Here is a 121,896-nt window from a genome sequence, read left to right on the forward strand (position 1 = left end):
GAAGGAATTCTTGTCTCTTTTCCATCCTTTCTACAGACAATGAAACTTCTTAAGGCATTTCATTCCATACTGAAAGGTGATATTAATTATAAACTACCAACAGGACCGTTGCAGCCACAGTTTGAACCAGCATGATAGTGCTGAGTCAAGATGAAGAAGGGCAGGTTTGGGGGATGTGGTCTGAGCCTCAACGTACCTGTCAAGAACATCCCACAGTGGTCAGGTTTTATGGTCAAGCTTAGCAAGGGTAATATAGCTTAGTGGGAGAGCACTTGACCAGCATATACAAGGCCACTTTCCTACCACAAAAAAAGTCAGGAGAAAGTGTTTCATGCTAGGTGCAGTGGTACATGCCTGTAATCTTAACACTGGAGTACCTGAGGCAGGAGAATTGCAGAGTCTTCAAGGTCAGCTTGGGTGACATAGTCCATTTGAAAGGGCCTTGGTAATGCCAAGAACTGATGATGGACAAGTGAGAACCTTCACTGCACTGAGCAACTCTCCATCTCCCTCAACACTCTAGCCTAGCTATTCTACAATGCTGGCAGATCTTCCTATGACCATCCTTTTTGGCTCCATCTTGGGAGTGGCTTTCAGTCAGTCCTTGCTTCCATGCTGCCCTGGCAAAGATAAACAAACAACATCCCCAGGAAGTCATACCACCACCCCCAGCCCCATTATCCAAAGATTCCTGGCCATTCCAACACACACAGAAAGTAAATGGGACACACAAAGCAGAAACTGTTAGAACAGTGAGTACTCCAGCATGCTGCTGCCCCACAACTCATGCATGGCTCTGTCCTCCTCCAGCTCTCCTCTCCACACAGCTAAGACTGCAGCTCTCTAGGACAGTCAGTCACAGCTTGGGTCTTGCGTGCGTTGTGGACTTCTCCATCTGCGTCTTCATTCCCCCTCTGACACTGTGACCTTGACAAGTGACCTACCAACTCAGCTGCTTTCTTTTGGGAATAGCACACATATCATCATTCATCTGGAAAATGTGAAATTAAGGGATCTATTTAAGGAACGTGGAACAGGGCTGGCAAGCTTAACAGCCTTAAGTCCTCAGCACTGAAAAAGGGAAAGAAGGTTTTTGGTAGTGTCGAGAACTTCACAAGCGTACAAAATATCTTTTTTTGCTTTGTTGGGTTTTTTTTGTTTTTTGTTTTTTGTTTTGTTTTGTTGTCTTTTTGTTTTGTTTTGTTTTTCTGTGTAGATCCAGCTGTCCTGTAACTTGCTCTCTAGACCAAGTTGGCCTCGAACTCAGAGCTGCAAAATATCGTTGTAATGGGGCTGTAGAGATGACCAGAGGATCCAGGTTTGAACCCCAGCACCTACATGATAGCTCACAATCACTGTAATTCTAGTCCCAGAGAATCTGATGCTTTCTTTTGGACACCATGGGCCCCAGGCACACATACATTCATACATACAAGCAAAACACCCAAGTACATAACATTACAAAAAAACCCACAGTAATTAAGTGAACTGATCCATATTCCTCACCCTGCCCCCAATTTTGATCAGTTTCATATCTTACCATCCCTTCGTCCACCAAAGCTGTAGACAGACTCCCTGCACCAACTCAGGAATGGTTTTGCAGTTTGGAAATGTATCATCTGTTTGGTTTTTGTTTGTTGTTTCTTGTTTTCTTTTGCTGATCCTCAGGGTAGACTGCTACACACATGCAACTTCAGATTCTCACCCAACAAGCAAAGAGCCAAGAGGTAAAGGGCTCTTATTCTCCCAGCCAGCCGATGCCATCTGCGGCCAGTTGTGTTTTCTCATGACGGTTCCCCCAAGCAGATCTATCTTTATTGGAGGATGGGTAGATCTTAGAAGAATGATTTTTAGAACATGTATGTTGTTGGTTATTCATAATTATTGGGCCTTTTTAAAAAATCAGTCATGTCTGATAACTCACATCTGTTATCAAGGGGAGGAGGTTGGAGGATTACCACAAGCTCTTGGCTAGCCTGGCCTACAGAGTGAGCACCTATTTTTTTTAAAAAAAAAAAAGCCAAAAATAAAAATTAAAAAAAAAGGAAGAAGGAAGAAAAAGTGACAGGAGAAAGAGAAAAGACAAACTATTAGAAGGGAGGAATGGGGTAGCCAGTTCCTGTTATCATAACCAAGTACCTGAGATGATCACTTTAAAAGACAGATGGCTTATTTTGACTCACAAATTTGGAGGTTTTGATCCCTAGTCAATTGGCCCTGTTGCCCTGGGCTTGTGGTGAGACAGCACACTACAATGGTAACACACTGTAAAACCTCGTGGCCACGGTACAGAAGAGCGCGAAGATGGAGCCTCAACGGTCCGTCAAGGACTTATTTCTCCACCTCCTCCACCTGTCGCCTGAAACCTTCTAGAACATCTAACAATGCCACAGGCTGAGGACCAACCCTGAAACAGACAGGCATTTGGAAGACATTTAAAAATCATAGTGAAGGTGATGTGTAGCTTGCTACGAATGAAACTACCTCACTGGGAGGCTGTGTGTGGGCTACAAGAAAAGCGAGGAGAGCGAAGTCACACCTCTACACGGCTGCCAGCAGATCATAGTTGCACAGCCTGTTCTGTGGGTTCCATGAAATGTCAGCTTTCTGTTCTTTCAGAACTTTGAGTGAAAAGTTTTGCCTGATGCAGTGTCGGGTACTTCAATATCCAGAGCATCAAGACGGGGCAGACCTTGTTAGGACCTAGTAAGAGGCCTCCTGGCAGCCCAGGGACCTCTGCCACCAGGCCACGTATTTAAGGGCTATCGTACTCACAGATCACCCAGTCTGAAACTAATCTACACAGCTAATTAATTTCCCACCCCTGTATCCCAGTGCTGGTCATAAAACTCATTGTTTTGCACTGAGCTAACTGGAAAGTTTAGAGTTTTTCAGGAAAATGGGCTTCTGGTTGCTTTTTCTTTTATAACTTAGCATATATTAATTGTACAAAGTAAGGAGCTTTCTTAAGACTTGTCCACAGGTTCGCATATCCTCGGAGCAGACTTGCTCTTTTACCCTTTATTATCTCCCTTCACCTTTTCCTCCCTCTCTGCTCTGTCCTAAATGCTCTGACTGGATGAATCCCCATTGTGTATAGCACAAGTTCTGGCATTATGCTGGTTTGTAATAGAAAGCCACTGACAACAGGCCATGCTAACAGACAGACACAAACCCACAGAGGAGCAGATGAGGGTGGGTGGGGGGCAGCGCAGAGGCTCCAGACCTGTACCTTTTAACTGACTCTACTTTAGCTAAATGCTTTTCCTGAAGGTGACAGATCTGCCCAAGGCCTGTGTGGAGCATAACCTCCCAGGAGACACACTTCCTCCCAGAGCAGTGAGAGGCACAGGGTGACTCCCTGGACTCATCATCCGTATCACGGAGAATTCAGAGCCACCAGGTGGTTGGTTTGGTGTCCTCATTGGGTCCTTTCCAAAGCTGATTCATGACTGCTGAACAAGGTCCAGTAGCTTCTTGTGAGGTGGGTGTGGTCAAGAAGAGAGCCCTTAGGAGCAAAGACAAGACACTGCAGCTGAGACGCTCTGCTCCCAGACTCGTCCCTTCAGTGAGTGAGGCCATTTATCTGTCTTCTACCAACTGCAGACCGAGATCACACAGGCAAACCCAGCAGATACCAGTTCAACCAGTCAAGAGCAGAACTAACAACTCAGCTGACCCCAAGCTAAGTCAACTGGCTGTTGGTTTGAGTTGTTATGGTTTGCTCTGGCTTCTTACACATGCAAAGCTGACAGATCCAAGCAGCTCTCACATCTCGGTGCATGGTGGTGGATATTAAAATACCATGAAAGCTCGTGCTGAACTGTGAATACTGCAGCCTTCGGAGGAACCATTGCATTGTACTCACACCTATAAGAACTTGTAAGTGGAGCAGAACAAACTCACAGAGATGTGAAACTAGTGAGAGCCCATTTTTGTTCAATGTCAGAGTCCCACGCACATGTGTTTGTACAGGTAGCTGAACCAGAAGCTCGTGAAAGGGTACTCACCAGTGAATGGTGGGAAGTGGTGGAGATAAAAATTGGGGTGTGGGAGCATGGGAATGGAGAGACAGAAAGAAAGGATACAGTTTCAAACCCCCCAAATCTGCACAATCCTGCTTATGCAAAGGTGTATACATGTATTTATGCCTAAATCTTTCCTGGGATGTGTTTGTGTATCTCCAGCATACAGCACCAACTCCCAGAGTTGTCCTCTGTGTGCCACATATTCACCCCACATGCAAATAAATAGATTATTAAACATATTTACATTTATATTAGTGCTGCTCACAACATAGCCAACGAAGCTTCTTTTTTGCACTAGATCCAATGCAGAGACTCATATCTGGTCAAAGTGTTGAGAATAATATGGCTTGGCCATTACACCTGCGAACTCCCAGCAGCTCTGGTTGCCTGTACAAGATTGGGACAATCAGTAATTCCAGCTTGGATGGGGAAAGGTTCATGGCCCCACTCCTAGCTGAGGAGGTAGACTGCCCATGCCCATGAGCCAATGCTAACAGCGCACCCCACACCTAGCTGAGGAGGTGGACTGCCCAATGCTAACAGTGTGCTACCTTTTTTTTTTATTGAAAAAGAGAGCAAGAAGGTGAGAGGGACACAGGTTGATGGAAGGATGCTGTGGGAGTGAGAGGAAGAATTTGGGGATTGTTATGATCAAGATAAATTATATATTATGTATAAATAATTGAAGTAATAATTTAAGCCTCGAGAAAACTGTCTTATGCACTGTTAAATGTATTACATAAGAAATTGTCAATATAAAATTTGAATAATTCTCTTTTTCTGCTGTGTTTTTTGAAACAGGGTTTCTCTGTAGCTTTTGGAGCCTGTCCTGGAACTCACTCTGTAGACCAGGCTGGCCTCAAACTCACAGAGATCCACCTGCCTCTGTGTCTCGAGTGCTGGGATTAAAGGCGTGTGCCACCATCGCCTGACTTAAACAATTCTTAAAAGTTTAACGAAAGAGGCTGAAATCTCTTCTATCACCCAAGGCTCTACACTTGGTCTTCTCAGGGTCCCAGCAGTAAGGGCAGACTCGAATGTGTTAGACTGATTTGCGTTTTACTAAAGGCATGTAGTCAGCGTAAGAGATGCAAACTCAGGAACATGGGTAAAGGGTGGGGCTTATGTGGGCATTCTTGTTATCAGTCAGGCTTCGGAACTGTCTGCTGAGTCTAATTGGAAGCCAGAGTCTTAGAAATGGTGAATCAGAGGGACGTGAGCTTGTCATTTCCTGCTGTGTGACAAAGTTAGCACATTTCTGATGAAGTAGGTAAGTGCTGCAGTACTTTCCCGGACGCCTGGGACGTGGTCTCTGGAAGAGCTGACACCATCTGCTCCATTCTCCCTCATGCTGCGAATGCTCTCGGGGGGGCCTCTTCCAGCAGCTGCTGTTTGCACCTGCTCCTGGGAGACTTCAGGAAATTTCCTTTCTCCTTGGGTCTCATGTATCCAGGGTGTGTGTGCGCGTGCGCGTGCGTGCGCGCGCCCACCTTCTTCAGCATAACCTTGTTAATGAATGTACAGTTGCATACTCCTGCTGGGATTGTCTTTTCTGCCCCTCCATTGACACCTCAAGAATCATCCAGGCCCTGCACCTTGCGCAGTCTATGGCAGCGACGTTCGGTGACAGACTTAGTATTTGACCTTTCATATTCTCTGGCAAGTTGCTTAATCTCTCTGGGTTTTTGAATCTACTAAATACAGAGCTGGTAGAGGATAGCACTCTTCAGAGTTTTAATATGAGCTCATCAGGAGCTTGCTGGCATGCAGAACTCTGCCCCACCTCAGACCCTGCCGATGCCTCTGCATATAGACAGAGGCTCCTGGCCTCCACAGCTCTTCCCATCTGGAGGAGCTTCAGCACCACTGCTGGGAGCCCCCACCTACAGGTTCTGATGCTGTTGGTCTTTGCAATAGTATTGTCATTGGGTACCCTAGGCTTAAAGGAGTCTGAGAAAGGAAGACTGGAAGATCTAGAGAGGAACTCTCATGAAAGTGTAAGGGGATTAGGGACTGGCGGGCTTTGTGTGTCAGCTTGACACAAACTAGAGCCACCAGGGAGGAAAGGCCTACAGGAGATCCTGTCTGTAAGGCCTTTTCTCAGTTAGTGATCAATGGGGGAGGGCCCAGCCCATTGTGTGTGGTGCTGTTCCTGGGCAGATAATCCTGGGTTCTATAAAACAGCCAGATGAGCAAGCCAGAGGAAGCAAGACAGCAAGCAGCACCTGTCCACAGCTTCTCCATCAGCTTCTGCCTCTGGGGTCCTGTGCTGTTTGACTTCTATCCTGACTTCCTTCAGTGGTGAACAGCACTGTGGAAGTGTAAGCCAAATAACTCTTTTTCTCCCCCACTTGCTTTCTGGTCAAGGTGTTTCATCACAGCAATAAAAACCCTAAGAACCTTCCTCTCCTTCCACTCTCTATTTCCTGAATTAGCTGGATTCAAGTGGACTCCAGAACAAAGGGGGCCCAAGTGATATATGTCTTCTACAAAGGCACTCAGCTCCCCATCAACTCTTAACCACTGAACTCCCTCTTCAGCCCTCAACCACTGAACTCCCTCTTCAGCCCTCAACCAGAATGTTTTATTTGTTTGTTTTTGAAAAGAGTTTCACTATGCAGCCCTGGCTAGCCTGTAACTCACTCTGAAGATCAGGCTGATCAAACTCACAGAGATCCACCTGCCTCTGCCTCCCGAGTGCTGGGGTTGAAGGTGTACACTACTGTGCTTGGCTGTCATGTAAGTTTTAAGACGTGCATATTAAGAATGGTGGTCTCCGTTGGATGATACAGGGTTTCTCTGTGTAGCCTTGGCTGTTGTGGAACTTGCTCTATAGACCAGGCCGACTTCTAACTCGGAGACCTGCCTGCCTCCCAAGTGCTGGGAGTAAAGGCATGCACTACCACCACATGGCTAATTTGTCAACTTTTTTTTTTAAGTATGGGTTCCAAGGGGCTGCAGAGATGGTTCAGCGGTTAGGAGTGCTTGCTGTTCTTTCATTCAGTTCTTAGCACTCATATCAGGTGTCTTCCAACCACTTGCAACTCTAGCTCCAGAGGGTTCAATGTCATCTGTCCTCTGAGGGCTCCGCATGTACATAGTACAATACACTCATACACGCAAGCACATATGCACATAAAGAAATTATTTTAAAGTATGAGTTTCATTATTTCTGTTGTTGTTTTGCTTTGTTTAAAGGGTTGCTTGGTTCTGGGATTTGAACCTAAGTCTTGTCCACTCTAAGCAAGCATTCAACCACTGAGTAACAGCCCCAGTCCCTACAGGTATACATTTTGATTGGTCTTTCTCTGAAACTATTGGAGTTTTTTTCAAGAAGGAATGTGTGTGTGTGTGTGTGTGTGTGTGTATGTGTGTGTGTGTGTGTGTGTGTGTGTGTGATTTCATGTTTCCAGGGTACCATAACAGGAGACCTCCCTAGGCCAATTTTCTTAGGCTTTGTTTTTTAATAATTTAACTTTATTTTATGTGCATTTGTGTGAAGGTGTCAGATGCCCTAAAACTAGAGTTACAGACAATTGTGAGCTGCCATGTGGGTGCTGGGAATTGAACCTGGGTCCTCTGTAAAAGCAGCCAGTGCTCTTAACTGCTGAGTCTTCTCTCCAGCTCCCCCCTTTTTTCTTAGTCTTCACTGGGGGAGAAAGAATGCACAGAAACTCTGAGCTGGACTCAGGGCAGAGCTCCTGAGGAGTTCAATCCTTATGGTGACTAAGGTAAGGTCATCATACTCTGACTCCATTTTGTGTTTGCTTAGACAATCCTTAGCCCTCTTGTCCCCCCAACAACTACATCTGCCTTGGCAACATATTTGAGATTTCTATGACCTTGACCACAGTCCAGACATATTAGGCAAAGTAATTAAAGTAAACTAAAATAATGAGAAAAGATTGAAGTAAAAACAATTGGCATGTTACATCTAAATTAATTACTATACTTTGCAAGAATGAACATTTCAAGGTTATTTTGATCCTCATCCAACTGATGTAAATTATGGTCTTTGTGGATTTTGCCTTTGAAAACTGTACCCCTGAGCTTGTGCATGAGCCTCCTGAAAAGAGTCTGGCCATCAGTAAAAAGGACTTGAAAATTTTTAATTGGCTTAATCAGCATGGTTGTCAATAGCTATCTTGCATGAATCATTTCAAATGAGGGTCTACCTGGAAATGTCTGTTCACCTACAGCACAGAAGCACAGAACAGCCTTTGTTTTGGGCCTGTGGTTTCCTGCTTTTCACCGTCCTACAGCAGGAAAGCAGAAGCTCCTTTATGTTGAAGATGAGGTCCAGAACTTTGGCAGGCTTCCGTGCTCTGGGGAAAGGAATGCCCTAACTCCAGGGAGCCTCTGGGTTAAGGAAATAAGTAGCCACTAGGGCTCTTAGAACTGTAGGAGAACTGATCTCTGACACTGTGTTTTGGGTTTGCTCCTGCTTCGTGATTTCTTTCCATTCAAGTCTTAAGTGATGTTACATCATTCTCCCATCCTGGGGTTAGGTCTACTGTGGAAATGTGACACTATTATGAATTGGCCAGGCCTGTGGAGATGGCTTAGTGGTTAAGAGGCTGTACTGATCCTTCAGAGGATGTGAGTTCAGTTCCTAGCACCAACATCAGGTGACTCACAACCATCTATTAGCTACAGTAGCTGAGAATCTTATGTTTTCTTCTGGTCTCTGCAGGTACCTGCACATGTGTGGTGCAAATAAATTATTGTACACACACAAATGATAATAATAATCTTTATAACTGGACATGGTGGTACATGCCTTTAATTCCAGCACTCAGAAGGCAGAGGCAGGTAGAGCTGTGAGTTCAAGACCACCGTGGTCTACAGAGTTTTAGGACAGCCAGTACTACACAGAGAAAGAAAAGAAACAAACTGGCCAAGGGTGGTGGCAGAGGGGTAGCAGACAGCAGTCAAACACCCTTGTCTTACCGGGAAGTCCTCATGGATGTAATCTGAGGAGTGGATTTTGTAGGGAGCAAGGGGGTATTGAGTGGAGCATGGAGTCTAGCCATGTTCACCATCATCATAAAACTGGAGAAAATCTTCAGCTACACTTTGAGTTTCAAAATCTCTGTGCTTATGTCTAGACTTTCTCCACTTGTCGGTTGGGGCCATTGCTCTTCGCCCAGAGCGTCACAGCGGCAATTGTCTCCATTTCTGACACCCACTCTGACCCTCAGCACAGCCCAGAGAGGGACGGCAGCACACACACCTTCTCTCCTCCTCCTCTACTTCCTACCCGTGTCTGGGCTGTACAAAGCAACTCCTTCCTCTCGGGTTACACGAGTTTACGGTCCAGACACAGACAGCTGTGCCCTGGTTCAGCCAGCTCAGAACATCCCCTGCACTCCTCGCTGGCTTCAGTATGGAAAGGAGAATTCTTAGACCAGCTTGTCCTTCACCATTTCACAGGTGTGAGCAGAGACGGCGTCAGTGTGGCGCTCTTGAAGCCTCTCACCCTGTCCTCGGCTGTCCACTGGAACTCTTCCCTTACCTCTATCCACAGACTTAACCCCAGTCAGGTGTGGGGATGCCTCTAATCCTCTAATCCTGAGGCAGGAGGTTTATAAGATCAAGGCCACCCCAAGCTCCATAGAGAACCACATATGAAGCAAAGCTTTTCTCAAAACAAACCACAGTCTGCTCTGGGGCTTCTGGACAATGACACTTTCTTCCCCCTTGCCATTATCAGGAAGTTTTATCATGTTCTTAAATATTAATATTTTTCAAATAAAAGAGAATATAATTTATACCAATAGAATTGATACCTGTATGTAATTCATAGAGTTGCTTTAGGTCCTGGAATAAATTGTAGAGATAATTGATATACACATTATATACAGAAAATATTAATTTAATCCTCCCCAAATATTTATACCCTTATTTAACCAGTCAACAATATTCTTTTTTTCAAGAATTCAAATGTTTTCGGTAATATATGTACATATACATGTATAAAATATATAAAATAAGATGACTCAATGCTCTTCTAGTGGACCTAGGTTCAGTTCCCAGAACCCACATGGCAGTTCATGATCGTCTGTAACTCTCTCTCTCTCTCTCTCTCTCTCTCTCTCTCTCTCTCTCACACACACACACACACACACACACACACGCACACACACACAAGCACGTCAGATGGAAATTTTAGAACTGAAGGTGTGATAACTAGATAACTGAATGGCTGGGCTCAGCAGCAGAAAGAGGGAAACAGGAAATGAAAGACGAGTTTTTGAGATAGAAAAGTAGTGAGCAACTTGAACAAGATGAGAAACAGGCTTAAGAAGGAGAGAACAGAGCCCCAGAGAACTGCAGGAAAATACTAGAGGGCTTATTAATAAGTCCTAGAAGAGGAGGTAAGTGGGAGTAGAAAAGTATCTGAAGAAATAATCCCTGAGGACTGGGGATGGCTCGGTGGGTGAAGCACTTGCAGCAGGTCCAGCCAGATGTGCGAGCACCTGCTGGGATCCCAGCGCTCTTTAAAATTAGTTCCTTGAGAGTTTCAAGTCTCCTATAATGTTCTTTGAGCATACTTACTCACTCTACTCTTCCCAAATCCACCTAACTTATGTACTTTAAAGAAAACCCTTCAAGTCCAATTTGTGCTGCCCAAAATGTTCTTAGATGTACGATTCCACTGGAGTATGGTCACTTTACCAAGTGCTACACTCTTAGGGAAAACTGACACTTGCTTTCCCAGCATTCAGTGGCTCCATGGCCAGAGATAGGACTGTGTGCCCAACTCCTTTCTCCATGTTAAAATTTAGTCTGTTTTGGGCTTGCTGTCACACTGCTGTGAGTTTGTATGTACAGTGGCCCTGCTGTGTAAGAAAATGTTTCCTTCTAGTCCTCCACTATCTTTGGCTCTTACTGCCACCATGTCTCCTTTCCATAATGATTCCAGAACCATGGAAGGAAGAAGTCACACACACATACATACATACACACATACTTACATACAAACATACCACTTATTCCCTTTAGGGCTGAGGGTTCTGTAGTCTCTCATTCTTCGCACCCTGGCTAGCTGTGGGTCTCGGTGTTATTCAACATCTATTGCAAATAGAAGCTTCTCTGATGAGGCTTGAGAGATGCCCTAATCTATGGCTATAACGTAAGGCATTAGGACTTGGTTTAACACTATGCTCATTTGGAAGCATAATAATAGCAGTTTCTCCCTAGGGGCCATGACCTGTCTAGTCACTTAGGTTCTCGGCCTGACAGAGGCGCTGGGTATTAGTTTCATCTTGTGAAGTGGAACTTAAATCCAAGCAGAAAGTGGTGGTTTACGCCCATGGTTTCCATGCCACTCTGGCACCACTGGGCATGTCTTACCAAACCAGTTATTGTTGTAGCCTGTAGGTTTCACAGCTGAAGGGTAATTAATTATTACTTTTCTTTTCTAGTACCTTCCATAGCCCCTAACAGCACGATGAAACCAGCCAATAGGGATGAAGCTTCCAGGTCCATCCCATATTGATTCCATCATATTGTAGAAAAGAATGAAATAGTTCACACTTAAGTGGATGGAACTAGGAACAGTCATTCTGAGTGAGGTAACACAAACCCAGAAAGATAAACATTACATCTTTCTCTCTTCTGTAGATGTTAGCTTTGAATCTTCAGATATGATTTTTTTCATTTGAAATACCCATAGATGTCAGAAAATTTCTAAGGAGCCATGGGGAGAGGTGTTCAAAGGAACAGGGATAAAATACACCAGTATGAGGGGTGGGGAAGTGGGGGCTATGGTAGAAGAGGAAGAGGGGGGAGGGCTAAATAACTCCAAAGACCTTTTGAAAGAAAATATGAAAACCTAACTGTAGAAGCTTCCATATACATGGAGAAAAAGAGATAGACAGACAGATAGACAGACAGAAACACACTTTGGGGGGGGGGGGAATGAACTACCCTGTAACAGGACAGTGATGCCCTACTAGACTCCAGAGGTTTACAAGTAAAAATTTCAGTGTCAGGAATGGGTCACTTCTTTTGTTGCTGGTTATTGCTGTTCATGGTTTACCTTCTGAACTTGAGAGCAAGGCCCTGAAGATACCACACATTTGAGTCAATCCTAGCACTCTTCAGGTGAGAGGAAAGGGAGGTGAGAGACCCCCAGATGCTCTCGGGCAGTCAGCCTGGCACAAACCGTGCTGGACAGGAGACGGTCTCTAACAAAGTGGAAAGTCAAGACTGAACCCTGAGGTTGTCTCTGATCTCCACACATGCTGTGTCATTCACATGCCTAGACACAGGCGCGCGCGCGCGCGCGCGCGCACACACACACACACCAGGGGCTATAAAAAAGAATCACTGGAATTTAGCAAGAGCATACATCTATAGACTAAGAAAGCTGAGAAAATCTTAAATAGGAAAAATCAAAAGAAATTCACACCCAGTTTTAAAGTTCTAAAGGTTAAGTTTGAAAAATTTTCAAGCAACAAGAGAGAATGCACACTTCATCTGTGAGAAGAAATCATTGTGAAAAGCCGTGGTGTTTTCACCAGGAACCCTGGAATCCACAGCAGTTCTCTGATTTGCTCTGCTGTTCAGTGTTGTAGCAGCATTGTTTCTGTGCTGGGAATTGAGCTGGGGGGTGCTAAGCAAGGATCGACCACTAGGCTGCATCACCAGCTCCTTCAAGGATTTAAAAAATATCTTATTACCTTAATTTACTAAAGATTTTCTTGTTGGGTGATGGTGGTGCACATCTTTAATTCCAGCACTCAGGAGGCAGAGGCAGGTGGATCTCTGTTTTTTTGAGGACAGACTGGTCCACAGAGTAGGTTCCAGGACAGCCAGGCCTACACAGAGAAGCCCTGTCTTGAAAAAAAGACTTACTTTTCTAGAATTTCTAAACTGTGTTTAAAAGTTGAAACATAATTACTAGCAATAACCAATGTATTCTGAAGTGTGCAAAGGAAATATTTAAGATAGTTATTTGACCATGGGAAAACTAGAAGGCTGTAAAGAATGTTAAGTCTAGTAGAAAGTTTGCATACCTTACTCAAATAATTAATTATACACTTTAAAAAGCAATACCAGACCTATTTTGTAGTGACATGATGGTTATGTATTTGTTTTATTTTATCTGAAGATGGGGGTCTCACTATATAGCCCAAGCTAACCTCAAAAGATTCTCCTGCCTCAGCCTCCTGAGAGCTGAGTTTATAGGTGTACCACTACACCTGCCTCTCTGGTTCTATATTTCAAGTGAAATAATGGTCTCTTGCCATACACATGTATAACATAGAAACGCACGCATGTATGTACACATTGTCCAATGTTAATTTCCTGGTTTGGGCATTGTATTATTATGGTTACAAACTATGCATTCGCTTTGGGAAACTGAGTCAAAAGTGCACTGATCCACCTATAATGCCTTTGTGACTTTCTAGAAACTTGTAATTGTTACAAAAGAGGGGTTTTGGTTTTGTATTGTTTTTTGTTTGGGGGGTTTTTGTTTGTTTTCTAAGAGCGAATAAGGTGCCGCACAATAAGTTATGAATTCAAGGAAATGAAAGCATTTACATCTTTATTTGAACTTTTTGGTTGCGAGTGGCAGAAATCTGAATCCAACATGTTTAAGTAAGTTGTGAATTTGTTAGCTTATGGTCCCAGGAATAAGGGAGTCTTGTCTATCATGCAAATCTAATGTCCAGAAAGATCACACATGCATGCTAGGCCCATGATTGTGTCCCAGAGGTCAGGCGCTGTGATTTGCAGCCCTCCCCTCACCCCTGCTCTCACCTGGAAAACAATGCTTTTAACAGAAGGAATGAATTTTGGCAACAACTCCATCAGCTGCCCATTGGCTGTCCCAGAAGCACGAGAATGATGAAGGAATCTTCCCACTCGAGTGGCCTCATGTGAAACAGACGGACCTAAGTCATCAACAGTTGGTCCTAATAAACTCATAAGTCAAAAATAGTGTAAGTTAAAAATACACATCACATAACAAACCTAGCAAATGCTGTAGCTTAGCCTAGCCTCACTCAGTGCCCAGAAAACCTCCCTTATTAGCCTACAGCAGAGCAAAAGCATTTAGCACAACACCAATTCTACAATCAAGCACGGAAAATCTGATGTCATTTATTGAGTGCTATATTGAAGTAAAAAAAACAGTGGGCAATCATTGTAAAGCCAAAAATTCTTAAACTGAACTAGTGTAAGTCTAGGGCATCTATATTTAATATTGTAGAATTTCCTTTTATTTTATGTTTATTTGTTTGTATGTGTGTGTGGCGAATTGAATGAGAATGGCCCCCATAGGCTCAAATATTTGAATGCTTAGCCACTAGTTGGTGGAAGTGTTTTAGGAAGGATTGGGAAGTATGGCCCTGTTGGCGGAGGTGAGTCACTGAGGATGGACTGTGAGCTTTCAGAAGCTCATACCATTCCCAGTTGACGGCAGGCCTCCCTAGCCTTATTCCCCAGGGAAAATTGAGTGCGCTATCCGCCTGATCCGCAGTCCTACAACGCAGGACAATCAGATCAACGCGATAGGGAGTCAAACCAAAGCAGGAACTCACTTTATTACTGAGAACACAGCTTAGATAGGTTAAGTGACATCGTGTGATGTGGGGGTACCTCCAGTCAATGAGAGACAGCCAAGCCCTCCATCTGGCTGGAGGGGAGGGGTGTCTGTGTAGATTTTACTGTCTCATCCCCACATGGTAGCTTTGAGACTATCCTTCAAAGTCGAGCCAGGCTTTTTTCTGTCCTACAGGCCTCAAGGTCCAGGTCCTGAGATAATTTTGGCTCAACAAGTTAACCCTCTCTTCCTCATCAGTGTGGCTCGGGATGTAAGCTTCCAGCTACTGCTTGAGCGCCACGCTTGTGACTGCTGCCACACTCCTGCCCATGCTGGTCACGGGCTGTAACTGCACCTATGAACTTCAAATTAAAGGTTTTCTTTTATGCATTGCCTTGACCATGCTTTTTTGTCTTGGCCATAGAAAAATAACTAAGATTGTGTGTGGGGTGGGGGATATGGTGCTGGAATTTTCCAACTCATTGGATCATCCCAAGAACTTGGGAAGTGGTTGAGGTCACTATTGCTGCTTGAGAGGGGACAGTGGCATGATGGTTGACGAGATGGTTATCTCTAGAGGCTACTACCTTAGATCTCTTGTCTGAGGCTGTCAGCCTTGCTCTTGTTCCCAAATACAAATGAATTCGTTTCTTTGCCTGGCCATAAATGGCATTTAAGGGTGAAAGATATAAATCAAGGAGACTTTTTCATTTCATGATAAAATTTTTCCATAAAATATCAGTTTAAATTCCAAAGACTTTGCTGTTGTCAAAACAGAGATGAACAGGGTGAGTCACAGAGCAGTGTATTTCAAATTTGGCTCCTGTTGTCTGTGCTAAGTCACTTCAAAAGTGGGCCATGGGTGTGGGAATGACTTGAGTGTCATCCTGAGGAAGCAACCTGATCCCACCCCAGGAGGCGGAGACCTGGATCCAAACACTCCAAGCTTGCCTCTCCTCTGCCTTACAGGCCCTCAGCACAGAGTGAGGGGTTGGCTGCATCCTCCACACAGCCCTCAGTGCAGAGTGAGCGTTGGCTCCACTTTGAGGGCCTCCTGACCATACAGTGTCCAGAACACTCTCATCTTCCAGACAAGCTGCCAACTTTCCTCTCTGACTTCCAGAATTAAGACAAAGAATCATTCTTCAAAGTTATGCCAGGACTTTTTTCCCCCTCTTTGGCATCTGTTTTCAGTGGGAACTTGATACACACACACACACACACACACACACACACACACACACACACCCCACTGTATCAAGGAAGTTGTAAAAGCCTGGCTCCACTCCAGAGGTTGCACGGGACTTCTCTGAGACACCAACGGAAGATTCTAGAAAAATAATGTTCTTAAGCACAAAATTGTCAAATTGTCATGGGGGTCACCCTCGCTGAATGAAACATGATTTAATGATAGCTTAATATTACTGAGATTCATGGTGTTGCATTTGCCTGTTTACCTGAGCTCAGAGCTGGACTCCCCTGCTAGCTAGCTGCTGGTTCAACTGTGAGATCCAGAGGATTAAGGGAATTCTAACTTGACAGGTTCTTTGTTAAGATTTATTTTTTATGTGTACTTATGCATGTGTGTGGATGTGTGTGCACACTTGTACCGTGGAGGCCAGAAGAGGATCCCATGGAGGTGGAGTTATAGACAGGTAGGAACCAACCAACACAGTGCAAAAGCAGTACACCTCTTATCTGTTGAGCCATCTTTCCAGTCCCAACAGGTTTTTGTTGTTTGTTTGTTAAATAACACAAGGGATAGACAGAACGGCTCTTGGAAGGTGAGAAGGTTGACAGGAAGGTCTCTGAACCCAATTACCTAGGTCAAAAATCTGTCCTGCCATGTGCTAGCTGTGTGAACGCCAATGCATTATCTGGCCATACAGGAGCTGTGGTGCTGATGGAGTAGCCTCTGCTTGTAGAGCATTTGTGTTTGATGAGGTAGGAAGTGTGAAGCATTGGTGGGGATGGTCTTTGTAAGTGTCACGTTGTCAAGCATGTCTAATAAATGGCTCGTATAGATGGATCACCAGGGCACAGCTTCCCTTCTGTATCATTCTGCCTGCAATCCCTGTCTCCTCAGCTGCAGATAAGCATTTGAGATGGGTCCCTGTGGCTGGCCTTAGGTAGACTTTGCAATGGATAATCCTCATTGTCAACATCTTTGGGTTGGAATCGCCTAGCAGACGGGTGTGTCTGTGAGAGTTTCCTGAGAGGTTTGAGTGAGGAGGAAAGACATTCTGGATGTGGTGTTGGCTCCCAGACTGAGGAAAAAAGAGAAAGCCTTGAGAACAGTCACCAACAGGTTCATCTCTGCCACTGCACAGAATAAACACACATCATCCAAGCATTTACCGTATACCGGATCCTGTGCACGGCTGGACTTGTTTCAGTCCGCACGATGATCTGAGGATAAACGTGAAGATAAATGTTGTGAGAACTAAATTACTCCAGGTGATGAACCACAAAACCAGGGTTTGAAGGCAACCCTGTGTACTCTAAACCCCGCCCGGGTCTTTCCCTAATCCCTGTGTCTTTTTTTTTCTGTTTCTTTTTTTATTATTTTATTACTTTAAAAAATACCAATCCAAATTTCCACTCCCTCTCATCCTCCCACTTCCTACCTACACCCTCCCACTCCTTCCCCTCCAATCCTAAGAGAGAGCAAGGCACCCTGCCCTGTGGCAAGTCCAAGACCCTCCCTACTACATCTAGGTTGAGCAAGGTATACATCCAAAGAGAATAGGATCCTCAAAAGCCAGTACAAGCAGTAGAGACAAATCCCAATGCTACTGTCAGTGGCCCCTCAGTCTGCACCAACTGTCAACCATATTCAGAGGGACTAGTTTGATCCCATGCGCGTTCACTCCCAATCCAGCTGGAATTGGTAAGCTCCCATTAGCTCAGGCAAACTATCTCAGTGGGTGAACCCCTCATGGTCTTGACTTCCTTGCTCATATTCCTTCCACTCTTCAACTGGACCTTGGAAGCTCAGTCCAGTGCTTCGATGTGGTTCTCTGCCTGTGTTTCCATCAGTTGCTGGATGAAGGTTCTATGGTGACTACAGGGCAAGGTCAGTTCAGGTACCCTCTCCTCTATTACTTAGTGTCTTAGCTGGGGTCATCCTTGTGAATTCCTGGGAACTTTTTTAGAGCCAGGTTTCTTGCTAACCCCATAATGGCTCCCTCAATGAAGATATCTCTTTCCTTGCTCTCATCTCTGTCCTTCCTCCATCTCGACTATCCCATTCCCTCAAGTTCTCCTCAACCCTCCTCTTCCAATCCCTATGTTTTAATTAGCACTTCAGTCATTATTGCAAAATACCTGAGATAAATCAACTTAAAAAGAGGAAAGACTTGTTTTGACTCAAGGTTTCAGTCCACAATCACTTATCTCATTATTTGGGGCCTGTGATATAACACAGCACACCATGGCAGAAACACAGTGCCAAAGGGGCCTGTTCGGGTCTCTGCACCCACAGCTGTGCGTAATTCCAGCTCCAAGGTATCTGCCTATCTGACCCCTTTCATAGCCTCTGTGGAGACACACACACACACACACACACACACACACACACACACACACACAAATGTTTTAACTAAACAAAATGTAAAGATAAACACTAAAGACCCTGAACTGTGAAGGAACACAGAGTGAGGGTCCCCTCACCTGTCCAGGACACCAACCTTACTTTAAAGAGAAAACCAGTGCTTTAGTTTGCTACTGGGCTGTAACTTTAACATTGCAGACACAGCCTGCTGAGAGAAATCCCCACGGAAGTGGAGCACTTGACTTTAAGATCCTTTCTTGATATCAGATTTGACTGAGCAGGAACAAAGGGCACTTTTCTTTTGTTCAGGAAGTGAGGCCGGATCCAGTTTCGGTCACCACTGACTGCATTCCTGGTAGGCTTTACCTGCCCTAGAAAACTCTGTGTTTTAATGTCTTTTCCTCATGGGATTCCCAGACTGAAAGGAAGAAAGGAAGGAAGGAAGGAAGGAAGGAAGGAAGGAAGGAAGGAAGGAAGGAAGGAAGGAAGGAAGGAAGACTAATGTTTGCACATTCAGGACATACAAAACACCATTTTTAAAAGTCAAAATTCACACTTAACTGGTGGTCATCTCTATTTCGCCTGGCAACCCTAGTTCCTTGGCCTGGAAGTTTCCCATTGGGATCTCACAGCTGAAGAGCAATCATGCAGCCTCTAGCACCCTGACCTCAAAGACAGACCCAATACTCCCCTAGCAGCTTCAGTGGAACTTTGGGACACACTCAAGCAGCGCTTAGCAGGAGTAAACTGGCCCGACTGGATAAGGATGGTAGTGGTGAGCTGGTGAGGGGCTCAGGCAACGTGGAGTTTCGCTCTGTCCCTCAGAACTTGTGTAATTGTTTCTATTGCTAGCCTAACAGATTACCATGAGTTCAGTGACTCAACGCAACAGGCATCTGCTCTCTAGCTCACAGCTTCCTCTCAATAATTCTCCTGCCTCAGCCTCCTAAAGACTGGGATTACAGGCTCAGCATTGGCTCATGGTCTTGTCCATCTTCAAAGCCAAAGCAGGGCATGAGATCCCTGACTACCCGCTTCTCCAGACCCCTAACTGAATGGCTCCCGCTGCAGACCCCTGACAGATCTCTGCTTTCCTCTTATGCTAAAGCACCCAGAATTGCCCTGGGCCCATCCAAGAAAATTTCTTCCTTAAGGCCATTGATTAATAAATGAATCACATCAGAAAAGTTCCCTTTGTCCATGATGCAGTATGGTCACAAGAGGAACACGATGGGACAAAAGGAATGTGTAGCGCGAATTCTAATTGGTCTTAGTAATAAAAACCCAGAGATAGCTATTAGGGGTGAAAGCTGAAAGATCAGAGAAGCAGAGCAGCCAGCTGCTAGTTCTTACTCAGACTGAAAGGGCGATGCTGTCTCTACAAATCCTCAGACTGAATGCAATGAGCTCGTGTCTCCTCCCGCCTTGTATTCCTCTCTCTGCCCAGACATATCCCTTCTTGTCTACAGCTCCCTAGTGCTAGAACTAAGGGTGTGAGCCACCACCATCTGGCCCTGTTTCTCTTTTCAACTGAATCAATTTCGTGTAGCCCAGGGTGGCCTTGAACTCACAGAGATACACCTGGCTCTGTCTCCCTAGTGCTGGGATTAAAAGTGTGTGATCTCAAGTGCTGAGATCACCTTTGTGTGAGCTCTGTTTCTCTTTTAGACAGATTCAAATTTTTGTTTTCTTTTCCAAGACAGGGTTTCTCTGTAGCTTTGAAGCCTGTCCTAGAACTAGCTCTTGTAGACCAGGCTGGTCTCAAACTCACAGAGATTTACTTGCCTCTGCCTCCTGAGTGCTGGGATTAAAGGCATGCACCAACACCGCCCGGCTGACAGATTCAATTTTGTGTAGCCTAGGATGACCTCGAACTCACAGAGATCCATCTGCCTCTGTCTCCTGAGTGCCGTGATTAAAGGCGTGTGACACCACCGCCTGGCCTCTGTGGCTAACTAGTGTAGCTAGCTCTGCCCATGTTCACACTGCTGCAGCATGAAATAATCAAGGCATATTGATCAGTTCATCACCACTGTGACTAAATAGCTGGCTCCAACAATGTAAAGGAAGGGGGATTTATTTTGACTCATGGTTTCAGAGGGTTTAGCTCTTGATTGTTTTATCTTATACAGTTATGCAAGCATGTGGGGGTGGGGACAACTGTTCACATCCTGGCTGACAGAAATAGGAGAACAAAGTAGCCCTGAGGACCTTCCAGTAGTATACTTCCTCCAGCTGGCCCCACCTCCTGAAGTTTCCAGACTCCCCAAATATATAGAGTCACCATTCAGGGCGCATGGCCCATGATGGGGCAAAGGACTGTAAGAGGCACGGGTGGAGAGGTCTAGTGGATGGCCTCACGACACCCATGCACATAAAAGACAATGCTGATTGCACCTAGTGCACTGTGAAAAGAAGACATAAAGTGAGAGGAGGATTCTAGGAGGAGCTGAGGACGTGCCTCTTACAGTCCTTTGCCCCATCATGGGCTGGAGGAAGTATACTACTGGAAGGTCCTCAGGGCTACTTTGTTGACATGATCGAAACACATATATATGTATGAAAACCTCAAAAAATGAATAACAAATAAATAAATGAATAAATAAAGAAATGAAAACAGTCCACAAAGCTGACAAGCTGGAGACTGAGCATTAAACACATGCACCTAGGGAAGATGTTTCATATTCAAGTCATAATAGTGTGGAGCCAAAACTCCTTTACCCTAATTCCAGCTCTGCACCCACCAAATCAAGTCCATCTAAATATTTAAAGTTGATGACTGTGTTATCTGTCAGTATACTGGAAAGAGGAGTCTAGCTTCTGACAAAACAGCTCTGAGTGACAGATCTGCACTGCCATAACCAACCAGGAAGGGTCTTGTGGACGGCCTCCCTGGACTTATACTTAGCCCATGGTCATAGGGTTTCTGTTGCTGTGATAAATACCATGACTGAAGGAAACATGGAAGAAAATGGATTATCTCATTTTACAGCTCTCAGGTCACAGTCTGTCACTGAAGGAAGTCAGAGCAAGAACTCAAGGCAGGAACCTGGAGGCAGGAGTTGATGCGGAGGCCGCGGAGAGGTGGCAGCTGCCTGGCTTGCGCTCCCTGGTTGCCCAGTTTATTGTCTTATCCAGGACCACCTGCCAGGGGCATCATCATCATCAATCAAGAAAATGCCTGCAGGCTTTTGTGGAGCCTGATCTGCTGGAGGTCTTTCCTCAGTTGAGGCTCTCTCCTCAGATGACTACAGCTTGTGTCAAACTGGCAGACACCAGCTCCACATAGAGCTTCCTTCCCAGGGAGTCCTGAGTGGAAGAGACAGACTTAGGCTCCACCCTAACTCAAATGCACAAGGCTCTTTAGCTTCGAGCTTTGCCCCACCTCCCGGTCTCCACCCGTGATGCTTTGCTTCCCTGACTAGGTCTATTAAAGGACAAGGGTTTTCTGAGTCCCTCAGCGTAAAACAAACAAACAAAACCCACTGTGCAGTGTATGCACCCCAACGCTGCTGATCCTCACTGGGGCCATTCCATGGCAGAAAACGGAAGTGGGGGCGCCAGTGCCTTCTCCTCTTTCACCTCTTGCCTGCGCTGTTGCACTTAGGGCTACAATCTTCATCTCGGCCTTTTGTGTTGGGTCGGTTTCCGCAGTGGTGCAGATCTACAGACTTAGCCAACACCGCAGCTGAGTGGCCCTTGCCAGGCACACAAAGAAAAGTGAGCCCTGTTTGTCATTGACAGGAAGCTAGCACTTCACTTAAGGTATTACCATATGGTCTAATTCACTTTATCATCAAAGACTCATTCTCTTGCCCGAGATCTCATATAATCCTCTCAACTTTTGAAATAAGTTCAAGGATCATCTTTATTTTCTAAATAAGTAGACTGAGTCCCCAGAAACATATTTTAAAAAATATGTTTTAAAATTTAAATAAAATATTTAAATATTTAAATATTTAAATAAAAATATGTTTTAAAATATGTTTTAAAAAATGTTTTAAAAAAATAAAACATGTTTTATTTTGTTTTAGTAAGAGAATCTTTGTGGATCTCAACTCAGCCTTGAATTCACAATTCTTTTGCCTCCTCCTTCCAAGTAAAGAGCTCACTGTGCCTTTCAAGAACAAAATCTTCTGTGCAAATGTTCCATCCGTACTCCACTAGTGTGTGATGGAGTGGGATTGAAATTCAGAACTGACTCCTTCATGCCAGCTAAAGAGTCTTCAGAGAAGGACTCGGAAGTGAATCCTGTACTTCCTGGGGTTAAAGCATGACACCTGCAATACCTCAGGATTTTGCAAAGCTAATTTGCTATGCATGAAAGTGCTACTGTTAGAATTATTATAACCTCCAGGCAGTGGTGGCGCACGCCATTAATTCCAGTACTTGAGAGGCAGAGGCAGGTGGATCTCTGTGAATTTGAGGCCAGTCTGGTCTACAGACCGAGTTCCAGGACAGTCAAGGGTACACAGAGAAACCCTGTCTTGGAAAAAAAAATATATTATAACTGTTAGGAATTTTTCATAACACAGGCTCTCTGCCGATGCAAAAATCCCAATCAAGCCAAATCACAAGCCAAATTAAAAAATATCCAGGTTTAATGGGATTTCTGTGCTCTCAGGTGGCCCTGAGGGGGAACCGGGAAGCCGCAAATGCAACCACTGAGGGGAGAGGAAAGGAGACCACGAGGGGACCTTCCGGGGAAGCAGTTTAAGTAGACTGGGGGAGTGGTCAAGATTTTGGCAGGCATCTCTTGACCCTTCTCCGGGGAGGGGGGTCAAGGTTTGGCAGGCACAGGGATGAGGCCTCCAAAGATGGAGGCCAGAGACCAGGACTTGGGACTTAAAATAACCAAACTCTTGTTCCTTTGACTAGGTTTTCAGAAGTTCCGGGTCAGGCTGGGATGCTAGCTCAGTTGGTAAAGCGCTTGCCTTGCGTGTTCTATGTCCTGGGTTCAGCCCCCAGCACTGCATAAACCAGGTGTGGTGGCCTCCACTCAGCACTCCAGAGGTGGACTATCAGAAGTTCAAGTAGCCAGTTTGAGGCAGACTGGGCTACAAGGTATCTCGGAGTGGGGAGTGGGTTATTCCAAGCCAACCCATAAGGTACTACACAAAGAAAGGAGTGGCTTCTCTCTGAACTAGAACATTCCAGGTGGACCCTGACAAGGTCTTCACTCAGCCATGGACCTCATTTCCAGGGGTTGATTTGCACTCTGTACTGATGGCAATAATACTCAAGATCAGGGAGTCACTGGCCTGTTGCAGGAGGGCGTTAGAGAGTCTGTTCCGTATAGTGATCCACGAAACACAAGGAAAGTGCTGGCTCTCTAATGAGGCCACTTACTGCCCAGCGCCCTATGTTTATTCCGCCTCCCTGGCTTGATGGCAAAGCTAACTGTGGGCGTGTACAGAATGCCAGTCGATAATAAAGAGCGCAGCCCAGCCCAGAGCTAGGAGGAGAGTCAGTGTGTGCATGATGTAATGGTCTCCTCCCCAAACTGCTTCCCTGAGCCTCCACAGAGGTGAAAAGAACTAGCAAACATTTAAGTGCCTCTTCCTGTGTTCTGTGCTAGGTCCTGACAGGGATGGTTGCCAGGAAGGCCAGCCCTGGCCAGCGTCCATCCCAAAGTGGCTTCTGATTTCTGTTGACTCTACTGCTCAGTCCTTCCTCTTCAGGTTCTCTGTGAAAAGCACAGGAGCCCAAGTAGATCAGAGGCCTGGCCTCACCTGGCTTTGTCTCTCCCCAGGAACAATTCTGCAGCTACAGAACAAACAGTTTCTCCTGTCAGGTCACCTCCAGATGGACTTAATCAGCCTGGTGGGATGACTGGTCACAAAGCTCTTTTCTCTTTGATCTTTGCTCCATACAGACAGAAAAGCTTAAAGTACAAACAAGAAGACTGAATTTTATCCTGCTATCTCAGGAGGCGACAGTATCCTCCTGCCCATTGCCAGCTTCCCAGTTGCTAACCAAGAACGACAGAAGCGCTCACCATCTGAAATCATACAGAATGCTGTAAGTGGCTTGAAAGAGCAGAGAGCTCCTTTGGGATCACCGCAGCCCAGTTCATTTCTACCGTCTGAGTACGCATCTGCTGAGCATCTACTGCATGCAGCCCTTTGCTGACCACGCACAGGAGAGGGGTGGGGGAGGTTCAGAGACTTAGTTGCAGCTGTTCTAAATTTTAATGTCTACTGTTTCAAACAAAGCAGAGTGCGGAGGACAGGAGCTACAAGATGCCTTGGGGGTTATTTTAGGTTGGCTCTGAACAATATGTCACAAACACACCATAACAAGCAGGGCTGGTGCTGACAGCTGGCTTCCCTCACTTGCCTTCCCGGTCACTGGAGGGGAAGGCCTGCTCCAGGCTGAGCCCAAGGCGTGTCTGCTTAAAGGCAAACAGAGTTAGTTTCAAGTCTGTTAGTGGGCACTTTGGGGCTTTTAGTGTGCTCATTTGTAATTCATGAGAATGAAAGCATCCTCTGAGTGGCTGACATTTCAACTCCAACAGGCTGCTCTGAGAATTTGGAATCCCACTGAGAACTGCACAGGGACTGCAGGAGCCGCGCCTCAGCTGGGGCAGGGAGAGTGATGACTCACTCTTAGGTTGGGCAGGAAACAGCTGACTCTCTTGCTGTTCTTGGTGGGGGGGGGATGGCGATGGGGGGGGTGAGACCAGGGTCAGGGGTAGGTGTCTGAATTTCCTGGGGATGGGCTGCAGGAGCATCTTGGTAGGAGTTTAATTGTTATCCATTTCCTGTCTCTCTCAAGATTCTTCTAGGGATTTTGAGACAGAGTTGAGCTCTGGAATGAGCTAACAGAAGTAGCCAAGTAGGAAGACTGTAGCCTAGTATTGTAAGGGCCTGGAACCCACTGGAGCTGGAGGGGACAAAGGACAGATGTTACTGTGGAAGGAGAGTTTACTTTGGAGTTTAGAGCACCTGGAAGGAAACCCTCAAAGTTGCAGTCTTCCAGGGACTGCGAAGCCTGGCGTGAGCCTCTCCCACGGGTCCTGCAGAGCTCAGGCGGTACTGGGACTGGGACGGAACTGACGGAACTGTGGTGTTGTTATTGTGACCTTGCCCTTCCATTCTTCTGTTGCGGGGCGCATCCTGGCCAGCAGGAATGAACGCCACCAAAAACGAGAATTCCTTCTCTGGTCACATCTTTATTTGGAGCATTCCCTTGAGGAAAATTGGGGGAAGGGAAGATAGAGCAGGGACGAGAGAAAGCTTAGAGAGAGCGGGTTGGGCCCCGAGGCAGCTGCTTTTAAACGGTGGAGCGGCTTGAACGCTGTCCTGATTGGTTAATGCCATACTGCTGGTCTGAGCATGTGCAAGCAAGGGTGCAGGCAAGGGTGCTCAGCCCCACATGGCTACCTCCAAACTGCAGGACCACCTGTGCCTCCAGGTGGCTCCCAACATCTCCCTCTTCTCTTGTTAATAAGAGCAATAAGGCAAAACTATTCTTCAATCTGGTCCCCACCACACTTGGGCTAGCAGGTAGCACACCAATCAAAGACATACAGCACTTCCACCTAGACACAGCATGCCAAGAATATCTCTGCTCCCACCCATTCCTAAGGAAGGAAAAGGCAAAGTAGAGTCAGTCAGAAAATTGTTAAGAGATAAGAGGTTGCACAGGGTGCTGCTCAAGTCGATGGTGTGAAACAGTTGCTCTTGACACTGCTCAGAAGGTCATCACTGCTGCCTCCGCATGAATCTTTCCTTGCAGGACACTCAGCATCCACTGGGTCATCTTCTTTATCTCTCTTGTCAGTCTCGCTGGCACCCAGATGTATGTCAGCATTCCTAGAAAAACATAAACAAAACTCTCCTCCCAAATTAACATTTAAGAGTACTAAAAACTCTCAGTGTAAAAATTTAGCACAATCAGTACTGGAAGTAGGCTGGTTTTGAACTTAGAGACCTGTAGGTCTCTGCTTCAAAAAGCAAATCTTGTTTGCCTGTACCAGCAAAATTTTGAATTAAAAATTAAGTGTATAGAATGCAAGAGAAATCCTTTCTCTGGGGGAAGCTGTCACTGGTAATCCCCCTCTATTGTCTAAAAATGAAAACAGTTGTCACTGGGAATTGAACTCATGACCTTTGGAAGAGCAGTCAGTGCTCTTAACCTCTGAGCCATCTCTCCAGCTCCTCATTGAAATGAAAAAACCTCTAGGTAGCATTGTTTTATTCCACCCGTTGCCAGAGGCAATAGGTAATGGTAACCAGGTTGACGCGCCTTTATTATGATAATTAGGATCAGTTCTTTGAGGGAGAATGGACGTCGGCAATCATCGATCTGACTACTTCCTGCTGACGACGGGACGATGTTTGGGGGATAAATGTTTTTATCTGACTAAATTTTTGGCGACAAATGTTTTTATCTGACTGAATTCTTGGCGACCTTGGCTGAGGGCGGCGGCAGCGGACGGCGCTCCGTCTCTGAGGCGCAGCCCACCGTGGCGCCTCCGCATGGCCCAAAGGCATGGCTCCGCCCCGGGCCCGTGCGCGGGCTCGCCGGTTTATCCTGTATCTGCAAACTGTGCACCCTGCCTCGCCTCAGGCAATGAATTCGCACCGCCAAGCTCCGGCGAGGGGGGCATCCGCCCACCCGTGGGGGGGGCTTCTCCTGCCCGGTCTGCCCGCGCGCGGAGCCCCGTTCTCTGGGAACTCATCTCCGCCCGCCCATGTTGCTATGGAAACACAGTTCAGAGTTTGGCCCCTCTCCGTCTTTAAATCTTTAGCGGCGCTGCTACGCAGCTTCCGCCTCTGCCTCCCGAGTGCTGGGATTAAAGGCGTGCGCCACCACCACCAGCTACTTCCTCAAACAAAGTTAAAGTTTTCTGTACGTGAGAGCCAGAGACTGAGCTCTCTTAACAAAATTAGGCGAAAATCACCTCAAAAGCTCTGTGGCTCTTTAAGAATAGGGAAGGCAGTCTTCGAACTCGATCAAGCCCGCCTCCCTACGAGACTGTTGCCCCGGTCTCTAACAGTGAGTACGCAGGTGGACGGAGAAGGAGCGGAAGCCGTGGTCTCCCGTACCCCATCGTCCTCATAGTCCCGCCTTAGTTACCTCGCCTTTTTTGCTGCTGTTCACATTCCTCCTGCACTGAACTTAAGGGATTTTTCTTCCCCGTTGCTTTCTGTACCTTCTTTCAGATACCTTAACTTTGATTTTTTTTTGTATTTTCTTTTCTTTTTAGGCCTATACTTTGAAATTCTTTTTCCTCCCCTTTTTGGGGGATTCAACTGACGTCACTCACCGCTCCACGTGTTCAGAGTTCTGAAATTCACGGCTCTCTGTGTCCTGGTGTCTGATTTCAGCTTTTTCTCCCGGGCTTACAGCACGTTGCTGGGCGCTTCCTTCTCAGGGTCCCCCGGCGTAGTTGTCAGGGTCCCTCAGCGTCCCGGGGTTTCGAGCACCAGTTGCGGGGCGCATCCTGGCCAGCAGGAATGAACGCCACCAAAAACGAGAATTCCTTCTCTGGTCACATCTTTATTTGGAGCATTCCCTTGAGGAAAATTGGGGGAAGGGAAGATAGAGCAGGGACGAGAGAAAGCTTAGAGAGAGCGGGTTGGGCCCCGAGGCAGCTGCTTTTAAACGGTGGAGCGGCTTGAACGCTGTCCTGATTGGTTAATGCCATTCTGCTGGTCTGAGCATGTGCAAGCAAGGGTGCTCAGCCCCACATGGCTAAGCCAGGTATACGTCCAAACTGCAGGACCACCTGTGCCTCCAGGTGGCTCCCAACATTCTGTCTCAGAATACGCATTGTAAAACATAGTTAATAATAGAAGCCTCCTGTAGGACTGTCTGTGACGATGAATGACTCAAAACCCATGAAGCCGCTAGGACACTGTAAGATCCCGGGTAAAGGCTTAAACTTTGAGAGTTGAAAGGGTGACAAAGGCATGCCAGCAGCAGCAGGTGCACAGACACTGTTGTTAAGCTATGACTAGAAGTGAAGAGCCAGATGTTTTCTGTGCTCAGAAGCCATGCTGATGACAGGCTCCTGCAGGAAGCCCAAGCTGTATGCCTGGACCGAGCTCTTCCTTCCTCTAAGCCACAGGTGTGTCCTTGATTGTCTAAGTCAGTGCCTGGGAATCTTCACAAAACACAGACTTTGGCTCAGTGCACCTGGAGAGCTGCGTTTCTTACAAGTCCATGCAATGGCAGCACTGCTGGTCCACAGCCTTGTAGTACCACGGATGGAGCCACTTGATGAAGCCTGGCACGGTGGTGTGCACACCTGTAATCCCAGAACTTGACAGACAAAAGTAGGAGGCCAGTGTGGGCCATTGTTGTGGTCTGGTGCCAGTCCGGACCATAAATTATTTCTCCGGACCAGAGGGGAGGCGTGGGATTAAAGACACAACTCACATGGCTTTAACATGAAATCCTGAGTTCACATCCTGAAAATTTACCCATGTTTATTCTCCAAACAGCTTTTATACCAAAACGTAAACTGTTAGCATTCTGTTTCCGAGGTAACCGGAAGAAGGACTCTGGTCACGTCCACATCTTTCTATGCCCATTTTGTCACGTCTTCCTATCTTCCTGCTCTGTATGCCAGCTCTGTCATGTAGGCCAAATTAATACCTCTTCCCAGGCGATCTCCGTAAGGAAAGGAGCAGAACGATATTAGCATATCCTGATCCTGTCTGTGTGGCCAGGTGTGACCTGGCCTGTAAGTTTGTCCGCCATACAATGTAGGGCCTGTATCATGGGACTGCATCTCAAAAAAGCCAAACAAACAAACATAAAAACCCACCAGACTTTCACTGATAGCAGAACTGTCCTCAGTCTGTGCTGCCCAGGACAGTAGTCATTTGCCACTAAGAAAACACGACATAGAAGTGCGGGAAGAAGACCACTGGGAGTTGACGCCTCAGTTTATCTAACTGAAGTACTCATCAAGTGTGCTTAGTGAACATGTCATTGGAACAGCCAGGAGCCTTTCATCCAGGTGGTCACGGTCAGGGTTCTCTCCAGACCGTGTCTGGATCACACGTGTTTTAAGATGAGGATAAGCAAAGGTGCTCAGCTGTGCTTACAGTCAGCACGCCAGAAAGCACAATAAACAAGTGTGCTCTTTTATGTGCCGCACCTGCTCGCTGCTTGAGGCGCCTCTCTCATTCTAACCTGGGGCCGGAGCCTGTCTCCTGTCTGTGTGTTGGTAGAGAGACTAGAAAATAACTCACAAACATGAATCCTATGATAGCCTCAGCTCATAATTTTCCCGTTTAGGTTGCTTTCCTTACATGCTTTTAGTCTGAGCCTTTGAGAGTCCCACATTACATAGAAATGGGCATTCTCAGCTGGATAGCTAGATATTTGGGTGGATTCAGGCAAGCCCATAGGTTTTTATTGTACTTAGTGAGTGTAATCTTCTGTCCTGTCCCTTTAAGAGACAAGCCTCACCCACTCCCCTCCATTCCGCTGAGGCAGGTGGATCTTCCTTCTGTTTCCAGCCTGAGCTCTCTTTCTTTTCTGTCTCTCTCCCAAAGAGGTAGCTTCTTCTCTCCTCTTCCCCTCCTCTCTGTTTCTCTTTCTTTCTCTCTTTCTGCCTCTTTCTCTTCTTCCCCTTCTCTCTCTCTCCCCCCTTTCCCCTTCCCTTCCATAACCCACTAACTAAATATCCAACCTTACTCTGCATGGTGTGCCTGTACATCTCTGTCTCTCACCCACTGTGCGGCTCCCTGCTGCCACCCCTTAGGGAACAGTGCTGTTTTATTTTTACCATTACATTGGTGCTTGTGACTTGGCCAGGCTCTCTCCACATTCCCTCCCGCCCGCAGGTGGGCCAGTTGAAGACATGTGGAACCCTGGGCTCAGGAACCAGGTTTCTTTACAACCCCACATTCTATCTGCCTGAACGCCTACCTCTATGCACACAGGCAGCTTCGGTGGTGAGTTTTCCCCTTCCCGTCAGCTAAACCATTTTCTCCAAACCCAAGGAATTGACCACTGAGCTCCTGGAAATCCTATGGTGTTCCTAGAAATGGGGGGAAGCCCCCAATCACAGCCTTCATAGCTACGACTGAGCCCTTCACTGACATTCATCTCTGGTTGCTTCCCACAGCTAAAAACATGACTGGACAACCCAGGGTAGGCCTCCTGCTCTAGCACTGCAGATGTTCAGTAGTGGAGAACTTTTTTCTTTCTCTTCCCTTTTTCTTTCTCTTTTTCAGTATTTTTTCTTTCTCTTTTCTTGTTCTTTTCTTTTGGACCACTCGCAAATGGTCCCCACTGTGAGAGACCACTCACTTGAAGCGGCCTCGAGCCTCTCTGGCTTCCCAGTTGCCCTGACTGGGGCCAGTCGACTCCATCAACACCCCGCCTGTAGAGAGGAAACGTTCTCCTAGGCCTTGTGGTGTTGCTGTTTTTGCAGGTTTTCGTGTTTTCAGCTATGGAATATAAATCCTCAAACTATCAGCCACCCACCTGTAAATTCTCTGCTGGTATCCCCCCCATTTCCATACCACATACACCAGATAGGAGCAAAGAGACCAGCTACCCCAGGATGTGACCAGCACCCAGCTTTCTCAGGTTCCCCGCCAAGCTGACATCCACAAATAAGCAGGAAGCAGTCTTGAGAATTCGCCATCCCAATCCCTTTAACCTGTTGTACCTAACCTCCTGTCCTTTTATTATATAAAAAGATGGGAATGTAATGGTCTGTCCTGTCCCTTTAAGAGACAAACCCCACCCACTCCCCTCCCTTCCTTCCACTTACAGCCTGTGCTCTCTGCCTGTCTCTGTTTGGAAGAGGTGACTGCTGCCATGGCTCCTCTCCTCTTCCCCTCCTCCCCCCTCATCTCTCTCTCTCCCTCTCTTCCCCTTCCCTAACTCACTAAGTAAATACTTACTCTGCATGACATGCCTGTCTGCCTCTGTCTCTCACCCACTGTGCCTCCTCATGGGACTGGCTGCCCTGTCACTAACACATCACGATCTCACACCCACCTGGTACCTACAAAGGCCTCAGGTGGTGGGACCCAGTTGTCCCTTGTGGTTCACTGCCTGCTGCCCACTGCCGCCCCTTGGGGACCTGCACCATTTTATCTAAACCATTAAAGTGAAAAGTCATAGGAATTTGACATGTGTAAGTAGCAAGATTTTTATTTTATTTTTTAAGCTAGGTATAGTGGTACTTGGGAGGTAGAGGAAGAAGTGAGTTCAAGGCAAGGCTCAGCCAGTTGGAGGGCAACCTAAACTACAGGAGACCCTACCCCAAATAAACAAAAGGAAAAGGGTTTCTTTAAAATTCATTTCTATAAATTAGTGGGTTCAGATTGAAAATGTCATGCATTGAAACAGACAAAATGAATACAAAACCATGTTGGTCTTTAAATGTTTTTATTTTTTGTTTCTTGGTTTTGTTTTTTTGTTGTTGTTGTTTTTGTTTTTGTTTTTTTATTTGTTTGTTTTGTTTTTTGAGACATGTAGCCTTGGAAGGCCTGAAACTTGGTATGTAAACTAGACCTTAAATTGATAGAGATCCAACTGCTTCTGCCTCCCAACAAATAGGATTAAAGGTGTTCACCACTATGCCTGGTCCTGAAAGTCTTCAAGTCAGTGAACTAAGTAACAAATAAGTCTTCATAGCAACACACACTTGAAATGTTAAAAATTCACACGAACAATTGCTTTCTTATGCTTATGCCTAGACTGCTGTGTTTTTCATGAAACTGATGAATGAAGTCTTGATCTTGGATGGCTTCATCTTGTACAGGTCTTGTGAAGGCCACCACAAGAATTGCGACTTCACGCATGCAGCAGCACTGTTGTGTCCAAAAAAACCACAATGTTTCTTAATTCAACTGAGTATTTTTTGTTAGTGTTTCCAGAGCAAGCGCCAAATTCTTGAGTCCTACCTACGTAAAGCATTCCTGCCACTATGTGAAGCTCAGTGCTATGAGCTTTCATGTGCATGGCCGTGCTTCCCACACTGTGTCCATTTGTATTCCTGTTGCCCAAAATATTATTTGAAATATGATCAAAGAGGGAAATAAATGGATATCACAATTTTGATATCAGTGACTAATGAAATAAAATATTGGTGCTCGATTATCTTGATTCTTGTGGATGAACCTGACTAAAGCTAGAAGAATATGGTTCCCTGTGTTATTCTTTTGGTCTCTGGTCCCTTTAAGGGGCAAGCCACACCCACTCCCAGCGACGTCTGACCTCTCGTTGCCATCTTTCTTCCTTTCTGTTCCCTCTCTTGGCGTGTGCACACGTGTTTTTGTCTTTCTCTCTCCCTTTTCCTAGTTCTGTCTTTCTTTCTCTTTTTAAGTAATAAATGTTCAGCTTTATGTTCAGCCTTATATCTATTTACTATGTCCTGTAAGCCTTTTACCCGTCGACTCCACCAGCCTGCTTGGGTGACTCTCCCGGCCACATGGCAGCACCAGCCTGTCCCGGATGAGCCACCGCTCTGCCGCTCGCTACGGGGAATCTACACCGCTCTAACCGTCTGCCTGGGCTAGCGGCTGTGGTCATGCCAGCATTTATATTTTTTAAGGAATAAAACCTGGGATACTTGTTTGTCTCCTGGAGTCCTGGGAAAGAAAAGAGGCTGTCTTAGAAAGAACCGGACCCAGGTCCCCAGACCTTTCCACTACCCTGCAGTATCCCACTGTATACTCACTCAATCCACCAGGCTGCCTGAGCTTGAACCACAGTCCTATCCCCAACAGAAGGACTACGTTTTTGTGTCGTCCCCCACTCAACCCGAAAGCCACCAGAAGTCAGGCAGGGTATTAAGAACAAAGACTCAACTTGTGCTACTCCAGGATAGTTGTACTCAACCTCCAGGAACCCCTGGCTCTGCCCATGCCCTAAGGTTACTCAGCTCAATCCTCCAACTGCTGAGTATTGTTCTGCTTTCAGTGGGGGAATCTTATTCCATTTTATTATCCTGAACAGTCCCTTCTCTGTGTGTGTGTCCCTTGCACTTTATCTTCACTGTTAAGTATGCAGAGAAGCATGGACCAAACTGAATCCAACCATTTGACTGCTATTTTCCTCAGAACGCCTCACCCAAATTATGTCAACATTCACGGGGCTAGGGACTGCTGGAGAGCATGCATCTGCTTTGTTACTGAAAGTCAAACAAGAGCCAGCTGTTTCAACATGCGCATTTGTCTCTCTAGACAGAAAAGGAGCTAAAGAGTGACTCTGAAGATATTGTAAAGACAGGACAGTGTTGACCACCCTTCCTTCTTCTCACTTAGGTTAAATATCTGAGACCGAGCTCTGCCCTTCCAAGTCCTGCCCTGGTCCTGACTTGATAAAGTGCCACCTCCTTAGCTCAGCCTCAAAGAGGAGAGAAATGCCTTAATTTTTTTCTTTGCAAAATTTCTCCCTTTGAAATTTGTTTTAATCTGGGGTCTGAGCATTCCCAGGGAGAAACAATGCTGAGGATTAGACAATCCAACTTCAGTCTCTGCTATCAAAGCCTCTTCTCACTATCTGTGGCTTTTGTGCCACTCCCAAAGGCAAGGTAGTTTTCTGTCTTCTTCCTACTCTGAGGCCAACTGCCAGCAGGGTCAGACATTGCCCCCACAGCTGTAAAGATATCAAGGCTCATAGAAACCCTCCCTTGTTGGGAAGAGGACAGAGTAACTTTCCCCTGGCAAGGACTCCCTAGGGGGTGTTACTGTTCCCTCTGAGCTACTTAGTCACTATTGTTCCCTAAGCTGAGGCCGGAACTGCAGCTCCCCACCCAAAGTCATTGTGCTTGAAGAACCCGCTGGTGCTGGTGCCTATGGCTTGGTGCCTAGACTCCCACTGGTGTAGCAAAAGGCTCCTCTTTGCCTCCACAGAATCTTCCTCTCTGTCTTTGTGATGAACAACTGGGTTGTGTTTTGGTCTCTAAAATAGCACTTTCAGCATTAGATGCTTGGTGGATATTAAATGAGGCAGTGGGATACTGTAATGGTCTGTCCTATCCCTTTAAGAAACAAGCCACACCCATTCCCTCCCCTGTCTGCTGAGGCAAGCTGATCTTCAGCTTCCAGCCTGAGTCCCTTCCTTTCTGTCTTTCTGTCTGTTTCTCGAAGAGGCAGCTTCTATCTCCCCTTTATCTCCCCTTCTCCCCTTCCCCTTCTCTGTTTCTCTCTCTGTCTCTGCCTCTCTCTGCTCTTCCCCTTTCTCCCATTCCCTTCTTTAACCCACTAAATAAATATCCAACTTCACTCTGCATGGTGTGCCTACCCGTCTTGGTCTCTCACCTGACATGCAGCTTCCTGCCTGGGACCTGGCTTCCTTCATGGCCTTCTGTGGTCTCAGGGCCCGCTGCCTGCTGCCTGTCGCCGCTTGGGGACCTACAGCATTTTACTTAAACCATTACATAGGTGCCGTGACTCGGTAGGCCCTCTCACCCCTCTCCCAGGGCCAGGATCCGGAACTGGGAATTTTCCCACAACAACCACATGTTCCATTTGCCAGGGTGGTGACCTCGACACACACCAGCAGCTTTTGTGGTGAGTTTTCTCCTTCTAGCTCCCAACCACAACCTTCATAGCTTTGGTTGAGCTCTTCACTGCTTTCATAGCTAAAAAAGTGATCAGACGACCTGAGGTCAGTCTTCCTGAGCTAGAAGTATGTGGTGCATTAGACTGGGGGCCTAGGGTCTTGTATTTTTCTTTCTCCTTTCTTCTTTTCTTTTCTTTTGGACCACTTGTCAGTGGTCCCCACTGTGAAAGACTGCTTGGAGTGGCCTCTAGCCTCTCTGGCTTCCAAGTCGCCCGGACCGGAGCCAGGCAGGCTTTAACACCTGCCTGTAGATAGAGGACTGTCTGCTACAAGCCCTGCGGTGTTTGCTGCTGTTTCACACCCCGCCTATAGTGGGGAGACATACCCCTATAAGCCTTGTGGTGTCACTGTTTTCATGGGGTTTCACATTTTCAGCTGTGATATAAACCTTCACTCCACTGGTATCCCGCCAGCTCCACCGGCTCCACTTTTCCTCAGACTGTCCCTGCTACCGCTACTGCTGTCAACAAGATTGGTCAGATCCACGAGGCGGCTGTTCAATTCCAACCTTTTGCTCCCAGCCACGACCTGTGGCATGGAGGCTCAGCAACAGGGCAGATCAGGCCTCTAGGTCTCTCTTCTAAATAACATGTGACCACTGCCATTTTGACTGAGATCAGATGACCTTACCACCATCTGAACTGAGTTCAGGTGACTTCACCTCCATCTTAAATAAGAGCCAGGTCAGGTGACCAAGTCCGGCCATCTTTACTAAGGTATTCGTTGCCTGGTTCCCCGGTGTTGACTCTGTTACCTGTGTGTTTTGTGCAGTGGCTTGTCTTTGGTAGGGTTCATCAATAGCATCCACTTCACCAATTCCTGCTCACTCTGTGTAAGTTAAATGTGCCTATGTTTATTGTTAAATGTTATAATTATCTGTACATTGCATCTCATTTCAGACTACAATAAACAATAAGTCTCATGTTTTAAACTGGTATATACTTTTAAGTCTCTTACAAAAATATGGTATATTTAATCCAACCTTGCTTTACCTTTTGAGAGCCAGTACAGTCATGCTTGGACCCAGCTCTCCAGGCAGATTCTATACTGTAGCTGTACGTAATAAACAGCCTTCAATTGCTCAGAGATCTGGGCAATATGACATTTAAATATTTAATTATTAAAAGACTTTTCATAACAAAAAGAGACATGTTGGCTCCTAACAGCAGCACTCTATTAGCTCCAAAAAAGACAGAAGGCAAATGGGCATAAAACAATGCCCATCTGTAGTTCGTTTCAGCTGCCAAGTGCTGACCACTGGGAAAAACTGCCTGTCACCTAAACTGAAGATTACCAGACAGTGAACAGAATTGCTGGAATCGACAGCCTAGCTGCTCAGGTCAAGGTAAGCTTGTCTACAGATTTCTTATCTATAGATTTCTTAGCCCAAAGGATCTTCTGGAGCCTGGCAGGCCCTGTGCTAAACAGCAAAAGGCAAATACGACCCTCAGCGACCATGGAGGACCCTGAGGAGAGGCTCCACGTGCCAACCAAGTAAGTTTTCTGTTGTTTTTTAATCAATAACTCAAGTAAAATTTTATCCTTCTCAAAGATCTCTGATGCAGTTTGACAGCTGAGAGGTTTTGTGGTTTAAAAAGGCAACCTCACCAAACAAATTTCAACAAAATATGAATACAAGTTATTAAGGTGTGTACCTGCAAGTTATAAAGGAGTGGGGATAAATACACACTATGAAATTTCTCTCTAACGCAGCCTTCCATCGTCTTAAAAGTACTTTTCATTGTGCAAAAACATCTGCCACAATCATTCTGCTGCTGTCTAAAACTTCTGTTTTCACAAACCCAAAGAATTCTTGTGAGTTCCAGGGAGCCGAATTGAAGGATCCACCTTAAACAGGTCAGTTACACCTCTCTCAATTCCCTGCTTGTAAATTTTTTTTTCCTAAACTTAACTTTGTCCTCTGTTCTGCCAATACCTTAAACAGGTATAAGAGACACCAGACATTTCCATACCACAAACACTGAACAGGAGCAAAGTGACCAGCTACACCAGGATGTGACCAGTACCCAGCTTTCTCAGGTTTCCCCCAAGATGATGCCCACAAATAAGCAGGAAGCAGTCTTGAGAATCCACCACCCCAATTTCTTTAACCTGCTGTGCCTAACCTCTTGCCCTTTTATTATAAAAAAGAGGTGGGAATGTAATGGTCTGTCCTGTCCCTTTAAGAAACAAGCCACACCCACTCCCTCCCCCCCACCCCGCCATCTGCCATCCACTGAGACAAGCTGATCTTCAGCTTCCAGCCTGAGTCCTTCCTTTCATGCTGTCTCTCCCTTCTCCTCACTTCTCCCCTTCCCCCCTCTATTTCTCTCTCTCTCTCTGTCACTCTCTCTCTGCCTCTCTCTCTGCTCTTCCTTCTTCTCCCCTTCCCTTCCAAAACCCACTAAATAAATATCCAACCTCACTCTGCATGGCGTGCCCATCTGTCTTGGTCTCTCACCCGCCATGCGGCTTCCTGCCTGGGACTCAGCTGCCTTCGTGGCCTGCCATGGTCTCAGGACCCACTGCCCACTGCCACTTGGGGACCTGCAACATTTTACTTAAACCATTACAGATGCAGAGTAAGAGCCAAAAAACTGGTCTTTGATAGGAAGAGTTCACTCAAAAGAGATTCCAATTAAAAAAAAAAAAAAGGAAAACTGAAAATTTGACTTAAAAGAATCTTGTGTGTAAGGCTACCTGAGGAGTCTGCCATGTTTTTATTCTTTGTTTATGTTTTCTTTGGGAGAAATAGCAGTCTGGTTGCCCACTATTGGCTGGACTTTGTATTCTCATTCACATCAATAAGCAATTCTGCTTCTGTATACTTAAGTTATCCATAGAGAGGGCATTCTGTGGGGCAAACGGCTCACAAGGCATAGCTAAAGGGAGAACTGTATTTCTAGTATTATTGTCCTTCTGAGACCCACCTAAAAGTTTTCAAGGTCCTTTAACACAGCTCATTACTTCATTGAGGAGAAAGATCTTTCCAGAGAAAACTGAGGGAGAGAAAAAGGGCTTTCTATTGTGTGGTTAGAGTCTTGCATTTAAATTACCTTGTTTCAAAAGTATTAAAGGTCTTGTTTGTTCGTTTGTTTGTTTTGGGTATGTAGTGCTGGGGTTCACCTGAGTGATCTAAGCATGCTAACACTGATTTTATTTTTAAAACTACATGCATTTATTAATGACCTCACATGGAGGTCAGAGACATCCTGTGGAAGTCTCCGTTCCACCAGGGATCACAAGCAGGAGGTCAAGCTTAGCGGGGAGTGCCTTTACCTGTGGGCCATCTGACCAGGTCTGTTTGTGGCAAATTTGCACTCTACTGCTCTGAGTTGAGCCTCCAGTGCCTTGGAAATTATAGCTTTAAAAGAGATTAAATGTCACGTGAACATGGGATGTGTGTGTGTGTATGTGTGTGTGAATGCTATAGCCAGTCTATAAGTCTTCCATCCGTGAGTGATCCAATAATGTCCATCTTTGAAATTCCTAAAGAGGAAAGTAGGGTATGCCTTTGTGACATACTTCCTAGGTGCTAAGAAGGTGTGCCTTCATCTTCTTCTTGATAGTCCTACCTCCGAAGGGTTTACCAACTCCAGTAATATCACAGGATAACAACACATGGGCATCTGGGGACGTTCAATGTCCAAATAGCACGCCCCACATTACCTGCACTACCTACCTATTTGCTCTTTGGGTGCAGGAACACTATTTTATTTGATTTTCCAGTGCCAGGGTTCGACCTGGGGTCTTGCAAATGCTAGGCAAGTGTTCTATTACTGAGTTTTATTTAGTGTTTGGATGTCACCTTTCACTGCACCTATCATTATAACTGACACATTAAGAAAAAAAATCAAATAGACCAGGCATGGTGGCTCACACCTTTAATCCTAGCACCCAGGAGGCAGAGACAGGCTGATCTCTCTTAGTTTGAGGCCATCCATGTCTCCAAAGAGAATTTAAGGCCAGCTAGAGCCTACATATAGTTCTGAATTTAACTGATTTGAATGTCTCCACAAAATCCCACTAGCTACATTTGCATTTTTCATTTTCCCTTTAGAATTATTGAGAAAAAGAGAAAGGCCTCAAATTAACATGTTAATACACATGACTTTAGACTTGGCTATTTCCCTGCAAACACAGTCCCCTAGATGACCAGTTCAGTGACTGAGATACCATCTTGCACTTCACTGGGCCTGATGAGGAAATTAGAGCTTGTGATTTTTATGTTTATTAATTTAAACCTGTTTTGTGTGATTTTACTACATAATCATACATGTTTATTCAAAAAAATGAGAAGTATAGATGAGTAAAGTAAAAGTTTCCTATCAGCCTGCTCCGAAAGTGGGTCAGTGCAGCAAAGCTTTCTTATCTAGAAACAGAAGAGTTTTGTTTGCTTCCTTTCTTGAGTCAAGGTGTCAGATAACTTCTGCGCAGCCAAAGGTGGAAATTTACCCTGGCACAGACCCTTGTCCCGTGACTGTCACTTCAGTCACTCACAGCTTGTGCCATGGTTTAGACAGGCCTCTTGATCCTGTACCCATAGTTGACATGGACCTTCCCTCTTAAGCCCTTTCTGCTGATTGAGTAGGAAGTACTTCTTTGGGGAAGCCCACCTTTGCATATTGTGGGAAAGCCTGATGCCCAACACACACTACTTTGTGAAGCAAACAAATCCAGATTGTTTATGGGTGCAGTGTCTGAGCACTGTCTTCTTTAAATAGGGTTGATAGCATCCAGTGTGCATACACCTGAGGCTTGGGCAGAGCTCAGAACCAATGGGTTTATCCCAACATTGTAAGAACACTTTTCTGCAGAACTGTGGTAGTCCAGTGTGTGTGCGCGCGTGTGTGTGTGTGTGTGTGTGTGTGTGTGTGTGTGTGTGTGTGTGTGTGTTGTGATGAAACACCATGACCAAAAAGCAAGTTGGGGAGGAAAGGGTTTATTCATCTTACACTTCCAGACCACTGTTCATCATTGAAAGAAGTTAGGACAGGAACTCAAACAGGGCAGGATTCTGGAGGCAGGAGTTGATGCAAAGACTATGGAGGAGTGCTGCTTACTGACTTGCTTCTCATGGCTTGTTAAGCCTGCTTTCTACAGAACTCAGGAATTACATCACCCAGAATGAGTTGGGCCTTCCCCCATCAATCACTAATTAAGAAAATGTCTTACAGTAGGATCTTAAGAAGGCATTTTCTCAATTAAGGTCCTCTCCTTTCAGATAACTCTAATTTGTGTGTCAAGTTGACCTAAAACTAGCCAGCACAATTCTGTTCTTCCATTGGCTCTAATTAAAGGTTTTAAGAGGATAAAATAGCCCTGTGTATAAACTAAGAATGCTGTTAATGATCAGGGAAAATACAGTAAAAGAAATTAAGGGCCGCTAAAATAGCCCAGTGGGTAAAGATGCCTGCTGCCAAGCCTGACGGTCTAAGTTGAATCCCTAGGACACACAGTAGAAGCAGAGATTTGTCTTCTGATCTCTACATATATGTCATGACATGCGCACACCAACCCACCCCAAAAATAAATGAATAGACAAATACAATAAAAATTAAAGAAATTAACTTTGAAAACTTATAAAATAACAGTTTTTTATCATTTCCTAAATATTCTTTTACATTTTAAAGTTATCCATCTTAATAAATAGTATAAGAGAAAAATATACTGAAAAATATTGCATACATGGAATCTGCTTCTAGCTATTTTTAGCTAGGTGTATTATAAAATGAGCCTAAGACCTCATCAGAGGTCAAGTTTGGGCAAAGATATAAAAACTGAACTAGTGTTGGCAGGACCATATGTGGTAGAATTTTGAAACACTTGTAACCGTGATTCAGTACCTCTGGAATGTTGGAGAAGACAGAATGGCAGTAATCACTCTAAGGACCCAAAGGCATGTGCTCTGTGAGCTGATCCAAGTCTATTTTAGCAAGTGCACATGTCTTCAAAATGAAAGATATTCTCCAAATGGCCAAATGGCATCTGAACCTCACTGTTATCGCTTTTCTTTAAAAGATTTAAAAATAAGTCGAATGGTAACAGATTCCAGAATCTTCAAAATACTAAAATACATGTCAAATATTTTTGTAAAAATGTTGGTGCACAGTTTATCATTATAGCTGCTGTCATTACAGGTTTTTAGCATTAAGTGACACAGAGAAGTATCCCAATGAAACATCCATGATCGCTGATGAGCAGAAACTATCATACAGGCTGCATTTTAAGTTCTGTGCATTTTCTCTTGCTCTGTGATGAGAACACCACACAAGATTCAATGGCAGGTTACTAAACGCATGGCTATATTTGATATAAAAAAGGGTTATGGGTGACTACACAGAGGTCCAGGCAGGACACTGATGAATGTTCAGATTCAAGGCCACATGGGGAAGTCTTATCAACATTTGAGAAATGCCTCTCCAGAGAAAGCCTATTTTCTGTCTCAGTATCTGTGGCCTTTGCAGGTGGTGGTTCTTTTAGGTGCCTCTTGCTCTACAACCAGAACTCTAGATCCAACCCTGATCCCAGGTGTCATCATGCTTGACATTTGTATAAACAATGTGACAAGTGCGACCACTGATCCAACTGTCTCTAATGCAGGAGTACTTCACAGACCTCAGGGCCAGCTGTTGGTCAAGGATCACTCAGAGTTTCCATGGAGATATGTGAGCAGGAAACAAACAAATCTTTAGTATCAAAAAGTTGAGAGGGACTCTGCAGGTGGTTATAGCAGTAAGGGAAGTGAGCTTCGAAGAATAAAAACTCTGTTCTGATTGACTTCATCAACCTGGATCAAGACGTTGGGGAAATCTGATGTCAAGTAGTTTATTCCCAACAAATTTAAACACAGTATACTTTGGGAGAAAAAGTTTCCTGGTCTAATACAATCCTGGTACATAAGCAAGCATACATTGAAATTCGACTCAGGGTTCATGTAATTTCTTCCAAGAAAATGGTCTCTAGAGACAGGATGCCTGTACTAACTTAGGAGCCTAAGGAAGGATCTGACCTGGTCTCAGTCATACAGTTAATGAAGAGGTCATTTAGGCTATTTGCCACTTCTGGTTCTGGTTGTGGGAGCCTAGGCTTGGAGTGATGTAGGATTTCCCTCTGTATGCTGTGAATATGTTTTACAACCATTGGTTAATAAAAGGATCTGTTTCAGCCTATAGCAGGGCAGAATATAGTCAGGCTGGAAGAGATATAGCAAGAGAGTAGGTGGAGTCAGGGAGAAGCCATGTAGCTGTCGCAGGAGACAAATGCAAGATGCTGACGGAACAATATTCATAGGCCACAACCATGTGGCAATATGCAGATTAATAGAAATGGGTTAATTTAAGATATAAGAGCTAGCCAATAAGAAATGTGAGCTAATAGGCCAAGTAATGTTATAATAACACAGTTTCTATGTGATTATTTTGGGTCTGGGCAGCAGGAAAATGAACAAGCAGACTCCGCCAACATTGGAGGAAGGAAAAGAGGTGTTTTTGAGAGGTCCCTTATATCTATTAACTCAGTGTGGTGGGCTTTCTACTAGCATGTGCCAGACAGCTGGAAGAAGTATAAAACATACTTGCTATGAATTCAAACCACTCCCTACTCTCTCCTCACTGACAGTGTGACCTTGGACCTTGCTTGGGAAGTCATTTCCCCTCCTTAACTCCATTTCCTACTCAATAAGTTGGAGACAATAATGACACCAAGTTCATAAGCAGCTGTGAAGGCTGGAAGAGATAATGTGCATGGACGTACTCTGCAGATGTTATTAGCTGTCTCTGGTGGGGGGTGGGGACAAGTACTAGGTTGACATTTTCTTCCTCTGGACAATAGTGGAGGCACGGTAACACATACTTTCCCAGTCCCTCACCCCACCCCAACACTACTGCTTCTGAAATGTGAATACAGCATTGCACCACAGCCTCAACTGATGCCCCAGTCACAGAACACCATAGAGAATGAGCACAGCTGGACTTTTAGGGGATTCTTAGGTGTGTCTTCTTGGCTGGATAGCTCGTATGAATGAAGATAATCACAGAACACCGTAGAGAATGAACATAGCTGGACTTTTAGGGGATTCTTAGGTGTGTCTTCTTGGCTGGGTAGCTTGTATGAATGAAGATAATCTTATGCATTTCAGATTTTGTTTCAACTAACTAATTTCAGAGACAATTGCTTTCACAGCTTGGTCCTGAAATATGAGTCCGTCACACACATGCTAGGTCAGGATAGTTTTGGGAGGTGACTTAAAGCAAAGAAACAAACACCTGCTGTCCCCTCTCTGCAGACTTATTTCTGCCCTTGGTAAGCCCTCAGTTTCTTTACTGCTGATATTATATACAAAGATCTTGATACATATGTATTAGAAGCATGAGTCAGTGAATGAACAAATGAAAGAGAGGATCATAGCTGGAATAATTGCTAAAAGTGTTTTTTCGTGGTCAAGCATAATTTCTTTGATGTTAGAAATATTAATTCTGCTAGTTGCTACCTAACGAATTCAAGTTCAGGGTAACACACACCCAGTCATTGCGATGGCTTGGAGATGAGAAAGTCTTGCCTACTTCCTGTTCAGGCTCTGTTTCATGCTTGCTGGACTCAGGAATAACAGAGTCTTAGGGTGGCTGGGTAGGAATGAAATAGACTGGAGCAAGGCAAGCCAACGATCAGTCCACATCCATCCTAATTCCTGGGTAGGAATAGAACTCCAGCTCAGGACCTCTAGATGATCAGAAGAGCTGCGTGAACACCATCCTGGGTGTTTAAGATTTCTTATGGAAGGGTAGTCTGGACTCCTGTGGTATTTTCCCTGTCTACATCTCCTCTTTACAACTCTTCTTTCCTCATTGTATAACAACCTGGACCACTGATCCATCCTAGACCAAATCACACACAGTTTAGTACTGGTCATTCCTGTAGAGCCCTGCAGTAGTTTAAATGAGAAATGTTCCCCATAGCTCCTATCATTTGAACATTAGGAATCTAGTTGGTGGCACTGTTCAGGGAGCTTTAGGTGGTGTGGCTTTGCTGTAGGAAGTACATCATTGTGGGGTGGGGGACTTTGAGATCAGGCCCTGTTTCATGCTTGCTGGTCCAGAATACATGAACTCTCAGTGTCCTATCTGTTCCCTGTGTGTGCATCCCTGCTCCTGCTCTGCCATCATGGATCTCTATCATTCTTAATCCTTGAGAGCTGGAAGCCCAAATAAACTCCTCCTTTTAAAAGTTGCTTCTGTCATGATATTTTTGTTCCAGCAACAGAAAACTAGTGAATACAGACCTGGAGTGATCAGGCGTATCTCTTGCCTCCGTGGTTCTGAAACGTTGAGCTAGTTTGGGGAGGTGGTTATAAGGGAAGAAGCAGTTTTCACTTCTAAGCCAGGTATGTCATGAGGACTCAATGAGTACCCATTGACAAGCTAAGCAGAGTCCCCACCCATCACCCAGAGAGGAAGCACTCACAAGAGCAGAATGTGGTAATCTCTAGGCCTTTGCACCTGGAAACCACCCAAGAAAGTCCACAGAAGTCGATCACCTAGTCTAAAAATGGAGATATTCTATTTATACTTTTATGAAAGAAATGAGTGACTCAGCATTCGATCGTCATATTATTAGGTAATCTAAGATAATTGTGACATGGACCTTTTAGATGAGAACAGAGAGTCTTCTGTAAAATTTTTGAGCAAATTAAATTTTCCATCTTTGTGTCCCAGAGTCCTTGGATAGTGGGAAATTACTGAACTCATTATAGCAGCTCTGACAGCATTTGTAACCGTGGAGCTGATCTTCAGGCCTGAGGAACTAAGTCCTGCTTCTGGGCTCAGATCCAGTCACACACTGCTTTACTAAACACAATAATATGGCCAATGTGTCATTCTGGAGGAGGCACTATTCCCTGGGAGTGGTTTTGTTCAGATATTTTCCTTTCTGTTGGGAAGAAGGGCTTATCTCAATTTTACAACAATGAACAGGAATAAGACAGGAATAAGACAGGAAGAATGTGGTAGTGTGATACCTTAAAAAGGAGAAAATCACTATGGACATTTTGGCATTGAAAAAGTTACACATTTTCCAGGTCTATCATGATTGGATTTAATTCCATGGCAACAGCAGCACATATACGCATTAGCACATTTTTTAGTATATAATGTTATTCTTCATCCAAAGGGGAAGGGACTGGGGTGCCCCTCAGTGGTAGAGCCTGTATTCATTTCTATGTATAATGTCTAGTGCCAAGAAGTAAAACATGAAAAATTCCTAGGAATTTAGGTAGACTCCTAAGATTTCTGACCTCATGACTTGGGGCAAGAGAAGTCAGGATCACTTTTAAAACATTGTGACTTAGCCTACAGAATGGGAAGAGATCTTCACCAAACCCACATCAGACAGAGGTCTGATCTCCAAAATATACAAAGAACTCAAGAAATTGGATACCAAAAGATCACATAATCCAATAAAAAAAAATGGAGTACAGACCTAAACAGAGAACTCTCAACAGAGGAATCTAAAATGGCTGAAAGAAACTTAAGGAAATGTTCAACATCCTTAGCCATCAGAGAAATGTAAATCAAAACAACTCTGAGATTTCATCTTACACCTGTAAGAATGGTCAAGATCAAAATCACTGATGACAACTTATGCTGGAGAGGTTGTGGGGAAAAGGGAACACTCCTGCATTGCTGGTGGGAGTGCAAGCTGGTACAACCCCTTTGGATGTCAGTGTGATGATTTCTCAGAAAATTAGGAAACAACCTTCCTCAAGACCCAGTAATACCACTTTTGGGTACTATAGGATGCTCAATCGTGCCACAAGGACATGTGCTCAACTATGTTCATTGCAGCATTGTTTGTCATAACCAGAACCTGGAAACAACCTAAATGTCCCTCGACCAAAGAATGGATAAGAAAAATGTGGTACATTTACACAGTGGAGTACTACACAGCAGAAAACAATAATGACATCTTGAAATTTGTGGACAAATGGATGGATCTAGAAAATATCATATTGAATGAGGTAACCCAGACCCAAAAAGACAAATATATGCACTCACTCATAAGTGGATTTTAGACATAGACCAAAGAAAAATCAGCCTACAATTCACAATCCCAGAGAACCTAGACAACAAAGAGGACCCTAAGAGAGACATACATGGATCTATCTAATCTACATTGGAAGTAGAAAAAGACAAGCTCTCCTGAGTAAACTGGGAGCATGGGAACCATGGGAGATGGTAGAAGGGAAGGGGAGAGATAGGGAGGGGAGTGAAGAAAAATATATAGGTCAATATAAATAAATAAATAAATAAATAAATAAATAAATAAATAAATAAATAAATAAAACATCGTGCCTTGACAAAAAGCAAGAGGGCCGTAGGGGTGGCAGCAGCAGAGCTGGCAGGCCAAACAACTTGCTTAGCTGTCTCCCATCAGGAAATAGTCTCCACAAACAGCAAATGTTATTGTTAATATCATTAGAATAAATTGAATTTCCATGAATTTATGATGCCCTGAAAAGAAACATTAAAATCTGTTTTACAAAAAATGATAAAGTATAAACATGGTGGCTACAGGAAGATACATACAGTTTGGTGATTTGATTTTAATAAGACAGTGAATTGACTTACTTTCAGTAAGTTTATGCCTAAGTATGGTCATATATATAACGCTTTTGACTCAGAAGTGACATTATGGTATCATAGTTTTGTAAGTCTCCCCAAAATTTCTCTCTCTCTTTCTCCTTTCTTTTATTTTTTGTTTTTGTTTTGTTTTGTTTGTTTGTTTGTTTTTGTTTTTGAGACAGGGTTTCTCTGTGTAGACCTGGCTGTCCTGAAACTAGCTCTGTAATCCAGGCTGGCCTCCCAGTGCTGGGATTAAGGGGGTGCACCTCCCTCTCTCTCTCAAGGTCTTTCCTTGAACCTGGAGCTTGCTAGAGCAGCCTGGATGCCAAGCAAGCCGTGACTCCTCCTGTCTCTGCTCCCTCATGTCTTGCACACACAAGGCAGATGTTCTGCTATGACGTTTTGCCCCTGGAGTTTTATTTTATTATGTTTTTTTAATGTTATGAAGCAGGGTCTTGTCCCACGCTATCGTCTCGCCAGCAAGAACCATGCGGGACACTAGGATTCTTCTGCAGAAATAGCTTTAAATGCGTCCTGAGAGAGAGAGCATCAGCTAACATGGCCAGGGACCCCTAAATGAGGGAACCCCTCCTTTATATAGGAAACAGTCCTTGCTTCGGACGTGTCACCCTTGGATTGGTCCGCTGCCCAATTAGCCCAGGTGAAGCCTCGGGAGTAGGTGGGGACAGCAGTGGAAAGTTACCGAGCACATGTGCGTTCACCTGGCGGTGAAACCGGATGCCAGTGCCATCTTGTAATGGAGCATGTGGATGCAGCCCTTCACATCTCCCCCTTTTTTTACTTTTTTGCAGAAAGGCAACTCCCTCAGAAGGTAAAGATAGAGGTCGCACTTCCCAAAGTGGAAACTTTAAAATGGGCTTACACGGAATCTGTCCCTAGGTTCATGACACCTGGAACTTTTCCGGCCTGCCCTCTGCCATTTTTCTGGGAAAGGGAATATGTGGCAGGAAACCCTTATGCAGGGCAACATATCTCTCAGAGAGGGCCATTCTCTGTGCGATGCTCTTTAGCTCGACAACCTTCAGGGCTAGCTAAGCCAAGCACTCCACCCTGTGCAATGGACCATTGTCCTAGGGGTGCAGGAGCTGGTTGGCATAAACCTTACTGCTTCAACATAGATAACCACACATAAGCAGAGGCTCCCTGTTCCAGGGCAGCCAGCGCTGGTGCAATAACCACTTTGTCCCTACGACTTTGGGATTTGAGTCAGCAGACCATCCAGAGGAGAAACACTATTCCACAGCATAGGGCTGCTCCAAAACATTTCCACCCCCACCCATTCTTTGAAGTAGGGGATGAAGGACACGACCCAGGACTGGAATCCTACGGCCAAGCTTATAAATCATCTCTAGGAAGGTAGGGGAGCCCCAGAGTCTTATTGGTTGTAAAAAGCCGAGGAAACACCGCCACTCTATGGCTGACTGGTGTCGGCTTCGGGAAGGCTGAGAGTATCCCCCATCGGTGTTCCATCACAACCGCTGTCATCCATCCGCAAAATGGCAGGAGGAACAGCAGCCAAATCCTCAGGCGAGTCCACGTGTTGTGGGTCACTCTTCACCGTTTGGGTCAGTCTCTCCGGTACCCAGAATGGGTTTTCTTGATCCTGTGGGAAGACACAAACAGCTCCCCTGGATCTCAATAGAATGGGATCCGGGTCTTTCCATTCATTAGAAAACACATCTTTTCATTTAAAAAATTTATAGTGAACAGAGCCATGGCAATAGCCATTCTTGGCATCGGGGGCAATTCCTTTATTATTCCCCCCTTTTTCGATTTTAACAAGAACTGGTAAGTTCTCCAGTCCAATTACCTAGAAGATAACTAGACTATTGCTTAATCTACCAGAGGCGTGTTGGAAACTATGGGCTTTTTTTTTTCTAGTCCGCACTCGGCAGGTGTAAACCTCGTTGGACATTGTCCCTTTAGGGGCGCGGCTTGCCAGCCTCCGTTGAGATTCGGGCTCCAGAGCCCACCCCGCCATCCGAGGGCTGTGCGCGGCCCTGGGCCTGCTCACTGTGCGGCTCTGCGTGTCCCGGGCCAGGAAGTGGCGGCTCCACCCCCAGACGCCCCTACCTTCCCCACGGGGCTAGCCTAGTTTTCCGCAGCTGTGTTGGTGGGGGAGTGTGGCGGGAGCCGACACCCAGACCGAGGCGGCACAGGCCGGCAATATCTCAAGGTCCATGCCGGAGCCCCTGTGGCTCAAGGGGCTGATGGGAGAGGCGGCGAACAGGGCCGCTTCCTTATTAGCAAACTCTCAACACCTGTGCCACAGTAAAAGCGGCTGTAAATTCTCACAGATTTAGCCAATGACCCAATCACCTTAAAATCCAAGGGCTTTTCGCATCCACCTCCCTGCGGATCCTGAAACATTAGATAAGCCAAGCATATATACAGCAATCTTTCAGGAGGACTTGAGTTCTTAAAATGCTAAGCAGTTCTTAAAACTTAAGTCGCACTATGTAGATGTAATACGGTAGTGCCTGTTTACTGCGTCTAAACCTTAATTGTGCTTTTATTATGATAATTATGATCAGTCGTGCCTGAAGTCAGCATAGTTTAGCATAACCAAGTGAAACCAGAGCCATTTTAGCCTCAGAGACCCTCACAGTTTTAGGTACATTGTAAGCCTTCTGGCCTGGCAGCTTGTGGCACCGCTCTCATTCTCGGTACTGCTGTGACATCCTCCAGGCCAGGCACCGACTGAGCCGGCGCAACATGCCCCCCACCATAGCCACCCAGCAAAGCTCCGCTCCAGCTGCCCTCCAGCCGCAGCTGCACCCATTCCGAGCCCAAACTGGTGCATGGAGCAAAGCGGAACTCAGAGAAGCAGATTTGCTGCTCTGCAACCATTGAAATGACCTCATTTAATCTTTCAGGGGATTTGGGCGTCGTCAGTCTCTCTGGCTATTTCCTGCTGAATTGGGACGTTGCATTTTAGGGGTATACACCACAACATTTCAGGAGGTCTCGGTGATTCAAACCACATAAATCCCAAGTACACCTTTAGGCTCTCATTTTCTGTGGAGACGAAAACAGAACCTCTTTTCCAAAACATCATATCCTTAGCAGTTTCTAAGATTTAAATATCTTTATCCTGTTTGGTACACAAAAGACAACACGAACAACATAACATAAAGCTTTTGACCTTGTAGATCAGTCTTCTCCCCCATTTTTAGAACCACCGGGGGGTCATTTTTACTTATTTCCTTTTCTTGTGCTTGCGCCTAACCTCTCACTGCAACCAGTTTCTGATATGCCATCCTGAGTCCAGGAATAATCATACCTCTCTGAACATGCAGACCTGCAGTTCTGAATCCTTCCTGAATCCAAGGTGAATTCAAGAGATCCCCGTTGGTGTGAGTGATGGTCAGGATTTCCCAGGTTTCGGCACCAAATGTCCCATGCTATCGTCTCGCCAGCAAGAACCACGCGGGACACTAGGATTCTTCTGCAGAAATAGCTTTAAATGCGTCCTGAGAGAGAGAGCATCAGCTAACATGACCGGGGACCCCTAAATGAGGGAACCCCTCCTTTATATAGGAAACAGTCCTTGCTTCGGACGTGTCACCCTTGGATTGGTCCGCTGCCCAATTAGCCCAGGTGAAGCCTTGGGAGTAGGCGGGGACAGCAGTGGAAAGTTACTGAGCACATGTGCATTCACCTGGCGGTGAAACCAAATGCCAGTGCCATCTTGTAATGGAGCATGTGGATGCGGCCCTTCACAGGGTCTCACTGAGTTTCCCAGACTGGTCTTAGACCTGCTCTATAGTCCAAGCAGGCTTTGAACTTGCAATTCTTCCTCACCAGCCTCCCAAGCAGCTGGAATTATAAGCCTACACCACCACTCCCAACTACCTGCAGCAGATTCATGCAGACACAAACAAATGTCTACTACTTCAATTGTATTCTATTTTAATTTGAAAATAGTGTCTGAACCCACGGAGTTCACCCTCTCATGGTCTCTTCTTTAGGTACCGACTGCAACCACAAGTATAGTCTGCCACCTGCACTTCTTACTAAAACAAGTAGGGTTTCCACAACCCTCTCCTTGCGTTCTATTCAGTTGTTTAGACACTTCTCTAAATTCAGGAAGACATTTCACTTCCGTTTATCTATATAGTGTGAAGACAGATGAATGGCTGCCTGGAAGAGAAGTGTAGGGCAAAGTATGTGAGAATGGCTCGAGCATCCATAACCTGCTTGGGTTGAGTCCCTCACCCTGAAAACCTTCACATGCTCTGCTGTTGTAGCCTCCCCCAACAACCTGTCCCCCACCTTTCTCTTTCCTGGAGCACTTCATTCTGCAGGTGTGACGGATTAAAGCATTTACCTCTGGTTATCATAGCTACCTCCAGGGAGATTGGGATGTACTGTAGAATGTGGTTCTCTGAGCAAAAGAGCCACGCTCTCACTCAGATCATCCGTATCTGCTTGCAAGTGTCCATTCTTGGTAGATCTATTTTCTGTTGACCTTTTCTCAGTCAAGTGGCAGAGAGATTTATTTAACCCTTACCTGAGATACCAACTCCTTTTTCCAGCCATTTGCATGTAATTTGACCCTAGTTGCATATGGCTTTGGAGCCTCACAATATATTAGAGTATATAGGCTGGGGGAAGACAATGGAAGGGGGCCCTATACATGCAGTCATAGAAACACCATCATCCATACTGGATGGAGATTGTCCATTAAGGCAGTTTTAGGGTCACCTACACTCCTGTAAACAACTCCTTATGTTTTATAAGTGACCCCGATAATCTCATTGGTCCCAGAGGGAACTTCAATGGATTCATGCCTTGGTGTGTGGTTGGGACCTTATAAGGGGTGGCCATATGCTGTTTACAGGGAAAAAAACAAGATAGTGTGACAGTCTAAACTTGCTTTATTCTTTTTTTAATTTTGTTCTTTGTACAAATTTTTTACTATGTTAATTCTGCCTACCCCAAAGCATGGGAGATCTTTCCACTTTCTGGTGTCTTCTTCAATTTCTTTCTTCAAAGATTTAAAGTTCTTGTCATGCAAGTCTTCCACTTGTTTGGTTAGAGTTACTCTGAGATATTTTATGCTATTTGTGGCTATTGTGATTCTCTGATTTCTTCCTCAGCCCTTTTATCATCTGTGTACAGGAGGGCTACTGATTTTTTTTTAGTTAATCTTGAATCCAGCTACATTGCTGAAAGTGTTTATGAGTTGTAGAAGTTCCTTGGTAGAAATTTTGGGATCACTTATGTAAACTATCATATCATCAGCAAATAGTGATGTTTGACTTCTTTTCCAATTTGTATACCCTTGATCTCCCTTTGGTGTCTTATTGCTCTAGCTAGGCCCTCAAGAACTATATTGAACAGATATGGAGAGAGTGGACAACCTTGTCTTGTTCCTGATTTCAGTGGAATCTCTGGGAGTTTCTCTCCATTTAGTTTGATGTTAGTTGTTGGCTTGCTGTATATTGCCTTAATTATGTTTAGGTATGTTCCTACTCTCTCCAAGACCTTTATCATGAAGGGATGTTGTATTTTGTCACGTTTTTTCAGCATCTAATGCGGTTATTATTTTTGAGCTTGTTTATATTGTAGATTACGTTGACATATTTTCATATGTTGAACCATCCCTGCACCTGTGGGATGAAGCCGACTTGGTCATGGTGGATGATGGTTCTGATGTGTTCTTGGTTTTGATTTGCTAGTATTTTATTTAGTGTTTTTGCATCAATGTTCATGAGTGAGATTGGTCTATTACTCTTTCTTAGTAATGTCTTTCTGTGGTTTGGTTATCAGGGTAATTGTAGCCTCATAAAAAGAGTTTGGCAATGTTCCTTCTGTTTCTATTGTGTGGAATACTCTGAGGAGTATTGTTATTAGTTCTTCTTTGAAAGTCTTGTAGAATTCTGAGCTGAAACCATCTGGTCCTGGGCTTTTTTTGGTTGGGAGACTTTTGATGACTGTTTCTATTTCTTCAGCAATTATAGGTCTGTTTAATTTGTTCATCTGGTCTTGACTTAATTTTGGTAAGTGATATTTATCCAGAAAGTTGTCCATTTCCTTTAAGTTTTCCAAATTTGTGGAGTACAGGTTTTCAAAATATGACCTGATGATCCTTTGTATTTCCTCCATGTCTGTTGTTATGGCCCCCTTTTCATTTCTGATTTTGTTAATCTGGATATTCTCTCTCTGCCTTTTGGTTAGTTTGGATCAAGGTTTGTCTATTTTGTTCATTTTCTTGAAGAACCAACTCTTTGTCTCATTGATTCTTTGTATTGTTTTCTTTGTTTCTATTTTGTTGACTTCAGCTCTGAATTTGATTATTTCCTGCAGTCTAGTTCTCTTAGGTAAGTTTGCTTCTTTTTGTTCTAACATTTTCAAATATTCTGTTAATTCACTAGAGTGGGATTTTCCCAGCTTCTTTATGTAGGCATTTAGTGCTATGAACTTTCTTCTTAACACTGCTGTCATTGTGTCCCATAAATTTGGGTATGTTGTGTGGTCATTTTCATTGAATTTTAGGAAGTCTTTCATTTCGCCCTTTATTTCTTCCTTTACTATTGATGATTCAGGTGAGCATTGTTTAATTTCCATGAGTTTGTGGGTTTTTTGGAATTAGTGTTGCTGTTGACTTCTAGTTTTAAAGTATGGTGATCTGATAAGATACATAGGGTTATGCCAATTGTTTTGTATTTGTTGAGGTTTGTTTTGTTACCGAGTATGTGGTCAATTTTTGAGCAGATTCCATGAGGTGCTGAAAAAAAAGGTATATTCTTTTCTATTTGGATGGAATATTCTATAGATGTCTGTTAAGTCCATTTGAGTCATAACATCTGTTAATTCTCTTACTTCCTTGTTCATTTTTTGTCTGCTTGACCTCTCCAGTGGTGAGTGGGGAGTGTTGAAGTCTCCCACTATTAGTGTGTGGGGTTTAATATATGATTTAAGCTTTAGAAGTGTTTCTTTGACATATGAGGGTGCCTTGTATTTGGGGCATAGTTGTTCAGTATTGAGATTTCCTCTTGAAGGATTTTTCCTATGACTAATATGAAATTATCCTCTTTGTCTCTTTTGATGGATTTTAGCTTGAAGTCCATTTTGTTAGATATTAGGATAGCTACACCCACTTGTTTCTTAGGTCCATTTGATTGGTATATTTTTTCCCAACCCTTTACTCTGAAATGATGTCTGTCCTTGAGGTTGAGATGCATTTCTTGTATGCAGAAGAAGGATGGATTCTGTTTTTGTATCCAATCTGTTAGCCTGTGCCTTTTTATAGGTGAGTTGAGTTCATTTATATTAAGGGATATTAATGACCAGTGGTTGCTATCTTCTGTTAATTTAGTTTTCATCGTTGGTGATGTAAATTTGTTCAATTTTTTTCCTTCGGGATTTGCTATAATGAAATCATCAATTGTCTGTGTTTCGGTTGGTGTAGCCATCTTCCTTGGGTTGGAGTTTTCCTTCTAGTATTTTGTGTAGGGCTGGGTTTGTGGCTAGGTGTTGGTGAAATCTAGATTTGTCATAGAATATCTTGTTTTGTCCTTCCATGGTGATCGACAGTTTTGCTGGGTATAGTAGTCTGGGCTGGCATCTGTGGTCTCTTAATGTCTGCATAATGCTTGACCATAACCTTCTGGCTTTCACTGTCTCCAATGAGAAATCAGGTGTAATTCTGATAGGCCTACCTATATATGTTACTTAGCCTTTTTCCTTTGCAGCTCTTAATATTCTTTCTTTACACTGTATGTTTAGTGTTTTGATTATTATGTGGCAAGAGGACCTTTTTTTGATCCAGTCTATTTGGTGTTCTGTAAGCTTCTTGTATCTTCATAGGCATATCTTTCTTTAGTTAGGGGAAAGTTTTCTTCTATGATTTTGTTAAATAAATTTTCTGTGCCTTTGAGTTGAACTTCTTTTTCTTCTTCTATACCTATTATTCTAAGATTTGGCCTTTTTATGGTGTCCCATATTTCATGGATATTTTGGGTTAAGCTTTTGTTAGATTCAATGTTTTCTTTGACTGATGAGTCTATTTCTTCTATTGTATCTTCAGCACTTGAGATTCCCGCTTCCATTTCTTGTATTCTGCTGTTCATGTTTGCATTTGTGATTCCTGATCTTTTTCTCATGATTTCTGTTTCTAAAATTCCTTCAGCTTGTGTTTTCTTTAATGTTTCTATCTCAGTTTTCATGTCCTGAATAATTTCTTTTATATGTTTGATTTCTTTTTCTTGATTTTCTTTAAGTGATTTGCTCATATCTTCCAATTTTTTGTTTGTTTTTTCTACATTTCTTTAAGGGAATTTCTCATTTCATCTTTAAGAATTTCAAACATTCTCTTGAGGTTATTTTTTTAGATTGTTTTCTTCTGGTTCATCCATATTTGGTTGTTCAGGTCTTGCTGTTGTAGGGTCTTTAGGTTTCACTGGTGTTGTGTTGCTCTTTGTGGTGCTGTGTGTGTTCTTACCTTTTTTTACTCATCTTTTCCTCTAATAGGAATGGTTGGGGCTGTCTGAGATTCTGTTGAATAATTTTCTAGGTGCCAGTGAATCCACAGCTCAGATGGTTATTCCTCGTGGTACAGTCAGTGTCACAGTTCTAGTTACCCTGTTGGTTACTCCTGTTCCTGGAGATAGCTCTGTGCTTTGCTCTGCTCCCTTGGAGTTTGCTGTCTCAGGCCTACTTTGGCCTAGGCTGCTGGCTTTCATCTGTTTCTGTAAATCCTTGTCTGGATCTCCTCCTGCAGAAGTCCCTGGCTTGGAGTTGGACCTGTTCTGATGGAGATCGCTGACTCTGGATCTGGTCACTGGCTCAGTCCTAATCCGCCAATGTTCTAGGACTGGGTTGGCTTCCAGGACTGGATTTGCTCCTGGCTTCTGCTCCCGGTGGAGTTTGTTTCCTCAGGCCCTCTTTGTCCTAGGTGACTAGTCAGTTTCTACATGGCCTCTTGTATCTACTTGGGTTGTGTTGGAGCTTTGGACCTACAACACTTACATCCACATGTGGGGAAAAGAAAACAAACCTCTCGAAGCTAGACACTAATTGTGATTACTCCTTCTAATTGATAATTTAAGGTCCTAGGTTTCAATCTTCTGTTTCCCAGAATGCCTAGCATTATTTGTGTTTCTAGCTGAAGGGAAATAATTGTGTCTTGATTTACTGGGCCGTGGCTGTGATCTTATTTGTTTGATGTGGCAGCCATTTCTCAAGGAGGAGCAGAATTTTGTTTAACAACCACAGAGTGATTATTTTAGAGATTTTCCTTTAAGAATGAAATACTCTAGGGAACTGGTGCTTAGCATTCTCTTTCACATCTATTGACACTGTTACAGCTGTTGTAATATCCAGACACACGGGGGTGAACACAGAGGGGCATCCCTATCTCTTGGACTCCAGTTTCAGTGTTACATTCCCTGTCTAATCCCTGCAGGCAGTGCTATAGGGGCTACATTAAAGCCAAGCCTCAGTTAAGATGTTACTGTCCCTGGGAAAGGCGATGCTTTAGACAGTCGGTAATTTGTAGTTGACTGTGACTGTGTTTAAAATCCTCTCTGAGGAAAGATTTGAGAAGAGAAGAGCTGTTAAAGAAGGATGGGAGAGGAAGAGCCAAAAACTGGGATCCTGAGTTCTCCCATGAGCCCCCACAATTCTTTCTGAGTCCCACAGCCTCCCCATTTCTCACCATTTTCATCTGATCATCCACTGGACTCCAGACAGAACCTCTGGCAGGTAATTTCCCAGTAGTTAGCATTCCTATTTCTAGAAAATTCGCTCAGCACACTCACCAGAGGGTATGGAGAGGATGTTCTCTAGGCATCAGTAACTCAGATGTGCCTGATGTCTCTACCTTCTGCCTTCCTTCACTTCTTGTCACACAGAAATGTGAGCAATTTGACTTCCAGGGTCTGCTGTGACCACAGAGGTCCAGTGTTTTTATTGTGAATAATGATTAACTTTTATTGGGTATCTATTTTGTGCCAGGTACTTTGTTCTTAGTTTAAACAAAAATATACGGATTCACATATACATCTGCAAGAGCAATAAATCATTTTCAAGGAATGAGCAAAGCAAAACTGTATTTAAGGAAGAAATGTTATCCTCAAGAAATCTCAACTCTTAGGGTCTCTCCCATAATGAAGACAAGTGTTTTAAATATTATGCAGAAAGTATAGCTTGTCATGTTACTGAAGATTTCAATTATAAAATAAGTGTGTATGTAAGACAGAGAGTATGTGTGTGTGTTTCTTTCCCCCAAAGGCCATTAATGTATTTTCCAAAAACTGAGAGAAAGAAACATTCTGTTCTCACAGGTAAATTTAGGCCTCGTGCTTGGCAATGTGCAGTTGAGTTTCACCAAACAAGCTGTTCTGTCCCAAAGGTGATACGTTTTCATGTTCTTAGTAGGAAATTACTTTAAATGCCAAATTTTCTGTAATTTGTAATTGAAAAATCCAGCTGTGGTAACAGTAAAACTACAAACTTACCATGAAACTATAATTTTAAAAATACTGTGTTGTAGCTAAGGAGAAGTATGGTGGTGTCTACAGTTTAACTGGAAATACGCCAAAAGGAAGGGAATCAAGAGAAGGATGAGAAGATGGGCAGCTGGCTGGGTGGCTGGGTGATAACTAGATGGGTGGATGGCTGGATTCACAAAAAAAAAAAGTGAAATGATTAGTGCAGAATCCAAGCTATAGGAACATGTGTGATTATTGGAAAATTCTGTTGACTTTGCTGTAAGTTTGACAATTGACAAAGTGATGGAATCTTTAATGAGTGTCTTATTGTTTATCTATTTGAGATAGGGTCTCAGTATGTAGTCCTGGTTGACCTTGAACTCACGATCTTCTGACTTTGTCTCCTGAGTGCTATGAGTGTGGTTGTGTACCTCTGTGCTTGCCTCATATCTTTTATCTTAAAAAGACCAGAATATATGACAATTTAGTGTTTGACAGTAGCATTAAAAAGTAGTGAAGAATTATGAACTCTTTAACAAATGGTAGCTACCTCAACTAGAGACCTAATTTTTTTGCCATTGGCCTGTGAGAGCCTTGAGGATGGGACTAGGCCTTTCTTCCCTATTTAACCTCAGAGGCTGGGGCTTATGGTGGAAAGTTGTTATCTGTTGAATGAAGATTTTGGTCCTGGAAAATACACTGTGGGCTGTGGGACTCCTGGCACCTGTGCTGCCATCCAAGACTAGAGGAAATACCACACAGCTGAACCCTGAATCCATTCCTTCCTGATGGGCTAAAGCAACTGTCAGATTAACTACACTGACTACTGACTGCAGATAAGAAAACTTAACTGTGAGTGGTAAGTGGTTGCTGTAGACTTCACTCAGTGGCTCGCAGAACTCTTCTGTTTGTGACCTTGAATTTGCAGGTACAAACTTTATGGCTGCTTCTACTTCCTAAGGCTACATTAAATTGGATGAGGGAGCAGAATTTTAGGATGGGGGGATAATATAGGAAATAAATTATTAACTCCAAATACATACATATATATTATATGTATGAATGACTTATGTGTATGCATTATAAATAAATGTAAGTATGTTATTGTGATATTTATATATGAGTGCACACATGTATGTTTATGTACAAAGCAAAAAAAAATTCCATCTTGTGAGCTTAACCAGATCTTATACATATTTTCCTCCCAGCCCTAAAGAAGGAGAGCAAGTGATTTCATGGAGTCAAATCTGCAAAGGTATACTGAGCTACTTTCACACATTGATTTGGAGATTTTTGTAGTCTGGGTACATACTGCACTCTGATTCTGGTCAGTCACATGCTTATTCTCAGCACACCAATGAGGAAATGAAAAAGTTGCATTTGAATTATAGATCCTGTACTTGGAAGTTGCATTTTGACTGTTAATCAGTGTGTTTTGTTTAAGCATATTGTAAATGTCAGTGTTTTATACTGCTGATCTGAATCCTTCCAGTCATTTCCTAATTCTCCAATAATCCCGTTCTTCCATATTGTGAGGTTTAGATCAACCAGCTGCAAATGTACAAACAACTTTCAGAAATGTCAATTACATGGATTTTAATGCTGTGAATAAAAGATTTGAGGTCTAATGGACTCCCGTACCAAACGGGCTATTGGAATACTATCTTACTGAGCAATATATTTACAGTTTGATGATCTTGAAAAAGACAAGATCCTTACAAAATTAAGTTTATACATTTGGTTCCCCCTTATATATAGTAGTATATATTCTTGCCTGAAGCTCAGAAAGCAAAACAGCCACACTAGTCACCCATACAGGCCAGGCAGTGGTGGCACACACCTTTAATCACAGCAGTCACACTAGTTAGTCTTAGAGACCAGCCAGTGGTGGTGCACGCCTTTAATCCCAGCACTAGAGAGGAATATAAAATGGGATGAGACAGGAACTTGCTTTTTTTCAATCTGAAGACTTCATAGATCTAAGGTCTCTCTAGTGGCTTGGCTGCCTCGCTTCTCTGATCTTCAGGTTGAACACCAATTGTCTCTGGGTATTTATTATTCATGCTACACATACTTACCCATGGATTTTCAATTATCTGTTGGCCAACTGCTATCCAAAAACATTATATGTAAAATTCTGGAATAAACAATTCATGTGTTTGGAATTGCAGGCCATTCTGAATAGCACGATGAAGTCTCCTCCCCTTTTGCTGTCCCCCCAGAGCATGAATCACCCTTTGTCCAGGTCCTCACTGCACTGTGTGCATGTGTAGGAAAGGCAGGGTAAAGCTAAGCGTTGGTACTGTCTGCAATTTTAAGCATCGACTGGAGGAACTGGAGCATGCTGCCTCAGACAAGGAGACTACTGTACCTCTTAGTCATAGAAATAGCTTAGTAGTTACTCTGTGTGTTTATCCCCATCGTGAGGTGGAGTCGTCCTGATTAAGCCTTAGCTAAAACAGGCATGTTCCAACATGACCACTATTGGGGCAAGGGAGGCTTCGCCTTCTTGATTTCAACTTTAAAACTCTTCTCTTTTGATTCTGTCACTAAGATGTATGTGATGAAACTCAAGGCTAAACTTTCACACACACACTTCAGCCCCTTCATAGTAAGACAGACATCTGGCACCCCTTCTGAACAGGATTTGTCTTAATTCCTTAGCTTGTAGAGTGTCAGTGAAAAAACAGAACTGAACAGATTCAACGCAATGCCCATCAAAATTCCAGCAAAATTTTTCAAAGGCCTTGAAAGAACAGTACTCAACTTCGTATGGAAAAGCAAAAAAAAAACAAAAAAAAACAAAAAAAAAAAAACAAAAAAAACCAGGATAGCCAAAACAATCCTGTACAATAAAAGAACTTCTGGAGGCATCACCATCCCTGACTTCAAACTCTACTACAGATCTACAGTACTGAAAACAGCCTGGTATTGGCATAAGAACAGACAGGAGGACCAATGGAACCAAGTAGAAGACCCGGATGTCAATCCAGACATCTTCAAACACCTGATCTTTGATAAAGAAGCAAAAAATATCAAATGGAAAAAAAACCATATTTAACAAGTGGTGCTGGCATAACTGGATATCAAAATATAGAAAAATGAAAATAGACCCATATCTATCACCATGCATAAAACTCAAGTCCAAATGGATCAAAGACCTCAAGATAAAGCCATCCACACTGAACCTTACAGAAGAGAAAGTGGGAAGTACACTTGAACACATTGGCACAGGGAACCACTTCCTAAATATAACCCCAGCAGCACAGACACTGAGAGAAACAATTAATTAATGGGACCTCCTGAAACTGAAAAGCTTCTGTAAAGCAAAGGACACAGTCAACAAGACAAAACGACAGCTTACAGAATGGGAAAAGATCTTCACTAACCCCACATCAGACAGAGGTCTGATCTCCAAAATATACAAAGAACTCAAGAAATTGGATACCAAAAGATCAAGATCACATAATCCAATTAAAAAAAAATGGAGTACAGACCCAAACAGAGAACTCTCAACAGAGGAATCTAAAATGGCTGAAAGACACTTAAGGAAATGTTCAACATCCTTAGTCATCAGAGAAATGCAAATCAAAACAACTCTGAGATTCCATCTTACACCTGTAAGAATGGTCAAGATCAAAATCACTGATGACAACTTATGCTGGAGAGGTTGTGGGGAAAAGGGAACACTCCTGCATTGCTGGTGGGAGTGCAAGCTGGTACAGCCTCTTTGGATGTCAGTGTGATGATTTCTCAGAAAATTAGGAAACAACCTTCCTCAAGACCCAGTAATATCACTTTTGGGTATATATCCAAAAGATGCTCAATCATGCCTCAAGGACATGTGCTCAACTATGTTCACAGCAGCATTGTTTGTCATAGCCAGAACCTGCAAACAACCTAAATGCCCCTCGACTGAAGAATGGATAAGGAAAATGTGGTACATTTACACAGTGGAGTACTACACAGCAGAAAAAAAAACAACAGTTTGAATTTTGCAGGAAAATGGATGGAGCTAGAAAACATTATTTTGAGTGAGGTAACTCAGATACAGAAAGACAATTATCATATGTACTCACTCATAGGTGATTTTTAAACATAAAGCAAAGGAAGTCATCCTACAAACCATAATCCCAGAAAACTTAGACAACAATGCGGACACTAAGAGAGACTTACATAGATCTAATCTACATGGGAAGTAGAAAAAAAAAAGAATTCCTTGATGGAAATTTTCACCTATTTTACCTTTGCATTTTGTCACTCTGTTTCCTGAAATAACTTGGGAGATGCTTGGGTTTATCCTTCTTTCTCACTTCCCTGGAACCCACCCACTCTCTCACTTAAGAAAATTAAGTCATGACCGCAGAGGTCTCCATAGTTTGCAGCTAACTTTTGTAAGCTACACATTTTCCAAATAAAGCAATTTTTAAAATCCAGCAAAAACAAAACAACAACACGTGCACACTTCAAACACATGTATACATAAATAAATGTAAAAAAGAAGTGGCATGAAACCCTTGGAGGCAGTAAGGTGGCTAAGAGGGAGAAGGTACTTGCCCCCAAGACTTAGGCTCTGAGTTTTATTCCCAGAATGCACATGGTGGAGGAGAGAATCAACAACTCTGACTTCACACAGTAAGTAAATAAATGAAAATAACTTGCTCCCTAAATGAGCACTTTTTGTGACACCACTTGTAGAACTTATGACTTATGATTACAATGACCCCATCCCAGAACAGGCTTCTCGCAAGAGGAAGTGGCTCATGCTCCTATGCCACCACCTCTTGAGTACAGCAGGGTAATTAAGAGGCATTCATTGAATTCCAATGTCATTCAATACAGATGATTTACTAGCACTTAAGAGAGCCCAAGTACTGAGTTAAATAAGCATTTCTGGAGAATGAGTGGCAGGCACAAACTGTGGTCAGGGACACAGTGGGCAAGTTGGGGGTCGAGACAAAGCTGAGTGGTGGGGTGCTTGCCTGACACGGGTCTTGAATTCCATTTTCAGTACTGCAAAAAGGAAAATAAAGCAGAGTGAATATTCACATTTATCTTCTATCCCCTGACTTTCCATTAAAGTGACAGTAAATACAGACAAAAGTCCTAAACCCACATATGTAAGGAAATCATAACCAAAAAGACAGTACCACCACTTTGGAGATGTAATCTACCTAAATATTCTGGAGAATGCCAAATCCTAGGCTAGTAGAGTAGAAAGTTAAGAGTCAGTCTGTATTCTACATACAACACTGAAAGTTTTAGGAATTATAGACACCAGGAGGCATGGGGAAGGGTAGAGTGGAAAATAGGAAAGTTTTGTTGAAGTTTCTATAGAGACTTTAGGAAATACAATCTCCCTCAACCAGAAATGCCAAGCGATTGCACCCTCCTACACAATTGAAGGAAGGAAACTTCCTATCTGGGTATGCTGGGCCAGAGAAGCTGAGGACTAGGGAACCCCAGACACAGCTGGAGAGAAGACTGGTTTGCTTCCCTGAAAACTGAAAAACAAACTACAGACTGAATCCTGAGATCATCCAACCCTACTCAATAAAAAACAAACAAACAATACCCCAAAACTGACAGCAGAGTGTATGTTAACCTAGCAATAAATTAGAGTTCATCTCTATGGAAAACAACCAGTCCAAAAGAATATCATTAGTGATGTTTAGATCAGAGCAATCTACAGATTCAGTGCAATCCCTATGGAAATACCAGGTTATTCCACAGAAAAATACATATTTTTAAAAATTCTATATTCGGCATGAAGCACAAAAGACCTTCAATGGTCACAGCATTCTTGAACAGAAAGAACACCCACAGCTAGGGAGTAGACACCCGCATAACAACACTTGACTTCAAAATATACTACATAGTTATAGTGTCCAAAACACCCTGGTACTAGGAGCAAAACAGACACACGGGCGAATGGACTAGAATAGGTAACTCCCAAAGAAATCCAACATGTCCAACTGATTTTCCACAATGCCAAGAACACACAACAGAGAATTCAGGAAAACTGAATACTTACATGCAGAAGAATGAAATGCACCCTTATCTCACAACATATAAAAAAATAAAATCAAAATGGAATAAACATTTAAATGCAGAACTCAAACTGTGAACCTACCTGAAGATATATGAGAAAGAAATCCTCCACAACAGTGGCCAGAACAAGAATGTCTGTGGCTGCAATCCCAGAAGCACAATAACAAAAGCAAGACTCGACTAATGAGGCTACGCCAGGCTAAGAAGCTTCTGCACAGAAAAAGGAACAATTAGCAGAGGAAGAGAAAGACTATAGGATGAGAGGACTTGTCTGAAAAGTATGTATCTAATGGGTCAGTTAATATCCAAGTGATAAACTCTTCAAGAGCAAGAAAGCAAATTTAAAAATTTTAAATGGATGATGGATCTAAATAGTAGCCAATATGTAGATGAAAAATGTCCAACAATGCCAATCATTAGAAAAAATGCAAATCAAAACCACTATCAGATATTACCTCATACATGATACAATAACTATTAAAAACACAAAATATAAGTGTTGGTTATGATGTGGGAAAGAGAACCCTCACACATCATTGATAGGAATAAACAGTACAGCCATTATGGGAAAAAGCAGCTTCCTCAAAAAGTAAAATATGGAGCTACGATGCAGCTGTCCCACCACTGGGCATGCATCCAAGCTGTGCAATCGGGATGTTAAAGAGGTACCTGTGCTTCCATGTTTATTGCAACATTATTAAAAATGGCTAAGACACAGAACCAATCTAAATGTTTACCAATAAGTGAAATGATAAAGAAAATATGATACACATGCAATGGATACTCCTCATCCATTTAAGTAACGGAAATCTTAGCATTTGTGTAGCATAGATGAACAGGGAGGACATTATGGTAAGTGAAATGAGTGGGCTGAGAATGTAACTCCATTGGCAGAGTTCTTGCCTAGCCTGCATGATGGCCTGATTTCAACCTCTAGCATCACACAGAAACCAAGATGATGGTGCACACCCGGAATCCCAGCACTATTATGGTGAGGTGAGAGGCAAAGACAGAAGAATTGCTTGTCAAGTCAGCTAGCTGCACAGCCGCATTAACTGGTCCTTTAGCCTCCACACAAGAACCCACACTCATACACATCACACACATCACTTATACAACAATAATAATAAATTAAAATTAAAATATGTAAATGTCATATCAGCTGCATTGCAAGTCAAAACCAGTCTGGGCTACATGATACTCCAGGTTGAAAAAAAAGTGAAAATAAGATGGGTACTGAAGTACAAATGCCTCATGTTCTCAGTCACATGTAGAATCTAAAACAATTGATTCCTAGACATACAGAGTAATGGTCAGAGAATGTGTGGATAGCGAAGGGGAGTTGGAGGAGATGCTAGTCAAAATATATATAAAAAAACGCCATTGAAAGGGGAAGAATGGTTTCAAGACAAGACATCTATTGTAAACATAGTAGCTAACCTTGTGGTATATTCTTAAAATATGTTAAGAGAGTACATACAGAATGTTTCTATTGCAAGATGATAATTATGTGAGGTAATGCATATGTTAATTAGCTAGATAAATTCATTCCACAATATATGCTTCAAAGTCTCAGGTCATATACTTTAAATACAATCTTATGTGTTATGTTTAAAAATAACTTTGAAAGATTTATTTTTATGTATGTGTGTATCTAACAATACCACGTGTGTTTAGGTGCTCTCTGAGGCCAGAGAATGATATAGAATCCCCTGGAGCCAAAGTTACCTGGCATGGATGCTGGGAAACAAACTCTGCCCCCTACAGTAGCAGCAGGTGCTCTTAACCACTGAGCAATCTTTCCAGGCTCTAAAAATAGTTTTGCAAAAAATAACTTTTAGAGTGCTGGGCATGGTGGCGTACACCTTTAATCCTAGCATTCCAGAGGCAGAGATAGGTGGATCTCTGTGAATTCAAGGCCAGCCTGATCGACAGAGTGAGTTCAGGATAGTTAGGTTATGTAGAGAGACACTGTCTTAAAAAATAACAACAATAAGAATAGCTTTCAGTGGTTGAAGAAATGGTTACTACTAACCTATCCTAGAAGCCCATTCTGAAAGCCATTTCACATAGAATATAAAGCACATTTTCTTAGAGCAGTACTGTTCTAGAAAGCAGTTACAATAGAAAAGCAGTTACAATAGACCCTCTCCAACTTTTTCTGCATGGTATTTCATCTGCATGTGTCTGTGTACCATGTGTATGCAGTGCCTGAGGAAGCCAGCAGAGGGCGTTGTACTAGAGGGCACCCCTAGTACAGAATTTGCAGATGGGCGTGAGCCTCTGTGGGTGTGGTAAAAATCAAACCTGGTCCCCTGGAAGAACAGCCAGGGCTGTTAACTACTAAGCCATCTCTCCAGGCCCCTTTCCAACTCTTAAATTTTTAATGATTCTAGAATAAAGTCCAATCTAAGTACATTCGTTACACTTTGTTACACTTTGTAAACTTATTTCTCAAAGATAAAATTCAAGTTCTGTAACATGAGGGCCGGCTTGTTGGGGTTTCTGTCCAGCCCAGTACCCCAACAGCCGGCAAGCAACAAAGGAAAATCACGCACAAGACTCCATAAGGTTATAAACTGATTGGCCCATAGGGTCAGGCTTCTTGTTAACTCTTATAACTTATATTAACCCATTATTCTGATCTATGTTAGCCATAATGGCTCAGTACCTTTTCCAGCGGGGGCAGCTTACATGTTGCTTCTTCAGTGATCTGCGCAGGAGTGCCTGAGGGCTTCCTGTGTCCCAGAATACTCCCAGTCTCTTTACTCCACTTCTACTTCCTGTCTGGCTTTCCCGCCTATACTGCCTGCCTGGCCAATCAGCGTTTTATTAAAATATGATTGACAGAATACAGACAATTCTCCCGCACCATTTCCCTCTTTTTTTTTTTTTTTTAAACAAAGGAAAATACCCATAGTCCATTTGTTGGGAATGTGGGCGTAGTATTTCAGGCTACTTCCTGCTGATTGGGGGCACTGATGATCTTATGGGGACCTAAAGAAAACTTAGAGTTATCATCAAGTCCTGACTAGAGTATCCTGTGAGTCTTGATCATCTCAGGCAGCAGTCTTGAACCTGTTCTGGATGAAGAACTCAGACATCTGGGTCATCTATTCCTGTCGGAGATTTTTCAGGTGGCCTCCCTTGGTCAAAGGTGATTTTTCTTAACTCTGAATAAATCCAGAGCCTCTCGTTTTCTGTGGAAACAAAAGCAAAATCTCTTCTCCAAAGTAGCATACCCTTTGACTTCAGTTTTGAAGCCAAGGTATTTTCAAAATACCTATCTTGGATTAATTTAGCAGCATTTATAAGCAAATATCTTTTAGCAGCTGTTGCTCCTTTCTCAGCATTCAAACAATTCGAAGAGAGCATAATAACACACAGTATCAAGATTCTCTGTGTATTTTCCATCTTTATGTGGCTTTATTTTAACCTCTATTTCTTTTATTTTTACTTTTACTTTTTGAGACAGGATCTTTGTATATCTTTGTCCTGGAATAACACTGTAGACCAGGCTGTCTTTGAACTCACAGAGATCCTCCTGTCTCTGCCTCCCCAGTGCTGGGATTAAAGGTGTGTGCTACAACACCTTGAGGTCACAGAGGTCAATCTCTACCTCTGTCCCTTGAAGTCACAGAGGTTAATATCCCTCTGCCTCCCAGGCATTGAGATTAAAGGTGTGTACCACCACACCCTATTTCTCCCTTTCTTTCTTTACTTTAAGAACTTTAACTTTTAGCCTGTATATATTTTTAACACACTGTAAACCATTTAGAGGTTTTCTTTGTCTTTGAATCTCTTTTGACTGTATATCTCTCTTTTTCTGACCACATGAGTCTAAAACCGTGGCTTTGACGGCTAGATCCAATCCATTTCTTAGCTTTCCAGACTCATGGTAGAGGTACCACTGGAGCCATTTTTACTGCCACAACTCTATGGTGTTTCAAGGTCCTTGCTAGCAAGCAAGCTGCAGCATTCTGCTCACAGACCACACTCAGTCGGACTGCCTGCCTGAAAGAGTCAGAGTTTGCCCTGGCAGGACAGCCCAGAAAGCCAGCATTTTAAAACAGCACAGCTTTTTTCCTGCTACTGCTGAAAACCCGAAAAGCATGCGTTCAGCTTTTCATCAACACCGTTTAAGTGCTTCGTGGCAGGACCTCTTAAAAGAGCTGCAAGGTTTTGCAGCTAAAGCTGAGTCAGGAAGCCTCTCTTAGATGAGAGTGCTTGCTTGCCTCTAGCAAGCAGAGCAGACCTGAGAAATTGCTGCTACCAACAAAACATGCTTTACTCTATTCTTTCCCAAGCTTTCTCAGGCTTTCTGTGGATTCATTTATCCACGTCTGGGCGCCATATGTAACATGAGGGCCGGCTTGTTGGGGTTTCTGTCCAGCCCAGTACCCCAACAGCCGGCAAGCAACAAAGGAAAATCACGCACAAGACTCCATAAGGTTATAAACTGATTGGCCCATAGGGTCAGGCTTCTTGTTAACTCTTATAACTTATATTAACCCATTATTCTGATCTATGTTAGCCATAATGGCTCAGTACCTTTTCCAGCGGGGGCAGCTTACATGTTGCTTCTTCAGTGATCTGCGCAGGAGTGCCTGAGGGCTTCCTGTGTCCCAGAATACTCCCAGTCTCTTTACTCCACTTCTACTTCCTGTCTGGCTTTCCCGCCTATACTGCCTGCCTGGCCAATCAGCGTTTTATTAAAATATGATTGACAGAATACAGACAATTCTCCCGCACCAAAGTTCCAAGTAGGAACATCTTGAAACAATAACTGTTTTATTGCATTTAATGATTTTATGGGCTAGGAATTTAGGCAGGCCTCAGCTGGTTGACTTTTCTGCACTGAGTGTCAATTGAGATTACTAACTGGTATTCAACTAATGGATAATGCCTCCCTGCAAGTCTGAAACGGCTTCCCTACCAAGTCTGGTCCCTAGGTAGGAATGCCTGGAAAGCTGAGACCCTCTGAGACTATTGCCTGGAGTGCCTACACATGACCTTGCTGTAGTGATGCTTTCTGGGGGGTGGGGGAGGAGCAGCAGTGGACCTGATGCATCAGTCAGAACAAAAGGAGTATTCCAAGAGATCAAAGTTGATACTGCAAGCCTTCTTCACAGTTAGTTTCAGATATCATGAACATGAAGTATTTCGTATTGAGCAAGGGTACGGGGCCAGTTTAGATCCTAGGAAAGAGGTCACATAAAGGTATGACTCCCCGGAGGCCTGGTTCATTGGAGGGCTATCACTGAAGACTAATAATCTGTGTAGATAAAGGTATCACATTTTCCTTAGTATGTTATGTTGACAAGTCACAAACTCAAAGAAAGGTACTATTTTGCTATAAATGTTGTCTTATGGGGAATGAGGGAGTCCTGAGTGTGTAAGGAGATGAAGTCCTGAGTGAGTGTGTAAGGAGAAAATGGAGTCTTGAGTGAGTGTGAAGGAAAAGATGAAGTCCTGAGTGAGTGTGTAAGGAGATGAAGTCCTGAGTGAGTGTGAAGGAGAAGATGGAGTCCTGAGTGAGTGTGTAAGGAGATGAAGTCCTGAATGAGTGTAAAGGAGAAGATGAAGTCCTGAGTGAGTGTGTAAGGAGAAAATGGAGTTCTGAGTGAGTGTGTAAGGAGATGAAGTCCTGAGTGAGTGTGTAAGGAGAAGATGGAGTCCTGAGTGAATGTGCATTACTGACAAAGACATCCATGCCTTAGATCAATAGGTCAGGTTCAGGGAACTGGCAAAGCCTTCCTATGACCTGTGTGCAATGCTGACAGAATTTACAGAAGCAGCATCCTCCTGGATCTTAACAGCCAGAAACTGCTCCCATACAGAGACTTCCCCTCCTTCTCCTGCTGTCAGAGAAAGCAGGGCCTAACCAATCCCAACCTTTCTGTCTGTCTGTCTGTCCTTTCTTCATTCCCGAGTCACCCTAGTCAGGTCCCAGGACCAAGCCATGAAGGACTGGGCAATTCTATAATTGCCTTATTTATATATGGAAGAAAAACTGGGATTACCAAGTTTTAAAATATCAGTCTTTAGGGGATTGGAGAGGTGGTTTAGTGACTAGGACATAGGATGGCAGTTTGTTCTCAGTTCCCATGGTAAGTGGCTCACAAAAACCTGTAACTCCAGCTCCAGGAATTCTATGCACTCGACTGGCTCTGCAGGCGCCTGCACACAAGGTATACACTTATATAGACATATGCAATACACGCAAATAAAAAATAAATTTTTATTTTCTCATGAAAGTACTCCATAGGCTTTTATTACCATAATTGTTTATTATCACAAATGGTTGAGGAAGCTCTTGTTTTTGCATAGCATTTTTCTCCTTCTTGGTTCTATGAGGACAGGAGGTGGGTGCTTCCTAACCGAAGCATGTATGGCAGGCCTGAAAGCTGAAGGCTCTTGCACAACACTTCCCTTTATGGCTTTTGTTTTTATGAGGCCTGAGCTTCCAAACACTGTTATGAAGGAGGAAGAAGCAAGGGTCGAAAGGCCATGGACATTGGTTGTTGGTCCTCTGCTCACAGCAGCACCCAGAGGATTCCCTCCCAGGCCCATTCATCTTTCTCTGCTTCCCATATCTGGGAAGCCTTTTGAGTTACCTCTTGGACATTCATTTCCATGGGTGGTAAGGAGACTTGAAGGTCAATGCTCTTAATCAATCATTGCTCAGATATTCTGAGTTGGAAAACAGGGGGAACCAGGGGAAACCATGGAGTAGAAGCTGAGATTCATATTCAGACTACCACCCTTCTCTTTGGCACATAAAGAGATCAGGAAAGTGTGGTTCTCACTGATGGTAATTTTCAAGCCTGGAGTATGGGAGAATGCTGATATTGGTCACCAAAGCTAGAGAGTTGGGTAATTAAGTATTTTTTGTAGGAAGTGGAGACTCAGTGCTTGGAGTCTATTTGAGGCTATGGCACAGTCCTTTTTTTTTTTTTTTTTTTTTGGTTCTTCAAGACATGGAGACAGGGAGACAGGGTTTCTCTGTGTAACAACCCTAGCTGTTATGGAACTAGCTCTTGCAGACCAGGCTTACCTCTGCCTCCTGAGTGCTGGGATTAAAGGCATGTGCTACTACTGCCCAGCCAGTTTTTGTACTTTTTTCATTTCTCTCGCTCTAGCTCATTTCCTTTTTTGCTCCCGTCTTTTTCCTTAAAAAATGCCTAATTATCTCAGTACAAACCAGAATTCAGTTCACTGTGGGTTCTTTTCCAACTGCAATAGCATATGACTGATGAAATGTAAAAGGAGCAGTGGGCTGCTTCCTGCTGCCCGACTAGTTTACATCCGAAATAATTATGGACGTAATTTAAACACTGCCTGGCCCATTGATCTAACCTCTTATTGGCTAACTCTCACATCTTGCTTTAACCCATATCTAATAATCTGTGTATCACCACATGACTGTGGCTTACCAGGAGAGATTCAGCATGTCTGACTTGGCGGCTGGCTCCATAGTGGCTCCCTGTCTCTGCCTCCTTTCTCCCAGCATTCTGTTCTGTCTACTCCGCCTATCTAAGCTGCTGTCCTATCAAAAGGCCAAGGCAGTCTCTTTATTTAACCAGTGAAAGCAACACATAGACAGAAGACCCTCCAACACTAATGAAACTCTACTTGGAGCTTGGCTTTAGGGTCTGGCTCTATTTACCTTTGATGAAAGGTTAATAGTCAAAGAAACCAATAAAGGTATTAGATCTATTGTTGGCTTTCTTTCTTTCTTTGTCTATTTTATTTATAGCTTTTTGTTTGTTTGCTTGAGGTACGGCATTTCTATCTATCTTGGGTGGCCTGGAACTCATCATGTATGCCAGGATGGACTTGAACTTGCAATCTTTCTATTTCAGCCTCTCAGCTCTGGTACAGCATGCATTTCTCTACTCTTTCCTTCAGGTGAGCTGAGAAAAGAAAAGGAGGAGGAGAAAAAGGAGGAAAAGAAGGGAGAGGAGAAAAAAGAAGAAGGAGGAGGAGAAACAACTAACTAGAGATAGAAGATAAATACTGGTAGGAGCCAGGTACTGGAGAATTTGGAATGTAAATGAAAAACTTACTTTTTTGGCTGGGCAGTAGTGGCACACGCTTTTAATCCCAGCACTTGGGAAGTAAAGGCAGGCAGATCTCAGTCAGTTCAAAGCCAGTCTGGTCTACAACGTGAGTTTCAGAACAGTTACACAGAGAAACCTTGTCTTGAAAAACCAAAAAAAAAAAAAAAAACCAAAAAACAAAAAAAAACAAAAAAACAAATAACAAAATCTTACTTTTCAAGAGAAAAACTAATTCCTTTTGAAATTAGAGATAAAGGAGATAGGATATAGATATAATAAATCAGATGAAGAGTAAAAGGACTAAGAGGCAAGAAAGTAAAAATCTCGGTAGACTGAATTATTAACAGACATAAAGGCAGATAAAAACAGCAGAAAAAGGTATCTCTTTCAAGGACATGCTACATCATACAACACTACAGCCGATTCCTCCTTACACTGACTGGATTTCTCACTGAAAAACTGTTCTCTAAAACCACAGACTACCAGAAACTGTGGTTCTAAACATCAGCACAAAGAAAACCTTCCACTAATGTCTGGAGGATCACAGAAACAGCAAAGCAGTCTTGATTTGAAGAACTTCAGAAAAAGGATATTCCCAAGACAACATTCCACATGGGTGGTAATTTTGTCATGTTCAAGGAAATGGAACCTTAACCACTATTATATAGCCCTGGGGGTGGTACCTTTATCAGAGTTCTGCTTTGCTTAGAGCCTCTCAAAATACTGAACCATTTAAATTGTACCTAAATTCTACACTTCCAAGGTTTAATACTCCCATCTTTTTCTATATTTCTAAGATTCCCCACTGTTCCTCTCTTGTGAGCTCTTCTCTGTTGACAGAGGGTTTCTGTCTCACCCAGTCTTGCAGCCATTCTGTCCCAAAGAAATACACAGAGGTCTACATTAATATAAACTGGTTAGCCTATTAACTCAGGCTTCTTATTGACTAATTCTTACATCTTAAATTAGCCCATAATTCTTGTCCGTGTTAGCCGGGAGGCTTGGTACCTTTTATCACGGAGGCATTCTTATCTTGCTTCCTCTGTGTCTGGATGACGACTACAGACTGAACCTTTCTTCTTCCCAAAATTCTCCTGTTCTGATAGCCCCACCTACACTTTCTGCCTGGCTACTGGCCAATTGACATTTTATTAAAACAATACAATACAAGTGACAGGGTACAAGACCATTGTCCCGCAGCACTCCTTCACTGCAGGAGACAATCAGGTTGACTCTATTGAACCCTGGATTTGTTTTCAGAGGTGCTAGACTCCTCCAGCAAGCTCAGGGGTCAATGGAGTTTTCCATAGTTTCATGCTTCATTTTCCTAGCAAAGTCTGGAAACCATAAGAAAAGGTTTCTAATTATCCTTGAAGCATTTTCCCTTGTAGCACTTCAGAACTTTTTCCACATAGAGTTTTGTGGTATTCTTCTGAGAAGAGAATGCTAAGTCATTTGTTTGTTTTTACGGTGCAAGGGGTGGAAGCTAGGGCCTCCTGGTTTCTAAGCAAGCACCATGCCTGACCTACAACTCAAGCCTCCAGACTATTTTTCTTAGATATGTAATTCACACATTAATTTAGGGCCTAGATCCTGGACCTTTAAAGGCACAATCTTAAGCAACCAGTTTTCATTCCTCTGTGTTGCATTTTCCGTGTGGTGGGAATTCACCGAATACCTTCGGGATGTTGTGATCCACCTGTGTGATGGTCAAGTCCTGGGTAGCCGAAGATGAAGAGTGAAAGAGAAGTTTTTCTTCCATCCCACCCTTCTGTTCCATATCTCTTCGAAAACTTTTTTCATTAAAGAAACTTCCCCTTTGTTATGTTTCTCCAACTCATACTGAAAGAGGCGCGCGTCGGGCGGGGATGTACCAGGGTCATGCCCCACCCTTAATTCAAATTTCCCCGGTTATGGCAAAGCAAACTAAAAAACAAAACAAAACCAACAGTGGCCAAAATGAAAGCAAACGCTTTCTTTTAGAGATCCGGTGTCATACTAAATTAAACAATACCATTAAGTGGTTAAAACAAACTTCTCCAAAGAAAAAGACGAGTGGAGCTTCCTGAGTTATAAACAATCCCGCAGCGCCCTCGGCCCCTCAACTCGCAGGAAAACTTGTTCTGGAGCCCAAACCCGCAGCCGAGCTGGAGCGAGGTGGAGCCGAGGTGGTCTGCGGCCCGGCACGGGCTATGATTGGGTGCCCGGCCACTCCCTGCGCCTGCGCAGTGCTCCTCCCGCCCGCCCTTCCTGCAGCGGGTCCGGGGTCTGCGGCCTTTGGAGGGTTCGAGCGTCAGCTGCCCGAAAGCCGGCGAGTCGCCGGGATCGGCCAGTGGGCCGGACGCTGGACCCGGCCGCCCCTCCCAGAAAGAGAGGACGGCGCTGCTTTCCAGTTCTGCAGCCTGCGGAGGCCACTGAGTGAGACCGAGGAGCGCCGAGACTGCGGGCAACGCCGCCAATGGCCGCCATGATGGAGCGGAAGTGAGCTTCGGGCGCGGGCTGCCGGCGAGAGCGCTTCGGTCTCGCTGCCCGGCGCTGCCCGGGACGCGCGGCGCTGCGGAGCCCGGCCCTCCCGGCCCTCGCGACCCCTGCCCCTCGGCCTCCGCCGCTTACCCCGAGACTGAGCGGCCGGGAGTGGCTCCCGGCCTGCGGCCCCGGCTGCCAGAAAGATGGCGGACCCGGCGGAGTGCAACATCAAAGTGATGTGTCGCTTCAGACCTCTCAACGAGTCCGAGGTGAACCGTGGCGACAAGTATGTCGCTAAGTTCCAGGGAGAAGACACGGTGATGATCGCGGTGAGTGGCCCCTGTACCCACGTCGCGTGAGGTCGGGAAGGGCGGTGAGTTCTGGGACGTGGCCTGTCGCGAAGCCGGGAGGGAGCAGGGCAGTGCTCGCTCTTCCGAGGCAGATTTGCGGGTTCAGAAGACCAGAGAAGAACGAACCTGTTCCGGCGACTCGGTGGTGGTTCGAGCGTCACCCTGGAAGGTGGGAGGTGTCTTTTAGCCTGGTTATTCCCCTACCTGGGATTCTGGAGGCTACGTCTCACGAGCTGGTTTAGGGCACATTTGTGTGTCTCTGTGTGTGTGTGTGTGTGTGTGTGTGTGTGTGTGTGTGTGTGTTAGTATTAGGATAGTCTCCTCCTGAAGGCTCTCTTGGAGGCTACGACCCGGGAGCCAGTTGTCTGTCTGTCTGCCTGCGTGTGTCTGTATGTTAGAATACTCTCGTCCTGGGCTCTAGAGTCTAGTTTAGGATGTATTCATTCGTGTGTGTGTGTGTGTGTGTGTGTGTGTGTGTGTGTGTGTGTGCGCTTATTGTTCCTGATGCCGTTGATGATGTCCACTAACTCCAAATTGAGAAGAATTCAGAGTTCATCCAGATCACTGAGCTGTGGGCCCGATTGTACCTTACGGTAAATAATAGATACCTAGTTTTAAGTTTTAAGGAACTTGCTACTGGCTTTGAAATCTTAGGGGAGGAGAAACGGCAACTACAATATGCTTGCATCTCAAATGTTCACTCTCTAGACTTTTCATGTTAACAGTAGTAAGTAAAAAGAAATAGTGGCTTTTCTTTGAAATTAGTAATTAGGCCTAATGTTATCGTAGGTATAAGTGGACTCAGATTGGGCCAAATAAGTATCAGAAAGATGTAGAATTTCACTCTTTACTGGGTTTTATGGAATAGCAAAGTGTTGTGAAGACCGTATAAAGGGAGGAAATCACCATTATTAGATTCATATTAGTACAAATACAATCTATTTTGAAGAAAGTTGATCTTGGTAATATGAGAAGTAGTAAATAATACTTTATAGTGTAAAATGTGACTGAGTTGATGAGAATTTTTCATATCCAGCATTGCAAGTTCTCTGGAGACAATATTCTGAATTAAAGATTAAAAGTAAATAAGATTTTGCCTGTATACAGAATAGCCAGCTAAACTAAAAAGAAAAATCATCTTAGTGATAATGCCATGTGCATTAGGCATGCATTATTAGGATTCAATTTTTAATGTCAGTTTTTACTCTCAATTGTTTCCTTGAGTGGAATTTTATATTTAGTCTATCGTTTGAACTATTTAATATAGAAATAGGACAGAGCGGTCACAGGAGACGAGCCATTGATGATTGAAAGTATTGGCCTGAAGATAGTACTGAAGTTAATGTTAATGTGTTAATGCACAGGTTTCCAAAGTTCAGTTTCGGAAGTTGAATGTGTTAGTGCCACATCCTGTTGGTAGGTTTTTGTCAGGAAAAGAAAACGACTACTTCGCTACCAGCTGCTGCTGTGTGATTATCAGGCTGGGTCTTTGTTAATAAGTCCTCAAGATGCTCTTGTTATACATGACATCATAGTAAGGAAGGGAAGTTAAGTGTAGGGATCCTCCTTTTCTTTAGGCTCCTGGGAGTGGGGGTGGAGTGTGTGTATGTGTCTGCATTGTGCCTGCAGTCAGTAGAAACTTTTATCAAACCTGGGGCTATTTGTTCCTTAGGATCTATGATTGATTATTCAGTGTCAGCAGTGGTTTAGACAATTAAAGATGTATTTCATTTTCCACTTGTATTAAGATAGTCTTTATTCTCTGGGGATTTGTGCATGTTTAAACAAATCTATAAATACTGCTAAGATTGTTTTGCTTGGAATGCCAAAATTTAGGATATACAATATGTCTTAAGTTATGGTGGCTTACACACCTGTAGTCACAGAACATGTGAGTCTGAGACAAGAGAATCATGAGCGCCTGTTTTGTTTTTAAAAGCCTGGGTGGTAACTTACACTCTTAATCTCAGCACTCCAAACACAGGAGGATCCCCATGAGGATGAATTTAGCCTGGGCTACATGTGAACATCCACCCCACCCCCAGGGAGAGACGGGGAGTTGAGAGAGATTAAGTTAGAAACTAATTTTCTAGTGTGGGCCAGATTTGGCATATAATACACAAAGAAACAAAAGGTAGCCACCACTACAGAAAGTGCATTTATTTTAGGTTCTTTTCTTTGGGAAAAGTTGTTCATAATTTCTGTTCTGTAAATAATAAATAAGTTTCTGTAAATAATATAAACATGTTTAAGTGACAGAAACTTTGGGTAGATGATGAGTAAAAAGTACATGGAAAAGTAAACTATAAAACTAAGGGAAAATTAAGGACACTGAAAATATTTAATATGTTTCATTCATTATTTTAGGAACTGATTTCTTACAAATACTAACTGTATTAATATGCTGGGGTCTTTGTATTCAATTTTTTGGTGAATTGCATTTTAAAAGCCTCTTTGGAAGTGCATAAGGAAATTTAAGGAATGAAATGGATGTCTTTATGTCAAAGAACCAGATTGAAAAAAGTTATAAAACATCATTTTTTTTACACATTTTATTGGATCCTGAACCTGATAAAAAGAAATATGGACTGTGTCTGCAGAGTTAAATGTCTTCTAATCATATTCCTTATATGGTATATTGTTCAGGCTACCAGAACAGAAGTCAGCCTACTGTAATTCATTTACATTAAAAGAGAATTAAAACTAATTAGATTATCTTGCCCGTTTCCTTACTTACCTCAAGCAGAACACAACTTGCATTACATCTCAATACTGGTTTTATATTTAAACCTCGAGAGAGGAAAGAGACGTCCTTACTTACCATCATGTCAAAGGAAAATCCAGCACAGACTGCAGTCTGAAAGATCACTGTTCAAAACTCCCATCGATAGCATTTCCCTTCTTTATGACCAAATTTGGTTTGATCTGTGCAACCTCACATGGCAGTCATTCAAGAAATCTAAGGTATGATGCAGTTCAGTTAAACTCACTCCTTGGATTTATCCCCTCGAAGGCAAAGTCAGGTATTGATACATCTTGTGATTTAGAGCTTGTAAAATAGAGAAATTTTGAAAACACAGAGTTATAGATGCGTAATGTATATAAGTCAAAGAAGTGAACTGGAAAAAAAACCTTAAGACCTGATTTATGTTTCCCTTGTTTAAACTATTCAAAAGATAGAGATATGTCTTCACTGTAAAATTTTCATTCACGTGGTCTTGATTTCTTCCAAGGAAGCCAGATTCAGTTAGTAAATTCATAACTTTATCTTTAATGACATCATTTGCCTTGCATAGTAAAATTAATGATTTATTTTTCTTTCCTTGGGGTGTATGTGAGTGCATATGTGTATTCACGTATGCATGCATGCAGGTACCCATGGAGGCCGGGAGAGGGCATTGGATTGCCAGGAGGTAGTTACAGGCTGCCTGCCATGAATGTTAGGAACAAAAGTCAGGTTCTCTAGAAGAATAGTAGGAGATAACTCCTGAGCCATTTTCCAGTCCCAAAATTAATATCTTAGAACTGCAGTCCAAAAAGATTGCTTTGTCAAACAAGTAAAATAACAAATTATTTTTTTAACAAACCTGTGTATATGGGATTGAATGTTAATATGTCAGTAGGATTACTTTTGTAAAGGGAGACTGCTTGTTTGTTTCCCGGCCACCCAGACCCAAAATAATCACACAGAAACTATATTAATTAAAACACTGCTTGGCCTATTATTTTAGGCTTCTTAATAATTAACTCTTACATCTTAAATTAACTTACTTCTATTATTCTGTGTATTGCCACAAGTCTGTGGCTTACCTGGTAAAGTTTTGGCATTTGTCTCCTTCAGCAGGTACATGATGTCTGTTTGGCTCCTCTCTCTCCCTCTCCCTCCCCCCCATCTCTTTCAGCCTGGCTATATTCTGCCCTATTATAGGCTGAAGCATGATCTTTATTAACCAATGGTAATAAAACGTATTCATAGCATACAGAGGGGAATCCCACAGCACAGAATAATCAAAATTGATACCATTTTAAATTGATTCACATATGAAGTCATTCTTCCAATTAGGAATGTTTCCAGTTGCTGAGGGAAAACAGCTGGGACTTAAATAAGTAAACCTTTATTTTACTCATAGAAATTTTAGAAATAGGTTCATATTGCTGCTGCTTCCAAGACTCTATTATAAATAGTCTGTCATGCTTCGTTACTTTTGATTATAATAGTTGCATTTACAAGATGGATACTACAGCTTCAGATTTTATTCCAAGAAGAAGAAAGCAGTTCCAACTGGGTGGTCCCTTTTATCAGAGAAATAAGACTTTCTCAGGGGCCTCCTAGCAGATCCCCATTTTATATGATTCAGAGCTGCATCATATGACCACCATTTGCAAGCGGACTAGACTAGTAGAAAGTAACAGGGTAAAGAGAAGGTTTGGGATAGATAGCCCTGTAGATCAGGGCTTCTTAAACTTTTCCCACTTGCCTTAGAGATTCTTATGGTGCTTATGGTATCTGGGTATATAAAACAGATAAAGTATCAGGCATGTACTGATAATCATAAAAATATTTTAAAGCATTCTTTTGATACTACTTATTAAAGATGAATACAGTTTTGCATGCTAATTAGATAGATGTGCTTGTTTACTTTTATATAAAGCATTAAATCTGCAAGATATTGAGCATCTTCAGTGGTTGGAAAGTACTAATTCCTCCAAGTTGTCCTGAATGTATGTGTGTAGTAATGCACACACACAAATAAATGTATTTCTTCTTTTAAATTTTGTTTTTTCTTTTTTTAATTTTTGAGATAGGGTTTCTCTGTATAGCTATGAAGCCTATCCTGGAACTCGCTCTATAGATCATACTGGCCTTGAACTCATAGAGAGCCGCCTGCCTCCTGAATGCTGGGATTAAAGGTGTGCACCACCATCACCTGGCGTATTTTAGTTTTTTGATTAAGAAAAATCAGAATATAAAATGCATGTACCTCAAGGAAAGGCAGCTGTGAACTGAAAAATACCCAGTAACAAAGGTCAGGTTAGTACCAGGGGTATGGGTCAGTGATAGAGCACTGACTTCAAAGGTCAGGTTATAGGTTGGGAAAGAATAAGAAACAATCAAGTAGAGCAGAAAATTTGTCAGTGAGCCTAAGAAAATTTAGTTTAAAAATATTTTACTTATTTTTAGTTCATTGGTGTCAGTGTGAGGGTACCAGCCTCCCTGGCACTGGAATTACAGAGAGTTGTGAGCTGCCATGGGTGCTGGGAATTGAGCCTGGGTCCTCTGGAAGAGCAGCCAGTGCTCTTAACTGCTGAGTATCTCTCCAACTTTAATTTTCAATTTAATTTTTAAAATGGGTTGATCTCTAGTAGGAATAGTATAATTATTTAGGAGAACAGGTCTCTAAAGATGAGAAAAGGAGGGACAGACAGTCTAGGTATAAACCTACCTGCTCCCTAGTTTTTCCTAAAGGATAAAAAGCTGGATCCCAAAGGATATAGTAGTTATGACTCTAGGGAAAAAACAAATTTAACATTACAGAGTAGTTACTAGGCTTCCTACCTAACATGAGTACCAGGGGATGAAAGCATGTCATCAGGGTTGGCAGGCTCCTTTACCCACTGAGTCATCTCACTGGCCCCATATTTCAATTTCTAAAAGATCTTTTAGGCCTCTGCCTCTTTCTTAGACTAAGTATTTCTCCAGGTGTGGTTTCTATGGTCCTCAGCATTCATATTACTTTCCATAAGGAACCCACAAGGTTTAAAGGACTTTCAAAACATGTCATTTTCTCGGGGTTGACATTTGTATTTGATCTTTGTTCCTACTACTTCAGACTTTTGTTTCTTGAATGTTACAAGCTTCTTTTGACCCTAAGCTCTTGAAGCATCTTATTAGTAAAGCCTGTACCCCTTCCTCACACCAACTCAGCTGGCATTATGGCTAATAGTGAAACACGGGCTAGTGAGTCAGATGTTTTTTCTCTGAGTGTCTGACATTCTCCTGCTCTATTTGTGTGCTCAGTATGTCAGTTAAGTACTGTGGTCACTTCATTGTGTCGTGTGGACTCACTGTTATTTAAGCTTCACTGAAACAGAATGCCTTAGTATGGCATCTGCATTCTGTAAATATCTGTTAAATGAAAGAATGAAAAGCTGAATCAAAGCTAGTGAAAGAATTTTAATTGGCAGACCTATTTTAATTTTATTATTAAGAAAAATTTTTGTGCCTGTTTATTTTTCTTATCTGCAAAGTAATATTAGTATTGAAAATGGAAACCAGTCCTGGAGGTGAAGACCTGTAATGCAAACTACTTGGGGAGTTTGAGCCAAGAGAATCTCATGTTCAGGGTCAACTTGGACAATTTAGTGAAACCCTGTCTCAAAACAAAAATGCTTTTAAAGAAGCTGAGGAAAGCTGACGGGCTAGAACTCAGAAGTGGAGTTATGGATGGCAAGTGGAAGGGGGGCATAGAAAAAGAAAACTGAATCTCAGTACTTGTCAGAATAGATCCTGGGGTACAACGAGAGCAAAAACAGATGTTCTTGTTTAATGGAGCTAATTTTCTAATGTCCCTTACCCTCAAGGTGCATAACAGGTATACTATTTTTAAAGAATGTCATGGTGTCTTTGAGTTTAAAAATGACCACTCATTTGTAATTTGTATAATATTTTTGCTTTTATTTTTCAGTCCAAACCTTATGCATTTGATCGTGTGTTCCAGTCAAGCACATCTCAAGAACAGGTGTACAATGATTGTGCAAAAAAAATTGTTAAAGGTAAATGTTTAACTTGTCAAGTTCTGTCCCAGCAATAAGTAAGATTTGGTTTGTGATCTTTCCCATTTCCCAACATTGCTTTTTCTTTTTAATGCACCTTTCACCTGCGTTAAATAGAAGAAAGTTACAGTAACAAAAATATGAACACCATCAGTTAACCTGTTGTATTTTCAATTGCCACATTCTCATACATTGCGCCTAGTGAAGACTGTTTCAGCGTATTCTTGAGAAGTGAGTTTCTTTTCACTATTTATGGGAGAATTTCCAAGGTAGTAGTATAGAAATGAAACGGAGTAGCTAGATAATTTTCCAAAAATTAGGAAATAAGGTTTTTTTTTCCCTATTCCATTGTTCCTTCCTCAAAGGCTTACCTTATGGTCATTAGCAAAAAATTTATTAGGGATTGCCAAGGGTTAAAAGGAAAGTGACACCAGAGTGTTTTTCAGTTTTATGTTTTCTAAGATCATAGAACTCTGAGAGCAGAGAGGGTGCTGTGATTAGCTGAAGTTCCTGTTTACTGTAAAAATGCCTCTTATCAAAGGGCTTTTACAATTAAATAGTTGTTTATGATTATTATATTTATTGACAGTTCTAAAAATGCTCCTTAGTTTCAAGCAAAAATCTTAAGATATTTACCAGACATACTGGAATTTAAAATAAAAAGAAATTAATAAAGGCCAGGCATGGTGGCACAGGTCTTTAAATCCAGGACTTGAAGAACTGAGGTAGCCAAATCTCTATGAACTCAAAGGTAGCCTTGTCTATATTGTAAGTTTCAGGCCAGTCGAGTCTACACAGTGAGATTCTGTCTCAAAAAAGAAAAAAAAAATGAATGAATTAGGATTAAATAGCAGAGTAAGTACATCTTAATAACAAGAGAAAGCTGAGTTTAGAGATAAAAGCAGGTTTATAAATGTGATGGGGAAAACTATAGGCATTCTTTTCACAATAATTACATATTGTATATTGAATGTCAGAACCAAAATCATCACAAAGAATGAGGAATGGGGAAGTGGTTCTAGGATCAGACAATGAAATGGATGGATTGGGGCATGTAGAATCATTGCTAGGCAGCGTTAAGGGCCCATTTGAATTTAGCTTCCAGAAGAATTGAATTTACCCATTTGGAGTTTTAGCAGGCAAAGACAAAACGGGAGAGAAGAAAGGGAGGGTATTGTCACTGTAACGTTTCTATTGGTGTACCATGGTAGCTAAGGGAAGTTACAGTATGAGGGACCATGAAAGACAGTGAAAAAAGATGGTAGAATTAATGGCAAACTGGGTATGCCTGTAATCTCAGCCCTTGGGAGGAAGAGGCAGAAGGATTACCACAAGTGTGAGGACAACCTGGGCTATCTAGGGAGTTCCAGACCATCTATGGCTACATACTAAGACCCTATGTCTAAAAGGCATAACAAACTGATAAAAAAAAAAAGGGTAGTAGGTTATAGACTCTAGAAGACAAAAGGATTCTTGGACTCCTTCAGTCAGGTGTTAATAGAAGGTAAATATTTAAAATTAAGGCTATAGTGGTGGTATGGTTAGCTAGTAATGAAAGGTCAGGGTCTCATTCTAAAATTGACAGTCATATTAAGTATCTGAGAGGGCAGTTAGTGTCTCAGTCAGATCATATACTGTATGGACTTTAAATCCACCAAGAATTAGAGTGGGAGTGGTATTGGTGCTGACGTTTGTAAAATGAGGAAAGATTAATTTGTTCTATAACTGCAGCAGAGAGGAACAATGGTATTATACTGTGTTATAGCATCAATAATTTCCCAAAGAATGTATAATGGATTATAATTATATTGTGTTCTTTGTGACCTACTTGGTGTATGTGTTTTTATGTGACAGTCAGAGGTTAACCTAAATATCTTCTCAATTACTATTTTGCTTTTGAAAACAGATTTTTATTTTTAGTGTGTGCTTCTGTATGTCCGTCCATCCACTGATCTATTTCTGTTTGTCTGTGTGAATGTATGCCATGGGTGTCCAGGTGCTCATGGAAGCCAGAAGAGGTTATTGGATTCCTTCTTCCTTTAGTAAGACTAAAGCAAACAGTAAAATGGTGTTAGTGCAGAGTCTTGATCACAGGAGTATTCACCATAGAACTCATTTTTTCCCTGCACTTTATACTGAAAAATGTTGGCAGTAAAATTATTATAAAAAGCAAAGTCTGGAGTAGATTTGAAGATATGAAAAATTATTACAGTCAACCTCAGGTCGAAAGTCTTTGAAAAATAAGATTATAACCTACCTCCCCTGTTCATTATTCCTTAAACAATACAGTGTAACAACTATGTAGCACTGGCTTACATATAGTAGATAATTAGATGATTTAAGTAAATGAGAGGGTATAAATAGGTTATATGCAAACATGTCATCTTGTGTAAGAGACTTGAGTACCTGTGTTTTGTGTTTTGGTAGGTCCACAGAAATCCTAAAACTAGTTCCTCTTGATACTGTTCCTAACCGATAAAAATGCAATTGCTGTTGCCATATTTGAATACTTACATATAATCTTAGCATTTGCCGCCTTTTCCACACTCCAAAGAACATAGATAATAGTGAGTGCTTAATAGATGTTTGAACATTGCATAGTTCACAGTATAAAATTTTAAAACTGCTTTAAGTCTCAGATGTGTTTGTTACATGTATGCTTTTATTGCCCGAGTGTTAGACAACTATATATAGTCTGGCAAATGTATTATGTAGACATTTACCTACAAATATTTACTTAGTACCAATTGTGAGGTAGCAGGATAATTTAGATCATATCATGAAAGGACATTTTTACTTTTGTTTTTTTAAAATATTTTAATTTTATTTTATGTATTTGGGTGTTCTGCCTTCATGTATGACTGTGCCACATTTGTGTGCCTGGTATCTGCAGAAGCCAGAAGAGGCATTGGATCCCCTGGAGCTAGTTATACTTTTGAGCCTCTATATAGGTACAGAAAATTGAACCCAGATCTTGGAAGAGATTTTAACTGCTATGCTATCTCTCCAGCTTCAGAAAGGATCTTTTTAAAAGATCTATTAAAACATTGAATTGTATGTTTAGGTATGTGATTGGTTGAAAGATCTTGAGTAAGGGAGTTTGACATAGGCCTATTGAGAGTTATGTATAAACCAAGTTAGAATGGGTCTGATACTGTTTGCTCTGCTTCTTTAGAATTCTTTAGAATTGCAAAGGTGTTACTATCCCATATATTGTAAATGTGACTCAAGAAATGATTTTATTCCCCTTAAAAATAAAAGAACTTTGGGAAATGTAATATAGTTCAGGGTGCTTATCTGCCATACACAAAACTCTTGGTTCAGTCCCCAGTGCCACTAAGTAAATAAATTAACCAGAAAAGAGCACTGGTGCAAAATAAAAAGCATGGCAGCACTTACCTGCCATGCACAAGACTCTTGATTCAGTCCCTGATATTACAAAAATAAAACAACAAAAAGAATAACAAAAAAGTAAAAGGATTTCAAAGTAAGTTTCAATATTTGGAGTTTATTAAATATCTTGACTGGGAACTAAGTAATAATGCCTTTTTCCCCTCTACCCCCTCTATTCACAAGGTCCTCCAGAATGGCCTCTGTAATGATCTGTCCTGTCCCTTTAAGAGATAAGCCCCACCCATCCCCCCTCTGCTGAGGCAGGCAGATCTTCCTTCCTGCTTGCAGCCTGAGTGCCTTCCTTTTTCCCATCTCCCTCGAAGCTGCAGCTTCCTTCTCTCCCCTCCTCAACACCTTTCTGCTCTTCTCTCCTTCTCCCTTTTCCCTCTATAACCCACTAAATAAATATCCAACCTCACTCTGTATGGCACGCCTATCCATGTCTCCGCTGCCTGGCTCCCTGCCCAGGACCTGCGACGTGATCTCGTGCACAGTCCCTGCTTGGGACTGGCTGCTCTGGGGCCTGCTGCCTGTCCCCGGTCCTGCAGCATGGTCTCATGGCCCACTGCCTGCTACAGCCACTCGGGTTCTGCAGAATTTTATTTTTACCTTTATAGGACCCACCACAACAGGCTTAATGTCTTCTTAAGTTAACGGTGTTTCTGAATGTGTACAGTATTGGAACTTGGTTTTGGTTTGGTTTGGTGTGGTTTGCTTGTTTGTTTGTTTGGTTTTCTTTTCCAAAATGATGAGTACAAACAGCTAGGGGCTTTGAGAATGTTCAGTAGTAGAGTGCTAGCCTAGCCTGGGCAAGACCTTTTCTTAATCCCTAACACTATAAACAAACAAAACCAACCACCCCAGCTGCTCCTTTTACTACTGTCCATTTTTAGTAGACCACACCCACCCCTCCCCCAAAGGGTCTCTCTACTAGCCCGGACTGTCCTGGAACTCATTATGTAGACCAGGCTGGCCTCAAGTTCACAATTATGCCTTCCTCTGCTTCCCAAGCACCAGGAATAAAGGCGTGCACCACCTTGGCTGACCAGAATCTTTTATTTTTACTTCTTATAGGACAAAGTTTTATATCCCCCCCCCCGTCCCCCTTGGGCACCAAAAATCAATGAAAATTTCTGAAGATTTGACATCAAAAGGTCACCCTGAACCAGGCAGTGGTGGCACACAGCTTTAATCCTAGCATCGGCAGAGATAGGTGGATACTCTGTGAGTTCAAGGCCAGCCTGGCCTACAAAGTGAGTTCCACGACAACCAGGACTGTTACACAGAGAAACCCTGTCTCAAAAAACGAACAAAAAAAAAACTTTGCCCCTAACCCCCACTTAAGATTCTTGCATGTTAATGATCCCGGGATACCCAAGGTCTTTAATAATTTCTTAGCAAAATTGATTTTGAGTTAGTGTTTTAGTTATTGTATTGCTGTGAAGAGACACTATGACTTGGCGAGTCTGTAGTAAGACTTTTCTTTGTATCACCAATTCCCAAATAATGACACTGAGACTTAATATTAATTACGAAAGCTTGACCTATAGTTTAGGCTTTTTCCTAACTAGCTCTTATAACTTAAATTTAACCCATTTACATTAATCTATGTTTTATATGTGGCATTACCTCTCTTCCATCTTGCACATCCTAGTTCCTCTAGGTGTCTCCTAGTGTCTCTCTCCTGCCTAGATTCATCTCCTCTTCTCTCTGTCCAGAAGTCCTGCCTGACCTCTTCCTGCCTAGCTATTGGCCGTTCAGCTCTTTATTAAACCAATCAGAAGGCACCTTGGTGAAGACACAAAAAGATTTTTCCACAGCATAACTCATAAAAGAAAGCATTTGATTGAAGGTTTGCTTGTAGTTTCAGAGGGTTAATCCATTATTGTAGTGGGAAAACGTAGCTACTCACACAGATGGCATGGTGCTAGAGAAGGAGCTAAGAGCTGCATCCTGACCGTGTGCCTGGCTTGGACTTTTGAAACTTCAAAGTGAACCTTTAGTGACACAGTTCTTCCAACAAGACCACATCTCCTCCTAATCCTTGTCTACCGTAGCTCATCTATTGGGGACTAAGCATGCAAATATATGAGCCTGTGGAGGCCAATCTCATTCAAACCAGAATTGAGCCTGTTTGTAAAGCTAATTCATACATGTATATTAATTGACAGGGTTTTTTGATTTTCCGAGACAGGGTTTCTATGTAACTCTGGCTGTCTTATAACTTCCTTTGTAGGCCAGGCTGGTCTCTTAACTCAGAGTTCTGCCTCCTGAGCATTGGAATTAAAGGTGTGTAACACCATTGCTGGTCAGTTTTTGTCTTTTAAGACAGTAAGACTTTGGAATATAAGTGTAATGAAATGAGCTTTATGTTAGGAAGTTGATCTTAAGCAGTGGATCTTAAAATTCGTTTCTTAATTGATCACAGAAAGTAATCGAGGCCTAAAAGTAATTGCTTGTATGGATCATTACAGAAAGCTACTATTAAATATATCTTTTAACTTTTTAATGATTTATTATTACTATTTTTTAAAGATTGATTTATTATGTATACAGTGTTCTGCCTGCATGCCAGAAGAGGGCACCATAGTGTCATTGTAGATGGTTGTAAACCACCATGTGGTTTTTGAGAATTGAAGTCAGGGCCTCTGAAGAGCAGCCAGAGCTCTTAACCACTGAGCCATCTCTCCAGCTCCTATTTTTATTATTTTAAAGTCTGTGTGTGTGCTGGTGTGCACACACTAGTGAGTGCAGATTCTCTTGGAGGCCAAAGTCTTTAGATTGCCTGGAGAAAGAGTTCTTCCCACCCCCTTCCCTCATCCTCAAGACAGTAACAGTCTTAGCTGTCCTGGAACTCACTTTGTAGATCAGGCTGGCCTTGAGTACACAGACATTAGCCTGTCTCTGCCCCCCACCCCATCCCCAAGCTGAGATTATAAACATGCACCACCAGTGCCACTGCTCAACCTACTTTCTTATAGAGCCCAGATCCACCAGCCCAGAGGTAGCCTCACCCACAATGGGCTGGGTCCTTCCATATCAATCACAAATTAAGAAAAAAAAAATCACCTACTGTAGTGGCACACAGCATTTAATTCCAGCACTCGGGAGGCAGAGGCAGGCAGATGTCTGAGTTCGAGGCCAGCCTGGTCTACAGAACAAGTTCCAGGACAGGCTCCAAAGCTGTAGAGAAACCCTGTCTCAAAAAAAAAAAAAAAAAAAATCCAAAAAAATAAAAATGCCATACAGGCCTGCCTATAAGCCAGATCTTATGGAGGCATTTTCCTAATGAGGCTCCCTTCTCTGAGATGACTCTAGCTTGTGTCAAGTTGACGTAAACTAGTCGTCTCTCCATGCGTTCTTTTGATGACTTTATAAACGCTCTACATATTAAACTTTAGTCACTTCTTAAGTACTTTATTTAATGTTCCGGAAATACAAGGTCTTTTGTTTTTTTCACAGATGTTCTTGAGGGCTACAATGGAACAATATTTGCATATGGGCAAACATCATCTGGGAAGACACACACAATGGAGGTAGCATTTCATAATCTGTGCTTGAATATAGTTTGCAACATAGATAGGTTTCCATTTTGATTTTTTGCAGTTAATTCATCATGCTTAAATGTTTTTATTTACTCTTTATTGCCTTTTCTCATACAAATGATTCAGAAGTGTTGGATTCTAATTAGCTCTCGAGCTTGATTTGTAACCTAGACCTATATTTTGTATTATGAACTCTTCTTTTACTGGTTAGTGTAACTATAAGATAAGGAACATTTTAGAATTAAACATTTGTTTTTCTACCATATGAGAAAATTTAGATGATTATAAGTGACTAATGTCTCCTGAATATCTGCTATACTTTTCTAATAAGATTATCCTCTCCCTTCTCCGTTCTGCTCTCTAATACTAGATATGACTGTCCTTTTCTGACTTTGTTCCTAGAAAACAGCCTGAGATCCCAGCTGCAGGCCATCTGGGTTTATCATTTATCTGAATGTGCTGTATAAAGTAAATGACAACTTATTTTTGTAATTTTCACAAAATAATAGAAATAAAGACATTCCTAGTATTTGCATAAATTTGAGTTGGTGTAGAAAACAATGTGTATTTATATGGAAAGAAATTAAAATCTTCTGTTTATTTTACAAATTTTACAGATGCAGATGAGCTAAATCTAGAATTTGTTGGTGGCTAAGTGGTGGTGACTCATGCCTTTAGTCTTAGCACTTGAAGGCAGAGATAAACAGATCTCTGTTTGAGGCGAACGTGGTCCATAGAGCAAAATCCAGGACAGCCAGGGCTATACAGAGAAACCCTGCCTCATAAAAAGAAAAAGAAAGAACTTAGTTGGTTTATGGTTATACATATTATATGTAATAGCTGAAATTCTTAATTATTTATAGAACAACTTCTACCAAAAGAAAAAGCCTGACATAGTTCTTATCTGATTAATTATATACTATTAAAGAGTGAAAGGTTTTGTTATTAATTTATCTCATAAAATTTATTAAAAATTCTGCTTTTCTTTTCATGCAGGGTAAACTACATGATCCAGAAGGCATGGGTATTATTCCAAGAATAGTGCAAGATATTTTTAATTATATTTACTCGATGGATGAAAATTTGGAATTTCATATTAAGGTAAATTCCAGTGGGAAAAGTTATTTTCCAAAATAGCTGCTTTCTTAAAGTCGATTTAAAAAAGTTGTTATAGGTAGGTAAGGTTGAAGGATCATTAGAGGTAGCAAACTGATTCTTGTTCATATGCCATTAGATGACTACCTGGGTTAGCTAAATCTGTTCTTAGCTTCTCTCCCTGTTTAAAAAAAAAAAAGCAATTTAACTGCAAAGCTTTTAAGATTCCATCACACTTAACTGTTCTGTCCATTGTTCCAGCAGCCTTGTAGCTCACGTTTTCATGTTAGAGTGTGCACTGCTGCTGGTGTGGCGTCCTAGTCTGCCCATCAGTCGCTTAGACTGCATTGCTTATAAAGTGAGCACACTGTTGTAGTTTTGGTAATTGAGCTTTTCTTTGTTTGTGCTTTAGGTTTCATATTTTGAAATATATTTGGATAAGATAAGGGACCTGTTAGATGGTAAGTTAAATTATTGCTCTAATAATTTTAGTAGTACCTATTGCTCTTCTAGTAATAGATGTTCTTAGTAACATGGATGAAATTTCATGAAGTGACATGCTGTACATACTTACAGCATATGGGTACTTAAATATTTTAAATTTATTTTTAAAGGCAAGCAAAGTTTATTAAGAAGTAAAGGAATAGCTCTTTGTAGCTAGGAGGGAACCTGAACATGGGCTACCATCATATGGGCAATTCTTACGTGATAATGAGAACTTTAAAAGTTGTAGGCTTAAACCAAATGTTAGTCTCAGTTGTTAGATGTGTTGTTCTTCCTCAGGCCTAATGTTCTTATTTATAAAATGTGGGTGGTAGAAGTCTGAATGGATCTAAATTCTATATTGTTACTTTAGTTTCCAGATACTCTCCTAGTATGTTAACAAGGCCTTGCTTTTTTATAGTAATACATATATAATATGTACAATACATATTTTTTAAGTTTTCCTCCTATTGGACTGCTACGGGAAGCCTTGCACTTACATTAATTATTTCATAGCTGATAGTAGAGTTTAAGTGATCTTGCTAATACAGCCTTTCTGTTTCAGTTTCAAAGACCAACCTTTCAGTCCATGAAGACAAAAATCGTGTTCCTTATGTAAAGGTACTTATAGAATGATTACTGTAGAAAGCCCAGTAAGAGGTTTTTAAAAAGGATACTAACAATACATTTTAAATTATTCCTTAGGGGTGCACAGAGCGTTTTGTATGTAGTCCAGATGAAGTGATGGATACCATAGATGAAGGGAAATCCAACAGACACGTAGCAGTCACAAGTAAGTGGAATATTGATTAGTACCAGCTAGGACATGTCGGTCTTACCTTCTTTCAATGAGGATAATGCAGTCTATTAATTTCAAGATATTTCTAATATAAAATAATGCGTATGGAAAATTATTAGTGAAAGAACTGTATTTATAGTTGCTTACTAATTTTGTTGCAGATATGAATGAACATAGCTCTAGGAGTCACAGTATATTTCTGATTAATGTAAAACAAGAGAATACACAAACGGAACAGAAACTGAGTGGAAAGCTTTATCTGGTTGATTTAGCTGGCAGTGAAAAGGTAAACCCTCTTCTTGAAATTCTGATAGATACTTAGGCATTTCTGTAAACTTTACTTTGAATTGAAATTATATGCTACCTATTATTGTATCTTGAGAACTTGTGAAATTGGACTTGGTAATCGGAGAATTATAACTGTTGATACCAGTGTTATATGATAACTGAATAACCTGTTCCTAAGTTACTGTCATTTGATTCAGTCGGTGGATACACGGTTTGAATTAAGATGTATGTCCTTATTGACAAATTGTTAACATGCTCTTACAACTTTATTCTCTATCCTTGTCTCCAACCTTTCTGGTTTTGGTTTTACAGTTGTCCCTTGGTATCATGGGGGATTGGTTTAGGACCCCTCACCCCACCCTCATTAATAACCAACATCCACAGGTGCTTAGGTTGCTTATAAAATTGTACAATGTTTGCATAGACCCTACACACATTCTTTTATATATTAGTACTCTTACTACTAATATCTATTGTAGTATAAAGACCATATAAATGGATGTTAAACTATATTGTTTAGAGACTGTTGACCAGAGACTAAGTTCATATATATTCAATACAAATGTAATTTGTTTTGGAATGTTTCTTTTCTTATCTTTGACTAGTTGAGTTCATGGGTGTAGTTGTTTTTATTACTCTTTGTTCTTTGGGGGCCCGCCACCCAGCTCCTAAATAAATGTAGGAGACTTATTCTTACTTGTGAATGCCTGGCCTTAGCTTGGCTTATTTCTAGCCAGCTTTTCTTAAATTATCCCATCTACCTTTTACCTCTGTGCTTTTACATTTCTTTATTTTGTTTATCTTTTCTTTCCTTCTTATTCTGTGTCTCGCTGGGTGGCTGGATGACTGACCCCTGGCATCCTCCTTTCCTCCCTCCCTCCCTTGTTCTATTCCTATTTATTCTCTCTGCCTGGCAGCCCCGCCTATTTCTCTCTTCTGCCTAGCTACTGGCTGTTCAGCTCTTTATTAGATCAGTTAGGTGTTTTAGACAGGCTTCACAGAGTTAAACAAATGCAGCATAAAAGAATGCAACACTTGTTTGCATCATTAAACAAATATTCTACAACACAAATGTAATACATTTTCAACTAATATTCCACAACACATGGATATAGGAGGGTCAACTGTGCTAACAGGAATTTTTGCTTTATTATTACGGTACTATATGATTCTAATTTTAGTCTACAAAAAAATGAGTATAGTGTCCTTTTTTTAAAAAATTGTTTTGTGGGCTGGAGAGATGGCTCAGCGGTTAATAGCATTGCCTGCTCTTGCAAAGGTCCTGAGTTCAATTCCCAGCAACCGCATGATGACTCACTACCAACTGTAATGAGGTCTGGTGCCCTCTTCTGGTCTTAGGCATACACACAGACAGAATATTATATACATAATAAATAAATACATATATTTTTAAAAAATTGTTTTGTGTACTTGTTTTTTAAATCACAGGTTAGCTTAATGTAGTATTTTAGAATTGTGTTTTTTATTTTTACCAGTTATGGCATCTTTTAAACTTAGGTGATTTTCAGTTTCTTGTAGCACAGTTAATAAAAACAAGAGACAGATGTTGGGGTTCAGGCTGAAGATCAAAAAAGCAAAGTGGCCAGCCACTGACTCTTACCTCTATCTCAGACTGAAATGGACAATCCTGCTTTCCCAAGTGCTCAAACTGAGACTGAGAATGAGGAGACCGATCTCCTTCCATCTTATCTTCCTCTCTAGTGCTGGGATAAAAGATGTGTGCCACCACTGCCTGGCCTCTATTGCTGACTAGTTTTGCGCTCTTGATTTTCAGGCAAGCTTTATTAAAATACAAATAATATACCACTATAGTTTCTTATTTCCTAATGTAGCAAAGAGATTAACAATGAAAACTATAAATGTAAATTTGTTACTATCAAAAGCACACTAAAAACATTTAATATTTCTTTAATCACATTATTATACAATTAGTTGTTTGAACAGGTTCTTAGACTAGTAAGTGTGCAAGGAATCTTAGTTCCTCAGTATGAATACCATTTTTCCTCTGTAATTTTATACTGCTGTTTATTGATGACTTTTTAGAAAATTGAAATTTAAATTAATATAAATTTGCTTTATTATTGTGTAATCTTTTTCATAGGTTAGTAAAACTGGAGCTGAAGGTGCTGTGCTAGATGAAGCTAAGAACATCAACAAATCACTTTCAGCACTTGGAAATGTCATTTCTGCTTTGGCAGAGGGCAGTGTGAGTATACATGCTTGTTAGTTCCCTGTTTTGAGACTATACATGTGAAGAAATGTCAATCTGAATAAGTGTGTATGCTGTCTTCTAAGCTTAGTATGTGAATCTTAGCTCCTATCTTGAAATCAAATAGTTAAAATAAATAAGCCAGCCAAGCCAGGGAAAGCACATCTGATCACAGCGCAGAAGTGGAGTGATTTAGAGTTACAGAACTTAGTTCCAGCATCGGGAGGCAGGCAGAGGCAGGTGGATCTGTGAGTTCACGGCCAGCCTGGTCAGCCAGAGCTGTACACAGAGAAACCCTGTCTTGAAACACCACAAAAATAACAATAATAGTAATAATAATAATAATAATAATAATAATAATAATAATAATAATAATAATAATAAAAATAAAGGGGGAGAGAGAGAGAAAGAAAAAAGTTATAGAACAATTTTTATTGTACAAAAACTCACTGGTTTTGTGTTTTCTTGGTTTCTGTTTGTAGACCTACGTTCCATATCGAGATAGTAAAATGACCAGAATTCTTCAGGATTCATTAGGTGGCAATTGTAGGACCACTATTGTCATCTGCTGCTCTCCGTCATCATACAATGAATCTGAAACAAAATCCACACTCCTCTTTGGTCAAAGGTTTGTTGTTAAATACAAAATCTAAGGCCAGGCAGTGGCCGCACACACCTTTCATCCCAGCATTCAGGAGGTAGAAGCAGGCAGATCTCTGTGAGTTCGAGGCCAGCCAGGTCTATAAAAACAGACCCTGTCTCCAAAACAAAACAAAACAAAAAACAAAGTCTAAAGATACTTGTGCATAAAGGTTATTATGTCAGATAGCTACTACTCAAATCCAAATCTATACATTTTTATCAGAGAGCTAGATCCTGTACTTTTCAAGCAGGATATAGGTAATATATATTAGATTCTTTATTTTAGACTAATGAGCTTTGACTTTTCATAAACATTAAAATTAATTTTGAAATTTAGTCACATTTTTGTGGGAATTTAATTTCCCATTGATGAAAGTAAACATTTGAACTAGATGATAAAGTAAAAGCTTGTCTATTTATGAGCCTTGTTTATTTATGAATGAGAATGAGCCTGTATTAAGTTCACTGACATACCTAACAGACTCAAAGTAATGTACATGAAATGGCTACTTTAGGAAAATCAATGACATTATCTTAGAGCTGCAATAATAATAAGTATATTTTCTTAGTTTTGATTGTTAGTGTGTTTGTTTTTGTTTAATGTTACCAAAGACTTAGGTCTGACAAGTTTATTTGGGTTGTCAATAAATAATACTCTTATGTGATATCTTTTGTTGTTTATTCTAAGAAAAAATAGATAATATTGGACAAAATAGCTATAAATAGGGATGTCAACTAAAAATACTTTCAGTCATATCCTCTTTTTTGTAATTACTACTCTTCCTTAATTATTTCCATAATTGCATCTCTTAGGGCCAAAACAATTAAGAACACAGTCTGTGTCAATGTAGAGTTAACTGCAGAACAGTGGAAAAAGAAGTATGAAAAAGAAAAGGAAAAAAATAAGACTCTACGAAACACCATTCAGTGGCTTGAAAATGAACTCAACCGATGGCGTAATGGTAATAATCTAAGGATTTGTCATTTAAATTTTCTCACTTGGGGATATTTTACATCCTTGATATTTTTATAGGAATGCTAAATGAAAATAAAACCATTTTCAGTTTTTAAGCAGGTTTCCATCTTTAGGTAAAGATCACAATCTGTCATTAAATGTTTACTTAACAATAGCTGCTACAGTATCATAAGGCGCCTAGGTTAGAAAGGAGTCAGTAACAGGCAAGATTTGATGGATTTCAAAGAAGTGAGTAAGATCAGTGGAAATTTCAGATGTCCAGATCTTAGGGACAGTGCTTTGTGGTACATGTGTAGCACTTGGGAAGCAGAGCCTCAATGACTTCTTAAGTTTGGCCCTGCCTAGCCTGTGTGACAGTGCCGTGTATAAAATATGTATACATACTGACATACACTACATTTATATATATTTATATATGAAACATAGCTGGGAGTGGTAGCACATGATTTTAGTCCCAGCTTTTGTAAGACAGGGTCTGGTCTATATGACAAAACTCTGCCAATCTCAAAAACAAGCAGAAACCTCAAGAACAGAGCAGGAAGAAAAGTTGGTAAGAGCTGCTGATATTGAGTAAAGGGAAGGAACAGAGAAGGCTTGTGAAATGGGACTTACTACCCATCACCCTTTGCAAAAACATTAATCTCAATAACAGGTGAAAAATAGAACTTGATAGAGTTTAATAGTAAGCAAAGTTTCAATGAATCTTTTAGATTTCTTTTGTCTCCATATTCCTTACCCAAGATAGGGAGAAAGCAAAGGAAATAAGTGTACGTTAGACCCCCCTCTACATTATATCTCACACAGATGCCTGCAGTTCCATCCCAGTGCCAGGTGGGAACTTACAGCCTCAGGCTTTAAGTCTGCTAAATGGAGTCTTGTCTCCAACATCAGCAATCCCAGGATTTGGATAGCTGTCAGCAACAGACAGGCCTCACTGGTACACCACTACAGAAGCCCTGGGCTTTTGAACCATATGTAATATTCTGTCCAGCATCTTTGGGTGGGCTGACTGTTGCTGGTCTTTCTTGAACAAATATAATCTGCAAAAGCTAGAATAAATAGGTAGTTCTTCAAATGCTGACATCATGTATGATAAGGATCATTCAGGAAAACATGGCACTGCAGGGATATAAGAGAAAGTGCTGATGGTTGACCCTAAAGAATAGAGATGAGCGAATCACCTAATAATTCAGAGTAGCTGTTGTAACCAAGCTCAGAAAATTGCAAAGTAGAGAAAGACGAAAACATCGACTAGAATGAGAAATTTACCCGAGAAATTAAAGTACATTTTAAAGCTCAAACAACTCTGTACTAAAAATGGCAGAAGAGAGCACTGACAACAGACTCGGTCAGACGAGCAGAGGGGAAAGAGTGTGCGAGTTTTAGATGTACAGATTTGTAGTAACCATTTCGTTGTCTTATTTTAGGGGAGACAGTGCCTATTGACGAGCAGTTTGACAAAGAGAAAGCCAATCTGGAGGCTTTCACAGCAGATAAAGATATTACTATTACCAATGATAAACCAGCAGCTGCAATTGGAGTAGCTGGCAGTTTTACAGATGCTGAAAGAAGGAAGTGTGAAGAAGAAATCGCTAAATTGTATAAACAACTTGATGACAAGGTAGATTTCATATACCTTGTTTTATGTTTGTTTTGTTTTAAAATGCTGTTGATCAGTATTTTTATTTAATTTCAGTATTAAGGTTCCTTGTGATCTACATCTTCCTTTATTTCTGTTAGCTTTTAGAAAGTCATGATATTACCAGGTGTGATGGAACATGCTGAAATTTTTGCACTTAGGAGGTGGAGGCAGGAGGACCAGGAATATGCTAGCCTTGATTATATAGTGATTTTGAAGCCAACCTGGCTGTATGAGACCCACAGTGATTGTAGGGGTTTAGGGAATCATGTTAATGGAAAATTTAAAAGCTGACTTCGAGGGCTTGGGGATATAATTAAGTTGTAGAATGTTTGCATCGCATGGGGCTTTGGATTCCATTAGCAACACCAGGGAAAGAATATACAATATCAGTTCTGTGTATTAATTGTATATAAACAAGTTGCTCCATATGATGGGGGCATACCTATAATACTAGCGTACAAGAAGCTAAGGCAGGAGAATCACCAGTTTGAGGCCAGCTGTAGATACCCTATTTTAAAAACAAACAAACAAACAACAACAATAACAAAACATCAGAACATGGGTACTTGCCTAGAATGATCTGGACATCCTACCTACCCCTTAAAAACAGACAAAATGTAATAGGATAATTTGGCATTGGGTCACTGAAGAATCATAATGAAGCAACCATTTAAAATTAGGGATCTAAAGACCCTCATAAGAGATCATGAAAGAGAAGAGAAGAAAGGACAAAGAATAGAGGGTTGTTACCTTCACTGCTTACATCACTTAGCAAAAAGACAGGCATAAACAGTGGAAATAGAACATAGTTTGGTGTGATTTGATTTGGTTTGTGGTTTATGTTTTGTGTATGTGTGTTTTGTTTTTGTTTGTGTGTTGGTTGGTTGGTTTTGCAAAACAGGTTTCCCTGTGCAACTCTGGCTCCTGAAACTTACTCTGTAGATCAGGAAGACTGGCCTCAAACTCAGAGATCCACCCACCTCCACCTCCCGAGTGCTGGGATTAAAAGCATGTATCATCACCACCTAACGGTTTTGGGTTTTGAAGAGACTACATAACCATTATTTTCAGTAGTAACTTAAATAATAGCTCATTTTTTAGCCCTTAAAGTTACTCCATAAACTTTGGACCTTTTCTTGGTTGTACAGCAAATGGCACATTATTAATGAAGAAAAGCCTTCCCTTTTCAATTTTCCTTAGGAATTTAATTCAGGTGGTGGTAGCGCACACCTTTCATCCCAGCACTTGGATTTGGGAGGCAGAGGCAGGCAGATCTCTTTGGGTTTAAGGTCTATAGGGAGAGTTCCAGGACAGCCAGGGCTACACATAGAAACCTGGTCTCAAAAAATGAAACAAAACATATTCTGTGGACTGTTTTGGAGGAGTTGGTATTGGGAAACAAGCCACATTATAGTCCACCTTGCTAATGGGATCCTTTACATTTTTAGGATGAAGAGATTAATCAACAAAGTCAACTGGTAGAGAAATTGAAGACACAAATGTTGGATCAAGAAGAGGTAAGTTAAGTGCTTTCAGAATAGCTTTTAGTGTTTATCATCTGAAGATAATGGAGTATATGGAGCTCAGATTATGTTAAGTTTTATACTTTTAAAGTTGTTGAGTGTGTGCATGCTTAATTGTCAATGTACTATGAGATTAATTATTGCTTATATTGAATGAAGCAGAGACTGATTTCCTCCTTTAAAAGCTTTTTGTTGCTTGAAGTTTGAGTTTCCTCTTATGGAAGGGAGAAGACAGCTTCTACAAAATGTTTATTTTTGCTAGCTGTAGTGATTTATAATCCTCATAAGCCTATAATCTCAAAAGTACGGGTACTATGGCAGGGGAATTCCAAATTTAAGGCCAGCAAAGACTTCATAGTGAGACACTTTCTCAGAAACAACAGTAGTGAAATTTTGGACCACCGTATGTCTTTGAGCTTTTTAACCAGACTTCTCGTGGCTTGCTCAGCCTGCTTTCTTACAGCACCCAGAACCCCCAGCCCAGAGATGCTACCAGCTCCTGTGGGACAGTCTGCACTCATATCAATCATCAGTCAAGAAAATTTACCATAGCCTTGCCCACAGGCCTGTCTGGTAGGGACATTTTCTCAGTTGAGGTGCCCTCTTCTGAAGTGAATCTAACTTGCATCAAATTGACTTAGCCAGCATGGGCTGAAGGGATGGCTCAGCGATTAAAAGCTCTGGCTGCTCTTCCAAAACACTTGTGTTCAATTCCCAGCACCCACATGGCAGCTCCCAACTGTCTGTACTTCCAGTTCTAGGGGATCTGACACCCTCACACAAACATGCAGGCAGAACACCCAGTGTACATGAAATAAAAAATAAATAAATCATTTTTTTAAAAAAGCCAACATGCTGGACAGTGGTGTCACATGCCTTTAATCCCAGTACCTAAGAGGCAGAAGCAAGTGGATAGATCACTTACTTTGAGTCCAGCCTGGTCTACTAGAGCAAGTTTCAGGACAGCCAAGGCTACACAGAGAAACCCTCTCTTAAAAAAACAAACAACTAGCCAGTATAATAGGTATATACACCAAACATTTACATATAATAAATCATAAAGAAATTTATTTTAGAACAGTTCTTTGATATGCATTTATTCTTGCTATAAAAATGAAAGCAGATTTGAATACTGATGAATGCCTCACCTTTTGTTTTTGTTTTTCAAGATAGGGTTTCTTTGTGTAACAGCTCTGACTGTCCTGGAACTTTATTTGTCAATCAAATTGGCCTCAAATTCACAGAGATGGGCCTGCCTCTGCCTTCCAAGTTCTGGTATTAAAGGTGTGCCCCACCAGCATCGGACCTTATGCCAGTTTTTAAAATCAAGTATTCTAGCCTGATTAGTAGAAGTGCACGCCTGTAATCCCAGCACTCAGGAGGCAGAGACAGGCAGATCTCTTGAGTTCAAGGCCAGCCTGATCTATAGATCGAATTCAGAGACATCCAGGACTACATAGAGAGCCCCATCTTGAAAAACCAGAATAATAACAAAATCTTTATTCTCCATAATTAAATCACCTTATTTCTATAAGAGCAGAAACCTTTATATGCACAATAAAAACACTGTAGTTAATAACATACACTCTTGGGACCTGAGCCCAGATATTTAAATAGAGTTCTTTGATTATACAGGATTGGGGATGGTTACATATTACATGTTCATATCTCAGGCTGTCAAGTTACGAACTGTAAAATGGAGGTGGTGTGTGTGTGTGCACGCGCGTACCAGAAACACCTGATTTAGTTCTTGATTAGTTTTGATTTCCTTTTGATCATTGATCAGAAACTTTTACTGCTGATACATTTTTCATAGCTCTATGCCAGGTTGTTACTCAGAATTTAAAAGCTGGGACTAAAACATTATTATGAAAGATATTTTCTGAACACATTGACTTAGTCATTGTATTAATTAGGGTTCTCTAAAGGAGCAGAACACTGTAGGGGATTTATTATGGAATGCATTACTTTAGAATGTAGTCCAGCTAGTTTAACAACAGCTGTTTACCAACAGAATAGCCAAGAATCTATTAGTTGTTCAGTCCACAAGGCTGGATGTCTCAGCTAGTATTCAACATATAACAGAATTACTAAGAAATGGTCTCTAATGCCTAATTTGAAGAAATGGGCTTACCAGCCAGAGTGAGAGCAAGCACCCAAAGACTAAAAACTTCCTTCTTCATGTCCTTACATGGAAAGTATGTTCCAGATTAAAGGTGAATTGTCTCACCTTGAAAGAGCTGGACTAGAAATGTGCCTTCCTACTTCAAATGATTTAATTTAAAAAAAAATTCCCTCACAGGTATACCCAGCCATTTATTTGAGTTTTAGTTAATGCCAGATATAATCAATTTGACAACCAAGAATAGCCATCACAGTTGTTAGTAATTGTGTAATTTTCAATGTGACTTTTTTTGGAAATGTGAATGTCACATGAATAAACATACTTTTACTCCTTCATGCTGTCTTCCTACGCCCAGTCTGTGCCGCTTTTCATCTTGTTTCCCCCATGTTTGTCTTACGATTTAGTCTGGATCCTCATTTCACCCAACACAGTGGAGATAATTGAAAAATAGTCCCTATTTAAGGTGTTTTGAGAGGCTGAAGGAGTAGAAAAGACTATAAGCTCCAGTAGACTGAATATCTGTCATCAGGAAAATCAGTTTATCTTCATGGAGTATTGAAACACAGTCTTGCTTGTCAGCCTGGAACTCCACATTGAGCCCATGCCTGGTGTCTTCTTATTTACTTCAACCGTAGCAGTGGTTTTGGAGGGACGCTTTTAGCATTTGGGATTTGATAATTTTTTACTCTTCTGTTCTGTGTACTGTGTGGGACATTCAGCATTCATTATTCCTGTTTTCTAATGCTATTAATAGCCATTACTAACATTCCCATGCATTCCCAAATGTTATTGCTGAAAAGTAACTGACCTGGATAATCCTTTTTCTTCTCTCCAGTTCAAACTTTAATATGCTGAAATATTTCTCTGAGGTATAACTTAGCGGCCACTCTTAGTTCCCTAAAGCAGATCTAAGTTCTTGAGAGATGATTTACTTTGATTTCATGTGTATATGTGAGTGCCTGCATGTGTACCATGTGTGTGCCTGGTGCCCTTAAGAACAGAAGGCATTTGATTCCCTGAAATTGGAGTTAGAGGCAGTTTTGTTCTTCCTGATATGGGTGCTAGATTCTGAGTTCAGATCTTCTGAAAGAACAGCAAGTACTCTTAAGTGTGAGCCATGTCTCCAGCCCCAGATCTAAATTTGTAAAGAACTAATCATTTTGTACTTGGGGTTTTAAACATGGTACTCACAAGTCTAGAATCCTTTTTCTTTTAGTTAAATTTTTTTTAATTTATTTACATGACTAAAGTCTACTTCTTGGCTAACTTCTTCATGAATACCATCCAGAAAGGTACTCCTTTCCTATGGTACCAATTGGTCTGCTGTCTCTTCTATGCTATTAAACTCTGCCTTGTATTGCCCTTATTTTCCTGGACTTCAGTTTAGTAGATTCCTCAAAGACAGAGTGTTACTTTTCTCCCTTTCTGTACTCCACAAAGTGTAGCCCAGTACCTGCACATATGTGTGCATATATCTGTGCATCTGTTAAAGAAGAAAGTATCAGCATCTTTAATGTTGCTACTTTTTATCTCTCATTTTTGTAAATCTTGAAGTGAGTGAATATTGTCTCACGAGTTTGTTAAAATTCTGTTTTACTCTTTCGTACAGCTTCTGGCATCTACCAGAAGGGATCAAGATAACATGCAAGCTGAACTGAATCGCCTACAAGCAGAAAATGATGCCTCCAAAGAGGAAGTCAAGGAAGTTTTACAAGCCTTAGAGGAACTGGCTGTTAATTATGATCAGAAGTCTCAGGAAGTTGAAGACAAAACCAAGGAATATGAATTGCTTAGTGATGAATTGAATCAAAAATCTGTAAGATAAGTTTGGTTTTCTTTATACTTAAGTATAAGTTATGTTAAATGAAAAGTTATTTTAGTAAGCTATTCCTATATATGACTAAGATATTGGTAACATCAGCTCTCAGGACAGTCAGGTCTCACCCTCACTTCTTACATATAAACCCTAGGAGGTAGAACAACAGGGTTATAATTTTCATTCCTAAAAGTATATTGATACATAAATTGTTAATTTAAATCATGTTGGCCATTTCTAATGTTAGAAAAAATAACACACATTTTAGTAAAACTATCGATGATCAAACTCAAATTAAGAAATATGCATATAAGAAAATAGTAAATGTAACCAGATGTTGTGGCATGTGTCTTTAGTTATAGCACTAGGGAAGAGAGACAGAGAGATAGCTGCAAATTCCAGGACAGCCTGGGCTACACAGTGATCACCTGTCTCAGCAAAACCAAGACAGAGGAAGGGAGGGAGGAAGTGCCACCTAATTGAGTTATTCAGAGTGTCATGCATACATTATTTTGAATAGTTATTGCTTTGCTCACTGGAATACTGTTTGCACATGGAGCAGTAGCCTTCCCAGCACAAGGAATACATAACCTCAAGGTTATGAGGCAGATAGAGATTTATGTGGGTTGCTTACTTCCTGGAGTGACATCAGAAATAGCAAATAGCTATTATTATTTCAACAACACTGATCCTATGTTTCAGATGTTAATATGTGACTTTCTGCTTAGAAATCAGTACCTAGATGTATTCAGTATTGGTGTCGCTGTATCTTTCCTACCTGTGCTCATGTGTCTGAAAGAAACTAGTCAGTACTGAGAAATAAAGCCTTTACAAAGGTTTACTGCTCCTGAAATGTTATCAAATAGCACCTTTAAAAGATTTGCCTTTTGTGAGTTGCTACGAAATAGTTCCTTGAAAGGCTAAAGTGATGGCTCAGTGTTTTAAAGCATTTGTTGTTCTTTCAGGACCAGGTTTGATTCCTGGCACCAACATAGTGGCACACAGACCACCAACACTCATACACATAAAATAATAAAGTAAATCTAAAAAGTATAGAGCTTTTAAATAAAGGTTTACTGCTCCTGATGTTTGTTTTCTGTTTTTAATCTCCAAAGTTAACAGTTAGATTTTCAGTTTGTTGCCCAGAATATCTAAGAGTGTTATAATTCTTCCCCAGTTGAATTATTTTAGCAAACCTAAATGCTATTTGGCAAAACAACAGGTGAATCTTAGAGGTGGTAAGTTGGCCTTTGTCCACTGATTTTGGTATTTAATACTGTTGTATTTGTAGCACGGATGTGGAACTGAAATCTCCAGATGTTGTTGCTTATATGTTCAAGCAGTATTGTGTTTAGATAGTAAAGAAAATACCTGGGTGTTTGGTTTTTGGTAGAAACAATATATACTGAATTATGAAACATGGAGTAGAGTAGTATATTGTAAACTGGGAGAAGTGTTCTGCTGATAAGTAGAAACTAAAGGAAATGACCAACCAGCAGAAGACAGGCAGTTGAAATAATGTCACCTGTACTCAAATATTGACTAAAAGTCAGCAAATTGCATTAAAAATGCTACATTTGATATTTGATGTATCACTTTAACATGGGCCAAATTGGATTATACTCTTTAAAATGTGATGATTTTGTAGCTGATAACCAGATATTTTTCTAAATGTACAGTTAGAGTAATTAAAGTCAATAACATTGATTCATCATTAGCTCTTAGGTAATTGCTTATATCATAGTAGTAAGAATAATTATGATTATGTAGATTCTTTTAGTGGGCATATACAAAGTAAATAAAGGAAGCATACTAACTGCATAGAAAGCTGTAGCACAAATAATAAAAACCCAGGGACAGATTGGGGTTCAACCTGAAGATCAGAGAAGCAAAGCGGCCAAGCCACTGGAGAGCTCTTACCTCTCTGAAGTCTTCAGATTGAAAAAGAGCAAGTTCCTATCTCATCCTGATTTATATTCCTCTCTAGTGCTGGGATTATAGGCGTGCACCCACCTCCCGGCCTGTATGGCTAACTAGTGTGGCTGCTGGGATTAAAGCTGTGTGCCATCACTGCCTGGCCTGCATGGCTGTTTTACTTTCTGATCTTCAGGCAAGCTTTACTTATTAAAATACTTTACTTATTATTTAAAATAAAATTTAAGTATTATTTAAAATACTTATTAAAATACTTTACTTATTAAAATACAAATGAAATATCACTACAGAAAAAGCAGTTCTCCAAAACCAGGGAACATTAATTTGCTCAGACTAATTTTAAAAGATAAAGATGTAGTAGATGATAGTAGTACCTAGTTAATATGAAGTTCCCCACTTCTATATTAAAAATCCAACCTGAGGAACTTAGTGAATTGATACAGTTTATACCAGTTCTTATTGGGATATATGAATAGAACATGCCTGCTTTACATAATATGAAGTCTTATTTTTTAAGCTTGAGATAGGAGCTGTCATTATTCATTATAGATCAAGAATCTCAAGGCAAGAGATAAGCACTTTTATAAGGACTATAATGAATATTTGAAGAGCCTCATCTATACTGTTTTTATTTTGGCAGGCAACTTTAGCAAGTATTGATGCTGAGCTTCAGAAACTGAAGGAAATGACCAACCACCAGAAGAAACGAGCAGCCGAAATGATGGCATCGTTACTAAAAGACCTCGCAGAAATAGGGATTGCTGTAGGAAATAATGATGTGAAGGTAATGCGGTTATTGACTATTACATGTAATTTTCTGTGGCTTACTGTTGTGTTGTGTGTGTGCATTATTGTGCGGGTGAAGATGCACGTGTTTTCAGGTGTGTGTGAAGGTTGGGGATCAATCTTGGGTATTGTTCTTCAGCACCCATTCACTTTAGGGTTTTCTTTTCCTTTGTGTCTTACCTTGTTTTTTGAAATAAGTCTTCCAATGAGACCTGGAATTTCCTACAGGGACCCTTATCTACCTTCCTCCCAAGTACTGGGAATACAATTATGTGCCCACTACACCTGGCTGGTTTTTGTTTTGAATTTTGGTGTTTTTATTTATTTTATTTTTATTTATTTATTTTTTTTGATTTTTGAGACAGGGTTTCTCTGTAGTTTTTTTGGTGCCTGTCCTGGAACTAGCTCTTGTAGACCAGGCTGGCCTCGAACTCACAGAGATCCGCCTGCCTTTGCCTCCCAAGTGCTGGGATTTAAGGCGTGCACCACCACTGCCCGGCGAATTTTGGTGTTTTTAATGTGGGTTAAAAAAAAATGCTCAGACTTTTGTGTTTTACTGACTATCCTATATCCCCAGTTCTGCTATATGTTTTTACACAAAGTTCTTGTTATACCTGTTAACCTCATAAACGTGTGTTAGGAGGTATTAACTACAATTTTGGGCTTTTTTTAAGTGTGTGTGTGAGAGAGAGAGAGAGAATTTTTACCGTGTGTGTACATCTGTCTCTGGAGAGCAGAAGATACCTTGGAGTGGAGTTAATAGACTGTTGTGACGCCCCATTGGGTGCTGGCGACCCAGTTCAGCTCCTTTGGAGGAGACACGGCAAACACTATGAACACTGAACCATCTCTCCAGCCCCGTAACTCTGATTTAAATAGATGAAACAAGGGGAGTAAACCCAGGGCACAGAAATAGAATATTCACTAAGCAACCTCATTGGCCATGTTGGATTCTTTTCTCAAATGTGTAAAGGTTTGTCACATAAAAATCACCTTACTGGGCTGGTGAGGTGGCTTAGTGGGTAAAAGTGCTTACCACATAATCCTGAAGACCTGAATTTGATCCGTGGAACCCATGGTGGAAGGAGAAAACTGACTTCATGCACAGTATCACATGCACATGTTGATACTGATGGTAAATAATTTTTAAATATCTATTTGTGTATGTATTTGATTAGAAACTAGTGAATCAGCTCAGGGAGAAAACTAATAAATGAATTGACCTATTGTTACTTTGTGATTTTTTAAAAATAATATGTGTGTTCATGGATGTGTGTGGAGGAAGAAATCAGCGTCGGGTGTCTTCCTTATTCCCACTCCCCTTAGTTATTAAGACAGGTCTTTCACTGAACCTGGAGCTCAGTTAGCTAGCTTCCTTGCCACAGAGATCCTCTGCTCCTGAGAGCTGGGAATTAAAAGTGACTACTATGCCTGTTGAGCTTGGGTTCTGCAGCTGAAAACCTCAGTCCTCACACTTGACCGTAACCATTTCACCTGTGGAGACATCTACGAGATCACACACATTGTATTTTGGGTCAAGACTTGCCTAGACTGGCTGGCTAGCAGTCCTAATTTGAGAAAAATAAACCTTGAACAATTTTGGCTTAAACTCTTTTTCTTTCTTTCTTTCTTTCTTTCTTTCTTTCTTTCTTTCTTATTTATTTATTTATTTATTTATTATGTATACAATATTCTGTCTGTGTGTACGCTTGCAGGCCAGAAGGGGGCACCAGATCTCATTACAGATGGTTGTGAGCCACCGTGTGGTTGCCGGGAATTGAACTCAGGACCTTTGGAAGAGTAGGCAATGCTCTTAACCGCTGAGCCATCTCTCCAGCCCCCCTTTCTTCTTCTTTTTAAAGGGGAGTGGTGTTTGTGATGTTTTATTGAGACAGATTCTCACTTGGTACAGTTTGGAGAGCAGGCTGTTCTTGAATTTACGGAGATCTGACTGCCTCTGCCTCTCTAGTTATGGGATTGAAGGTATTTGCTACCACATGATCCTAGCTTTAACTTACTTGATGTTTTTCTCACAGCAGCCAGAGGGAACTGGTATGATAGATGAAGAGTTCACTGTTGCAAGGCTCTACATTAGCAAAATGAAATCGGAAGTGAAAACCATGGTGAAGCGCTGCAAACAGCTAGAAAGCACACAGACTGAGAGCAACAAGAAAATGGAAGAAAATGAGAAGGAGTTAGCAGCATGCCAGCTTCGCATCTCCCAAGTATGTGTTGCAGAATGGTTTTCATTTCTCTAAAAAGCTAATGTATAAATTTTATTATAAAGGTTTTCAGAATCATAAGCTTCTGTGTATTTTCAATAACAAAAGGCCTAGTTTTCTTAGTAGCTCTTTCTTAGTGTAGTTGAATGATTTAACATCTACATCCTAAATATAGAAATTAGCTAGAGATATGTGACTGACTGACAAAATGAGTGAGCAGGACTGCAGGGACCAGTGTTCTGTCTTTGGCTGCTGAATAATGGCAGGTACTATGTTAGGAACTGTTCACAAGAATTGGTAATAGCAGTGTCTCGGGCTTCAGGTGGTACACACTATATAGATAATGTCTGATCTGTAATTTTTATCTGCATAATTCCCCCACTTCATCTCAGTATTTTTCCCCCAAAAGCACGAAGCCAAAATCAAGTCACTGACTGAATACCTTCAAAATGTAGAACAAAAGAAGAGACAGCTGGAGGAATCTGTCGATTCTCTTGGTGAGGAACTGGTCCAACTTCGAGCACAAGGTATTGACTTCACATTGCTATGCTCATATTCTTCCTCTAATGTAGCTGTTGTGCACATACACTGAAAGAAAATAGTAAGAATGTAGAAAATTGGAATAGTAAATAAATTGTACACTTCAGTGTGGCTTTGAAATTTTTTTTAAATTAAGAAATATCTGACCTCCAGACACATACACACAGATAAACACATCCATGTGAACATGTGACCCAAACACACATGTTGAGAAAAAGGAAAAGTCATATTGAGTATAAATATCTATTCAAGGGATTTCCCACGACGTTCTTATGTGTCTGTATGTGTATATATGTAAATCCTAACATACAACATTTAGAAACTATTTCATTTCTCATTTATAATATCAATACATTGGCAGTAACAAAATATCCTAGGGTTATTGAACTTGGAGAGTTTGGCCGAGTTCTTATAAAACATACTTCCTCTATGGTTTCTATTAAAGAATCCCAAGGCTAACTTTGGGCCTCTTTTTTCTCCCTTTCTCATTCTCTCGTCCCCAAACAGAGAAAGTGCATGAGATGGAAAAGGAGCACTTAAACAAGGTTCAGACTGCGAATGAAGTCAAGGCAAGTGTGATGCTCTAGTGGGTCCTAGTGTTTTTAATTCATCATCGTTATTAATCTTAGTCTAACTTTAATATACCTCTCCCCTTCCAAACTAATCTTAGCAAGCTGTTGAACAGCAGATCCAGAGTCACAGAGAAACTCACCAGAAACAAATCAGTAGTTTGAGGGATGAAGTGGAAGCGAAGGAAAAGCTGATCACCGATCTCCAAGAGTAAGTGCTGCACTTTTTTCTAAGATGGTACAGACTAATTTAGAAAGGTTTCAGACAGGGGGAGCTAATAGGTACTAATGGACAAAGACAGTCTCACTAGAAACCTGTTGTTTTCAGTAAAATTAGAATTTTCTTCACATTTTTTAGTAAAACTTCCGAAGTTCCAGGTCAGTTAAAAAAAATTTTTTATATCTTTTGATCTGACTATTTTATAAAAGAGGGACAAAGGAGCAAGGGGTGCCAGCTTGAACTCAGTAGTGTAGATAATTGCTAGCATCTAAGAGTTTGGGAAAAGCATTCCGGAAAACTATGGTGGTGGTGTTTTGTTTCTAAATAGTCTTTTTTTTTTTTTTTTAAATCTATTTAAAAAGCCATTTCTTTTTATTCCCATGTTTCCTGTCTTCCATGCTCTCCTGTATGTGGGTGTGTGTGTGGGTGGGTGTGTGGTGTGGGTGTATGTGGGTGTGTATGTCATATATGTGTTATATATATTACATCCTATATATATTTGAGAAATCTGTAATAATTTGGGTAAGAAAAATAAATAATGACAGAATTTTGGGAGATGGTTCTTGTTACTAATACCTTTTAGAAGTGAAGGTAAAAGTTTGGGGAGCAGAATAAAGTGATTTCAGGTGGTCAAATGGGAAATACCCTATGAATAAAAGTGTCCTGGCCCCTCTTTCCTACCTTTAGAGAGGTCCTGCCAGTTGGCAAATGACATAGAGCAATTTAGAGTTCAAGGCCAGGATGGTGGCAGATACCTATAATCCTAGGCAGAGGCAGGAAGATTCTAAGTTCCTGGGCAAGAATATGTAATAAGGTCCTATTTCAGAAAAAGTTACATTTTTATGCTGACATTCAGAAAACTTTGAGGTTGTTCTTATATTATATTCTCTGTCAGCCAAAACCAGAAGATGGTGTTGGAGCAGGAACGCCTCAGAGTGGAGCATGAGAGGCTGAAAGCCACGGACCAGGAGAAGAGCAGGAAGCTGCACGAGCTCACGTGAGTGTCGCTTGGATCCAAGTTAGAAATACACGGGCATCTGCCTTCTGCCTTGCTTTGATTTGTGACATGCGCTTATTCTGTAGTGAAAGCAAGGTCTCACATAGACAGTCCTGTTTCTCAGACTACCTCTTGTTTTCTTGTTGTCTGTAGTACTTCAGGACTATCATTAAAAACATCTTAAAATCTGATAATAAATAATTTAGAAAATTATAGAATATATTTCTAACATTTTGCCAAATTGGGTTTTTCATAAAAAGGACATTATTTTGACTTTTTTAAAAGTAGGGTTTTTTTTCTGTTGTTGGTGGTGGTTGGTTGGTTTTATTTTTTTCCATTTCTCTTCCTGTGTATGAGTGGTCTGCCCCGATTATGCATGTGAATTCACCATGTGAATGCCTGGTACCCACAGAAGTCAGAAGAGAGTGACAGATCCCATAGAACTGGACCCACAGCCTGTCGCAAGTCAATATGTAGGATTTCTGCAAGAAAAAAAAAAAAGCTTCTACTGCCAAGACACCTTTTTAGCCCCTAACCTTAATTTTTTAAACAGAGATTTTCTTCCCCCTGTACTTTCTCTCATTCACTGTGAATTACTTTTCCCCAGAGTCTGAGTAGATAGATAACTCATTGATGATAATCTTCCACAAGTTTTGAATTTTTTTTCCCCCTAGACAGGGTTTTTGTAGCTTTGGAGCTCATCCTGGAACTAGCTCTCAGAGATCCACCCACCTCTGCCTCCCGAGTGCTGGGATTAAAGGCATGCGCCAACACCGCCCAGCAACAAGTCTTGAATTTTAAGAAATCATTTGCAAATGAACTATGGTAGTTAGGATAATCACACTGTAGATCAGTTCAGCGTGGGTAGCATAAAGGTTCTGCTGAGGGCTGGGAATGTGCCAGGCATGCACAGAGCCCTGAGTCTAAGTTCCAGCACTACAGTGCAGGGGGTATTGTGCTGAATTTCACCTGTTATTTTGTGTAATATAAAGTATTTTAGTCTCAGGCAAATTTTAGTATCAACAATTTCTACTTAATGAATATTATTTTGGATGAATTAGCAGTATACTATATATAGTATATTTTAAAATAAAAATTTTAGCCATCCCTTATATGAACTCTGCCACATACTATTTGATCTCCTCCTTGCTGTATGAGGTCTGTTTCTCCCTAAAAAAGAGACTGAAATATTTGCATAGATTTCTGTGAAAGATGCAGCATAGCTGAGTGATAATGAAGCTGCCTTTAATCCCAGCACTCAGGAAGCAGAGTGAGGTGGATCTCTGAGTTCAAGGCCAGCCTGGTCTACAGAGTGAGTTCCAGGACAGCCAGCCTGGATAGATAGAGATACTCTATCTCAAAAAGAAAAAAGAAGAAAGAAAAGAAAAGAAGGAAGGAAGGAAGAAGGAAAGAAGGAAAGAAAGAAAGAAAGAATGAAAGAAAAGAAAGAAAGAGCATGGACAAACACAAACTGTTGTTTAAATATGAGCACATTCCTATTTTAACTTAATAAAGTTTGATTTAATTTTTGCTAGATGAAACTGATTTATGGAATCAAAGTTGAAAAATGTACCTGATTTGCTTCAATTTAGGGTTATGCAAGACAGACGAGAGCAAGCGAGACAAGACTTGAAGGGTTTGGAGGAGACAGTGGTAAGAAAATGTGAAAATAAGTATGACTGGAGAATATGCTTTGGATTTTTCTGATATAATTATTGTGAATGTAAGACCAATATCTTTATTCTTAATTCAAGGCAAAAGAACTGCAGACTTTACACAACCTGCGCAAGCTTTTTGTTCAGGACCTGGCTACCAGGGTGAAAAAGGTGACTTAGTGCTGAGAGCTGCTTGTATATGTGTTCACTGTGTGTGATGCTTTCTTAAAGTGTGCGTTTTGGGGCACGCCTTCATGAGTGAGTCTTTGCTATGCCTGTGTTTGTGTGAAGGAAGCTTGGGTACTTTGATCTTTCTCATCTGTTTTGTCCCCTCCTCCCCTCAGAGTGCTGAGGTTGACTCTGATGACACTGGTGGCAGCGCTGCACAGAAGCAGAAGATCTCCTTCCTTGAGAACAATCTGGAACAGCTTACCAAAGTGCACAAGCAGGTAATAGAGCATGTGTCGTGTGGCAGCTGTGCAAAACCATAAATGTAACCTTCCAGAGCCCTGAACTGTTATGCTCTGTGCTACTCTGTTGTTTCATTGAACAGAGACGAGGAACTTGCTGGGAAGCTAACATTTTTACTTTTTAAATTTTGAGCCTTGTCTCATTATGTAGCCAAGGAATCTTACTGTCTTTGCTTCCCAAGTGTTATAATTATAGGTATGGACTGCATGCCCAAATGAGAAGTTAATGTTTTTATCAACCCTGTTATGGTTGAAGTCCTATGAAAAGTACAAAATATCTTTATTTTCTCTGTAGGACTTCAAGGTTGAAATTTCTTGTTAATTTATTGGATAGGTTACGTTTTGTAGTTAAAGCATGGTCTTTCTCTTTGTTGATCTTTTTGCCCATTATCTGAAATATATTACATAATGAGCAATTCATATTTTTTTACAGGAATGTATGTTTGTTTTGCCAATTTTAAAAAATACAATTTTGTTACTGCAAACTTAATGATTGCACCAGTATAAAGTTAAAGACTTTTTAGCTTTATTTGTGTGTTTACTTAGGTTTTTCATATGCATATAAAGCAAGCTGGGGACTTGGCTTAAGTTAATAGTGTTTGCCTAAGGTGTAAAAAAATCCTAGGTTTATTACACCCCACCCCCCATAAAAACTGGACATGGTGGTGCATACCTGTAATCCCAGCTGGGTCATCGAGACTGAGGATCAAGGTCATCCTCATGAATAGGAGGCCATGTGGGATCCATGAAACTGTCTCAGCCCCATAAAAGATAGTGAAATGAACAGGGCTAGAGTGTTAGGTTTGTTGGTAGAGTACTTGCCTAGTGCGCTGGACTCCCTGAGTTCTGTCCTCAGCACCACAGAAGACCTAGTGTGGTGATGGTGCTTCTAATCCCAGCACTCATTAGAGTCAGGTCATCTGCTACCCAGTGAGTTTGAAACTGTTCTAGGCTACTGTCTCAAGTAAGTAAAGGAGTGTGTGCTTTATGAGGTGTATGTTTGGTATGTATGTATTTTTACATAGTGCTGCCAAAAGAGGAAATTTTTACATGGTACTGCCTAAATGGAAAAGCTCAACAGAAAATGTAGTTTTATATACTTTTCTAAATTGAGTTATGAAATGTTCATTTTCTTAAACCATCTTGTTAAAAGCTATTCGTATTTTCTTTGTATCCCTTTAGTTGGTACGTGATAATGCAGATCTTCGCTGTGAACTTCCTAAGTTAGAGAAACGACTTAGAGCTACTGCCGAGAGAGTGAAAGCTTTGGAGTCCGCCCTGAAAGAAGCCAAAGAAAATGCATCTCGCGACCGCAAACGCTATCAGCAAGAAGTCGATCGGATAAAGGAAGCAGTCAGGTCAAAGAATATGGCCAGAAGAGGGCACTCTGCACAGATTGGTTAGTAGACTATACAAAATCAACTTTTACATGATGCCCAAGTAGCTTGTCCTTAAGCTTGAAAACATTTTCTCCTTTATCATGTTTTGTCATGATGGTGTTTCCAAATTACTAAAAAGTGATAGTGTTGGGAAGGAAGATAGAAACTAAGGGATAACCACATTCACTGGACAGATGACCAAGTGACTATCTAGGTAAACACCAGGAAAGCAAAAGAGAATTTTCAGAAAGGACAGATGGCCGCCACACTTCGTTACTGCTGTCTCAGAGTAGCGTGCAGGTGAGAGCACTTGCTGTGTGAGCCTGGCGGCCCGAGCTCCATCCCCAGATCCCTCAGTGGAAAGAGAACCCGCCTGCCAATTCTAGGCCAGCTTAGTGCACATGGAGAGGTTTCCAGGACAACTGCAGCTCTGTGGAAAGAACCTGTGTCAAAAATTAGCAAGTAATCAATAACTATTTTGAAAGATTGTTAGAGACAAGAGATTATATTATTTCTGAAGAATGGGAAATAACCAAGTGATCAAGAAACAAAACTATAAAAAGGAATTAATAGATGGAAGCACTGGGGAATGGGTAGAAACCTATGTAATCACCACAGTCACTGTTAAACTGTGTTCTAACTCCCATCTTCTTACAGCAAAACCCATCCGTCCTGGACAGCATCCGGCAGCCTCTCCAACTCACCCTGCTGCAGTTCGTGGAGGAGGCACAGTTGTTCAGAACAACCAGCCAGTGGCGTTGCGAGGCGGTGGAGGCAAGCAGGTGTAAACCTTGACACATCGCAGGTGTGGGCTCGTAACTCTGTGTGGAAATTCTGAGCTGCTGGTTTAGGATTAGAGCTTCACAATAGGACCAGAAATTGTTTTTGTTTTTTAAATGTGTGTGGTTTTATGAAAGTAGCTTGGCATGGATTTCTTGTAGTCTGTGTCATGATTCAGATAATCTGTATTTTCAGTTTTGTGTTGTTTTTAAAACTCACATTGGGTAAAGAAAACCAGCCTACAAATCACAATTCCAGAGAACATAGACAACAATGAGGACCCTAAGAGAGACATACATAGATCTAATCTACATGGGAAGTAAAATAAAGATAAGATCTCCTGAATAAATTGGGGGCATGGGGACCATGGGAGAGGGAAGAAGAGGCAGGGAGGGGAGTAGAGAAAAATGTAGAACTCAATAAAAATTAGTAAGAAAAACTCATGTTGGATCATTTATAGTTCTTTGTACCCTACCAAATGTTTATGCCCAGATTTATATCCTCTTTACTATAAATTTAATAAAGCACATCCATTTTGTTCCAAAATTGAAACTTCTATAAGTGAAATTAGAAATATGAAGTGTCTTTTATACTATTTCACCCTTTAGATTGCTATCAGAAGATTCCTAAAACTAGAATTCCAAGGTGTGAACATTTTTAAGGCTTTTACAGTTGCTTTCTAGAAGGGCAACCTAAAATTGTATCTTAATTAAAAATTAGCTTTGGCTGCATCTTTGCCAGCATTGAATATTGGTAGTTTGTAAGCTTCTAATTTGATAGGCCCCAAATAGCATCCCATCAGTTTGTTGAATGAGGTGGACTGTATGGGCACTCTTTCCTCCATTTATGTTTCCTTTTTAAACAAGTTACCTCTTTATGTCCCTTTTTCATTCACCTTTTGTGAGTCTTTTCTTTCCTGGTTTTAAATTTTTAGTTTTATATGTATGAATATTTTGCTTATGTATATGACTGTGTACTACATGCATACAGTGCCCCTGGGGGTCAGAAAATGGTGTTGGATCCTCTGGGAGGAAAGTTATAGACAGTTGTGATCCACCATGTTGGTGCTGGAGATTAAATCCTGATCCTCTAGAAGACTGCCTTTAAGCACTGAGTTATCCCTCCAGCTCCCATGAGTTCATTTTTCTAATGGGTTTTTAAATTTTCTTTCTTTTTTCTTTTTTTTTTCTTCCCCATTTGTTTGATGTACATGTATGTATCTTCATGTCTGTGTGTGGGCACAACTATGGAAATTAGAGGACAACTTTGAGATTCTGTTCTCCTTCCACCATGTGAGTCCCAGGGATCAAATTCAGGCATGTCATTTGTTCCCAGCAAGAAAATAAAAGATGTTATATGAATGCTTTCTTTATACACTATGTATATGTGCCTGAGGGCTTTCTTTATATATGAAGTGTGTTTATATATAGTCAGTTAGTTAGTTGAGGACTTTTTATATAGTATAATTTTAGTTAGTTGAGGACTTTCCTTTATATAGTATAATTTTGAAATTTAGAGTTCCAGAAATAACATATTACACTTCTTCCCCATGTGGTATTTGATAGTTTTCTCTTTAATTTAGTGATACACTCAACTCTTCATTCTGTATCATGTTAATTTGTAAATTGCTGCCTATTTATAATATGTCTATGACATGTTGCCAGAAGTCTGACTTCTAACTACAGAAGTCCTATAGTAAATGCTGAAATTTTGCTGGGCGTGGTGGCGCACACCTTTAATCCCAGCACTCTGGAGATAGAGGCAGGTGGATCTTTTTGGGTTTGTATACAGCCTAGTTTACAAAGTGAGTTCTAGAACAGCTAAAGCTGTTACTCAAAGAAACCCGGTCTCAAACTACATGTACAAATGCATGCTGAAAATTTAAAGTACTAGATAATTATGAAATGGTAAACTTACTGCTTCAGAGAAATGCTAAGGCTGGTTTTAGTTTTGCTTAGCTTTGTTTGACACTTTGCCTAATGCTGTCTCTAACTTTTTAATAGAGATTAAAGCAACAATATCTAGTGTAAGATTTAAATAAGAGATTAAGAGGGTGGGGCTTCGAAGTGTCAATCTGCCTTGCTGCATTTGTGAACTTGAGCCTCGTAACTTAAAGTTAATTTTTTTCTGGCCTGGGGAAATGACTCAGTTTTCCAGCTGAGGGCCTGCCACAGAAGCATAAAGACCTTGGCACCCACGTAAAAGCTAGACACGGAAGTGCACATCTGTAAATCCAGCTCCAGGAGGAGGTGAATCTCTAGAATTTACTGGACAGTAGTAGTAAATCAGAATTCTAGGTTCAGTGAGATGTCCTGAGTCAAAAAAATACATTGGTGAAGCAAATTGCACACACAGGACAGGCAACACACACACATGAAAATTAACTCATTCTCCTTTTTAGTCCCTTTGAAATTCACTGTAAAAGTAAGTTACAGATTCATGAAAAATAAGTGTGTTTTTTGCGCAGTTGTAATAACAATCACATCTAACAAAATTAATATGTGTAATATTATCTAATATCCAAATTTGAATTTCTCTCTTGGCATGCTGGGGACTTAATCGAGGATTTGTACCTGCTGGTCAAGGGCTGTGCCATTGATCTGTGCCTCTCAGCCCTTCTGTTTCTTGTTACTATCCTATATAGCTATTTTTCTAAATAAGGGCATGATTGAGGACTCTGTATGTTTTCCCTTATTTTTCTTTTAATCTAGAACATATCTATACCCTTTTAATAGCAGTGATTTACTAAAGACACCCACCTCTTATGAATGTATGCTACCTTCTGGATGCATTTAATGATGTGTGTGGTTATCCCTTTACTCACTGTATGTGGATGTAGATTGATATAGCATAAGCTTTTTGTTTGTTTCCTTTTTGTTTTTTTGTTGTTGTTGTTGTCACTGTTGGTTTTTGGTTTTGTTTTGAGTCAGAGTCTTACTGTATACTTTGGCTTGTCTAGAATTTGCTGTTTTACCAGGCTGGCCTTTGCCTCCCAGGTGCTGAGATTATCCTTCTGTGCCACCATGCCTATAGTTTTAGCATTTTTGATTGAGCTATACTGTAGTGACACAGTAGGAGACAGAGTAGTTGATGTTCCTACACTGAGAGGTGCCCCCCAACTCCACTTTAATAACTGACTTCAAACCCTTTTATTAGTAAGATGGAAACAGTTCTTGAATTATATGAGTTAAGATCTCATCATATAGCACCAAACTTTTACTGCATAGAAGCTGCACCTTCTGCCTTCCTAGAGGATGAAAGTTTAGATCTTCAGATGTTGTTTATGTTAAAATTCATAGGCAAACCCTGAACTCCTACTTCATTTGCATAGAGTAGACCATGGCCTCTGTTAAATACGTACAGCTCATCTCTATAGTGATGGCAGTTTAGCACATAAAGGAGATAGCTCAGCTGAGTGGGTTCTTAAGTCTTGAAGTGTATTTATGAAGTATAATTGTTTATAGGTTTGTTGAATTGCTGGATCAAAGGAGAGTCATCTTTTTCTTTCATCTTTAAAATTTTTATTTATTTATTTATTTATTTAGGTTTTGCAGGACTCTCTGAAAAACCTAAAGGTTCCTCTGACTGTCCTGGAACTCACTTTGTAGATCAGGCTGGCTTTGAAATCACAGAGATCCGCTTGCCTCTGCCTTCCATGCGCTAAGATTAAAGGCGTGCATGACCAACACCTGGATTATTTTTATTAATGTTTTTAAATTATGTGCATATTTGTAGTGCTCACAGAAGCCAGTGTCATCAGTCCCTCTGGAATTGAAATTGCAGGTGGCTTTGGACCACCAACTTAGTGCTGGGACCTGAACTGATGCCCTTTTCAAAAGCAACATGCATTCTCGTGCTGATCATCCTTTGAGCCTTTTAATTTCTTAGACCAATGCGTCTTCAACTGTGATGGGTAGCTGATAAGCTGTTGAAAAGTTAAATATCCAGTTTTTTCGTTGTTGAAAAACATTTCAAAATATAGATATATTTAGGGCAGTGGTGATAGTTATTAGTAGTGTTTAATATGTGTGTTTCCGGTTTTACATAGCCAGTCTTCTGTCCCATAGCACTGTGAACAGGTGTTTACTAATTTCAGGTACTTGAGGATAATTGTGTATTTGTGAGGGGAGGGGATATGTCTGCAGACCCTCAACTAACACAGTATATATGTGGAAATCAGAGGTCAACACTGGGTGTCAGTCCTTGTCTTCCACGTTGTTTGAGACAGGCTCTTCTGCACACTCTACTATCCCAACAGCTTCCAGACCTTCTCTTGTCTCCTGCCCATCATGCAGATACACAGGCATTACTTTCTGCTCGTGTGAGTTCTGAGAATCCAAACTCAAGTGAGCACTTTACCCACTGAAATATCTCCCCAGTCCTTCCTTATGTTTATTTAAGCCACATGTATTTGTAAACTAACTGCTGCTAATTAGTGGTCCTTGATTTTAAGAATGTCATGTTTACTGGTTAAAAAAAAAAAAAAAAGAATGTTAAGCCTGTTAAGCCTGTTTTTCCCCACTTTTCCATGCTCCAACCCTAACTCATGGTAAGACCTCCTGCCTCAGACTCCCAAATAATTAGGGTTGCAGGTTTGAGCCACCATGCCCAGCTCTATTTTCTTTATTAAAATGATCCATATATCAGCCCACCTATAGCTTTATTACTGGGGGTGAAAAAATGATGGGATGACCTTGTAAATACTGTCCTGCTTATAAATAGTTCAAGTTAGGAGATAAAGAAATTGGGCTGGAGAGATAACACATTGGTTAGGAGCACTTGCTGCTCTTGCATAGAACCTGAATTCCTTTCCCATCACCCATGTAGTGGCTTATAATCATACCTAATTCCAGTTCCAAGGGATCCCTCATCTGAACTTCATGGGCTCCAGTCAGTCATGTGGTGCCCATGCAGGCAAGACACTTATGTATGTAAAAATAAATCTAATTAAAAAGTACTTTCAAAAGAAATTAAATCATTCCTGTTTTCATCCTTCATTATTATCTGTTTAAGTTTTATAAAAACTAAAATTTTCTCTGCTTTCTCCCATTTCAGGTGTTGAAAATAATTGAAGTTTGAAGAGGACATAAAATCAATCTTTCAATAACTATAACCTCTATCCCCTTGGGATTGTAGAAATTTAATTTTTAATGTGTAAATTATTCCTAACCTGTACAGCTGTTTCCTATCCACTCTTGTAAACTGTGCTGCTTCTCAACACTGGAGTGCAATGTTGATGCCCTAGAGGGGAAATGACAGCGTACAACTGCAGCCCTATTTATTACAGTTTGTCTTTGTCTTCACTGTGCCGAGAAACTACATTACTGGACTGTGCTCTTTGCGATTGCCTTTTCTGTGTGTGTTTAATCTTGGTTTACATTACCTAGCTGCTATTGCTTTTCATTTTTCTTTTCCTACTAAAATGACTTCTTTTTTAAGGAAATATCGCATATTTAGATTAAATATCTTAAATCTTACCACTTAGAACACTACATGCCACAAAATTTATCAGATCAGTGAGTACTGTAATTTAAGAATCTCTTGAGCAGGGTACGGTGGCATACATGTTTAATCGCAGGCAGAATCAGGTGGATAGCTGCCAGTTTGAGGCCATCCTGGACAGCCAGGGCTATGTAGAGAGAAATCCTGTCTCAAATAACAAAGACAAAAAAAATTTTTTTACTCATTTACAAATAAATATTCCTTGAAATGAAATCAGGGTTTATGTTGCTGGTATAGTCTCTGAAGCTTGCCTCTGAACACATTGAGCACTGAGACCTGTGATTGTCTAGCCAGGAGTTGAAGACTGAGCAGGCTCCTAGACTGTTAGCTCATGAAATTCCTGTTGCATATTACTTTAAATAGAAGTATTTTACATATCAAAAGCAAGTCTCATTTTAAGGATGAGTTTGGAAATGCCTCTATCCCTTTCGACTTCTGCACTTAAACATAGCTTAATGGGACAGTAGTGCCTGTGCTTCACTCTGATACCTGCCTGCTTGAGCAAGGATTGGATAGATGCTAATGTCATCTTTAATATTAGGAAATATTTTGGATTTAGGAAATAAATGGATTAAGACATTATAGAATTAAACAATTTTGAATTGTTAAAATAATTACTTTGGCTGATATAAGTTCATTGACTTTAAAAATTGAGAAAAATTGTGACCAGGACAGATAAACCATAAAATTAAAAATACATAGTTTATTCTGCTCTGAAATCTTGAAGGTGGTTTTTACCTGCTATACCAAGTCATGTACTATAATTTGTTTAGTTAGAAATCATTAATTGTTTGCAAGTCACTAATTTCCCAAAAAGTTATATTGTTGGCCATAGTGCATAATTTTATAATTAGAACTGTGTGTGTACCTATTTTTGCCACTCATTTTTCAGATGATTAAACTCAATCAAGTTTATTTTAAGGATCTATAAAAGTAACAGGGAAAGATTTCAACATCTGCTTCCTCAGTGCTGGCATAACTGCAGCCCTGTTAGCAGAAATCCACAGGAAATGGGGTGTCTGAGGTGATTCGGTTAATAGAGAAGCTTTGGAAGTTCTGTCTTAGAATCTGGCTGTCAGAATCTTTGGAAAAGTTTTATATACAGATATTTGTATTATTAAATTTGGAGCCATAGTCAGAAGACTCAGATCATAATTGGCTTATTTTTCTATTTCCTTAACTATTGTAATTTTCACTTTTATAATAATTTTGATTTGAAAAATAAACTTATTTATTTTTTTAACAGTCAAAATATTTGCTGTTGTAGTCTGCAGCCTTTAATGATTGTGTTGCTTTTATGATCAAAAGAAACACTCCACAGATTGAAGTGAAATCTTGATGCAGCGAGGTGTAAGGCATGGTCAGTAAGATGCATGGATCCTGTGGTCGTCACTGTTCCACATCAGCTGCATTCAAAAGGACAGTCTTTCCGAATGAAAATTTGCTTTGGCAGTTTTCATAATTGGAAAAAAAAAATCTCTTTTGTCTGAATACAGTAGTTTTAAATAAATGTATAATGGGTATTGGTGCTGTGTAACACAAAATGAATTGTAACTAGCATGTTGTTAAGAAGACACATTGTTAGGCTTTTTAAATTTTAACATTTCTTTTCTATTTATAATTTCAAACTTTCATAAAGTATATTAAGAATTTTATAAATTTCTTTTCAGTGAACTGAACTCTTTTTTGCTATAAGTCATTAAATATAGCATTCACTCAAAATGGACATTTTTTAATCATCTAGAATATTGAAAATATTTTAATTTGCAGTGTCTTTTTTTGTGACTGGATATATTAATGTTCCTCTGAGTAGTATTGGTAATTGGTTCAGAAGAGAGACTCAGTGAAATAAAAGTAGTATTTATTCATGGTGATCAATTAAATTATTTGCCTAACTTAATGAAACTAATTATGCATAACTGAATTCATTTACAACTCTTAGTTTGATTTAAGGTGACAGAAGAGAGTCTGAGTCTACCCGTGGAATATGTTAGTTTATTTTCAGTGCTTAGTTACATTCAAATATAATTGGTTTGAGAAAATGCCATATAATTTTAAGTTAACCTGCATGCTGTAAATGTGTTTAAATAAAGGAAAATCTTTTTGAAATGTAATGACACTTTTGAACCTTACTTCATGAAGTATTAGCTTGATTTTATATAACTGAATGGTCTGCCCTGACAGAATTGTGTGTGTGTGTGTGCGCGCGCGCGTGTGTTTGCATACGTGTGTGTTTCTAATGTGTTGTTGCCTCTCAAACTATAATAGATAGGTCAGAGATTAAGCCCTAGAAATCGTCAGTCTCATTTTTGTTAGTGTTTGTTTCATCTTTCTACTCGTTTGTGTATGCTTTAGCAGTGAGTGATTACTACTAAATTCAGGTGGTATTGACTTTTATTTTGGTTTGTATCTTTTAAAATTATTGTGGAAAGTTTTAATCATATACCAATATTTATGTCTGGGTGCTCTATCTGCATGTTCCTCTGCTCTCCAGAAGATGACATTGAATCCTATTACAGATGGTTGTGAGCTACCATGTGGTTACTGGGCATTGAACTCAGGACCTCTGAAAGAGTAGCCAGTGCTCTTAACCAATGAGCCATCTTTCCAGCCCTCGTCTATAGTATTTTAAAGGTATTTTCATGATGCTGTTAATTGTCTGCTTCTTAAAAATAAAAATAACCTAATGCATATAGCAAAGGCAGGTATACTGGAACATGCCTTTAATGCCTTTAATGAATGATCCTGGAAGCAGAGCCAAGAGGATCTTGGGTTCAAGGCCAGCCTGGACTGTATACCTTGTCTTAACAAGAATACATACACACCAGATACCATTATCACACAGAAGTAATGTCTGAACCAAGTTCTTAGTTTTTGTAAAAAAAAATGTGTTTGCATCAGGATCCAGTTAAGTAAGAGCCATCTATTGCATCTATTATTTTTCTCTTGAAATTAGTTTACGAAAACAGCAGATAGGCTGCCATAGTTTCCCAGATATTGCTCTTACAATCCTTGAGTATTTAACATTACTCTGTTTGTATTTTTGTACATTTGCTTTAGATCCACTGGGATGCGGGTATTTTGTTTTATTAGAGGGGAACTTACCTCACCAGTAGAACTACTAGTATTCCATCATAGTCTATTACGGGTTATCAGGCACTTAATAATGCCATAGATGTTCCAGTTCAGTAGGAGTTACTGAATGGCAACACTGTAATTCTATCATTCCTGTTGTTAGCTTCAATAGAATAACTTGCCATCTTCCTGATTGGTCACCCAAAGGTTGATTTACATAAGAAAGAGAGAGTAACAATCTGATTTTCTTCCTAGTCTCTGTAAGCTTCACAATAGCTGTTGCTTCTCTTCATTATTAGTGATGACCAGGTGGTTGCTTATTTTCCCCTCTGTGTATATACACATGTGAATGTACATATGGAGGTTTGAGGCAAACCCCAGGTGTCCTCTTCAATTGCTCTCCACCATTCTTTTTGAGACAAGCTTCGAATTGAACTTGAAGCTCACCAGTTCAGCTAAACTAGCTAGTCAGCATTTTCCATCTCCCCAGTTGCCAAGCAATATAGGGAAGTTCCTGTCCCACCAACCCACTTCCAAATTACTAAACAGCCTTAATATTAATTATAAATGCTCACCAAATAGCTCAGACTTGTTAATAGCTAACTCTTATGTTAACCAATGTTTCTTAACTGTGCTTTGCCATGTGGCTTGATACCTTTTCTCAGTACAATATGCCCATCTTGCTTCTCTCTGCATCTCTGGTGACTGTCTAGCTCCATCCTTCTTTCTCCCAGCATTCT

The 121,896-nt window shown here is 41.3% G+C and overlaps 2 protein-coding genes across 2 annotated transcripts; one reads left to right on the top strand and one right to left on the bottom strand.

The window, feature by feature from the left end:
- Positions 1 to 61,592: 61,592 nt before the first annotated feature.
- Positions 61,593 to 73,574, bottom strand: LOC125417612 (uncharacterized). The gene is made up of 3 exons (XM_085698924.2): positions 72,558 to 73,574; positions 62,899 to 63,026; positions 61,593 to 61,778 (listed from the first exon to the last, which is right to left on the bottom strand). The coding sequence occupies exon 1, from the start codon at positions 73,572 to 73,574 to the stop codon at positions 73,173 to 73,175; it is 402 nt and encodes a 133-aa protein (XP_085555050.2). The 3' UTR covers positions 61,593 to 61,778; positions 62,899 to 63,026; positions 72,558 to 73,172.
- On the top strand, positions 73,540 to 120,195 carry Kif5b (kinesin family member 5B). The gene is made up of 26 exons (XM_048461228.3): positions 73,540 to 73,674; positions 80,382 to 80,469; positions 87,325 to 87,398; positions 88,404 to 88,508; positions 88,915 to 88,963; positions 89,551 to 89,606; positions 89,691 to 89,778; positions 89,946 to 90,070; positions 92,195 to 92,299; positions 92,785 to 92,930; positions 93,758 to 93,906; positions 95,348 to 95,541; positions 97,011 to 97,079; positions 100,820 to 101,026; positions 103,602 to 103,745; positions 105,784 to 105,972; positions 106,379 to 106,496; positions 107,017 to 107,078; positions 107,180 to 107,289; positions 108,194 to 108,295; positions 109,888 to 109,948; positions 110,050 to 110,121; positions 110,295 to 110,399; positions 111,603 to 111,819; positions 112,457 to 112,604; positions 117,635 to 120,195. Exons 1-25 carry the CDS (start codon positions 73,549 to 73,551, stop codon positions 112,585 to 112,587), a joined length of 2,892 nt encoding a protein of 963 aa, XP_048317185.1. The 5' UTR covers positions 73,540 to 73,548; the 3' UTR covers positions 112,588 to 112,604; positions 117,635 to 120,195.
- Positions 120,196 to 121,896: the final 1,701 nt, after the last annotated feature.

Source organism: Myodes glareolus, chromosome 14 (assembly GCF_982192425.1).
Source record: "Myodes glareolus chromosome 14, mMyoGla1.1, whole genome shotgun sequence".
Lineage (NCBI taxonomy): Eukaryota > Metazoa > Chordata > Mammalia > Rodentia > Cricetidae > Myodes > Myodes glareolus.

What these genes read in the sequence shown, in the direction of transcription:
- Kif5b (XM_048461228.3), top strand. Translation starts at nt 73,549, where the DNA reads ATGGCGGACCCGGCGGAGTGCAACATCAAAGTGATGTGTCGCTTCAGA. An exon ending in TGCAAAAAAAATTGTTAAAG is followed by an intron (nt 80,470 to 87,324) that starts GTAAATGTTTAA and finishes TTTTTTTCACAG; the next exon opens with ATGTTCTTGAGGGCTACAAT. An exon ending in AGGGTTTGGAGGAGACAGTG is followed by an intron (nt 109,949 to 110,049) that starts GTAAGAAAATGT and finishes TCTTAATTCAAG; the next exon opens with GCAAAAGAACTGCAGACTTT.
- LOC125417612 (XM_085698924.2), bottom strand. Translation starts at nt 73,574, where the DNA reads ATGTTGCACTCCGCCGGGTCCGCCATCTTTCTGGCAGCCGGGGCCGCA.